This window comes from Pieris brassicae, chromosome 7 (assembly GCF_905147105.1).
Source record: "Pieris brassicae chromosome 7, ilPieBrab1.1, whole genome shotgun sequence".
Lineage (NCBI taxonomy): Eukaryota > Metazoa > Arthropoda > Insecta > Lepidoptera > Pieridae > Pieris > Pieris brassicae.
Genome location: NC_059671.1, coordinates 9,853,239 through 9,997,417, shown reverse-complemented (window position 1 = coordinate 9,997,417; position 144,179 = coordinate 9,853,239). Strand labels below are relative to the sequence as shown.

General features: G+C 33.4%; 4 protein-coding genes and 2 non-coding genes across 9 annotated transcripts in view; 4 read left to right on the top strand and 2 right to left on the bottom strand.

The window, feature by feature from the left end:
• LOC123712162 overlaps nucleotides 1–16,266 on the top strand; it is a 90,424-nt gene extending 74,158 nt beyond the window's left edge. For both annotated transcript variants that reach the window (XM_045665139.1, XM_045665141.1), the window contains 8 exons: nucleotides 3,425–3,582; nucleotides 4,344–4,448; nucleotides 10,770–10,919; nucleotides 11,801–11,933; nucleotides 12,798–13,064; nucleotides 13,766–13,930; nucleotides 14,003–14,168; nucleotides 14,684–16,266. In XM_045665139.1, coding sequence (XP_045521095.1) covers nucleotides 3,425–3,582; nucleotides 4,344–4,448; nucleotides 10,770–10,919; nucleotides 11,801–11,933; nucleotides 12,798–13,064; nucleotides 13,766–13,930; nucleotides 14,003–14,168; nucleotides 14,684–16,050 — 2,511 coding nt within the window. In that variant the 3' untranslated portion in view covers nucleotides 16,051–16,266. The remainder of the gene's footprint in view (nucleotides 1–3,424; nucleotides 3,583–4,343; nucleotides 4,449–10,769; nucleotides 10,920–11,800; nucleotides 11,934–12,797; nucleotides 13,065–13,765; nucleotides 13,931–14,002; nucleotides 14,169–14,683) is intronic.
• A 2,296-nt stretch (nucleotides 16,267–18,562) lies between these two features.
• On the top strand, nucleotides 18,563–21,203 carry LOC123712242. The gene is made up of 5 exons (XM_045665252.1): nucleotides 18,563–18,649; nucleotides 19,095–19,213; nucleotides 20,258–20,434; nucleotides 20,510–20,695; nucleotides 21,013–21,203. The coding sequence occupies exons 1-5, from the start codon at nucleotides 18,615–18,617 to the stop codon at nucleotides 21,201–21,203; spliced, it is 708 nt and encodes a 235-aa protein (XP_045521208.1). The 5' UTR covers nucleotides 18,563–18,614.
• Nucleotides 21,204–24,562: 3,359 nt separating this feature from the next.
• On the bottom strand, nucleotides 24,563–33,261 carry LOC123711970 (rho GDP-dissociation inhibitor 1). 3 transcript variants are annotated; one of them, XM_045664859.1, is made up of 6 exons: nucleotides 33,065–33,261; nucleotides 31,714–31,920; nucleotides 30,686–30,795; nucleotides 27,536–27,650; nucleotides 25,829–25,834; nucleotides 24,563–25,703 (listed from the first exon to the last, which is right to left on the bottom strand). In XM_045664859.1, the coding sequence occupies exons 2-6, from the start codon at nucleotides 31,898–31,900 to the stop codon at nucleotides 25,504–25,506; spliced, it is 618 nt and encodes a 205-aa protein (XP_045520815.1). In that variant the 5' UTR covers nucleotides 31,901–31,920; nucleotides 33,065–33,261; the 3' UTR covers nucleotides 24,563–25,503. The 3 variants fall into 3 exon arrangements, with proteins under 3 accessions (XP_045520815.1, XP_045520814.1, XP_045520817.1); XM_045664858.1 differs by having other exon boundaries at nucleotides 31,714–31,908; nucleotides 33,065–33,260; XM_045664861.1 differs by lacking the exon at nucleotides 25,829–25,834 and having other exon boundaries at nucleotides 31,714–31,908; nucleotides 33,065–33,258.
• Nucleotides 33,262–36,027: 2,766 nt separating this feature from the next.
• LOC123712653 lies at nucleotides 36,028–36,140 on the top strand. Its single transcript, XR_006754117.1, has one exon. It is a non-coding gene; the product is annotated as a U5 spliceosomal RNA (small nuclear RNA).
• Nucleotides 36,141–41,833: 5,693 nt separating this feature from the next.
• Nucleotides 41,834–132,611, bottom strand: LOC123712241 (guanylate cyclase 32E). Its single transcript, XM_045665251.1, has 23 exons — nucleotides 132,549–132,611; nucleotides 131,147–131,431; nucleotides 126,549–126,694; nucleotides 124,149–124,260; nucleotides 119,832–120,011; nucleotides 116,305–116,422; nucleotides 111,863–112,009; nucleotides 102,626–102,716; nucleotides 100,321–100,405; nucleotides 98,969–99,121; nucleotides 95,327–95,464; nucleotides 92,472–92,729; nucleotides 88,118–88,255; nucleotides 75,077–75,374; nucleotides 73,348–73,539; nucleotides 67,149–67,326; nucleotides 66,184–66,324; nucleotides 59,458–59,581; nucleotides 51,848–51,916; nucleotides 47,408–47,567; nucleotides 43,584–43,786; nucleotides 43,204–43,279; nucleotides 41,834–42,339 (listed from the first exon to the last, which is right to left on the bottom strand). Exons 1-23 carry the CDS (start codon nucleotides 132,609–132,611, stop codon nucleotides 42,119–42,121), a joined length of 3,576 nt encoding a protein of 1,191 aa, XP_045521207.1. The 3' UTR covers nucleotides 41,834–42,118.
• On the top strand, nucleotides 42,821–42,933 carry LOC123712652. Its single transcript, XR_006754116.1, has one exon. It is a non-coding gene; the product is annotated as a U5 spliceosomal RNA (small nuclear RNA).
• Nucleotides 132,612–144,179: the final 11,568 nt, after the last annotated feature.

The following is a 144,179-nucleotide window of genomic DNA, read 5'->3' as shown; positions in this document are numbered from 1 at the left end:
CATACATATTGGCATGTGGTTCTAAATTACCCCGTTTTGTTAAAAAAAACACAGCATATGCAAATACTGTTTATATTACCTTATTGTCTATAACGCATCTATTATTGCAACTAGGAAAGCATTATTCCCGACTACAGTTTAAATGACTTCCTGCCACATTATATACGTTGGATTATAATGCTGTTACGTCGTCATGTCCGCTATTTAACTTCCATCAAAAACAAAATTAGTATACGGGATTTATTGAAGTGAAACTTCATTAATAAGGATAAAAATTTTTACGGATGAAACGCAATAATAATATTAGCGTCACGAAGATGTGCAGTTGTTTTTGTCATAGAAAAGGTAGAGAGGGACTGAGACCGAGAGGGAAAGGGCGAACGTAACATGAAGCAAATAGCCATGCTATAGCTAAGCTACCTCCACCAATTTTCAGCCAAATCAGGCGTATAATATAACTAGATGTAGACAATGAAAACGACAAATGAATCAGAGTAATTTCAGTATGAAAGGTAGGGATAGAAATAATGAAAAGGAGCTATACGGCAAGGAACTTAAAGGATTCTTCAAGAAAGGACGATCCACATAGTTTTACTATTTAGCATTTCTACATATTTTATTAACATTAAACGGAGAGCTTATATGGGAGATATAGTGAATTATGTTATATGTTTTTTTTCTTTAATGTAAGTGTGTTCTTCATTCTGATCCAAAATGACTTTTTTAAATAACAGCCAGCATAATGCCAGACGTCTCGCAAGAGCGTTGTCTTTAAGGATTGGTACGCTCTTTTCTCGAAGGGCCGTTAGTTGAAAATACTTCAGTGAATTAATACATAATCGACTTTAATGCCTCTAACGACTATTATGACTACTGAGTGCGAATAAATTACCTATTATTATATTTTTTTTAAATCGATGGTTACAACGTTTTTTTGGTCTGGACCTTAGATTTCTGTATCTGTTTCATAATCATTTGTCAATCTAATAGGTAAGTAGGTGATCCGCCTCCTGTGCCTGACGCAGGCCGTCGACTTTTTGGGTCTAAGGCAAGCCGATTGCATCACGATGTGTTCCTTCACCGTTCCAGCAAATGTTAAATGTCATAGAAAGAAATTCCGGCGATCGAACCTACGGCCTCAAGGATGAGAGCCGCATGCTAAAGTTAGCTAGGCCAACACCGCTCATAATATATTTAACACCAATAATAGTTTTGTCTATGCATTTGGTATATGGTATACCAGTATATACGAATATATGTACGTTTCTATAGCCAATACTTTCCCCAACAACAATGCTGTGGTACGATTTCACCTATATATCGACTTCTATTGTTAAGCCTACCATTCCCACGTCCATCATTTAGTGCTTCTTAGATTGGTTATCATTTTGAATACGGGATACGACACAGAAAAATATCCGGTAAGAAAGCAGTCGTATAATCAATAAATGAAACAACTATAGTTTTGTGCTGTTGCACCATTGAATATTTAACATTTTTCATTATTTTTGAGTAAAAAATTAAAATCACACTGTTATTGCGACACTTTTATATATAAATTATTTTTATTTTTATTTACTATACTTTTACACACAAATCTTTCAAGACATCTTTACTTACACTGTTAATTTTTACTAATATTATTAATACATTTATTTTTGCGTCTGAGGTGCAAACTATTGTGGTGTCTGGCAGAATGACCAGCGCTGTGGATCACATCAGCATAATGCTGAGCCAGGGCCAGTTACAACCATAACACACTGTAAAATGTAAAATGTACTTATTCCATCTTTCCATATTTTTTGTTATTTTTCTTTTTGTAGATTTTATGGCCTGGTAACGAGACTTTTACGCCAAGCCATATTTTCTTTTCATTTTCACTTTTTTAATTGGTGTCTTTTCCCTTATTTGACAAATGCTATACTTGTTTCTTACAATCGTACAAATACAACAATCAATACCATAGATTAGAAATTATAAAAGACTACAGACTACTGATATAGACCTGGACAATCACATACAAAGCAAATTGTGTCTATATTTCAGAATTTTATTAATACATTAATAGTAAAAGTATAAAGATGACATATTACCCCCATATTATTATTATTGACATATAAGATGACTATTTTTTCCCCGATTTCAAAGTGACTAAAAGGTAAGTAGCCAGTAATTATATAAAACAAATATAGTTTTATCGGTTTCAGAGAACATGGCAACTTAATTAGAATTTATGTGGTCGTGCGAAAGACTACAGTAGCACACAATTGGTATCTTATTACTCAATGCCACTTAAACAGGTTCACGGCCAATATAAGAAAAGCTACAACACTCACGTACACACCGAAGGAGGTCCCGATTGGTACTAGGCTCTTAACAAAAATACTAAATATTATAAAATACATTTCATTTCAATTTTATTCATTATTATAGAACGGCAAAAAAAGTAACCAAAGAGGTTTTCTATCAATTATTTTTGCCAGTGAAATGCATATATGAGTGTAGAGGTGTGCCGTCTATGGCATATTGTATTTTTTTCTGTGAGACCGCTCTAGTGCGGTGATGAAGTTTTGCCGCCATTTCGGTGTTGGATAATAGTGAATGTGAAAATAATTCGACTTTATCTGGTAATTTATATTAGTATAGGAATTGACTAACGATGTTGAGAAAATTATATTGAAAACTTTAAAACAGTCACATTTCGGAAAACGTTATTTGCATTAAAAGGGTACAAGGAAGGAAGGATCACTATCAAGACAAATATTTTTGAGATAATAACAAAAAACGTATTTACTCTTAAAATGGTATGTATTAAACTATAACTAATATACAAACTTTTAGAAAGGGTATGTAGGCCAATTCATATTATAAAACACAATATTAATTGTTTTTATTATTACAAATTTAAAAAAAAAAACATATATTTTATTTTATACAATTGTCTGAAATATTTGTCTGTACAACACATTTCCATTGATTGTAAACTTTTTTGAGTCCCGTCAACTTGACCGTAATTCCTTTTAATTACTACTAGATGGTATTATCAAATCTGTTTTGGAAAAATACTGACTATAATCCTTCTTTTCCTGTACTCTTCATCTATGGTAGGTACTGATAATATTTAAATACCAGTGGTATTAATGAAATATTCGCAGTACAGTCGTGTTTTTTAAAACTGTTCACACAGTTTTTTTAACTATATATAACACAATACCTTCATGTTATAAATGTTTACAGGTTTTGAAATAATTTGAATTAAATTTAGATAAACTTTATATGTACATATATATATTCTAACTAAAAATCGTATGCATGTTTATATATCATATGTAATTGTGATAATATAAACTAAATTATTTCTTCAGGAAACCTATCATAGCCAAAATATTAATTACATTTTAAAATATTTTCTTTTACTTTTCAGGAAAAACAACGACCACCAATATACAATCCAGAAGACTACGCGACATCTCTCAAGAAATGGGGTAAGAAGACGAGTGGAGGGAACTTATACGATGTGGACCCGGGTCAGGAACCCAACAAGGCGAGAACCCTGCCTAGCCAGGGCAGTAAGGATTTTAGGTATAGCTTTAGTTTATTTTTATTAACACTTCGTTACACTTCAATATAAAAAAAATTAACATAATTAAATCAAAATGAGGGCAACTGGCGGCCTTACCGCTTTAAAGCGTTCTCTTCCAGGCAACCAGTAAACACTAAACCTTTGTTGATAAAACTTGCAAGAAATACAGTATAATTAAAAGAACTAAATAGAAAAAAAATGGGCGGTTTCATAGCTTTCGACTGATCTCTTTCAGGCAATCACTTATTAGACGCTTATGAATTTCATTAAGTTTACAGCTGTTCACTACCGCAACCTGCATCAGTACTCTGTAGTTCACAATAACGATTCGATTCCGACGTTTTACATACAATTTTAACATTGTTTTCTCTTTTCATGACATTACATATTCAACAATAGGTATCGCAATACAGCGACTAAATGATGCCAGCAGCGTACACTGCCACGTTTTCTATTTTTAATAATTATTATTATTACTACGTATAAGAATATTTTGAACTATATTTTAGTATTTTCAACTAAAATATATAATATTTGATGTCGCAACCTTGCTCGCGCTGTAAATTTAATTTCTATCACTATTAGAAAATAGGGTAAAAAAATTAACTACGAGTAATAAGTCTCGTATCTCAAACACCAACATAATGACATATGAGTCACACTAAGCTGAGCATTTAATATCGGAATTAGATATATAGATATAGATAGAGATTATATCGGAAAGTTTTCAAATTCAATATTAAAGATATTTTATTTTCAGGAATCCATGCTTAGGCGTTGGCGAAGAAATGAGCCTTCGCCAGTTCTGCTCACCGAGTGAGTTACTCACGAAGCTCAGGGCAGATCTAAGGCTCTCATTTCCTAGGTAAGTTTTTGCAATGTACTTCACGTAATCTGAGTTCCTGGATTCGTTTACCGGGATACTAATTAAATTCAATTATATGCGGCGCCTTAAACAGGGACAGGGACATTTTAATAAATGAAAAATATTCAGCACATACTAACCAACTAAAAAACAATGTAGAAATGAATGGTGCGGAGTACAAAAAACCTAAATATTTCCATAATATTTTAAGGAAACAAGAACATATATCACCATAACATTAAAACAATTATTTAATAGTAAATTTTGACACAGAGTTGTCAAGAAAACTATTTGTCCGTAAATCGTAAAACATAACGGCTTTAGATGCTTCGACCCGTAAAGAACGTGTTGCCAATTTGTTGACCAACATTCTCCTCCTTGGACAATACTTTAACCAATCAGCCCAGTAGACAGGCACGCGAGTCTCAACCCTGAGGTTGTTAATTCCGACCCCGGGTGGACCGACCAATGGATTTGTTTGTTAAAATCTGCGGCCACAATTTTATATATATAAAATCATTCATATACCTAAAATAAAACTGATTAAAGTTACAAATTTAAATCATTTTGACCATCGGAATATCCAGATGTTAACAGGTCATAGTGGATTCTTGTCGTATCTTCACAGGTTCAGGGTAAGACAAAGTGATGCGTGACCTTGTAGCAATACAGCTGAAGAGACGGTGTTAAATGTCCTGACCGACTTTCCAAAGTATGGATACGACAGGTATAACACTAAACAAGCTAGGGAATGAAAATAATAGAGACGAACATAAAATAAATAACGTTCAACAATAGTTTAAGTGGAGGTTCTAGTAATTGCTGTATACAAAAAGTTGTTAAAAGAAATAGGTGGTGCTTAATCATCCTGGTTGCCAATACTTTTTACTTAAGTTGTACATAATATACGTAAGTTTTTAAGGTAAACTTCTTTATCGGCGTTGGAAAAAACGCCGTTGTTTTTAACACAACGACAACATAGACGGAGAATTCGCTAGAAAATATATATAAAAAAAGCCTTTTGAGTAATAATTACCATTGTATAATGTATATTATGTCCTACAAGTTACTGTAATATTACTAATAGAGTGCTCTGAATGCTTCTTTACAGGACCCATGCCCCACCAATAGCCTTTTCATTTCTCTCTTATATAACGTACAAATAATAAATGTAAATATAAAATTTTCTTAACCTACATTGTCATGATAAAAATAATTAAAACAAATTAACATACACAATTTGTTATTAAAACATTGATTTTTTCCAAATTACTAGGGCATAGTTACTGAAACATAGTACGTAATTTTAAACATACATATATATATATATATATATATATATATCATGGAAAACTAAAATACACATTCAAAATAATTTTAATTATTTTCGAATAGCCGCTTGACAATCAAATTCGTCAAATTCGACATTCACTGGTGGTGGAGCCTCTCTTCGTGGCCTCCAGCTGTGTAAATTCATTAGAAACAAAATAATTTAATTTTAAATGAAATTGCTACATATTATTGAAAAATAATACCTAGGTAACACTGAAAAAGTTTAGAAAATCAAAAACGCCTTAATGTAGAAAGTTGCCAATACTTTTATTGTTTTTCGAAGTAATCTCTGACCACTGAGAAAAGCAAAGGGACCATTCTTCCTTGCGGGGTTATTCTTCTATGGCATTTTCGTACGCTTTCACCGCATCTTCAGGGCTCGTAAAACTAATACTTCGAATTTTATCTTTAGTTCTTGGGTATAAATGTAAGTCACAGGGCGCCAGTTTAGGACTGACGGATGACTCATTATCTCGACACCTACCAATAAACCTGTCCCATATTCACCAGTCCAAGCGAAGGTGTTTCTGGTCGTCGGTTAAAATCTGGTGCAAAGTTTCCTGACCTATAAATGTTCGTGTAACATTTTTTGAACTTGACTCATACCAATGCCTAGGCTTGCCCGTATCTGATGATACCTCTACACTTTCATACCTTCCTCTATCATGCGTCGCACAGCACTGATGTTATCTTCAGTAGTCGCTGTTGGACGTCCCTCACGCGGATCATCATTGTGCTACGTGCTACGTCCACGCTTAAACTCGTTAAACCTCGTTAAACCTTAAATTGTATATAGTTGCACGAGATGGGGCTTCAATAAGAAATGCTAATCGCAGCCTATGATAGCTATGTTCACATATACAAATGAATGCAATATACTATATTAGATTACCAAAGATTTCTCAAATTGAAATTCAAAAAAGTTTTCATTAGCAATGTTCCTAACTGGCCCGTTCTAAACATTTTCCAGTGTTACAAGTTAAAGTACATATCAAAGTTTCGTAAAAACATAAATTTTTCTACCTAAAGATATTTCTGGATATCTTAAAATAGCCTAGGCCGGCGTTCTTTGATGATACTCATTAAAGTTATATAAAATTGGCTAAAAATAAACGTCACATAATATTGACATCGGATAAGTGCAGAAATTCGCTCAGGCAGCACCTACTGTACAATTAGGTGCAAGAACTGGCAATGATTTTATTTGTTCAGGTTTTATTTGTGGAAAGCATTATTTTTGTTAAGGCGTATGGTTTAAGTTACAAGTGTAACAAAACATGTAATGTGATGAAAATATATGTGTTATATGTTTTATAGAGCGTAACATATACGTCGGTCAATAAGTTTTATGTAAAAAAATAGTTGGGAATGTTAGCCATCGTCACCAATAGTCGAAGTGTATTCATATCATTAGTGGGACTCCCATCCTTGAGGCCATAAATATTTTTAACTTCAAGGGTATTGGTTGCTCATCATATTTTGGAAAGCAGTAATATCAAAACCGAAACAGGATGCTCAATAAGAATCCAGGCTACGGCCCTCGTCCGCTACTTTGGCCTTCAGTTAAACGTGTAAGACATACCCTTTTTAGCTACGCCATCTTCACTTCCTTCCTTCTCAAGATTGGTCTTCCTTAACACGATATTCTTTTGCGAACTAGCGAAATGTGGAATCGAATCCCGGTGGGGGTCTCCCCTGGGAGATACGACCTCAAATTGTTTAAAGAAGGGGTATACTCTTCCCTAAAATGCAAACATTAGTAAAGGTTTAGGTTTTCCAACAAACTGAAACGAATAAAAGAGGAATTATATTATTTGTGTTTTCATAGTTTAAAAAAAATTGAAAACTTCAAACAAAATAATTATTGATGTCGCTTCAAATCGCTTTAACCTATACCTTTTACCAGACGTAATCAGTTTTTGCACTAAAAATTGCTCACAATTATTTTACATCTCGAGAAACACTTCATAATTTAAAAACAATGCGAAATAATTTACGACATTCCAGCAGACGTTTTATTTTTTTCATTCTTCACTTTCATTTTTTCCTTTAATCACGCTCATACGCTCAGGTCTGGTTTATTTAGTGTCTTGTTCAAATTGCCACCTTTGTAGTATAGGTGTGATGCAATTGTTTAATATAATATAACGGCGGGTGGCGCCTCTCAGTGGGCTCCGCCCATAAATACCGGAGTAATTTGTCGCCCGGGCCCGGCGTGAGACGCCAAACCTCTTAGTTAATAATGTCCCTTTTTAAGAAAGGGGAGACTTCGACACTCCCTTGCTAACTAGCTACTCGGTCACATATCTGACTGACTGCGTGCCCGATAGGCTAGTATGTAGGGGTCCTTTATCAGAATATATATATATATATATATATATATATATGTGTAACAAATTTAATGGTATATAGCGCCTCAATGAGTTGTTATGCCAGTACTCCTGATGGATTTGTAATTTATCCCATACCAAAACAAGTTTTGTAACAAGTCCAATATAATATATGTTTCAATTTAAATACAGTCTAAGTACGGAAACTGAGTCCACAAACATAAGACATACATACATGTCTAGACCAAACTATGAGTTCTATGTTAACTTGAGATGAAGTAAATTATGTCTTTGACAATCAGCTTTTTATTTATAGTCTTTTATTGACAAATCACAACAAATCTTAAAGCAATTTTCTTTGAAAAATTAAAAGAAACTACAATCAACAAAACATAAACATCTATGTGTTTTTATAGTTTTAAAAAAAATATCAAATTTAAAAACTTCAGAGAAGATAATTATCATTGATGTCGCTTCAAATCGCTTTGACCCATACGTTTTACTATGCGTAATCAGTTTTTGCAGTCAAAATTGCGCACAATTATTTCGCATCTCGAGAAACACTTGATAATATAAAAACAATACGAAATAATTTACAACATTCCATTACTTCCGCTAATTTTGTTGCCCAACCAAGGCTGGTGGGTTTTCGTATGGATAGCTCCGAAGTTTTTAGCCATTCTTTTCCGGACATTTTATTTTCAGTCCAGCTGGATGGAAATAGAGAAAGAGTCCCCCTATGTGGGAGAAAATACTTCCCTCTGTGTTGTATAGATGAATCACCTCACCTTCATTTAATTTCTTCAAAAATCTTGTCAAAGTCAAAAAAACAATTAACAATCAACAATACAAGAGGTTCTCCGTTAATACTATATTTATTCGTAATGAAACCATAACTTGAATGCTTTAGTAATAAAATTTTAACTTAAGCTGTAAATAGAATAAAAATAAATATTCTCTAAAGTACTCTTATGCTCACAGTATTTCCATGCTGTATTGGATTAAAAAAACTCGTTGACCACGATTTTATTCTCTAAAACATTCAAAATATCCAGTAAACCATATAATGACTTTTCTGTTATTAAATATAAGGCATTAGAACAAATTAATAGGCTTTAAGCTTTTATTTACTGAAATTGGTGAATCTTGAAGTGATTTACAAATTTTTTTTTATTAAAATTAGTTTTGCTGCATAAAAGATATAACTAGAAACTAAGAAACTAGCTAATAATATTATACAATATTTTGATACATTTGACAAATAAGACTAGGATAATTTTGTACATAAAGTTACTTTAACTCTCATTGTAAACTTTCTAAATTTTTTGAAAGCATTCTTACTTTCCTATGCTTTACCTTTATTAATTAAACATGTTGTCAGTACCATACGCGAGATTAAGTAATATCAATAAAAAAAACTAGTAAGTATTATTTTGTATTTTGAGAAAAAGTAATCTGAAATATATTTTAAGTTAACTGTGTCTTGAAGGTTTTAATTGTTTGGAGCTTCTCCTTGCTTGGCCCGTTATCGCAGAATAAACTAAATCCCATTAGGCTAATGATACAGTTTTTACTCGGGATAAATAAACGTAACCCACAGTTTTAAGCCTTAAAAGTGCACGAGGTATACCGCTATTTCTTCATATCCTACGAAGTTGCCAGCATTAGCTAGTTTGCTATAAATTGTTACTACGATATAGAAGTTTTATAGTCATGCAGCCTATAAAAGTCTATAAAATTATTTACTGCAAATAAAATGACGGCAATAACTCTAAAAGTGAACGAGTATTATTATCTTATTTGATTTTTGATTGCCGTTTTAATAGTCTTTATACTGCGCATAAATATAATACTGTATAATTACAGTACTACACTTATTAACTACAATAATTTGTAGTTAATGATATAATTATTAGTTAGTAGATTTTAATTCCAATAATGATATTAGGAGACTTTGTTTTACTTTAGAAAAGCTTTGTTATGAAAAAACATTAATTGGGTAATATTGTGACGGTTAACGATTGCGAAACTACCGTCATTAAACTGTAATATAATAGTTTCTGTAGTAGGGTTTTTAGCAGCAGTAACACGTAAGGTTAGGTAACTAGAATTTATAACGTCTAATCATAAGTACGTCAAATATAAGAGGCTTGCTGCCCACACGACACGCTTTCCAGGGTGGGGGCTGGTGTATCATCTCATTTTACTACAGAGTATGTATAAAAACAAGCACTTCATGTTAAGATAAGTGCTCATGGCCCTTGGAAACGTCCATAGACACCTGCAACATCGAAAGGTATGCATTCCTGACCTATAGGAAGTGGTACCCTCTCTTCAAGGCCATTAAGTCGCAAAGGTTCAGAACTACCTAGACAAGCTAGCTTGTTCCAAGAAGTGGTGGTACACGGCAAGAAGTGTCTTAAAAAGCGCTTTGTGTTGAAACGACAGACGTTAAGGTGGAATTTTGCAGTTTTTATTGAAGTCCTACGGTGAACCCTTAACGTTATTCTTTCGATAGTAACCTCCAGTTTACGTGTGTGATGTTTAAATTATAAAAAAGCCTGGAATTGTTTGGGCCTTAATGAAACCAATGTTATCACATCAGGCCAATTGTAGTTATATAAGCAATACAGCTAATATTGATTCCCTACTTTTCCAGTTTCGTCCAAGAGTTCGCGAGTGAGCCGCTAGATGGAGTGACCTTACTTCTCGAACTCCTCCGCAATGTTCAACTCAGTCAAACGGGGGATGGGGCAAGGGGACCGCCAGCAGTCAGGCGCAGGCCACTCCTGGATGAGCTGGCATGCTTGTAAGTTTGTTTAAAATTGATTACAAGACGCATAGCTAAAATAAAGCTATTTCATAATGATGAAAATTTATAATTTCGTCTTAAAATTTCGGCATGCAACCTAAATACCTAGACTTAATCATATGTTAAACAGCTCGACAAGAGCAATCCAAATTCTGTATTTGTCTAAGAAATTGTAATTTAAGGTTTGAAAAAGACGGTTTATATAAGCATAACTTTGCCACAGTCTCTAAGTATATAAGTTCTTAAGGCGTTAATAAAGTGTCCATTTACAAAGACTGTAACAAATTGTTCATAGTTATATCCTGTCCTATCACAATAACCTGAATCAACTCCGGGTATCACTAACAATGTGTCGATCGATGATATGTGAATTATTAAAGAAAATCCTGCAGGGTTGGCATTAAAGGCAGCTTTAGCCTATGGCGAGCTGAAGGCATCCGTTAGTGGGTAGGGTTGTAAATATTAAGTTTGAGTAATCCCTGCTGGGGTATAATACCGCAGTGATATGCGTAAAAGCATTTTCTGACGTAAAAAAGCCTTAGCCATTTTATTAGTGATTGCGTAAATAATATATGTACGTATATATGACACCGGTGAAAAACAAAACACGAAAAATAATACAATTTATCTCTCGTTTAAAATTCTACGGAAGTTATAAGTTTCAGCACGGATTTTGTTTTATTCCGGTGACATATATATGACCTCCCGATATAATCCACTTCAGTCTTCGGGGCGGCCAGAGGTTATACTGGTTATTCTTCCCAATATCGGAAGTCCCACCAAAGTGTGTCCAAAGTCCTTCATTACCGAGTTTAAATAGATCGAAGAAGAAAATTATAACTATAACAGATACAATAAAATTTAAAAATATTTTTCAGGCAATGCCTTTGGAGTTGCTGTACCAGGTATTCAGAATGCGTGAGGAGATTGGTGGCCTGCTCCAACGGAGTATACGCTTTGGCGGTTTGCATAATGTCTACTGTCAATAAGTCTAGGATTCTTGCATTACAGGTAAACAGCAATATTATAGTAGAATTTATAATATTTTACTTACTTCCAAGCAGAAATTATGTGTGAAAAATTGGGAGTGATTTAAGTCTCGAAAGTTCTACAGTTCCGGAAAGTTTTGTAATACGATTATATTTTTGGGTACATATTACTTTTTTTCTTTATGTTTTCAACAGCTTTTGCCACGCCTTTGATTCGGTAAATTTCAACAAGGAGAATAGTGTAAGTTTCATTAAAGTCGCTTTTTGAGCAGTTTTGGACGTTTTGAATCCCTGTTTCTGGAAGAGATATCTATAGAATGGGATGTTGACGAAAATTTGAAACAATCTAGTGCTTTAACACGTGTTTAAGATTAATCTCTCTGCGAGCGGCTTGATCCCTTGGCGTTGCGTAGAGATGTGGGGTCTGTCTGTATATCTTACGCATTTACCATGGAGAGTGCTCAGAGTTGTTAAGACAAACACCGATTAATACCTGTAGCCGAGTTTTATTATCGGACGTCAAGGCAGAATACAAAATTCCACCCGTATCGCCACGACGTCCGTGGTTCTACAACTGAGAGATTCTTAAAGCAGTTTCCGCCACGCCCTATCACTATGTGGAACCAGCTGCCCATTGAAGTATTTCCGGACCAATACGACTTAGGGTTCCTCAAAAAAAGAGCGAATCAATTCTTAAAATGTATAGGCCTCCTCCAATTGTTTCCATTTCTCTCTTTCTTGAGCATTTCTCTCCCAATTCTCTCTACCAACTTAAATGAAAGAGGGCGACCTCTCTTTCTTTTTCCTGGTGGCCCTTTTCACCTTGTTACCTAAAGTTACCTACATGAATTCACGATATTTTGATTTTAAATAACTTTTATTTTAGCTTCTCACAAAGGCCTGCGAGCCTGCAGCACACGGTCACAGTATGATATCGGAAGCGTTATCAACACTTCGCCTTCGATATGGAGAACCAGTCAGGTTTAGGTTCCTGGTGGGGATGCTGCAGAGCACCGGTGGATCTGGAGACCTGCAAGCAGCTGGTTTGGCCTTTATTAATTCCCTGCTGACTAGCGCCCCATCTCCCCAAAGGAAACTCTACATACAGGCTGAGTTGGAGCAGGCTGGGTTCGAAGTTGTAACTTTGAAAAAGGTATGCAGATTTTAGGTTTATACTAAATATACCAAGTGGTCTGGACCTCCGATTTCTGTATCTGTTTCGTGATAAGAGCCAGGTAACAGAAGGTTGACCAAGATGGTCAACTTCTTCATGTGGCAGATTTTTGTACATAAGTAAATTGACTTTTTGTTAACTTAAACATTTTTCAGTCGAAACTTAGTCAGGCTTAGAAGTTGAATAAATAGTTAATCTGTTTCTCTCTCTGTATCTAGACCACGAGGTCATGTGGATGACAGCATATATTTTTCTCGGCATTTTTGTCTGTCCTTTTATGAAAGTTAGAAAAATTCTATCTATATAAATAATAATGAATCGCAAAATATGTTACGAAGCGTAACACTAGATGAATGCTGGAAGAATTTGAATATTTTTTTTATTCTTTTAACTCTGAGGAAGATCTTTATGGAGAATGTTTTTAAAAAGAGTCCTGACGAACCGAAAAACCATTTTTTTTTCTGAAAAGCGCAAAATGTTTCATACGTTCGTGAAAAAATCATATTAATGCGAAATCAAGATCGCGAGGCCAGCTAGTATGATTATGTATAATGGTTGCCTGGTAGATATCACTTAGTAGCTATAAACAAATCCGTGTTACTATGGATTTTTTTTAATATTTCGTAAATAATTTTGGTAGTATAATGTGTGAATAAATAATATAAATTGAATCCTTACAGATTGTCGCCAAACTACCGAACCCCAACGAACACGTAGTGAAGGAAATAGAAAACTACGAAAGACAATTGATAGATATTGATACTCTTAGTGAAAAGGCAACAGAGGCCCAAAAGGAGAAGGACGACCTTAGACACAAATTGGATCTTTTGGAGAAACGAGTCAAGGTAAGCAAAACATTACTAGTATAATATTTATATTTAATAAATTTTATAAAATATGATATACATTTTCCACAGATCCTACAGGAAGAGAAAGGAATTCTATTATCTCTAGAAAAGTGTCTGAAGGAAAAATGTTGTGAGTTACAAGAAGAAGTGAGCACACTTCGCTCCGAGCACAGTACTTCAAGTAGGAAGAAGACGTTTGTGATTAAGAAAAAAAACTCCACGCATAGAAGGAGAGGTACCATACATTATCAGAATTATTAGCCAAAATTCTTAACATTCTCAAATTCTTAACATGTATTTTTGTTTTTCTTCCAATGTTAGTTCCTGTTTTTTTTCTAAGTCATAATAAATGTAATCCATAAAAAAATATCGTATTGTATATGATTGATTTTAAAGTCATTTAATACCTTGGTGTGATAAGACTCACCAGTAGCGCTACAACCTCTTTAGGTCTGGGCCTTAGATTTCTGTATCTGTTTCATGATCACCTGTCAATCTAATAGGCAAGTAGCTTAGTGCTAGACACACGACGTCGACTTTTCGAGTCTAAAGCAAGCCGGTTTCCCCGCGATATTTCCTTCACCGGTTAAGCGAATGTTAAATGCGTACATAGACATAAAGTCCATTGGTGCATAACCGGGTCTCGAACCTACGATCTCAAGCCAACCTGCCTACAAACCTGCTCTTGACATAATAACTGTTTGTTATTTATAAATTTAATTAAATTGTTACACAACTAATTTGTTCCAGATGAATCATCACCTCCCGAAGATGAAGGTATTAGTTCCTCGGAAAGATCTCTCAGCCCTGAAGGAGATCCTCAAAGGGAGTCAATGGTTTACGAAGTATTCAATATTAAAAATGAAACGTACGATCTACTACGAAACAAAAGACCGCTCCATAAGAAACTAGAAAGCACAAAAAATCACAAAAAGTCAACAGACGATGAAGAAGAGACAACAATCGATGAAGTTATTCAAGAACTCAGAAATATCGTTAATCACGCAGAATCCGAACAATATTTGAACAGAACAGATAGCAAATGCAAAAGCAGTCGTACTTCAGAAACAGACTATCAAAAAGACAGAAGCGAAGAAAAGGAAGACTCAGTAACAAGCACTAGGCACAGCATTCACATAACCAGTAGTAACGAATTTGAAGACAATACGAGTAGCAGTGATGAAATTGGCAAAATTGTGCCTAGTAAGATATTCCCTCAACCACCGAATAAAAACAGAAGCCTCAGTCAATTATTCCCTCACGTAGAAAAGGGACTATTGTTTAATAAATCGCAGGATTTCTTCGATATGTACTGTTCGAGTGACGAAGGCTCCGATTCTTTACTCAGCGTTTCACGGTGTCGTAGTCGAGTTATGAAAAACGATCCGCTCACAAGCTTCGATTTTACTAAATGCCGAGCTAAATTCAACGAAACCGATACAGATGACAATAAACTAAGAAGATCAAAGACTAGAGATGATTCAAGGAAACCAACAGTTAAACGAAGTGAATCTTTCCAATCTGAGAAAGGATCGCGGCAACGTGAATACATTGAGAGTATGTTTGAAAGTCACTCGTCCCTTATCGAACCATCACCACTACAACGGTCCAGTTCTAAATGCAGTCGCGTCGATGAAATCGTGAATTTAATAGAATCTAAAAAGCTAACGAAAAGCTTAGACAGAATCGACGAAGGACTCAACTCGATGGTCGATATAATTATGGTCCCCGAACCGAAAAAGACGACGTGGTCATATGAGAAGCGCCAGAGATCGGTGTCTCGTGCCAACAGCGAAATAGAAGAACCACCTTTGATGCCCAGGGCCAGTAGTAGAACACACTCGTACGATAACAAAGAAGATAAATGCGATAAATTTTCAACTGCTCGAACGACGGGGTCGTTTGATACAAATTTCAATAATACGTTTATGATGAAGCGCGGGAGTAATACAGGTTTCTATTCTGGAACCCCAATGTTGAGAGATGCTCCGGCTAGCATGACCAGTCTGGTGACGAACGGAACACATAGCTATAGCGATATGAAGAGGACGTTTTCACCAATCAGTTCCAGTTACGGCCTCAATAAAGTAACGGATATGCCTTCAGGGTTGTACTAAGACAAACCATCGATTAATTTAAGTTTACCTAATACTAGTGCAATATAGCCCACTAGAGACTTCTCTTATAACTTAAATCTTAGTAATTTTGTTATAGCAAAATTTACTTAAGATTATGTATTTTTATATGTTTTTTTTTACAATTGTATGTGGTTCATCTTCCCAACGATATCCTAACGTTAGAAAGCCACTTAGAACTTATTTATTAATACTCATAGTTGCATGTTAAGATTAAATATTAAATGTATATATTTTCAATAAATTAATTGCTATTAATAATCGTTTTATTATAATTGGTTTAATTTTCCCGATGCTATCAAAGATGCGGCAGAGATTTTATATTAGAGGACAGGCCTATCCTATTTATTATTTAGCTGCCGCTTGAATTAACCCATGTTAAACTGTTTAGGAAAGAATTAAGGGGACAAGGCGTTTCACTTTTCTGCTGATTTTACTTGTAACTGCTGTTTCTTTGAACACAAAACGACGATCTAAATTGTGTAGTGTGGCTCATGGGCATGTCAACAATGAAGTGGTAAAACTGCATCGTGATTCTAGACGAGCATTGTTTGAAAGGGGATGACGGCATCAAGTTGTAGTTGTAGTTCCACGGAGCATTTTCCGGAGTGCAATCTATAGAAGACTGCCGGAGGCAACTCGATAGCCTGACAGGCAGCTGATTGAGATTCAACAAGTGATTCGTCTATAATTCGCTTAGCCCGCCTCTCAATAACGTCCAAGGCCCCACAGATAATATTTGGTAGAACTAGTCCAGAGATGACTGCTGTACTCCACACACCAACGGACTTGACATTGATAAAGATTAAACTGTTCCGGTGTGAAGAACTATCGGACTTTTGGAAAAATCTCAAAATATCAGTTTTTTATGATTTCATCTCAGCCTTAGATGAAAAAAAAACTGACTGGCTTATCAAAATTGTTTTAATAATTAAAGGGATATAGCTATAAGTGATCTTGTACACTTGACAACTTTATTAAGGCCCGTTTAGATGGAGGGAGTTTTTCTTCTCCAATGTACGATTATCGAAAGAATATAAAAAAGTTTCTTCGTCTAAACACACCTCTCGCTCTTCCACTTTGGCTAGAATTGCCTCGCAATGGAAAGTTTATTGTATCCGTGTAAACAGAATTTCAAAAGCAATAATCGTATTTCGAGGTTTTGTGCCAGTTGCTATCATGAGTGCAATGCGTGAGGGTGTTCTAATATATATGCTTTTCTAAGACAAGAAAAAATATGTTGGGTTAAAAAAATGGATAGCTAAGAGAAACCATGTTGAAGCATCTAACACATTGTGCCATGATTTGCAATTGGAAGATGAAGAGACATTCAAAAATATATTTCGGCTTACCAAAGCCCAATTTCCATATTTACTTCAAGAAATTGAACCGGCGATACAAAAAAAAAGACAACTATGCGTCAAGATGTAGCTGCTCGGACAAAATTTAAAATAACGTTATCATCACCGCCATCATCATTATCATCACCATCTGTACTTAGAATAGAGAAATACTAGCAAATAACAGAAAACAACTTTTATATAAAATTTAAACAATATTCTAAATTAAATTTTTCTTCACATGTGACAAGTGCTGCCATTGACATATTAGTTATTAACATATTCAAACTCCAATTTGAAATCAATACCCTAGTAATCACTAAACTCGAATGAAACATCTGGCACTGAAAACGGTTCAAACCGATTTGTACGATACTCACATGAACATAAAAAAATGTCATACGAGATCGTGTTTATACTAGTCGAATTTCTCGTAAGTAAGAAATCTTCTTACTAAAATGTCGATGTGTAAACAGACGCGGGAAATTATCGCCTAGCGATAAATCCCTGGCGATTCTCGTATGACGTAGGCGAGAATTTCGTTCTTGCCAGTATGTAAACATTTTTATAAGATAATGCTATGGCGATTATTGCTGGCGATAATCACGTACGATTTCCCGCCCCAAAACGTGCGAGAAACTCTCTCCATCTAAATGGGTCTTTAGTGACAGCCAATCTGATTCACAATTCTAACTAGTCCAGGATTTACTGTAATCAGTCGACATAACAATATACTACTGGAAATATAATATGGAAAATATAATACTGGAAACTATTCTGTACGTAATTGAAGTATAAAATAAAAAAAATTCAGTTAACTGTAGAGATCGAAGGCCGGGCGAAAGTGTTCTAAAAACTAACATATCGTTCATTAGCCTGAGGTCATTGACCACTTCACACGCGTCAATATTTCCGAAATAATGTTTCAATTTTTTCGCCTCGTCGTCAACTATCTTATTCAATTCTATTTAGGTTTCCTGGTTACATCAGTATCATTGTTTATTTTGATTACGAATTTATATTCATTGCCTAAACAAAGACTTCATATGGATTAGATCAGTTATTCAAATGACACCGAGAACGATGCGTGTGATATTATTTCTAATAATAAATACATCGGCAATGGAATATAAAAGATATTTAGAAGACGAAGATCTGCCAATAATAGAAATATATGATTTATCTCATCCAACCACTTGGAAGGAAATGATGGAATTCTATGAAGCTGTCAATAATGGCTGGTAAATTGTTTATATATTGATATATCTAAATTTTATTTATTTAAGGCTTGGCTGATAAGCAAAATGGTAAGTGAAACAGATGCAGTAATGAATTTCATTATTCCCAAGGAAATCCTCAAGTCGTAATTTCAGTTATTGCCACTAATAATCTAAATTACGTGACCTAAGTTTTATGTGCGTAGCTCAACCCCTTGAGCTAGTGGTGGGGACAGCCCATTTCCATCATCTACCCTCGCCAAAACAGGCCGAAGTGAGCTCTCAAGGCCTTTCAGGTCAACAATGAGTATCTAAGAAAAACTTAATTTTACCATACTTCACGAGACACAGTATTCATGAAAACTATTAAACCACTTAGAAATATAATTTTGACGATGCACTAGCAGGACTAAAAATAATATAGACTGTTTAGATGCCCCAAAAGTAAGCTTTAGTAATATTTTGCAAGGAAAATATGCGTTAACTGCGGAATCCCAGGGCTTGGTACCGGATTCCATTTGGAACATACAGTGAGACCTGGGACCATGCAGCCATCTATAATCCCAACAGAGTACCTTCTAACAAGGCGTAAGTATAGTTTTTTACAGTTTAAATAACATGCAACAAGATTGTTTAAGGCTCGACTCTGTCATGTCAGTGTATTAGAATTATGAATTACGCATAACATTTTAGATAACATTATTAATTTTTTACCGATAGACAACTTACATATTAGCAACCCAAAAACGCGCTTTCTTTACCTTCAGATGCCGCTTCATTTTACCAATTTCTTAAAAACAAAATTTTTACTTACCGTTCAATACTTTATACATTGTTACCAAATGAACAACGTCTTAAGAAAAACACTTTGTGACCGGATTAAAGCTATGTATTATTATTAAAAACGCGAAACATCGGAAAATATTTATAATTTAGAATTATGTAAATAATTATATGTTTTTAATAATAATACATAGCTTTAATCCGTTTAAAAAGTGTTTTTCTTAATGTGTAAAAGTTATTTTAACAAAAGACAATACTATGAAACAACGTCTTCTTAACCCCACCGTTAACTTGGCAAAAAGAGACTGGCTGTCCACGATACAGGAAATCCTAGTGTGGGGACACTTTCATTTCAGCAGAACGTGCCTTTTTATTATGTAGACATAGACATAACATTTATTACTAACAAAACACATAAAATAACAATAATAAAAAATAAAAATAATTAAAAAATAATAATAATAGAGAGATATCAATTATTTTTAAAGAAAAAGGTTTAATTTAGGCATTATGCTGAGGAGCAGAGTTGTTCCACAGCGCTGGTCATTCTGCCAGACCACAGCAGCTAGTTTGCGCCTCAGTCGCAAAAAAACAAATAAGAATAATAAAGTTTTTTCTTTTATTCAGTGTCATAACAAATTACGTAGTTACGATTGTGCCTAGAATCAGTTAAGGAGCTTTAAGTAGTAAATTGTGATCCTTGAGAATATATATTCCTTTATTATATAGTAATTTAGATTAATAAACTACAATAAAATACTATTTTATACGCTTCATGCGGTTTGCAATGATAGCATATCATGTGATCTCGGCTTTAAATCCCGGATTACCATAAACTTTCAATTTCAGTGGCTGTAATAGATCTAACTTCAATAACGAAGACGATACCCACTCTAGTTCTTTCGCTGGAAGCCGCCCTGCAGTGGATAGTGCTAAGGCATGATCCACGAGAGCCAACGTTATTACTATTCAATTTTGGTTGGAAATCGAAGAGCAAACGTCGCCAGTGCATTTGTCAGATACCAGGTGAATTTTTAAAGTTATTACGAACGATTGCAGTTCTAATGTGTATAATTATTGTTTTTATTACTACTTGTTCAGGACTTAGTTACGATTTAGCGGAGTACATTGCTACCAACCTTTCAAGAGTAGTAGGAGTGGCCACGGATGCTCCCAGCCTGGAGTCAGAAGAAACAAGAGAAATGACGTCTCGCACCGTCTCCAACGTGTTAGGGAGAAATGGAGTATATATAATAGAAAATGTTAATATTAAGAGGAAAATACCTGGTAAGATTTAATTCTTTAAAGACTTCAGCGTTCGACTTTAATCCCTGAGGTTGTAGGTTCAATTCCCGGCTGTGCACCAATGGACTTTTACGCATTAAACATTCGCTCGAACTGTGAAGGAAAACATCGTGAAAAAACGAGCTTGCCGGTGAGTCGACGGCGTGTCAGGCACTGGACTGATCGCCAACTTGCCTATTACATTAACAAATGATCATGAAACAGATACAAAAATCTGAAGACCTAATATGGTTTATGCGCCACAATTTTTTTATTGATGCATATAAAACAGAAAGATAATTAATATATTTTTATTTCAGAAAGAGGATGTATGTCACTAGCAATGCCTCTAAAGATGCTTGAAGCCGCCTATGTACCCACTAGACTGACTGTATTCTGTCCCTCTCAGAAGACTGACCGCTTCGTCACGATAGCTTTGAAGAAACGGGGAGAAATCATCGAATTCATTAAAGCTGATAAAGATGTTGACTTGGCGGAAATTATGAATTAAAAATATTTTCTAAAAATAGCTCTTATTTCGCTATTATCCACATTACGAACGGCGTGGCGCTTGTCTTTTATCATAACTTAATGACAAGCTTTGATCAATTCGCAAAGAAACAAGCTGTAAAAAATGGTTAAACTGGTTTCTGAACGCGCCATAAGAAGAGTTGGAAATGCTCTTGAAACCTGACAACCCACATTACACTCACATTTTTTTGTTGTTATCGAGTTAACTATTAAGTTATGTAAGAGCTGAGAGATGGTACAGAAGATAAATCAGACATCTTTTACTTAAAATGGTTTCCAAATTTGACACATTATAATGCATTGTTATAATCAATAAACATATTTTTTATTTAAGCTGTTTTGAGTAGTTTGATCACGTATCAATCAAGAAATTAATAAATACCATATAGGTGCTTACACAAGCCTAAGAAAGAAAACAAATTATTTTTTACCTTAGAAGATTATAGTCACACACAACACATATATGTCCTAGTGTGGGCACGAGTTAGTAAAGTAATACAATACAATATGGTTTTAATATATTATCACATAGGATACTTTACATGCTACATCTAATTTCATACTTTAGCTTTTCTATGCCAACTAAAGTGTACTATGGAGTGTTTTGAAGAATTTTCTTGGGTTGATCCCACCTGCCTCGTTTCAACGCCGTACGAGCCGTATTAACGTAAAATTTTGCATCACCTTGACAGCTCAGTCTTCCGCGGTACGCTTTCTTTTGCGAACCGTGGAATCCACTCCTAATTAGCCCTCCTAGGGTCCCGTCCCTTGGAGATACGGCCTCCAATTCTTTAAAAACGAGTATACTCGTCACTCAAAGACGACTGAAGACGACCATGAGCTGTGATCCCTGCCTTTTTTAGGCGTCCCGTATTCACGTTTTTCTCCCTAATCTATATAAAATCTTTAAAATGCAATGTATTGAAGTTTAGTAAGCGGTAGTAACTTTTATTTTGATATGTTTTACCTTAATATATGTTCAGATATCATTTGAACATTAATCAACTGCTGACACACGGCTATTCCATACTTGAATAGTTGAAGATACACCCACAGCTCCCATTAATATTATTATGCATGTGTGTATAGGTGTAATTAGAACAATGAATCAGATTTGAATATTGCCGTATTCATTTCTCGCTTCCTTTCAAAGTAGTGAAGCCCTTAATTACCGATGTGAGCCTCACCAATAGCTTTGAGATAATGCCACCACCTTGGACCTTTGAACCTACCCGTTGGGCTTATGTTACCTTAGGTCTCTTGGTGAAGACATCCCGTACTTATTTATATATTCACTTTTTATGTAAGAGTACCGAGAGTTTTTTTACGGCTTTTTCTCTCGGCCAGAGGGTATACTCTGTCTTTTTTGCCGATGAGGAGGGATGTCTATCTATTCAAATTTAATGACGTGAAATAAGTAATAATTGTATTTTATGTTAACATATTTTATTTTTTGTATTAGCATCTGTAGGGTCTTATCATTTCATATAATTAGTTATGTAGTGCAGCTTGCTAATACTTACATTATATATATTTAAACAAATTTCACAGCCCATTGATAGGATAATCTTAGAAAATATAATGAAAAAAAATTGAATAAATAAGCTTTATTTTTGCCAAACTATTACATTGCATACAATTAAATTCGTCAAATCAATAACGACAGATTACCAAAGTTAACTACATCCGAACAAATATAATACTTGTAAATGTACAATAAAGCTATATTATGCTATATATAACTTGAAAACATAGAATCATAGTTTAAGAATTTTTCAGAATTGTTTAAAAAATTTAAAAGCCAAATGCATAGGTAATACTTTTTGTACATTCCACTGAGCACCTGTGCCAAGCGATCTGCTTCAAGCAATTCAATCTTGCTTCACTTAGGACCAATTTACTGACAACCAATAATCATTTGACATTTTTTTTTAAACTGTCAACGGTCACCTTGTCCATTAAAAAAAACTGTCATCTTATCCAATAAAAAAACTGTCAACTATCACCTTGTCGAATAAATAACTGTCAACTATCACAATCTTCATTAAAAAAAAGAGTCAACTGTCATTAGTGGGTTATATATGTAATAAAAATTAATTAGTGGCACAACGATTTCTAGGTCCGTGCCTTAAGTTCTCAGTATATTTTTGATGAACATTTGTCATCCAATAGGTAAGTAGGTGATCATTCTCCTGTGCCTGACACATGCCGTCGACTCCAAGGTCGACGTCGGGTCTAAGGCAAGCCGATTACCTCACGATTTCACCGTTCAAGCGAATGTTAAATGCGCATAAAAAGAAATTTCAAACGTGCACAGCCTTGGATCGAACCTACGACTTCACTGATGAGAGTATATAATAAAAATCGCTTCCTATAATGCAGATATAAATATTGTCTATGGAATCACGGTGTAAGATGTCACCTGTCAAACGTCACAAATATCATATTAGTTAAAACTAACAGAACAATTTTTTCTTAGTAGTACTTTTTTTTAATTTTGAAATCAGTAAACCGCCCCAAGTGTAGCCACACCCATACACGCGAGCCCTAAGATCTAAAATATGAATGAATACAAAAGTAAGACTATTATTGCCATATCTGGCTGGTTAGAGGCTACGTATTAAAAATAGACTATATCCATGCACCAACGGGGAATTCCCTTACAACATGATGTTTGTAGAAATATATTTGTCCCGCTCTCTCTTATGTGAGGCGAAATGATAGATTCTCAACTGTCGTAGAAAAGTCGTACAAAAAATATTTGACGATATTTTGGTCCGAGCAAAACCAATTAATAGAAACATTACGATGTCACTTTTGGCATTCTTAAATTGTTTTAAATGTCCGAGACCAAATAGTTACGTTATCATATGTATCAAACCAGCTATTAATAATGAATTTGTGAGATATATGCATGAAAATATTAAACATATATCCCTTTACCTATAAACATCTCTTTGACATCTGTCAAAATATCGGTAAAACGTATTGGCTCACCAATATCGACTATTACCTTTTGTAATAGCAAATGGGTACTTAAAGAGTGATTATAAGTAAAGGATTGAGTACTATAACTACTGACTAAACATTAACCCTACCTTAATCTACGCATTTTACAAAGAAACCGCGAAAATTGTGAATCTGTAGTATTTATAAAAAATATTTAGTCCAGTCAATATAGATTAAAATGCACTAATGTCAGATGCGAAACGAGCGATTAATACTGAATACAGACAAATATGACACTAAAATTGTACAAACGGTTAACCGTTAATCACTCGTCGCGCCCCTAAATGCCAAATCTATGGCACCCCGCTCTATCCTTCTATCCATACTCTATGCTCACCTCTGGCTCTATGGTCTTTACATTTCATATAAACAGAATGCTAGATACAATATGATATAAACGATATATGACATTTTAACGAGCTTTAGAAAGAGAACGAGCAAAATAAAAAAGATTGACGCTTCATACAGCGATCTATGGCTACAGACAACTAAAAACACGGTTGTCTGTAAAATCGGTTTACGGATGAGTTTAACGTGACAACGTTATAACAAAACATTGATGAAATGAGTGCATACTTAAGTAAGTCTAAGAGAGAGAGATCTGGCGCAAACGGGACAATGAAGTCGATGTTTTTTCAATTTATTAGACATTGTCACTTGAAAAGCATGTCCTGTTGCATTCATAAAAAATAATAAAAAAGGAGGGTAGACGTATATTTGTACATTTTTTTTATATAATTCGTACATTTTGTATCACCAAAACATTATAATTGTACTTAGCATTCTGTAGTGTGCGCTTGACCGTGAGAGCTTTTTAATGAAAAGCTTACAATTTTCAAAGGAAATTGCCCAAATCAAACAAACATTTATATATATTTTCTTAGTGTTAACCTAAAGCACTGACATTTCCATTGCTGTCACAATTTGAAGGGTTTGACAGCCTGTTGGTTAACTAATCAGTTTTAACCTCAACTCCCAATAAACACGTTTTAATCGGGTTAATCTTTTTTTGTTGATTTTTAATTCGCTTTCATGTAAATTTTGCTGGATATGGGCAAATTCCTTTTGGGCTGCAGATTCACCAGTACTTCCATTCCACACGTAAGCAGGTTTCTCCAAAATTTAGAGTTCTTTATATAGTTTCTTAAAATTTTATCGTATTAACAAAAATTAACTGTATTTTTTGCAATACTACTCTTTCTACAGTAGATATACTATAAAATCAGTCAATTTACCGCAACGCTGGAAGTACTGGACCTCACCCATTCTATCTAATCCTTCCAATCCTTCTTGATCTCGAAGGTCCACTCCCACTGAAGGTGGACATTCTTATCATCATCAGTAAAGAGGCTGTTGACAGAGTAGGATCCTCTCGCCATCATCCCCGAAGGCGCATCTTCAGGAGGCGTGGTATATGACTGGATCTCGGTTTTGGGGGGATAAGATCCGACCATGTGTGTCATTTTGTCCACTGAAATCATTATTATATTATTTTAATAAAATATATTTATTATATTATTTTATACATAAAATTAAGTGTATTACAATACATAAGTGCATATTAATGCTTGCACAGCATGGAATATTAATACATACCAGGGGCTATCCAGCGCAGCGTACAAACAGATTATAATATTTTAATTAGGTAAAGAGAACTTACTAAATCTTATATAATAATAGCTCATATATCGCAGTATTTATCGTAATAAAAAAATATTATTAAATAAATGGTACCCTCATTTTGAAAATTTTTCCACTTTTGGCACGATTTTGTGTTAATGTGTGCAATGTGACGAGCTTCTTATAAATCATATTGTACCCACAATTTAGCTTTTTTAATAATGTGGACAATGCTGGATAATAGGCTACTTGACAGTATGAAAACTAAGTTATACGAGGCTCAAGACCGAACACGATAGAGACTGTGGACAACCTCTGCCTCATTTTAGGAGTTATAAGGGGACATTAAGTTAATTAGAAATAGTTAAATCTTTCCAACTGATAAAACCACCAAAGAGATCAATGCAAATGGATGAAAAAGATATTAGACACGGAGGGAGACAATGAAAATAACAGATTTCAGCAAAACTTAGAGATTAAAGAGCAAAGTCTTCAACACATGTATTCTACCCTGCCCGTGCATGCCTATGGCTGCGAATCTTGGGCACTCTCTAACCAGCTTAGGAGCATGCTAGCACACTGCTAAAGAGCCATGGAAAGAAGCATGCTGAGAATAAGAAATTTAGGCAAGCAAAGAAACAGTCCTAAGAGGTAGGACGGGTGTGACAGACAGGTTATATGCATGTAGCGTAGTCCCCATGAAAAACGGAGAAAAGTATTGACATAATGGTACCATATATACCGAAAACGAAGAAGAGGCCGACAACGCAAAAGATGGGAGGACGAACTCAAATTAACAGAGTCGCAAATGATAGAGTACAGTATAAACGGCTAGACGGCCTTGTTGCCAAGAGGCACACCGACCTCCGAGATATACAGTAGTGAAAATATATTTAGGATCACAGATCACAGAGTTTCGGATTATAAGGGCTTAATTATTATTATTATAAACAAAAAATATGTTTATTATGGAACATAAGGTGCAAGTATCACTTATTACACGTCATTAAATTTGAATAGGTAGACATATCCCTACTCATCGGCAAAGAAGACGGAGCATGTAGGCCGAGAGAAAAAGCCGGCGTAAAAAACACTTGGTACTCTTTTAAAATAGCAAATCATCAAACACAACTTATTTTAAAGCAAATTAATTAGAAGTAGCCTGTCTAGCACTAAGCCTTTTTACACAGCTTGTCTTTAATACATTTCTTAAATTTATTAAAAGGCAGAAATAAAAGAGCCTCTGGAATTTTATTAAAGAAGAGCATCCCTTTTCCCAAAAAAAGAATTACTAACTTTAGATGCCTAGTACGGGGGAAAAACAGCCTGCGTTTGTTCCGAGTATTAACATGGTATATTATATTCTAGTAAACTTATTTTTGTTATAAGTCAAGTAGATTTCAAAGAAAACACTTTTTTACCGGATTGAAGCTATGTATTATTTGTAGTACGCGTGCATTACAGAGTGCATGGTCACGGTGAAACAGAAAGTTGTGTTATCTGTATTTATTTCCCGGAGATGACATCGACTCCAGAGCGTCGGAAACATCGGAAAAAATTAAAATTATGTAAAATAATTATAAGTTTATAATAATACAAAGCTTCAATCCGGTAAAACAGTGTTTTCTTTCAATGTGTAAAAGCTATGTTAACAAAAGACAATACTTAAGTAGATTTACTAACCTGGGACACCCATACGGTAGGTCTTTTGCACGTACTTGAGCCCGTGCACGATCTCACGCTGCACTATGAAGTCGATTCTTATTTTGTATTGCACACCCTCCTTTATAGTGAAAACCTGCAATATTTTATTGCGCTCATTAGTTACAATAAGTGTGGTAAATAGGACGCTCTCAAGACACGGAAAGGAACATTATGCAAGGAACAAAGAAGGTATCAAATAGCTATTTCTTCGTTGCGTCTTTTCACTTCTGTGCTACATTATTGTTTAGCTAATACAAACACAAACGCCAGTTTGAATAAAAACATAACGTAAGGGAATGTGAATGAAACAAGTGGGAGATACAATACAACCGTGTATGAAGTCGGGTTGGGTAGGCCTTGTTGTAAATAAAATAAGTGGCGCTACAAAGTTTTAGATCTAGGCCTTAGATACATGAATTATATGATCATTTGTCAATCTAATAAGCAGCCTCCTATGCCTGACACCCGCTGTCGACGTTTTGGCTCTAATGCAAACCGGTTACCTCATTATTTTCCTTCGCCGTTCAAGCGAATGTTAAATGCGCACATAGAAAGAATGTCCATTGGTGCACAGCCGAGGCTCGAACCTACGACCTCAGGGATGAGAGTCGCACTCTGAAGCCACTAGACCAGAGATGGCCAAGGACGGCCCGAAGAGGATCCATCAACATGAGTATGTGGCCCGTTATAACTCCGTTTTGACAGTTGAGAATAAAAAGTAGATTCTATTTGTATTGTTTTTGCATATTTTTTATAATTCTAGAATTTCTTAAACTTTGTGGTACGCCCTTAAAAAAGTACAGTGCACTAGACCAACATTGCTCGTGTTCGATACTTTATCATCGGTGAAAAAACGTACTTATAATTGTTGGACTATTGGGTATCTGTTGTTTTATAATTAATAGGTAAATTATTAATGTTATTTAACACTTATGAAGCGGTCAGTGCGTACGCATAGTTTTATCACTGCATAATGCACACTAAACATATCTGGAGCCCAGCCAAACCTCAATAAATGCAAAGACCACATGTCATGTCCACAATAATTATTGGGCGTGTAATCGTTCGCAGCACGCGTGACAAACATTTGTAATTTATAATAACAGTTAAATGTTCTAAGGAAACGAAAACTCGTTCATCAATACATTTTAAGGAAATTTACTTACAGACCTCTCATTTAAAGTTTCAAATTATTTCTTAGACGAAATGAATAAATGTCTATGTATTATAAAGTTGTTGAAACAGTTATTTGTTTTTAAACGCATTAACTTTTATGATTACTTGGTAATCTAAAATATAACTATATTTATGGTGAAAAGTAGAATTACGTAAACGAGTGTTACTAGCATTATGCACAAAATAATTACCGTAAAATAAAGACAATCTGGTGTTTTTTTTAAATGATAAAACGCACTTACGAGCCCTTTGGCAATGTGATTGTCTATGGGCGGCGGAATCACTTAACATCAGGCGATCCTTGCCCCCTTGTTATATATAACATTGTACAAATAACAGCCTACATTTAGACTATATAACAGGCAGTTAAATATTCGTTTCAGATTATTCCTACATAAAATTCGATTGAGGAATAGAAGTTTTCAAAACGGATATGCAGTCAGTTCTCTTTCAATTTACCGCCACAACACACATGTATCATATAATAGTTATTTTTAAAAGTATTATCATAATATATACGTCTATCATTATATAATAATCATAATGAGTTTTACATAATAATATATAGATGCAATTTAAGTTAAAATCGTGCTAAACTATAAAACGAGAAACTAGGAAACAAAATGCATTACGCTTCATTGCATACTGGCATTGCTTTTCAGGAAGGCATCTCTTAAAATTGTATCCTTATAGTTTTCCTTGATAACAAGCTAGCAATAATTTTAATTAGTTTGAATTAACACGATTTCGGTTAAAACATCATAACATGAATATGATAATGATTTTGATTCGATATAGCGTTATATAGAAGTTATTCCGAAGGTGAAAACTTTTGGACGAAGTTAAAAAAAAATCCAGCGATTTCGATTTCAACAGTCCACTATTACGATTAAAACGACGACAAATCACGATTAAAAATGTTCATATGTAATTAATTAAAAACTAACGAATTGTTTTTTTTTTTTCATCAATTTGACTCGTTCCTAGTAAACAAAAAACTCGGCGGTAAATATCTTATCAGTTCTTCTCATCCGCTCTACGCCCTTGATTTAAGAACTGTCTGTATACATATAGATACTTTTTTAACTTTCATAATGATTGCAGCTCCTTGTGTAAAACAAAAAGCTTGGCGATTAATCAAAGCGTCGGAGAGTTTATTGCCAGTTCTTCTCTTCCGTTCTACGCCCTTGAATTGGGAACTGGCAGTTAATGTAAAATTAGAAGCATTTAATGTATATTTCTTTTTTGACGTTCATAAGTATACACTGCGTTACCTATATGATTGATTTTGAATTTGAATGTAAAAAGATAGAATAACAAACTGACTACAATTATTTCCAAAATATATAAAAATAATTATTTTGGACATATGTCGAGCTGTGCCAAGCTCCTAAAAAATTGCGCCATTAATATAACTTTAGGCCCTTAACATTTATAATATAATTAGCAATATATTCAACGGACAGTGGAATGTTAGTAATTGAATTACACATTAATTTATCCTTATTATTTTCCAAGCTTAACTTATCACACTTACACTATTCTAGTAGCAATGATACCAAGAGATGTTTGATATAGCAATGACGAACTCCGTTTTATATTTAGTACAAAGCCACAACCGACCAAAAACCCCTGTACAATTCCCCGACACGCAATGCCACTCTTAAATTTTAAAAACATCCTAATCAAACTAGGCTTATGACTACCAAATACACACAATTGCATAATAATTGAGTAAATTCAAAGGCAGCCCACAACCACCCATGGATATTTTCAATAACTATTTAGATTTTGTATAGTTACACATCTATTTATGTAATTTGACATAGAAAGATTATTATTTCTCAATAACATATGCTATTAAATTAAAATTAAATTAATTTACCAATATCATATGGAATAATTTATATGCATAGAATGTTAGGTTTACTTCAACATATTATAAATACTAACCTGTTTTTTGAGATCAGTTAAGTCTCCAGAGAGGTCTAGCTCTAAGTCATCACGTTCAGCAACGCACAGCGCCAGCTTTTTGACAATCACTTTCCGTGGGTCATTGGCGTCTGCAATTGTAATGCAATCCTGATTTACTATACATCCCATAAATGACAATCTTACAAAACTTCAGTTGCTGAACATACAATAAATTTTTTAAAGAAAAAATATTGGAATTAAACTAATTCACAGAAATGTGGGAAATAATTCCAATAGAAACCTTATTTACATGGCCTTAGTAAATAATAATTATATATTTTAATAATATTTTTCAGTTAAAACCTAGAAGTACCTTCCGTGGTTGAAATATGGAAAAAAAACCATATGCACTCATAGTAGCTCCATTTCTAATTCATTACATTTTAAAATATGTTTACAAAACTGTAAATAAATGACATTTAGACATGTGTCACATGACAATAGATTAGATAGTACATAGAGATGTCCTGTACTTGTCACAATTGATAACAAACAATGTTAGACTATACAATTTTCTAGCAAATGTTTTCATTCAAATGGCATTACTTTAAATTTATATTAATCTTAATTGCAGTTACGTTGCATAGTTCTTAATTGATAATGATGGAAAAAATATGAATTCTGATCCTGCAGCTCCTCCTTAATTGATCTCTAATATTTGTCTGACCGAATATCCTACTTTGTTTTAGTAGTTATCTATACCACCAACCCAACACATCAATGCAAATCTAAAATCATCAGTTATATGAAAATATTCATTCCTCAGAGTCAAAGTATGAAAACATTAGGTGTCAGTGTTGCTGAGCCTTGGAGAGGGTGATACTCAGCTTTTGCTCCATCATTACCAAATTACTATGAAGAACATACATTTAAATTAAAAAGAAAGAACAAAAGCACATTAATTAATAACCAAAACCATTTTTAATTCCCAAGATAAGTTTATTACATGAAATAAACTAATACATACTAAATAATACTATGGGATAGAAATGGTAAGTATTACTTACCAACAATAACAGGACCAGCCTGCACCTGTCCTAACAATGCCTCTTTATACTTCCGTAAAGACTCATCTTCCTGGTCAGCAGCCAGGATCTCCTCTATGGTCTTCTCCGGAGGTGGTTTGTAAGAGGATTTGATTTCTTCCTCAGTTTCCTCCTCTGGAGTACGAGCAACATCAGGTTCTCCAGACATGTTAGTTTCTACAATAACAACTTGAGAATAACACGATGTAATACAGATAAAATATTAATAGGGTATGCGTAGAACGAGAAACATCTAATATAATTCTTATTTGCTACATAAAATTATCAATTTTTTTTTAAATAAAAATATAAAGACACAAGTGCTGTCAACTTAACTTACAAAAAGTAATTCAAAAATTAAAAGTAAACAAAACTACTCTTACAATCTCAAATGATTTTCTTCCCTGAGACTGTTCTATTAGATAAAATTTATTACTAACTAAATAATATTTTATAAAGACAATAGATATTACATCATATTTATTATATTGTTCATTCAAAATTTTTAATAATATATTTCCAATGCAAGGACTGAAATTTTTTTTTCTTTCTTTACCCATAGTGAGTTTTTTAGTCATTCCAAACTCTGTTTTTAAAATTATAGGATTTACACACTAAGATTTTACTGAGAATGTGGTAAAAAAGAGTGGCAAATTAATACACAGTTTCTATTAAAATAACTTTAGGATAAAATTTAAAGTTGTAGTTGTCAACTTCTTGCTGTGCGCACACTAACTCTCTTGATAGTCAAACAAGTATTGTGTATGTTATTACTATATAGAAGTCAATGTTCGTGCTAGGTCTCAAATCGTAAGTCTCAACCTGGGATAAGTCTAAGTATGCTTTATAAATTTAAGGTTAAACCATCAAAACTTTGTCTAATAAGAAAAGTAAAGGTCAGATTGATGCTCTGAAAATTGCAAATTGACGATAAATAATGCGAAATAATCAATGCTTCTATTTTATTTTCATAAACCACTATCTATAACTGGAACTACTTCCTCTTATTATGAACCATAAAAGACACATATAACAATTTTACATTTGCATTCAAATAAGTAAGGCATATATTTATGTTAATCAATAACCAATTGTGAAATTCGTGATTCATAATACGATAAAAATCACGACGGCAATGTTGGACTGCACTTTATGGAAACGCCCTTATCTTTCAACGTTAAATATAACCACGAATATTACAATACTGGAGCGCCAGTGATACAAAGATATTAATATCCATCGTGCATGCATTTAACAATAAGAAAAATTATCGGCTTCGTCATTCCAGTGTTAGTATAATCGAAGTGGGAGTCACCCAAGCCGGTAAACTTACCTTAAAAATAAGACGTAAATGCAAAAGCAATATTCACAATATATTTGTAGCACCCGGTTTTTCGCGTCTCTCAAACAACTTTAAATCGAAATAAAATTAATAGGAAAATTACTTAGTTTGTAAAAATCTTAAGATCAAAAATGAATGACTGACGTGCACAACGCTTCCGGTCCGTAGTCGTGTAGTGATGTGATATAAAGTATTATTTCGGAATCGGACTTCAGAGATATCGGAAAATGGAATGCTAAAAAGAATTAATTTATCAAAATTTAAAACAAAACTATGTTTCGCGAACAGATTTAAATTTTTTAAATACACAGACAATTATTTTAAAACTTTTCAATACCAGAGCATCATTACAATATAGTCATATCATTATTAATTTAAATGAAACAACTTACTTTTTTCGGAACCTATTTGAATAAATAATACTGTGCCTATAGTTTATAAATATTTTACTAAGTAATCTCAAATCTGTACCCTCAAATAATTCTTTAGAGGGGACATCACTTCACGAAAACAACGTCCTCTCGATTTATTTATGTCTATGACATTATTGTACTCTATAGATAAGAAGTATTACAGATTGCATAACGAGATCGCAGCTATAGATATCAACCATATCTTTTTTAAATGCCAAAACCAAATATTCATTTTTAAAAGACTACTGTAATAGTGAAATAATGGAAGGTAGTGATCCCTTCCGCCGCCAGTTGTGCGATTTTCTCAAAAACAAAAAGTGTTATAGTTCATTGTATAAATATGTAAAAATACTATGAGGAAGATTTAAGAAAACAAGTGAAACGTTAGAATAACATGTGAATTAGTGACCGAAAATAAGACTTGGCTTAAAGGTTTCGTTACCAAGGCAAAAAAAAAATATTACAGATTACAGACTGGTGAATGAACTCTAGTAGCTGTGGCTATTGTGGTATTGTCAATATAATATAATCTATATATCAAAACAGCTGAAAGTACAAACTTCAATGATCAATCTTTAAATGTTAGATACTAAACGTCATTAATGATTAAACTAATTAACATAGACTTAATAACAATAAACAGCTGTTTTATTTTTTTATTACATAAAATTAAATATTTGGTAAATTACTTGATTTGTATTTATTTTCACCTATAACTTAATAAAAATGCTCGTAAAATTATGCTTGTGAGTATTAAATTACATGAATTAATCGAACAGTTTAACTTTCTAGGTTTTAATGAAATGTTTCTGATTTCTAGAAAATTAAATATATAATCAATACCATAATAAATACTGTCTGCAAACATAATGTAATTCTCCTTGCCCGATTGCCGTTATGTCAGAAAAATAGTCGATATTGCACAACCTCTACTGAGCAAGATGAAGAGAAGGAGCGAGAAATCGAAAGAATAAAAGCCAATGTGAGTACATGCTTAGTCAAATTATTACTAATTAATTAGTATAATATATATAATACAGCCTAACTAATTAGTTTTTGCTCTATTATGTTCACAAAGGTTTGGTATCAATTTCGTGAACATAATATGCCTATGTTGAACTACCTATGGCTGAGTAAAGAAACCTACACAAGATATTTGTATACTACAAAAATATTTTTTTGGTCAAGTGTGTAGGTACAGTGGAATCAAACCGTGTCCATTAGAAGAAGTAGCTTTCTAACATGTCCAAGTTATTATTAATAGAAATTAGATAATTTCATAGCTAATATTTACATTACAGGCTTCTCTAGATGAACCCCCAACAGCCTGTTGTCAATCTGGTTGTGCAAATTGTGTATTTATAGTATGGGCTGAAGCACTTTCTAAAAAAATGGAACATGCTGGACCAGATATTGCAGAAAGAATAGTAAAAATGGTGGATGATCCATCAATGAGAGCATATTTGGAGTTGGAGCTACGTTTAAGAGGTCTTAAGAAATAATGTGATTGTACATAGTGTTAGTTAAGATAGATATTACATAATAGTAATTAGCTAAAGTTTTTATTTTATGTCTTTTCTGAAATAGTTACATGTTGGCAGGTATGTCAGTGTTAAAGCAAGACACTACTAGAATTACACTAAGACTAACACTAATTAAAAGAAATGTATTCTAAAATATACCTTGATATTGAGTTCTAAAGACAATGTGAATTCAATTTAAACAATCTAGCAAATAATAGTTATGTAGGATTAAACATTTTGTTCACCAAATAGTTATCAATGAATTATTATAGATTTTTATACAAAAACTTTATAAGCACTTAAACTTAACATTTGAATATGTGTATAATTTTTTTTGTTGGAAAATTGACACCTGTGAGCTGTTAAAACTGAAATTGTATGTCTTACTGAGTAATGGTTGCTTACATTATTACTAGTACTGTTATTATTGTTATATAAACATATTTGCATATACAAGGAGGTTCTAAACATAATATGTAGGCTGGATATGATAAACACCATATGTTTTATTATAACAAATAATTTTAAACATTCAGTTGTAGACATTTCACTAAATTCTATTTATGAATTGAATACAGTCAAATTTAATGGATATTTAACACATATAGAGTGGGACTTTTTTTTAAATATTGCTTTTACCGCACCAAAGAAAATTATTACTGTAGATTATTTGTTTGTGTAATAATTTTGATAGTCGAATCATAATAAAACTAATATTCAAAAATACACAAAATGCCCAAAATTGGCATAATTTTTTAAACATACCTAAGTAATGTAGAGAATTAGTCAGTATTAACAAAAATATACAAAACAGGTAAATTACTGTCAAAATGATAATAGAATTTAAGCCTTAAACATATAAATATACTGTATAAATTGTATAATGTACAGTGGCAGTTAGAACCAGGCGTATTAGTTACATACTATAATCCATCAATAGGTGGCGCTGTTGTGTATTTAAAACGTGGTATTATGTCAACAGCTAATTCATACATAACCCATCCAAGACTTAAATTTGTCACTCTAGTTTCCCTTCAAAACGTATAAATCTTTCGCCTTTTACTAAAGATTTCCGTGGAGGGGAACATTCAAATGAGTATTACTCAATTTTTGATACCCTTTATAAGGGTTTAAAATTAATATACTAGGATTAGGTCCTTACATATGAAATTGGCGTTATGTATGGGAGGAACAAAAAGTCGAATATTATTAAATATAATATATTTAATTAATCAAAGTATAAACCATTGTTTTCTATGCATCCATTTTGCCATCTCATAGGTAGTTTATTGATCCCTTTACTAAAAAAACCAGTCGGACAGGAATCAATAAAATCTGAGAAGGCGTTTTGGACTGCCCCCCATCAGAATTAAATTTTTTCCCTTGCAAGAAGGTGTCCAAATTTCTAAAAAAATGGTAATCTGTTGGAGCAAGGTCCGGGGAGTACGGAGGATGTCTTAGACATTCCAATTGAAGCTCTTCTAATTTGGTAGCCGTCTGTTGTGCAGTGTGTGGTCTAGCGTTGTCGTGAAGTGGAGCGATTGTCCAGCCTAGGCTGTTTAGCCGCTAGCTTTTCCATCATGGTTTGCAATTGCTGACAGTAGACATCAGCCGTAATAGTATGGCCAGATTTGAGAAAACTGCAATGAACAATACCGGCACTAGTCCACCAAACGCTGACAAGTAACTTTTTTGGGGTTAATTTTCGCTTGGGGCTAGATTTGGCTAGCTGGCCAGGTTCTAACCATTGCGCTGAGCGCTTCCGATTATCGTAAAGAATCCATTTTTCATCACAGGTAATGATTTGGTTTAAAATACCTTCATTATTGTGCCGGTTCAGTAATGTAACGCAGCAGTCGACGCGCGTTCGCCGGTTTGCTTCAGTCAATTAGTGAGGTACCCACCTTTCAAGCTTTTTAATCTTCCCAATTTGCTTCAAGTGAATTAAAACAGTTTTATCACTAACACCGCAGCCTGCAGCTAACTCAGACGTGGTTTGCGGTGGATCCGCTTCCACAATAGTCTTCAATACTTCATTATCAACTTGGGTCTCGGGCCATCCACGGGGCTAGTTCTGCAGGTCGAAATTTCCAGAACGAAAACGTTGGAACCAAAAATGAACCGTGTTTTCTTTTGCAACATGACCGCCATGCACATCATTCACCCTTCGAGTCGTTTCCGCAGCACTAGTGCCACGGCGGAACTCGTACTCGTAAATAATGCGATACTATAAGTTTTCCATTTTGTAAAATGAGTGACTCAAACAGAAAAAAAACAGAAGAAAAACACAAATGAATGACGGTCATCGAAGCACAAATACATGAGTAAATAGCTGTACAAATTTGAATTTGAAATTCCTCACCAAAGAGGAGAACATCGTAATTAAAGTGGCCAGTACGAAATACGCCAATTTCATATGTAAGGACCTAATATAATGTTATATCATATACATTATACTTGCGTTATGCAGTGGTTACAGTGCCGGCTAGCCTGGAGCCTGTAGCAAATTCCACCAAGCGTCCACCGGCCCGTGGTTTGTTTTAGGTTCTCAAGTTTAGGATAGTACCTAACTCTTTCAATATAGACTTCATTAAGCAAATCATGTTCTACATTCAACAAAGTGAGATGATAATGACGTTCTTATTTAAAAAATCTGGCCATTTGAAAGGTACATGTGCTATAGATGCTAGTCTAAAAATATCGATTATTGATTATAATTAAACATTAGAACATTACGGTAAACAGTTAGTAAAATACCTACGATTTAACGTGACGAAAATCGAGTTTTAGATTTTTAAGTGGAGTTGAAGCAGAAGATATATTACGCTCCTATGTAATATTTTTTTATTACGGTTACTGGTACGTTGGAGAGCTGGGCCCGTAGCAGTTGCTACTCCTGCTATATGGCTAATACAGCACTGACTATATAGATACTTTAATTATATTGTTTATTTATGTATTTACTTATTACGAGGAGCGTAGTATGTATATGACGTATCAACTATACTATAGGTGATATGTCGGCGGTCGCTACGTACAAAGCGACGTGTCAAAAATAAATATTTTCAGGAGAGCGTAAATAATGTTTAAATATATCTATAATTAATCTATGCACTGAATTATAAGATTGTATATGATTATATTACCGACGACGACGACGTGAAGGATTTTAAAGTAGTTAAGACTAGCAATTATTGTCTGTGTATGCAACTTGATTTGGATCAACTGCTTTGGAGTAAATTAAATCAACTCCACTTTATCTGTGACAAATGAAGTGATGACCCTTAGTGCCTCTCCAAATAAAATACTCTGCGACTATGGGATAGGATCTAAAGTTAAAGGCGAGTAGGCAAAGTCCGCGACTTGGGTGTTTTGTTCGTTCCCGATCTTTCATTTGCGGAGCATGTTCGAACAATTATAAATGCTGCATTTAGGAGATAGGAGTTTGTCCTGCGAAATTTAGTTGGTCTGTCGGAAACTGCGACTAGGGTGATATATTCATCATTAGTAAGGCCTTGAAACCAACTGAGTCATATGACCCCCTTATTATATTAATATAGGAGAGGCATTATGGGGAAATGATTGAAAGGGTGCAAAGGAAAAGACCTTCCTTTCCTTCCTTAGAAATTTGTATAAAAGAAGGTACAATTTGTTTCCTTACCTCTACCCAACTAAGTTATTGACGGGTGTTTTAGGGAATAATTCATTAGAACTTCGTAGGGATTTAGCTGTAATAAAAATTTGTTTAAGCGTAATTAAAAACGAAACGGAAAGCGCATGCTTGCTTGCTGAGATCATGAGACAACATAACCTTTTTGCTATGCGTTCAGCTCGCACTGTCCAGCGTCAACAAGCTCCCAATCCCCGGTTACTCTCGCTGCTTAATGGGTATTTCGACTCTTCACCATAGAGCGACCTATTTGTGAAGCGTATGGGGGTAATATACTGTGATTTAGAAATGTACTTGGAAAAGATTAGAGGATAGCAGGAGGTTTACTGTCAATTTTGTAAATAACTTCATTGTATTTTAGGTTTATGTTATTTTTAGTTTGAATTTGGCCAACATAAAACCCATGAATGATTGTAAATAAATAAATAAATTAACCATACATGTTGTCATGAAAAATTCGATAGATTACTATTTCTACATTATAAATTTAATATAACCGTGTCGGCCAAGTCCAAAGTTATTTATACGTAGGCGATATCAACTAGTTTTTATTTAAATTTATCTTAAAACGTGTACTTAAGTTAGTATAATGAAAGGTACGACTTGAATATTTTAAGATTACCCTTTAAAGTAAAAAATATACATACTTCTGTATACGTGGTTATTTTTTATTATAGTGCGACTGCCTTAAGGGAATGTAAATAACGACATTTACTGAATTAAAATAATAATCAGCATTATTTTTATTAGTGATATAACATCTTTAAGTAAATCGAATAAATAAATGCGTTTAGTTTTCAATATCTTATCAACTTAATTAAATAGGAACTTAAAATGTAAAATAATGCACTTAATGCTTCTCAATCAATCATAGAAAGTTAACAAAATTAACAATAAAAAATATACATATTATTTTAATTATCTGATGATATAACTAATCTAATTATCATCACAGTTTCATTCAGAATGATAAGTATTATTATTTAATTTATAAACTATTCATTATTTTTCAACATTAAAACATAAATAAAATGAATTCGTTTCTAAGTTATCTAATTAATCATCTTCGTCATCACCCTGGACCTCCTTAGTATGATTAAAGTTTTTATAAAATTCATGATAATTTTGTGGAATTATCATTGTGTCACACAAAGTAATGAAGTCCTTGTACTTTGCTTCAGTTATCGCAATTGGCTGTTTGTATAACTTCTCTGGTATGATCTCTTGTTCTTTCAGTTTTCTTGCTCTTGTGTATTTAAAATTATAGATCACGTTTCTATATCTATCTCCAAAAAAACATATTTAAATTATAAAATGTCTTGAATTTTAACTTCACTTATCTGTAGTATTTAGCCTTCTTCACGTATGTAGCCATTCATCGAAATCTAAAATTAGATCATGATCCACGTCTACGACTGTATAGGATGGGACATTCTGTTTAGCCCAATGAATCAGTGTATATCTTTCATCAGGTATATAAACGATTTTGTTTTTTATTGATCTTTCTATATGCTCATAAACGCTATCTCCCTTGTTTTGAGTATGTACCTTAAGAAACGATGGTCCAAGTCTATCTTTAATTTGTTAATTACAAACAAGTACATAAATACAATACGATTGCGATTCTGGCCTGCGCAGTTGTCTGACCAGAATCTAAAATATTGCCACTTCATTAGCGCCGTTTAGCAATTGTTTCGTCCCACATGTAACAAATAGCTTTTTATATTCCAGCACAAAATTATATACAAATAATTTACTTTTATAATGAAGAACAATGATGTTAGCATGTGGGGCTGTTATTAATCTTCTGATAATCAAAGATAGCTAGTTTTTTGAATGTCAAAATGTAACTAATATTTTAATTTCTCACTATCCAATGGTATGAAACTATAACTAATGAAAAACACTACATGTGTAAGTCAACTTCAAGTAAACAATATAAAATAATTGGAAAGTTGACAGGTTCGAGCTGTTAAAAGCTTTATTGTATGTCTTACTGGGTGATGATTGATAATGATAACATCATTACAGATTACTATTGTTCTTTAACCTATTTTTATATAGGTACAAGGAGGTTATAAACATAATAGGTTGGATATTATGAAAACCATAGGTTTTATTCATTTATTACAAACAACATACATTTTAAACATTCAGTTGTAGACATATCACTTAATTCTACTTATAAAACGAATACAGTCAAATGTAACAGAACTAAAACATGGAGTTAATCTATTTTGTAAATTTTGCAAAGTTTTCGACACCAAAGAAAATTATTACTAAACATTTGTTTGCGTAATTATTTGAATCGTTGAATAATAATAAAAACCGCTAATATTCAACGCTCACAAAAGTATAGCTTCGGTGCCATAAAAATGATACGATACTCTAAATTTGGCATTTTATGTGGATGATTATTTTAATATACCGAGTTAGTCAAGCAAAAAATACAAAACAGGTATATTACCATCAAAACGATTATCGAATTTACGCCTTATATCTATAACTATACTGTATAAATTGTATAATGTATAACATTTAATTAGTTAGGTCCGTGTCTGACGGACGGACAGACTGACTAGGCTAAGGACATTGTCCTGAAATCACAAACATCAAACATTAATTTCTTGTTCGTATAATCGTTTCTCTTATACCTAAATACACGGTAGCCATAGCAGTATTAAGATTATATCGAAATTGTCAAATGATACAAGTTTAAATATAACCAATGTACTTTTTTAATCGCCTAACTTTAAATGGTTTTAATAAGTAAATTCATTGATAAGAAACAACATTAGATAATTTAACTACATATTACCAAGTATATTTTACTAAGAGTGGAACTGTGTTTGTAAATAGGGATTTTATTATATAATCACATTTAATAGCAGAAATTGAGCACAGATTTTGTTTAAATATTGTATATAATGTTTGGTTACTACGTTTATTTACTTACCTACAGAATACATACTTACTTCCTACTTCCTACCAGCCTTGAAAATCCCAATGCGATTGTGGTTTAAAACCACTATTTTCGAATAAAATCAAAATTTGTAACATACATTAAAATCGCATTATCATAACTAAATAAAAAACTCGCTAAGAAAGGTTGCATTTTTGGTTACAGATTCTAGCATTCCAAAAACCGTAAAAAATTTAAGAGGTCTGTAAAAAGACCGTACTTTTGCACTTATAATGTATCATGGTCACTATTTAGCAAATAGATCAGATAAACTGTAAACATTACAAATTAAAATCATCTAAACAATACAAACGTCTCATGGCATTAAGTTTCCTAGTCCTCTCATCGATATCGTCAAACGAACTCACCCTGTCTGTGGCGTTAAAGCTGTTTAAGTCTAAATTGGAGCTGGTCGATACACAAAGGTTCCCTCCACATACGAGAACACATAGATCCGAGGGGCTAGGGGTGTTAGCGTCAGTCGTCACAGAATGTCACGGCTGGGGCTGAATGGTGGTCCTTTTGTGGCACGAAGCAGGAGCAAGCGGGGCGTCCGGGGGACGAAAGGGCAGATCCGGGGCCGAGGGAGCCCCCACATGATAATCTCGCCCGGTCGCGGATGTTGACAGTGGAACGACGGGTGTTCCATAGCCTGTCCTCGTATATCACACTTGACGGACTTTGTGATACGCCTGGGTCTGAAAAATATAATCTTATATTCAGGCTTTGAGTAGGTATTTCTAAGTATATTGGTTTTCGATACTTTATCGATGTTTGAGGATAGATATAATAAAATTAAATTAATAATAGTATCGTCTTTTGTTAAAATAGCTTTTATACATTAAGAAAAACACTTTTTGAACGGATTAAAGCTATGTATTATTTTTTAAACTTATAGTTATTTACATAATTCTAAATTTTAATTTTTTCCGACGTTTCGCGTACTTTTCTTAAATAAATAATTCCTAAAAGATCATTGTCTTTTTCCGTGGCCAATTATTTTCATGAGCCGTTAAAATATTTCTAAAAATTAATATCGCGGCCCTGGATCGAACCTCAAACCTAGAAGCAGGCGTGTTAGTTAGATATTATGCTCAATAGATGGCGCTGTTGTGTATTTAAAACGTGGTATTATGTCAACAGCTAATTCATACATAACCCATCCAAGACTTAAATTTGTCACTCTGGTTTCCCTTCAAAACGTATAAATCTTTCGCCTTTTACTAAAGATTTCCGTGGAGGGGAACACTCAAATGAGTCTTACTCAATTTTTGATACCCTTTACAAGGGTATATAATAAATATTATATATATGAATTTGTATTAATGACACCAATAGTTAATAGTTAACTCTTTGACATTTTATAAAGCACTTGTGGAGTATAAACTATTAATGTACGTTGTACATATTTAGTTAGTACGACTAGGAACTTGGATGATATGTTGAATCACTAGAATGTTCCAATCATAAACTTTCAATTTTCTGCCTCGATATGGTATTAACTATTCTTTTGGTCTAGAGTATTTTATTTAATTTATGTAATATGTTAAAAAGTCACTTACGATATTTATAAACTGGTTGATTCCTTCTCTCATGATCCTCACCTTCCAGCCACCACGTCCTAATATCACCTTTTCCCTGAAAATTAATTGATGGATCCTATAGATAGATTAATTATCATAATTTTTGCGTTTCATGATCGTTTGTGATTGCCAAATGTTCATCATGACCAACAATTTTAATGTTTGACAAATTATGCTTGCATAACAGTCTGTCACTAACAGACAGAGTCGAATGGATTTTGAAACTAAGTGAGACCATTTCGACTGAACTGTCTAAAATTAATGCACTATGTTTTGATTAATTGCTATGAAAACCTAGAGAATGCTGTTAGAATCTGTATTTTTTAAAATATTATAATACGAAACACCGACCAACTTACTTTAATATTAATAACTCCTCTTTCTTTCAACTTGTATCCGCCATGCTGCTTCAAAAGCTGATAGGTCGCATCACTGATATGGATCCTCTGCGGCTCCCCCGTCGACTCTAATCTTGCGGCTGTGTTCACTGTGTCCCCGAACAGGCAGTATCGAGGCATTTTAGTTCCAACAACACCTGCTGCGCACTGACCACTATGTATACCTGTTAAATGAGAAAGTCAACTATACTGCTGAAAATATCTTTAAAAGCAACCCTAGGTCTTATCCTTATATTTCTGTATTTGTTTCTTGATGTTTTTAGGTAATGGTAACAGGATACGTTACAATTCTTTTTTTTAGTGGTCTAGTTTTTGTATGGTATAACTGTAACTTAAATTTTTAGAAACTTATACTAACACAACTAATACTAATATTAAGGTATGTAAACTAACCACTTGTTGTATGGATCAATTAATAAAGCTTTAATAATAATAATAAAACAGAATACGTGTTCGCGTTTGATAAGCGGCGGTATAGCGAAAAATCTATTTGCCCGAGTTGGATGTAGGCTTTCAGCGTGCGCCTCTCGATTCTGAGGCTGAACAGTCCTGATTCGAAAGGCGTTTGCTGAAAGCTAACACCCAACCCGGCCATGAATTTGACTGGCGTTTCTTTGTGTTTGTTACCTATATTGTTGTTTTAAATTGGTGTTCAAATAAATGAAATTTAAAATGATCTTGGAAAAGTGTCAATTTTGAATTTAACAAATGGTAACCATGGTTTATAACTCAATATCTTTCCTGCATGTACTTGATATGAAAATTCTTAAAATACAAATTAGACCCTGCTTTGTTTTCGTTTTGTGGTTTTAGCATAAAATAATTTGTGTAAGTACATGCTCCTACTCCACCATGCCCTGCTGATAGAGGTTAAACGTTTAGTTTACTTACTGTTATCGTTGCAGGTTACAAACATTCTGTAAATAAATTCATGGCGATTTGAGAACTGACAATAAATTTAGAAATATTTTTTTAATAAAAATAATAATAATCAGGCATTACAACCTTTTTTTTTAGATCTTGGCCACAGATTTCTGTATGAGTTTCATGATCATTTTTCAATCCCATGCAAGCAAGTAATCAGCCTCCTGTGTCGCCGTCAACTTTTTGTTACTAAGGCAAGCCGATTTCCTCACAAAGTTTTCCTTCACTGATTGAGCGAATGTTAAAATATGCACAAAAAAAGAAAGTTTATTGGTGCCGGGGATCGAACCTATGACCCCTAAATGAGAATTGTCACGTCACGTCGCGAGTTATCTACATGAATACTTAATATTAATCTTATTAATCTGGAGTATGATTTATTAGAATAACAGTATTCATTACAAAAAACTCAAGTCCATTGTCGATTGTTTATCGAAGCTGAATCGGAATTGTTTTCGTAAAATTAGGATATGTGATCTTTTACAAACACCCGTCTATCTAAATACAATTTATCGAAAAGTGTTTTGTTTATTTTATTTATAGAACAGGGTGCCAACGGAAGGAGTTTCACCTAATACTAAGTAACACCGCCACCCATATACACACACATTGCCAGGGGCCCGCAATTATACCGTTTCGCTGAAATCCAATCGCAAAGTAAACGGTAAATGGTAAATACGACATGGGATAATCTATGTTTAAGTAAAGAAAACAATCAAAATAAAAGAATTAAATCAGATAATGTGTTTTTATATGTTATAGGAGGCAAACGAGCAGGAGACTCACCTGATGTTGTCATACTGCCGCCCATGGACACTCACATTGTCAGAAGTACATCGCCGGCGCTGGTATTGGATTGGTACGCTCTTTTCTTGAAGATAAAGCTTTTGCGAGATTTCACTTTTTTGTGTAAAATTTGGAATTATATTCGTATTAAATTGCCATAGATTAACAGCAACTATTGATATATACTTGTTCCGTTCCATTTCACGAAAACAACGGGGTTTTAGTTTTCATAAACTTCAAATTTATGTTGTAATAAAATCTGTTATTCTAATAAGACAAAACGATACTCTAAGTCTCATTTATATAGATAATTCATCACGAGAATCACTTTAAAATGAGAAATAGTACACTATTCTCGTAGAAGATTTCGCTTTAGTATTAAAATTCAAACTGAAAATAAAAACATAGTATTGTTATATATAGAATTCTGAGATCTGTTCTAAGTAGAAAAACTTTAACAATAATAAAAATATTTGTTTACGTAACTTAATTTGTATTCAGTTATATATAGTTAAGTATATAGTTAAGTCTCGACTCTGTAATGGTAAGCTGTTAGGTATACAACTTCCCTCACTAAATGATTCTCTTAGTTTTTCTAAGGAAATAAATAATTGTAAAATTATGATAATAGCACACGTCAGGCAAAGATTTAATATGATACTCATTTGTTTCTGGTGTGCCCGGAGAGTACTAAATAGTCTCGACAACTTGGTAATGGTAGGGAGGAGTGATGGCACGAGAAGTCAGGGTCGACTTTTTCTTTACCGACCAGGTAAAGACAATTATGGGTCTCAACTTATGCACTGAGACAAGCTGAGCATGGGCCGAGGAGGGGAGACAAGACACGACCTTATCTCAAGTAATTAAGTTTGCAAAGAAGATTCTGTTATGTAATCAATATATTATCTTTAAGGTAATTCGATTTTGTTAATAAAGGCTGAGAGGTGTTGGTGTAAAGAAAGGAAGGAAAATTTAATTCAGTAACTAAGACATTACTCGATTTATGTAACCTAACATTAGTTTAATGTTTTAAATGTAGCAATCATTACACACTTGAAGCTAAAATGAGCCCTTTAATTTTTTCCACACTCATTAAATGCACTATAACATTCTCGTTTCCGACAATATCCAATAGGTCGACTACACTATGGAAGTGTTACTTAGATTTATAAATCCATAAATAAGTCAAGTTAGTGTTTTGTTAATCCAGCGTCGAAACCTAACTAACTTTATGTTAGTTATAAGATCATGTTGTAAACAATTAAAGGCAGTCGACACCCAGCTTCGAATACAGAGTTTCATTTATTTGAACATCCTTCCAACAATTGCCACCGAACGTAACTCTCCATTACATTAATTTAAGTTTTCATTTCAGTGTATTTATTTCTGCTTGAAATCAAATATCTAGTTTACTTTGCACTCTGTATTAATATATAATTAATCGATATCCATCAAGGCTCCATCCCTCCTAGATTATTATGTTAACAGTTTTAAAAACAGTATATTTGTTAATATATCGTTTGAGATCTATTTATTTATTTATTTGGAAACAAGACAGATACATACCAAACAAAACATGACAGCACAAAATTCATTAAACTGGACAACCTCTAACATACCAGTAGCTATAATAAAGAAGAAAGATACAAGGATTATTAAGGACATTAACAGTTGTTTTAAATTATGTTTAAAAACCTAAATGGCCATTTGGCTTACGTCTCTGTGTTTTATTTGTATAATTATACATACAAATACACATTGTAATGTATTGTACAACGAATTGCAAAATACAAAAATTGTACGAAATGCAAATAAAAGTATAGTAAACTCTGCGTTATTGCAAATTCTTCTCTTCCGTTCTACACCCTCATTTATATATCAGTAAATGTAAGTTTAGACATTTTTTACACGTTTATTAGTTAAAAAAGTTAAAAACTTACCTGTTACAGGAATGTTTTGGTTAAATTAATGATGCTATTATTTAGTTAGCCCGAAAAGGAAGTCAGTCAGTTTCTGTGGACACCACGTGAAGACACCAACACTGACTTGAGTGTGATGTGGTACTTCATACATACCAATTCTTATACGCAGTTTAGCTGTGGGCAGGCCGTTGATCTTAATGTTCGGTATTGCATCCAACATATGAAGAGCCAAAGATGCGACCTCTGCTGCGTGACGCGAACAATGATCTGGTAGACCTCCCACCACCATATAAGCGTCGCCGATTGTCTCAACCTTAAAAAAATATGATCTTAAATTGAGATCCATTTTCAAAGCGAATTCCCATTGCCTTACAATTACATAAATTAGAAAAACAATTACGATTCAGGCTTCAATGTTTTGTACGCGGTTTCAAGATTACGATATTAACGCTACGGATATTGAGAAAACTAGATCAAAATTGTATACAAAACGTCCGGATTTCTTAAATACGGTTACACAGTACAGTGAATGTCTGTCTGTACAGTCTTCATCTGAATGAATATTTTTGACGTTACAACGTTAATGTGACGGTAAAACGTGACATGATTCTTACGCGTCTCTCGCACCCTGAATATTATTGTATATGAGACGGATATATTTAGTTGCACATTGGCTGAATTTACAAGGATTACAATATTTATAATTTATGTATATGTTACCGGAAATGTATGTAATCCGTCATTATATACATTTCGTCGGAATTGTATATAATTCCTACAATCGCACGGAAATGTGTAAACAAATTATATTAGACACATTTCCTAGAAAATCTATACATTGTCTAAATAGCAATTGGAAAAGTACGAATTGCAGTTCGAGGATGTGGTGATACCCGAAATATTATAGGTGTAGCAAAAACCGATGATGAGCTTTATCAAATTGGTACCAAGAACGAAACCTTAAACAATTATATTCTCGATCTCAGATTAATGTGTGTCGAAGAATTCTTCTTGATGCAGAGGATGTATCGAGTACGGAGATAGCACTACGGTCAGTTGCTAACCTACAATCCACTGGAACCGGCCAGGAATTTAAAAAGTGCCTTTGCAAGAAAAAACTGTACTGTGCAAGATGTCTGTGTAATAAAAATAAATTATTGTGTACTTCCAAGTGCCATTCCGGCTTATCCTGCAAAAATAAATAGCCGACTTGTTTAAATTTAACATAATATAATAATACAACTTACCTACTTTAATATTGTGACAGTTACAATTACTTAAATAACATACTGACTACTTAGTTTGACTTTAAAATAGATTAAATTAACTCTCTGATTTAACTATTTTACTGCGACATATATATTACATCTTGTACTGTTATTTATAGTTATATTGGCATAGCCCATATTTTGTTTAACAGCTACGTGAATTAAGTATTCAAAAAACGTAACCGTTAATGCACATTCATTGTACTACGCTTTGTACACGTCTTATCAATTTTACGTGAAAAATTACCCCTAAAAGTGTCAGGCAATATGGCAACGCAAATATCTTAGATTTAAAAATGGCAATTTCGAGGAAAATGTATTTGATAAATGCTGTCAGGACTGTAAAATCTTATAAGAAATTCATTTATTCTAATCCAATTCCAATGTATGAGTTAATGTATATAAAACTGTACATATATACATATATATATACCCTTTTGTAAATGTTTGAACCTTTTTGTAAATCAAACTCATACTTAAACTCGAACTTTGTTCATATTACAAGTGTAATAAGTATGAACGTCAACAGAAAAGATGTTAAATTAATTCTAAATTTACAATTACTACCAGTTCGCAAGTCAAGGGCGAAGAGCGGGCACAAAACTGTCCGCCACTCTTTTTATTCCCCATATTTTGAATCATATAAAGTGTTTGAAATTGATAATTAATCCCAAGGATTAGGATTATTTAAATAATCGTCAAATTTATAAAAGGCTTTATTGATTAATTTACGTTTAACGAGAGTTTTGAATTTATTTAGTGATAATTCCCTAATTTATTGTTAAAACTAATATTATTTCCAGTGGTTTTTCTTATGTATTCCATCTTTGACTGTATTTTTGTTATTTGTTTTTATATACAATTTTTGTTAACTGAAGGATTACTACTGTAATAAATAAATGACATTCGCGTGTTATTTTTCGCGCCAAGTTTTCAAAATCCGTGCCAAATAGCAATCATGTAATAACAAATATAACAACCTTGTTTATCATGCTCTTAATGAGGGTTAAGTTTTCATTTGGTTACGGTTATTATTGTTATTTATCTTTTTAGTATTATTTATTATTAATTTTTTTTATTGTATTTGTTTATCTTAATTTTCTCCTTTGATTGAGGTGTATGTGTGTTAAATTTGTGATGTCATAGTTTCTTGTATTTTTTAGGCATACACATTGTTTCAGTAATAAATGTATTGATCTGTACAATCAATTTAAATAATCACACTAGAGTTTAAAAGACCGGCAACGCACTCGCGAGCATTCAGAAGGTTCATGGGCGGCGGTATCACGTAACATCAGATGAGCCACCTGCCCTTTTGCCTCCTGTAACTTATAATATATATTACACAATATTTTTAATATAAAAAATTAATCGTTCTCTTTAGAAAACATTTAACAAAATTATAGAAGTGTTTGTAAATGTGTTTTCTGATCTAATTTTCCAACAACCGCCAATATCCAAACGTGATCGAAAAATACTTTTATTGACTTCATAAACTAATATAAATTTATATAATTGAGAGAAAACATTTTCATCCAATACGGTATGTATAAGAATATCGTTATTATTCTAGTTCAACTGAATATAACATACATTACGCGTGGGAAATCGCTAGTAGGTACATAGCCCTCCCAACTAATTATCGAAAATAAATCTAAATACTATTTCTCTCTTAAATCGGCAGGACGATGAGCCTTTCACTTGATTTGGCTTGTGAACGACTACGTAATCTTGAATTCTGTGTTAACTACATCATGTTACCTGTATCGCTCTCAAAGGTAACTATATTGAATAACCAAATCAAATTATATAGAAGAAGTAAAGTTTTCTATGTTAGCTGCGAACTTTTCAGCCCAACTGTTAATACAAACAACATTTGGGTTAATAATGCAGTCCTAAGTCAACATAATATATTATCCAGAGGGGTTTATATGTTATTTTATGGACATTTAAAACATTTAATAATAATAACATTGATTATTATACGCTACAACCTAGGCTACTAGTCTGGCCATAAATAGTGTTACATACAAACTTTTTTTTTTATTCAACTTTTTAATTATTTTGAATTTGGATCTCATATATTAGTTTAAATCTTCTTCCGTTTTTGCTACATTTCTCACATTTTTTCGTATTCATTATCAAATTACAATATGGAATGGGGTGTTAAAGAAAATAGGCAGACCAGACACTTCAAAAGCTTGGTATAAGCGGTATGTTCGTATCTTTCTATCAACAGTTACAACAACACTCATTCAAGCCAAAATTCGTCGAAACTCTACAAGGAAGCAAAAAATCTTATCGCGAGAAATGAAGATTACCGCTAGGACTTTGTAGCATATTATAAAACAAGACCTGAAGCTCGGTGTCTATCTTCGATACACGGGACATGCTCTAAATCAATAATTAAAATTCAAGAGAGTGGATCGATCAAAACGCCTTCTGTCGCGATACGCAGGTGAAAAACACAGAAATAACCTCTTTACCGATGAAAAAAATTTCACGAATTTCACAATACACAAAGTGTATCAAGATATAGTTTTGGAGCATGTTGTGAAACCTCTCAGCAATACACTTTTCAAAAATATGCCGTGGCGAAATTTCTCTTCAACAGTGCGAAAATCCATAGATTCGTGGCCAAACAGATTACCCTAATCAAACATATATATATATTTTTAATAATATTATATCACTTCGTTAAAAAAATCATTTGTAACAGAACTTTTGACTGTACTAGGTGTAGGTCAACGTTAAATCGATTATGGAAAATGTTAGTTATGTTTTTTTTCTTTTATCTATTCTGTTATTTATTTTTTATTAGTATAGTTAATAACTTAAAGATGTCACGTGGAACATGGTGTAATGGTCGCAGCTTCTTACAAACATTTTGTAACGTGGCGATTAAAAAGAGTGGCGGAGAGTTTATTGCCAGTTGTTCTCGTCCGTTCTATGTCCTTGATTTGAGAACTGGCAGTAAATGTAAAATTAGAAACATCTCTTTATTGACGTAAGTGTACATTGTGTTACCTAAATGAATAAATGATTTTGAATTTGATTATATATGAATTTGTCTATCCATTGTAAAGAATAATAAAAACTAGTTCCTACAAAAATTAATAAATTCCTAGAATCGGCCATTCAATTGTCATGTTCCGAGGATTGAACGATTGAATTTTGTAATTTAACGCGGAATTGTATGTGTATTTGTACATTTGTTCCAATTACAGCTCTATCTGATTTATAAATTGCCTGTGCAAGCTCATCTTTACGATACAAAATGATAATCTGTAAATTTTGTACAATATAAGACAGACTCTGTTCTTACCTTATATACATTGTAGTATGATATAACTGAGTCACAACATGTGTACAGCTCGTTGAGGATTTCCACAACCTGAAATGATATTAATATGTATCACATATATATGTCTTAGCCAACTAGTCTTATTACGTATCTTATTTGTTGATTTATTAGAAATCTTACAGTTAACATACATATTACAAAACAAATATACAAATTTAAAACAGATTATTGGTTATACAATGGTTCATACTTTGATTAATTAAATATTTTATATTTTAAAATATTCGAATTTTTGTTCCTTCCATACAAAACGCCAATTTCATATGTAAGGAGCTAATATATGACACACAAAACATAAGTAAGTACATTAATAGACAAAAAATAACTGAAATTTAACATTTAACAAACGACATTTAAGACTAAATATTTAAGACTAAAAAACTAGATTGTTACGGCTAAACAAAGTCAAACTCTTCCCGGCTCTTCAAATATTTCCTCACATCCTCTTTGGTGATGTCGAAAATATCAATATCCTCATAATTGGATAAAACTCTAAACATTGGCGGATTATGCAGGTAATTCGTGTTGGAGGCACATGGGACAACTACTCACATCTTGTCGCGTACAGATATCGGCAAACTTCTTGAGCATTAAACAAGGGAGTGGGGGAAAGTTTGCGCATCGTACACAGCGCGGGACAAAAACGTCAACTGATTTATCAATCACGCGATTGACACGTCACCTAGTGCAGCTTGCTAATACTACATATACTATACACATGACCCAGTGGCTGACAGCTGTAGCAGATTTAGTAGATTATATTTTAATTTGAATTCTCAATTATTGATACTTTATTTGGTTGTCTTCATTTCGGATTCAACGGATTCGAAACGTTAAGCTTGATTTGCCGTTGGACTACGGTGGCAGATACCGAGAAAATTCTATGACATCGCAATGAGGTAGAAAGGGTACTGTTAGTTCTAAAGCGAGTAAAATACCAGAGACGGTGACGTAATCTTCATTCACTTTACAGAGTGTTTATTAGACTTTGTATTTGCAAAGAAACTAAGTCTAATGTTAAGGCGTTCGTATAAACTATGCTGCATTTTCTGATCTTTATGAAGATATATTTTTATCTACAGACAGATGGAGATGGTTATTAATCTCACTTGTCAAGGTTATTTTTCTTTATATGTGATCATTATTCGGCTTTTTTATTAACCACTAAGCCATATGTGCTTGCAAGCACGTTTGGCTTAGCTTAGCTAGAAAAAGACAATTAATTTTGTTTAGACAAATATAGACGTGAAACAAAACAAAATACAAAGTTCGACGTACAGTATTCGGGAAATTTAAAAATACGTATAAAGTAATTGTTTTGAACTTTTCCTTCTCTTTATTTGCGTAGGTCGTTTACATTATTTATTTATAAAGTTTATTTTCGAAACAATTATTAATGAATTATCTGTGTCTAAAACGTTCGTATAATATTGTTGCGCTAAATCGGTCTCAGTCAAAGAAAGATGACAATTATCGGTTTTGACTTTGACACATGAACCGGAAACCACACAGTCGTTTTGGTCCTTCTTCGAGCCGTATATCATCTTTTTCAATGTATTTGCTTAGACTAAATTGCCGATTGGCAATTTCTTACCTGTGCACCTACAAATTAATGTATTTATAAATTAAGTATTATCCGTATTACGTATTTGATAATAAATTCTGCTTGAATTGGTGAGAATGATCATGCGTAATTTGTATCTACCTACATCTATTTTTTATAAAAATTGTTTCACAGTTAACGTTTGTAATAAATATGTTTATTACAAACGTTACAATACAATAAAACGGTACAATTTAATTGTATTGTTAATACTTTTATAAAGTTAAGTTTGAAATAATAATAATTATTTGTGGATAATATGGATAAAAGAATAAAAACAAAGGCCGGTGGATGTTTACCAAACGATGAATGCACGCAATCTGTTCCAAGTTCCATATTAATATTGCAAGCACGACAAAATTGGTATTTCTCTGAAATTCAATCATTGTACGATTTGACGTTAAACAATAACAATAAGGAATACGAAAAAAGCAAGCATTTCGTAGAATTTAATGAGTTAGCATCTCAATTAAGTATAAATATTATGTTATGTGTGTTTATTATAATTATGTCTATTGACAACAGCAATAAGTAACTAAGTAACATTTCTGAAACTCGTACTTAACTTCGTAGAGATTCGACACCATTAATAATAACGATAACAATGATAGTAATCATTCTATTAAAATTAATGAATCAAAATAAATGTTATAATCTTAGTAGGAATTAGGTAAAATGAAATAATTGTATTATTTGTATTCATGTCTATGATAATAAAAACCTTTTGTTAAACTTTATCTAATTTAACCTTGTTTAACCAATTTCTGTAATGTTGCATATAGTAAATCATTCTTCAAAAAATAAGGTCATAAAGAAGTTTCACTCCTTACGTGTGTACTAGTACACGCACACATGTCTTTTTATTTTAAAGACACGCGACAGCCGAACCAGCGCATAGTATTTTACCGAGGGAAGGGAGCATCCTGGATTTAGCTTCTGGATACCCAGGCCCACAGAGTGGTAGAATAATCACTAGGCGCGCGACACAATTTGTTACCTGTATAATGGCCGTGCACCAATTAACGTCTAATGTAATCAATAAATCTTTGCATTAATAATTGTCCACAAGGTGAAATTGCCACGTGATCCAACCACAGACAGCGTGTGCCAGACTGATTCAAATGCTATCAAGAAAACATACAAAACCTGTAACAGCAAGAGTTGTTTACTTCTTTGAATTTTATGTTCAAGCGCAACAAAAATTAACAGGAATAGGATCAAATATTTTAAGCTTTATATGGAGTTTTTATTCAAATATCGTTATTTGAATCAGTGTTGCGTCTAATTTTTAAGCCTGATTTGTGGAGCGCCCGGTGATTTATTTTTATGCGGTTGATTTTAAACCTATTTTGTTTGTTTAAATTAAAGAATATAATGTTTAAGCATAAATAACTTTATTTTAGTAAATACCGTGTATGGAGCTTAATTCCAAGTCTTCGTTAATGCTGTCTTCGCCGTATTCTGGGCATCTACTGGGCCGAGAAGATCTCTAACAAGCAACTTTGGGAGCTCTGCCGAGAACACCCAGCCAGTAGATCAAACGACGCAAATGGAATTGGATAGGCCATACACTCCGATAGGATCCCAATCATATTCCCAAGCAGGCGCTTGATTGGAATTCGCAAGGAAACAGGAAGCGAGGCCGACCCAAACAAAACTTGATTGTTCTTTCTAAGTGCCCATTTAACTGATGAAACCTGCATGCGCCCAAAAATGGACAGTGTGTGTCAGGTACAAAATGATGAACACTTACTTCCCTTACCTTTAAAAAAATAAATGACCATGAAACAGATACAGAAAGCTGCATCCCCGACCTAAACGTTTGTAGCGCCATTTGTATTTTTTGTCACTCTAACCGCCAGCTTTCCGCCAGCAGCATGCTGGCGGAAAGCCCTTGCATGTCATTGCAATGTACTGCATATGCCCTTTTTACTAATAGAATAAATAGGACAATATTATAACTAACACAATAATAACCATATTGACTTGTATGATTTAATAAATAAATTATTATTATTTAATTTAATTCAATGTACTGTTTTAAACTTGAGATTGACAATTGCTATTTCACAGTACAGAGTTTCTTAATGATACCGGCAAACTTATTAAGCATTAAACAATGGAGTGTTTCACTCCACACGTTTGTGTCCCGGGACACAAACGTTAACCGATTTACCAATCACGCGATCGACACGTCACTCTCCCAGCCCCTCCCAGTGATACCTAAAATTCGCTTCGTCTGGACATTTGTTCAAGATGTTTGCCGGTATTATACTTAGTATAACTTTTTAATAGTTTAATGTAACTAAAAAATAAGCGTTTGATTGAAACATAAATAATTACTTTTGTTAGTTTTGTTCTTAGTTATTGGATTAGGTATGTTTTAAATAACGACAAGTAGAGGCGTTTAAAAGTTAAAATTTTTATGTAGGTGTACTAAAAAAATTCAAAGCTATTCAGCTATAGATTATCAAATGGTTTTCCGCATACTATTGTAAGTATATTGAATTGTTAACCTGTATCGAACTAACTGCGAACAATCTCTGAATCTGACCTAATTTCTGATGAAATACCTTTCTGTGAATTAATTAAAATTAGTTTCGATTGTTGCAGATGACAGACAAGGAAAACCAGTAAAAAAATGTCTTCTTCATAATGAATGTTAGGACATGTCCACTCTGTAACTCTCAATAACTTAATATCCGTAGCACTAATGTTCCCATGGGACGCGGTACCAAAACTTGCTGTCGATATTGGAATCAGCCAAATAATTATAGTCGAAACGTTCTGATATATAATCAAACTAAAATGTTGTTGTTGTTATGTATATTTTATATAAACAAACAAAAAAGTGGGTACCTGGAAGCAATAAGGCCGCTAGTTAAACGTATAATCCAGAGTTGTGAGTTCAAGTAATAATGAACGTAATAAAAACTGACACTTCTATGAAGTGGACACGAGGAAACTGGTATGTCTTACTACTTACACCCAAAAATCAAAGGCATCGGAAGCACTATCTAGTTGATAAAAGGGCCTGGGACTAGTGCTATTTTGTATGATGTTTTGCTATTTTAAAAGAGTACCGAGAGTGCTTTACGCCGGCTTTTTCTCTCGGCCTACACCCTCTGTCTTCTTTGCCCATGAGTAGGGATGTCTGCTATACAAATTTAATGACGTGGAATAAGTGATACCTGTATCTTATGTTCTATAATAAACATATTTTTTTACACTAATCACATTAACACAGTACAGTAAAACAAAATTAAGCCAAATTTATGTACAATACATAATTTAAAAACTAAATCCTCCTTTTCACTGACTTATGTCAATTGTATTGTTTCTGCAACGAAGTGTTAATAAATAAAACGTATAGTAGAAAAAGTATTTCAATCGATACCAATTGAATACCAGTGAATTAATATTATTTTCGTTCAGTCAAAATTTAACTTCTTGGGAATTCAAAGAGTTTCATTACATTTATATTATGATAGAAGAGAATATTAAGTCTTTCATCGTATTAAATAAAATCTATACTTAGCGATTTTAATATCTAAATAGCTTTAAGTCAACTAGCAGGTAAGACAAATCACGCACAGTTGCACAAACATAATTAGGTTCGTCTTTGAGTTTTATCCCAAATTTCTATTAAAATCTACGAAGAAATTTATATACGATAATAATAAACCGTAACTCAAACCTAGGCCAAGTTATTTCACATCGCAGATGCAAAAGCATACAAATGATTAATTATAAGCATTATACTGGTATCAGCTAAATCTGTACAAGTGCATTTTGCTCACTTAGACTTTCTTAGTTTTATAAGCGTGGCGATATCCTTATACGTCGGAGTTAGCCAGATGTAGGCACTTTCTTCAACTGTTACATTGCATTAATTTGTTTCATAGCAATTAACATTTCATTATTTTTCTTATTCTATTGATAATCACCCAGATGACCCGGAAACAATATACTGTTTTTTAGATGACGGAGAAGATAATAAAAAGACATAAAACTTGTCAATAATTTATGTATTGTAATTCTCATTGCAGGTACTCCCTCACGTATTATAATTAGCATAAATTATGATGTCATTGAATCTTTTGGATGCTAATCAGTATGAGATACGTCTTTTTCCACCCCCAAAGTCCTTTACTATACGATTATGTCTCCTAAGTAATACAATCCTCCCATTCCTTCTTTCTTCATTTAATTACTTGTTACAATAAAAATAAATAAACTTAAGTGGAAATGGGCGGAGCACATGTCATGACAATTTTCAAGGTATTTAGACTAAATTAAGGAAACAGTATTATGGCAGAGAGTAGCATAGTCCAGACAAGAGTGGCGGGGTTTAGAGGAGGCATTTACCAAAAAATTATCATATCGAAATATAAATGTGTTTAAGTGTTAAAGTATATAAAAGGCTATTATTATTATTTCATTAATATATTTTAGTTTAACATTAATTCTATATGTTAGAGGAATAATTAATATATTATAATATTAATGATATTCTCTGAAATTGCATGATCTATATATATATATATCGCAGCCAACTAAATTAATCAGCCGTTCAGTAGCCTAGTCTACTAAACAACGCCGTTCAACTAGCGGACTGAATAATATACTTGATATTAGAACTTAATAAAGTTCGTTATTGATTAATTCTTATATCAAAGTAAAATTGAAAGAACTTTTCCATTACCTTAATCTTAGTTATTTTATAAAGTTAAATAATTTGTCGCAGAATTCTGTTCTGTTACGTTATAAATTCTTCGGAATATTAAATTTATTTTAGCGAAAGCGAAAAACATCGCCGCGAGAAAACGGAATTTAATTGATTGTTGAATTTCGTAAAGGAATGTAATCTCGGTAAAGGAAAAGAATGCTAGCACATGCTATGAGTGTAAAAACGCTGAAACTAGTGTAATAATTTAAATTCAAATCTTATTTCAAAGAAGTCATGAAAGCAAAATGTTATAAATAAAAACATGTGTGCAATTCACATAATGCCAGGATTGATATTAAACTTATAAATTAAAATTAGATGAAATGAAAAAGAGACACACATAAATTCATAAGATTTAACGTGTGAGAAAACGAGATAGGTATATAAACTTTAAATTAGTGTAGTAAGAAGTTTTCACTCCAAAAAGTTTATATAATTAATGATAATTGATTTAAAGAAAACACTTTTTTACCGGATTGTATGTATTATTATAAAATTTAATTATGGAAACATAATATCCAAATTAAAATCTCAAGACGAACAATCCGCGAAAATATAGGTGTGAGTAATTTCTGCAAAAACCAGTCATCTTTTAGTCCATATCAACTAAAAGTTAGTTAATATAACCGATAGTTTTTATACGCCGGCTTTTTCTCTCGGCCTACACCCTTTGTCTGTTTTGCCGATGAGTAGGGATGTCTGCCTATTTAAATTTAATGACGTGAAATAAGTGATACTTGTATCTTATGTTGAATAATAAACATCTTTTTATTTTATGTAAATAAAATTGATCAATTTCATCTAATTTTATAATTGAACTACTTGCTTGACTATATATATTAAATTTTTTGCACCTCTATGTTTGTTCAGAAAATGATCAAATACATCTTTCTCTTATTCATATCATTTTCTCACACGTTAAATCTTATAAATGTAAGTGTCTGTCTCTTTTTACTGTCGCCTTTTGTTTCAACGACTTTCAAAACACACCATGCTAAAGAAGTTTTTTCTTTAATATATAGATAGTATGTATATTTCTGTCCTATTCTTTGCCGGCATCATCCTACACATTTTTGTATTTGTATCCTGTCGTTTTTCAGTTGCATCCAGTTTGAAATCACAACGATTCTAAAGTAGGTTCACTTCAAAAAACAATTGCTACTCATCACTTTTAATTGGACATTCCTACTAGACTATCATACATACATATTATCCAATTCCAACAACTAAAGATAATACCTGAATGGGCGTGTTCGTAGCAGCCAGCCTTGTGAACCCGACAATATCACTGAAGTATATTGTAACACATTCGTAGCTCTCTGCCTGAACTGGTTCGCCTCGTTTGAGTGCCTCCGCAACTGCCCTGTTAAACCATAACATCATTGAAACACAGATAACACTTATGGATATTAAAATATTAGCCAGATTTTTTGTGAAGGTATTAAATGTGTTTTAGCCCCCAAACAAGTCTTCCTAAGGGCAAGATTATCCTCCGGTAAAAAGAACGATGTCGCACTTACAATAAATAGTTATAATACCAGCTTAATAGCGGTTTCAGTGCCGGGATCAGCCAGCTATTCAAACTGTCAGGTTGATATGACGCCATTTTGTTTTTGTCTACTTTATCAACAAGAACGTATTATTAGTACTGATTAAACATTAAAAATACAAGAAACACAAAAAAACCTTAGTGTCGAAGGCACCACATACACATTTCTTTATTAAGATTTTAAAAATACATGCAATACATAATATTAAACGAAAACTTTACAACAAACAGAGAAAATACCTTTAAATATGTTACACATTACAATTAACTTAAATTTATACAGCCAATCAGACGCCAGGTTAGCCAAATTATACCTTTACACTTAGATATGAAATTCTCGCGTGTTGTTTTGAGATTATCTGTATTCAGTATTTATGCGGAGTCCATGTTTTTTTATACAACCGGGAGCAAACTGGCAAGAGGCTCATCTGATGTAAAGTGGTACGGCCGCCCATGGGCACTCAATGCCAGAGGGCTCGCGAGCGCGTTGCCGGCCTCTAAGAATTCGTATGCTCTTATCTAGTAGGACCCTAAGTTGAATTTGTTCGGAAATACTTCAGTAGGCATTTGGTTCCACATAGTGGTGGTGCGCGGCAAAACTGCCTTAAAAAAAGCTCTGTTTGAGAACAACGGACGTCGAGGTGATACGGGTGGAATTTCATATTCTGCCTCGACGTCCGATGATGAAACTCAGCTGCAGGTCTCTACACCTAACCAAAGGTCTTTCGAATTTCAGGTAATGCAGTTGACATCAAATCGATATATATATATATATATATATATATATATGTTTTGCTACAGTAAAAAGAGGTAACACGACTTAATCTCTCGCCTGGATTTCCAGACTCGGGGGTCAAATTAATTCAATATAATTAGTATCATTATTATTTTCTTATATAGCCAAGTTCACATTTCAATGTCATTGCTTGTGGAGGCGTCCATGCGTCGCGTCGCAAAATATAGCGAGGAGAACGATGACTGGCTATGCGTCATACTAACGGGTGCTACTTGTGGTGACTGGTCGGACTTCAATTCGTGTTTGCGGTGATATTAGTTATTTAGACTATGTAAGTACGTGCTCCTATTTCACAAATCTTTGTTTTTTACTTTTAATAAACTATAACATACTTGAGATGTCATGTGGAACATGGTGTGGTTACAGCTCCTTACAAACATTTTGTAAATCAAAAAACTTGGCGTGGCGAAGAGATTATTGCCAGTTCTTCTCGTTCGTTCTACGCCCTTGATGTGAGAACTGGCAGTAAATGTAAAATTAGAAGCATTTAGCATTTAATATGTATTTCTTTATAGACGTTCATAAGAGAACATTGTGTTACCTAATTAGTAATTTTGAATTGTATTCCATCGGTCATGCTTATCGGTCTTGTATGCGTTTTATCTCCGAGACTGCTTCTTAGGGCTTGAAAAGCGAATACTGAATTTGTTCAGGGATTGGTATTATTCCACATTGTATAAACAATCTTAAGGCTATTAATATATTCAGCTTTCACTTTAGAGTCTACAATAGTTCTATAATACCTATATTTCTCTCGAACTAGAAACTAATTAAATGCCAGTTTGCCAGTTAGTTTTGCCTGTATGTGACCCACATTCATATAAATTTTATTTTATTTAATAATTGTTTCCTAATACAATGAACGTTTCAATCATCAGAATCATTTCAGGACGTAGGCACTTTCCTCCAGTACGCCCTGCACTGGCCTCTCTGTATGCACTAGGAGCCAACTTCCTTGATAATGCGGAGTTTTGTGCCGAGGTCTCTATTTAAGGATCCTGTTTATTTAAATACTGGAGGTTAATAAAACCACTCACAAACTTGTACTATGCTATAAAAGGCAAAGAAAAGTTTCAGAATTGCCTATGGCTTACAGAATCCTGGAACTCGGACAACAAAGTTTAGTCAGCCAGTGCTGTATCTCAAAACATTATAGAACACTAAGGCTAGATTGTGATTCATGTAAAGTAATGAAGGCAAAATTAAGATTATAATCTCTAAGTCCACTGAAGTGTTTCCGAACCAATTCGACTTAGGGTCCTTCAAGAATAGAGCGTACCAATTCTTGAAAAGCCGGCAAAGCACCACGAGCCTTCTGGCAATGTGAGTGTCCATACGCGGCGGTATCACTTAACATCAGATGAGCCTCCTGCCCCTTTGCCTCCTATTTCATTAAAAAATACGCTCAAATTTTCGTTTTAACAAATTCCATGCATTTTTAATTTTGTTACCTGCTAAAAAAATAATCATACAGCAGGATTAAATTTACGAGGCGGGTCACCATTGTAATAAATTATTGAAGTAACTTTAAGTGTAATACAAATATTGCCCAGTGTTTAACGCTTGGTCTCGACACTGAATGTTAGCCTAAGTTAGACATCAGAGTTACTAGAATTTCATTTAGGTTTTTGGTATGCGTAATGGGTATAACTCAGAAAAGTAAAAAATAAAATAAATCAATCAATGGCGCTACAACCTTTTTAGGTCTCGGCCTCAGATTTCTGTATCTGTTTGAATAGGCAAGTAGGTGATCAGCCTGACCGCCTGACCAAGCCGGTTTCCTCACGTTTTCCTTCACCGTTCGAGCTAATGTTAAATGCGCGCATAGAAGGAAAATCCCTTGGTGAACAGCCGGGGATCGAACCTACGACCTCGGAGATGAGAGTCGTATGCTGAAAACACTAGGCCAACACAACTCGGACAAGTGCTATTACTTATATGTGGTATGGATAAGCCAGTCAAGTCAATGAAAAACACTAACAAATATTAAAGTATAGGTCTAACAAGTAAGAGGTAAGGACGGACCTTAACATCACATTATATTTAAAGGTCCTTAGAAGTAGATATTGCGGAAATGTTGGAGAGAGGATGTGTGTGCCAAGTCACACTTAGTGGAGTGTCTGAGGATTCACAAGAATTAATAATAAAATGTTTGTATGTTTTCTTGTCTTGTTTATATGTTTTTATTTTAATAAGTCTTATTATTAGTATTAAGTTACTGTGAAAATAGGAAATAAATAAATATGTACGTGATATAATTTATAGTCATTTAAAAGAAATCCCCTGACTCAAAGAGTACAATTTAAATTTCGTGAACAAGGCTGGAAAGGCACACGCGAGCGCTCTTCCATTGAGAGTGTCTATGGAAGACGGTATCACTTAAATGAACATGTTCTATAAAAAAAACTGAAAATATTCTTTTCCTTAACACCAGGGCTATGTTTGTTTCTTTCTATCAGATTTTGTTGATGCTGTGATTAAAAGAGATAGTGTTATGGTTTAAATTGATGAAATTTTATAAATAAGAGTATAATCTCTCCGTACATGTGTACATTGCCACATAGTTTTCTAGTCCGGTAATAGCGTCGGTTATGGATATTAATATTGCCATTAAATCAAAATTAACCATTATAAGGGGAATAATTCATGCAGGCTAACTTAATAATTTATACGTATTGAAATGTCTTGATAAGACAATGCATAATAGTATCTAGAAAATAGAGTTGTAGGCTAAAATAAATGTGAAACAAACTTAGGAACAACAGATATGATAGGTTTTGTTATCCATACTATTAATAGAATATATTTACAGATATATAGCAATCAGAACCGTTCAATAAAAAAATAGTAAAATTGTTTATTTTACGAGCCAAGAAATTGAGAGCTTACTGATAATGTCAGTCTGACATTTCAAAATGACGACAATAGTACCAATTTCAGCTGCCAAGAAAAGTATGTGAATAATTACGCCTGTAACGGTAAACGCGTAATTATTGACTATCTTTTGACTAATTTCCTGCATTAATAATTTTGTTGCTTTTTAAAAACATATTCAAAGAGAATTTTATGTAATAAATTATTGAAGTAATGTTTAGTATAATAACAATATTGTACAGTATTTATTTAGCAAAACCATTTGGCTTTAACATCGCAGTGTTTATTTAGAGTGTAAAATATAAGCGAATGAAAAAAATATTATTTTCTCTGCAATTGGAGCAAGTTGTGTTGTTTAAAAATGTTTACATTAATTCTAAATATGAAAACTATATTCTAGTTTGCATATTTCAACTATAGTCTATATTCTAGTTAGTATTTCAGTTTAAACATTATTAAACGTAAAGACTATAACAAGAGGCTTACGTTCACAAAAATTTGACAAAAACTCATTTTCTTTAAAGCTACGAGAATTAGAAAATTTAATTGAATGTCTACCAAAAAGCGGATAAGACCCAACTGTGGCATCGGATTATCAATTTTTCAGTTGACTGTCTAAAAATAAATTTTGATTTCTGAATTTATTTCGGGATAGAGAAAGATGGCAAGCCTTGGACGAGGCCTTTACCGGAGAGGGTTCCTACATAATTAGTGTACCAGGAAATAAATTAAGGCTTAAAATAAAATGTTTTTTTTAATGTTATTTTGTTACTATGCAGAGATATACATTTTTAATTAAGATATAGGAGCTACATAAAGTTGTTTAATTGTCATAATTTTGGTTTCATGGTAATCTATCATGTCACACACATCACATATCAACGATTTCGACGTCTTGAACTTTTAGCGGTTGAATGATAGGAATGAGTTTATCTGGTGTCCAGAATCTTACATAACATATTTTTGAAATTTTAAGTGTCAGTCGATTTCGCGGAAATCTTTAAGATAGAACATTTAGGTCTACTTGAGATTTAGTTACCATGATCTGGATTTCAATGAAAGTCAAATAAGCGGGTATGATCACGGTAGAGAGTGAGTCAGCCGTGTATACCAAGTTTTGTGAAACGTGAATATCGTTAATATAGGTTAAAAATAGCAATGGAAATGGTATGCCCTGCTCAACTGGTTCTTCTGATCTTTGAGCATTAAATAATTTTACTGTCTGTGCTTAGTGTAATAGATGTAGTTTGAGTAATTTTAATCTACACAAAGTTCACAACACAATCTTCACAACGTTAATGATAACACCAAACAAAAAACAAACGTTTATAACTTTAAAAATCGACACCTGTAACAGAGGCCGTGGGCACGATTATCAAAAATAAAAGCCTTACTCTTTTTAATACAAAAAAATTTAAACATTGACATCAAAATGTACTGTTCTAAATTTAAAAACTAATTTCACGTTGTAAATCCCTTTATATTTTATATTTTCCTGACGCCCACATTTTTCATTAAAGGAAGACCGCATTGCTCCGCCTATAGATTGTGATTAATTCATTACGCCAGAAAAAGTTTCCTCTCTCCAGCTATTGAATGAAACAGAAGTTTCTCAATATTTCAATTATTAACTATATATACTGACGTAATATCGTTTTCGTAATTATTGTTTCGAGGTCACGTTTTGATTGATAATCGAACTTGAATTGAAAAAAAACGTTAATGTAACTGACTTACTGACTGAAGCGTTTGCAGTTGTTTGTGTACCAAGCGAGCGAGGGGGCCTTAAGGGCCTTTACAGCTCAACTCGGGCTGTTTTGGCGAGCGTTGCTCGGCCAGAATGGCATTTTATTCCGCGGCTAGCGCAAGGGCGTCTCCTGTGAGACTCGAACCTCGGCTTGGGCCGTCGCGGGGTGGTCAATCGCTTGAAGGGCGGTAAAGAGCCAAGGCGGTACATCTTTCTCACCCAGGCTATTTTAGTTTTATAAGCGTGGTGATTTCCTGAATCATCGGAATAACGCCCCGTTTATATCCAGACGTAGGTACTCTCAATAACGGTTCAATGCAGGAAGAAGGAAAAGAAGAGACTAGAAGCACACTGTGGTACGTTGTTTGAGTTTAATTACACCAATGACAGTTACCTTGACTGTTAATTACGTTTAAAAAAAATTAACCGATTATAGTTTTAATTATTTTGACGATAAACATTGTTCTCATAAAAGTTATATGCCTTATTACCTTTGCACATAAAAACGCATGGGTGTCATATTAATAAATATTTTATAAATGTCACACATATAAACACAGTTAAAGTAACTTTGGAATGTAAATCACATTTTTATTGCTAAGATACATGGTATATAGGATCCAGACTTTGATAAGCAACAAGTATTGAAAAATCAGTAAAAAAATACTATATTAAAACAAAAGTTTACTAATAGAAATAGTGTAGGCCTAGTAGGCCAACCATGGGGTTATGTGTTCGAATCATGGCTTTACACTTAACATGAAAACATCAACATATTTTAAAACCGAAAATTTACATGTATCAGGCAATAATTATTCTTAAAAACGCACTCGTAGAAAGCGAATAAAATGAACGCGGCGGTTAGACAACTTAAAAATTTAAAAAAAACAAGGCTGTCTACTTGTCTATAAATATTAAAAAGATCAAATGCCAAAGGCCACATAGGATTATTATTTGTTTGCTAGTATTTCTTAGTATTTTTTTTTTGTTAGATCTTACCTGGGCAACATCCTATTGAGAAGATCATCTGTCCTTTTCTTCTCTGTTAAAAGTTCTTCAGTTCGATTCGCCACTAGTGCTTCCAAGTTCGATGCGTACTTCTCCATCATTGATAGCATGTTGTCGAATATATTCGTCTTCCTAAATGATATTAAATGTTTGCTTTTAATATAAAAACTTAAGTTTAAAAAAAAGTTTGATATCGAGACATGTCTATGCAGGTCACAATTTAGTTCAGATATTTCTTATTGCGTCTCAGGTTCTTAATAAGCTTTAACCCAATATACAGTTAAAATCTGTTATAACAACATCGAAGGGGTAACTTATATATGGTCGTAAAACCGATAGTCGTATCAGCCGATGACGTTGTTATGTACCTAATACATAGAATTCAGCCGAGACCTTTGATTTTGGTCAATATAACCGGTATGTTGTTCTATACGATGTCGTTGTAAACGGTTTTGACTGTAGTACTGAATTTTAACATTAAATAATGCTATATTAATCATAATTATTCCTTCAAAATTATAATAATTGCTGTGGTCTCTGGTAGAATGAGCAGCGCTGTGGAACAGTCTCCTCCTCAGCATAATACTATGCCACGGCCTATTACAACACACGCTATAAAACCTACAGTGTTCTTCAAAAGAAAAATGTTATTTTTTTATTATTGTTAATTTGTGTCTCTTATTAGTAATAAATGTTGCTTATGTGTATGTCAATATATTTTTTTAAACGGAGAGCACAACTTATATGATTAGAATTTTAAAAAATCTAAATTAAATTATACAATTCCGGTATCACTTTTTCGACCCTTTAATAACTACACAACGTACAGATCTGTGTGTTAAGCTGAACTCATTTTTTATGTCTTCTCAAAAAAGAATTATTTTTCTAGTGCTATATATTATATGCACTAGAAACATTGCTCATGCTGTTATTTTATATAAATAGGTGTTACTTACATGCCAGCATGCATGTCCTTTAGTCGCATTTTGACTAGCCGGACATCCGGTCGTCTCTCGGGTCGCTCACTCCAGCATGACTTGAGAACTGATGTTACCGAAGGACGAGCAGTGAGCCCACTAAGTGGTGGCCGGTACAGCATGCCTCCAATGGGATGACGTACTCGACCGATTATTTCTATAACAATTTTTTTTTGTTCATGTATATAAACGGCTTTTTTGCCTTATATAAGCGCGTGTTTTGGTAATTTCACATATCGCTAAAATGGAATTGATAAATTAATTGTATTCCTGCATCATTTAGGAACTCCTACAGAAATAGCTAGTCTCAATGGAGATTAATTGGCGAAAGCGTGAATAGTGGTAAGTTCATTAAAATTACTGTTGAGTTAGCGCACGTCCCTTGACTACAATAACTAAACAAATAATCTTTCATGTTTTATAAGGAATGACAACCGCTACTTGTGGCGCTACCTATGGTGATGGGTCGGACTTGAATTCGTGTATGCGGTGATGTTAGTTATTTCGACTATGTATTTGGGTGTTGTTCCCACGAGAATGTAAGTGCGTGTTCCTATTTCACCATGCCTCCTGCTGATAGAAGGATCTTGGACAATCTAAGACAAATCTTTGTTTTTAATTTATTTTATTATTATTTATTGCTGAAGATTTCACGTGCAACATGGTGTTATGGTTGCAGCTCCTTACAAACGTTGTGTAAAACAATAAAACTTGGCGATTAAAAAGAGTGTTGGAGAGTTTATTGCCAGTTATTCTCTTCCCTTTTACAACCTTGAGAACTGGCAGTAAATGTAAAATTAGAAGCATTTAATGTATATCACTTTTTTTACTTTCATAAGTGTACATTAAGTTACACATATATGAATAAATGATTTTTGACTTTGACTTGACATTGAATATGATACAATTTTGTTTTTCTTCACTGAACAAATTGTTTGTTAAGAAAAACATAGCTATGTATTATTATTAAAACTTAACTATCAGTATAACTAGTTATACTATAAGTATAACTATAAGTTTTAGCTTTAATCCGTTCAAAAAGTGTTTTACTTAATGTGTAAAAGCTATTTTAACAAAAGACAATACTAAATTATTTGTTTATTGAAATATAGTGGAATAGAGCAAAAATTACACACAACTGAATTTCAATTTGCCCTAGTGTAACACAACGAGCAAAGATTACATTTAACAGAGTGACTAGGTAACTTGATTAAAGAGTAAAGAGTAAGAGTAGCAAATAAAAATAGTGTGGAAAAGTCAGAACGAAGAACGGAAGGTAGAAAGTGAAGAGCGGACAGTGACACACAATAATAGGAGTATTGTCGTCTAACGATAGGATGGCAGGGACAAAACCCATTGTTGATAACACAACAATGGATATCTTGAAAAATGATTCGAAAGGAAAGCGATTTTTATAAGAATATGACACATTACTTTGTTGGCATCAGCCGTTCATCTGACACTAACGCCATGGCTTCGACATTAATAATAATGCCTTAGTTATAAAATTAGTATAAACTACTGCCTATCAAATACTCGTTAGTTTGTAGATCTAGAAACATTAACAAATGAAATAAACCACTTGTGTTAACGGTTTTGACTTTGATGTTTTAATTATAATGACAATGGCAGCTGTCACTAACGCAAACCGACATTAATAATAATGACTATGAGATTCTGAGAGTCTTAATTTGTAGATCTAATAATAATAGCAAACAAAAACCACAAACATTAACGGTTATAAACTGATAAGTCTTTGACGTTGCTAATTTACGCAGTCTGTGATCATATTATGATAGCTCCATTTCTAAGACAGCAAAAATGGCGTTCGTCCATCAAGTTCGTCCAAAAATAACGCAAAAATATTCTGAAGTAAAATTACCTTAAATGTGAGAGCGTAACAAATAATATAAAAATCAATCTTTTTCGCATTTTACGGTAAATGATTTACATTTAAATAGAACACGTCCTCCATCTCTAAAATTACGGCAAACCTGTTTATGTACACAGAACAAAACCCAGAGGAACTTCTGATTTTTGTGTTTGTAGATATTATAATTTTTAGCAAATTTTATTTTTAAAAATCAAAGATAAAATAATAAATGTTGATTGGCCGTTACTAGTATAAATATATTTCAAATACTTGCAAAGAAGGTCCTGTGGGCTTCTTTCAAATAAATGAATTCTTAATTTGACTTCGACCTTAACGAATTAAATTGTATTAAAATTGAAATTTAACGTTTAATCATTTTGTTAAATCTTTTAAAGTTCAAAACTGTGTTATTATTGTGTTTAATAAGATATGATATGCATTAATTCATTCTATAAATTAAAATAATAACCATGGAGAGTGTTCAGGAGAGTTTTTGGTATAATACTTGCAGCTGAGTTCAAGGCAGAATACACAGAATACAGACATATACAGAATACAATTTTGATACACATGTGATAACACGTCTAGCTAAAAGCCGATTATACGATTAACAACAGCTTTTTAAGGCAGTTTTTGTCAATTTATTTCCGAACCAATTCGACTTAGGGTCCTAAGAAAAGAGCGTACCAATTCTCAAAACCGGCAACGTACTTACGAGCCCTCTAGCATTGTGCGTGTCTATTAATTTTCATAAAGTCATATTATAATAACATTAACATAACGTCATTATAATAAGTTAAGTTATTTATAATTGTTGTCAAATTTATGGTCTAAAAACAAGCAGTGACGGCACATAGCCTTTAAAAACTAAATAAAATAAAACCGAAAGAAATCCTTGCTTTGAAAGTAATTTGGACAAATTCCATTTTGTTTATAGCTCGATTGTCTTAAATGGAATCTTAACTCCACATAAATCTTTAAGCCACATTAATCTTAATACAAATATAATCAGATGTCCACGCAACTTGTGATAAAATATTTGTTTTATTACATATAACCCAACCCGTTAAGTTTATGTGCATGGTATAAAGGTTGTAGGTTCTAAAGTATGTTGTTAAATATTAATAGGCGATTAAGTGCGTGGTAGAGAGTGCCAGATCTCCTCGTCAGTTCTAGATAATTTTATAGGTACTGGCACTGCTTTTCAGTAAGGTTTATATATATACTTTCGTCTGTTCAATTGTGGTGATGCGAGTCAACGATTTTTTTATCTTACTATTATTCTTTCTTGTTCACGACTATGTCTGGTTTTTTAGTCTTACCATCTAGAGTATATAACTTATGAATTTAAAAATATTTTGTATTTTTTGAGAAAATTCACCATTCCATGGAAAATAGATACACCTAATCAAATTACATACAACATATATTCTATAATGAAGTGTCTATCGTGTTAAGCCTTCCGTAACACGTATACTTGATAGGAAGTACTTCTCTGTATATTAAGTTTTTATTTTATTTTTATAAATTGTCTTTGCAAAAAGGCACAATTTAACATTATGATCTAACCTGACTTAAGGCTAGGCTAATAAGTATTTTAAAAATAACCAATTTGGCTTAAAACACTTCTTACTGTACTATTATATTAAAGTATAGTATATTAAAGGGAAGACAACCCGTTCTTGTGTACTATTTAAATATAGTACGTAACATCAACATTAATTGTACGATCCAGGCACAACGTACAGGAGTATGTCCCATAAATTAACGTCATGCCAAAATCAGGTGATATCTGATGCCTGATATCTCCTCCCAGATTATTAATAAAACAATTCTAAATTTAAATTATTGCCATTAATATAGTGTCAAACCATATTATACGTACAAGTTATTATGACATATATAGCAGCGAAGACAAAGAAAAGTAGGCCGAGAGGCAAGTGGAATGCGACGTAAAAATATGGAAACAACATTCACCTATAGTCCTCCGTCTCTTCACCTGTTTCCGTGGGAGAAGACCACAAATAAAAGTATAAGCTCAAAAAGCGGAAGCGTGATCTCGCGTCGGCGGTTAAATCTTCTCTAAAGCGCGAAAGCATGTAGAATAGTCCTCCTTCTACAGTTGAAGAAAACTCAGAAGAAAAAACAGAAAAGAAGAGAGAGTGGTGTTACGGGAATTTGTGCAGTAAGGATAGAAAATGTGAGCAGATAGGACTAAAGGTACCTGGATGGCGTAAACAACATGTATCAAACTTTATGAATGTTAGAGGCACGGTATCCTAGGGGGATAGTGCCTGTTTGTTATCAGTAGTTGATGTGTGTCATGTTAGATTTGAGTCTGGCTCTCAAATAACGGAAGGTGATGTAGTATGTAAAATGTTCTCGTATGTGTGTTTTCTTAATAGCGAAAATTTAAATTGAGAAATATGATATAATAATAACACAAAACAGGAGAAAATAAGATAGAGATAAAGATATATTACCGGCATAATGCGCCAATGTTTAGGGTTTTAGCTAACTATGACATTGGATATGAATATATATAACTGGATATATCTTGATATTTTCCACTTCAACAAAGAGGATGTGATGAAATATTTGAAGAGCCGGGAAGACTTTTACTTTGTTTAGCAGTAACAATCTAGTTATTTCTTTGAAATATTCAGTCTTAAATATCGTTTGTTGAATGTTAATTTCAGTTTTCTTTTATCTTTTTGTCTATGTATATAATTAATGTACCTACTTATGTTTTCTGTTTCAATATTATTTATCTATGTACTCTGTTTTGTCTTTATATATTGTCTAAGTATTTCGTTTTATAATATGTACGTTAGCTGTAAAAATACTAATAAATACACGAATAAATGAAGACAATGTATGAAAATAAGCGGTATTTACTCCTAAAAGTTTTTTTCCAGACGATAAATGAAATAATACAATTATTAAAACAAACACAAAACTACTCCATATAATAAAAAACGGTTATTTGTATAATGTATCCAATTGCTTCTTAAATGTAAATTTAGTTTTTGAGGTCTGCACGTTTACGAGCAGGGAGGCATAATATAGTCGATCAGCAGATTAATATGCCATCAAAAACATAACTAAAAAATACTAATTCACACAACTCAGTTTACCGTAAAAAGTTATGATATCCAAGTAATACCAAGTCGATCGATATATTTACTTCTCCCTTAAGTTATGATGTAATTAGCCAACCTAACAAAATCTTATTTGGTTACATCAATATTAAAAACTTTTAATGTTTTAATTAACAGATAGGTTTGGTAATCGCACAAAACAATGTATTTGTATATAATATGTGTTACTTGTGGGATACATTTCGTTTCAGGCTATTAGATGTATCCACAAAGTTAGAAGGGCAAAAAAAGGGTAATGTTTCGAGAAAAGGACCCCAGATCAGTCAACCGTACCACAGACAGTATCCAAAGTGTATAAACAGTCAATAACTTGTTATTATACACAGTAATTCATCTGTGTTGGCCTAGTGGCTTCAGCGTGCGACTCCCTGAGGTCGTAGATTAGATCCCCGGCTGTGCACCAATGGATTTTCTTTCTATGTGCGCATTTAACATTAGCTAGAACGGTGAAGGAAAACATCGTGAGGAAACCGGCTTGCCTTAGACCCAAAAAGTCGTCAGCGTGTGTCAGACACAGAAGGCTGATCAACTATTTGCCTATTAGTTTAACAAATGATCATGAAACAGATACAGAAATCTGAGGCCAAGGCTTTAAAAAAGTTGTAGCGCCATTGATTTTTTAAATTTATCTCTGTGAGTTTAGGTTATAAATTTATTTTCTATAGCAATAGCATTAATTAGTCTTTAAAACTTTGACTTTATATGATATCTATTTAATTAAAATTACGGATTACATTTCATTTCATAAAGTTTGTAGTTATGAAACTGCAAACCATCTATTTGAATACGTTACACAGTAAACTTTATTCCCCAGACAGAATACTTAGAACCACCTAACACCACAGCACAAAGGAGGAATTATCTTTTGAGTATGTAAATCTACATAAAATATATAATATATATACAAATAAAAATGGCTCGCAAAATATGTTGCTAAACGCTCAATTCGAAGACGGATGGGCCATTTCGAGTATTTAAAAAAAAACTTAGGTTTTTCTTTCGGAAAAGCGAACAGTGACTATGGGGTAGCATAGCAAAATGTTCCATATGTTGGTACGTAGCTACTAAAAAGGTAGGTTAAGTAAAAAACGAAATTTTCGTGGGCAGCTACTTTTATGTTATTCACAAAACGTCAAAGACTCACCGGTGTTGGTTAAGATCGTGTCGCCCCAAGGTCCATTTCTGCCCAGGATCTCATACAATATAATTCCAAAAGAGTAGACGTCCCCTTTCTGAGTGCCTCGAGGCGGTGGGTTGGGATCCCGTAGAAGTTCCGGTGCTCGCCACAACATACGTCGTTCGATACGCAATGCGTCTTCTGTATCAGCGCAGCCACCTGTAAAAAGAGTGGCTAAGTACTGATTCATTATATGGTACCAGGTTTTTTAATTTGTTATTGTAATTCTCACGAATAAAGAAATGGTAACGCTATTTTAATCGGATAAATATCACCTATTTGCTGTCGATAATTTCTTTAAGGATCTATCCGGCCGTACAACTCCAAAAAAGTACATTGTTTCTATACATTTTTTGTCATCGTTTCGTGAAGTAAAATGGGCAAATGGAAAATATATATGGTGGAGTTGAGTAGTTATGAATACATTTTGAAAGATCGATACACGATTTAAATAACTTCACTCGATAGAAAAAAAATCCAAACATAGCCAATTTTAGACACTTTGAATTCATTTTATGACGCAAATATATATAGATTTTGAAATTTACACGATATATTTTATCGCAAGCTAACACAAATTATAAAATCACATTATTTAATGTTTTACATAGCTAATTGTTATTACGGGCCGGCGCGCCTCAGTGCTCCAGCTTTCCACAGCGAACCGCAGTCGACCACGAGACACTGACACAGCAAATCGTGTTGGGATAGGACCTTAAGAAGAATTTCTTTCCCTCCCCCGTATGCGGAAAACTATTCACAATTGTTCCATGTGCCTCATACGAACACGAATTATATGCGTAATTCGCCAATGTTTCGCGTTTTAGCTTTCACTCTAATTATGAAGATGCTATCATTTTTCACCTTAACAAAGACCCTCTTTGAGAAAATATTTTAAGAAGCGAGAAGACTTTTTCTTTCTTCAGCAGTAGTAACAGTTTATTATTTCTTTAAAGTATTCAGTTGTCGTTTGTTTAATGATAAATTTTGGGGTTTCCATTTTATCGATTAATGTTAATTGACCTATGTTTTCTGTTTCGTATTTTTTTTAATCAATGTAATCTTTTGGATGTGTAGTTAGTAGTGTAACATAAACTTTAAAGGTATTGTGAAAATAGACTTTATAAAACATGTTTACTTCGACATAGAACATTTTTACGGACACAAACAAAAGATATATTGAATTTATTAATCATGAAGAATAAGGCTGTCCATTCACATCAACAATCTAAAAAAAATATAGTTGGCTTGATCATGTATCATGTATCATGTAAGTACATGATCAAGCCAACTATAAAATTTTAATGACGTTACGTTGCGTGTCTGATGTGTAAATCTTAATTTTAATTATATTCGAGACTTGAAAATCGGTCATGTCTGAATTAATTTCAGTTTCGTTGTTGAATACATGATAAGCTTTTACATATATTTTCGATGTAAAACAAATATGGTTATTATATACTATATAAAATGACATTTTTATTGATCATTTAGACAAAATTTGCATAAGTTTTAGTTCAATTACAAAAAAAGAAAACATATTTTAGAAACCTTTCTGTGTTTATTATTTGCTATTATTATTGTTTTATTTATTCCTAAATACTTCTCCTCATTTTATCATGTGATGTTAGAGGACAAAAAAAAATCAATTCAAAAAAGTCATTACTATAAAACATTCTCATACCGATTGACTTACTTTTTAACGTATGCAATCCATAATCAGATATTTGTAGTACCCAACGCCTGTCAACGAGGCAATTGCTGGATGTCAAGTTGCCATGGGAACCGAGAGCAGAGTCATGTAGATACGTGAGGCCCCTCAACAGGTCTGCGACCAAACTCGCCACGAACATGTCATCCAAATGAAGGTCCCGATCAGCTAAGACCGTGGATAAGGAACCGCGTGAGCAATACGCTGTGACGATACAAGCACTGACTGACTCCACGCATACTCCTACGAAGGGCGTCAGATTCTCATGACGAAGTTCACGCATCTGAAAAAAAATAAAATTTTGAAAGCCTATGATGCCTCAATTCCGCCTTTCCTAATTGGACCTGTCTCTCGGAAGTAAGCTGTCTAAAGGACTGAAAGCGATAACTTTATTCCTATGGAAGAGTCTTAGGGCATAGTTAGTTTGTTTAACAAATACAGTATTATGGAATTCAACGAGAAATTTCGCCAGTAAAGGATACATTTACTTCATAATTCAAATAAAAATAGTGATATTAATCTTATTTTATCTTAATATATATTTGTTAAATATTAGAAAGACATTTATAGATAATTTTACTCAAAAATTCTCTTCTTGGAATCTATAGTAAATTTAAGTTCAACCTCTGATTGAGTTATTTTATATGTGTATACGTAGAAAGATCATCATTGTAAAACTTAAAGCTATTCAAAAGAGTCCGTAAAATGGCCACACGTTTGATACAATGGCGCCATTTTTAAAAGTAAATTAAATTATTTTTATACCTAGGATCTGGTTCAATATAGCTATTGTAGGTATAACAAATATAACAATTATTAGAACGTCAATAAAATCACTTGTTCAAACAAAGTCATGCAGCTGAAGTCTCTCTTTTATTGAGAACCATAAGTTACTGCTGACATATTAAAACACGCTTTCAATATTACGTCAGTGCAGTTTTTAATTTACGTCATTAGTTAACATCCTTTATAACAGGTCACAGTCTGAAAACGTCATACTAATGGAATAGGTCAAGCAGGAAACGCAGGCTATAACAATGTGGCTACGATAGTTATTTTTATTGAGGCCATCCATTCAGGACACTGTGGTATGTCACGTATCATTCCTATCGGATATCGTGAAAGACTTGTGTGGCAGATTGTATAGATGCACTATAAAATGTTTATTTAAGAAGTCTCCAAGTATTCACAAACCAGTTTAGCGAAAGCACTTTGAAATCTTTCTTTACCCTTACAATTGAATTAAATTCAATTTAATTCAAAAATAATTTATTAGTTGTGCGTTTAGAATCAAAGGTTACGGTTTTCTAAAACTTAATTAAATAAATAAGTAAAAACTAGAACTTTGCAGTTGGGACTCTTGGGCCGTGGGGTTCAAGTGCACAGGCGCTAATCAAATATATAAGATGGTGCCTGGTACACAGAGTACTGTGTCATGTCACCAGTAGGTGACCCCAGAGATAGTACTGGTGCATTCCTCGTGTATAGGAGGCAAACGGACAGGAAGCTCATCTGATGCTATTGTCGGACTTTTAAGAATTGGTAGGCTCTTTTCTTGAAGGACCCTAAGTCGAATTGGTTCGGAAATAAATTCAGTGGGCAGCTGGTTTCACACAGTAGTGGTGCGCGCTGACATGACGCTTTTATCTCTTTTTTTAGATTGTATACCTTATAAACTAAAACTTAATTCTTTAAGCTAAAGAGATTTTAAGGGAATTGCAAGCAGTGTTGGCCTAATGGCTTCAGCGTGCGACTCTCATCCCCGAGGTCGAAGGTTCAGATCAATAATAATTAGAATTTTAATTCCGTAGAATTCTGACAGTTATCAGTTTTTGACATGTCAGATATGGCAAAACTTGTTGACCGGGCACATTTTTCGAATTCAATACGAGTGTATACATACATTTTATTTGTTAGTGAATGTGTCAATTTTATTGAGTGCGGTTCATATTTAAAGTAGTTTAACGGTGAGTGATAATGACTCCCTTTTCATCACATACAGTAAAAAACGCACAAGTAAAGATAACATTTTTTTAAGGTTTACTAAACCTGGAATTAGTAGGCAGTGATGCCAGAATAAAATAAAAGTTAATTCGTTCGCGATATTGAAATTTTGGTTATTTTCGTATTAGGCCGCTTGAGTAAGTAAATGTTTAGCCTTAACCTTTTCGTAGGTAAATCATTAAAAAAAAAAATTTATTGCCCTCAAATGGGTCTAATATATCCCTTTTTCGTTGTAACTTTTTTAGTAGCAACACTTATGAAATGTCAGAATTGTACGGAATGAAAAATACATATTGCCACATTTAAGAGTGTTTATATTTGTTTGCTTACCATTCAATACTTCTGTATGAAATATGTAAGCACTTAACAAAACTAACTATAAGTTAGTTGAAAACCTTTTAAACTTGTTAACAGCTCCGGTGTTGTGGATTCTTTTATAAAAATTTATTATCATTTTACAATGTACAGAAAATGTAGTTAAAAGTTTTGCAAGTAATTTGGGGAATTTACGCGAAAACCTGAGGTTAAATACGAATTTTGCTATTCATGCACTGACTAAAATAACGTTGCGAGAAAATTAGCATATTACTTTAAAATACAAAGTGAATTTTATTTGTTTGTATGTTTAGTCAAATTAACAAACATTTTTATTATAAAGAAAGAATTTTTTTATGTTTTTATCACCTGTTATTTCCCACGGACATTTACAATGCCGGAAGGTTCGTGAGTGCGTTCACGGTCTTTTAAATAAATTATATTAGACAGTATTTTTTTTAAAGAATTTTAATTTTTATGAAAGCTATTTGTAATGTGTGACGCAAATTTTTAATTTCTAATGTAAAATAATATAAATCAATTGCGCTACAACCTTTTAAGATTTGGGCCTCAGATTTCTGTACCTATTTCATGATTATTTGTTAATCTTATAGGCAAGGTGATAAGCCATCTGTGCCTGACGCACGCCATCGTCTTTTTGTGTCTAATGCAAGCCGGTTTCCTCACGGTTTTTTCCTTCATCGTTCGAGCGAATGTTAAATGCGTACATAGAAAGAAGATCCATTGGTGCACAGCCGGAGATCCTCAGGGATGAGAGTCGCACGCTGAAGCCACTAGGCCAACACTGCTCAAATTCTGAAGTAGATATATACAATTCCTGATTACTGCAATTTTGTTAATACACGCTTAAAAAGAACGTAATAAACGTTCCGTTCGATTTTGTATAATGGTTTTTGTGATGAAATTTAAAAGTTAATAAAATTAAAGCGATAAAACACTTATTTTTGTTATCTGTGTACACATTCTGTGTACGCTAGTTTATAGTATTAGGATAGATAACAAAAATAAGCAAAAATCAGGCAGACGTCCCGATTCAAAAAAAATATTTTAGTTGTTTAGCTATATCTACAATAGAATTCAGATTGAGGCCTCCCTAGTAAGTCAGAGACCTGTGACAGGGAAGCTTCGCTCTTCTTTAAATTTACAAAGTTTCATCAAGGGTAACCAACACAATTGGTTTAAAAAAAACGAGGGTACTGTAAAAATAAAAATATATGAATATATTATGATAACTATGTAATTGTATTTGTTTGTGGAAGACGAAACAAATGTGTCCGCGTGTTGCATGAAAAAATGGATTAAGGAAAAAATTATATTAGAGGATTTAACAATGCTTCTGTTTTGTTATATTTAAGTGTACCAAGCCAATGGTTTAAAGGTGTTTTACATTTGTGGTATGTAAGATTATGCAAGCTAAGAGTTTTATTTAAACTATTATAGAGATCTACAATTCTACAATCTACGTATTGATTACGTGCAAAGATAGTCTTGCAAATTGTGTAGCTAAATATATTATGGTGGGTCCTTTTTTGAGGTGTGTCTGTTCTATGTGGAGAGGTTGCGTGCCTCCTAAGGACACAACGGAATATAGAGCTGGCGTATAGTCAAACTACTGACTTGTACAACTCTTCAGTTGGAAAACTTTTTTTTAGTAACATTATTTTTATAACTGCTCTCTGAGCTCTCTCTCGTTTTCTAGAACTTTGGTTTTCGCACACCCCACACTGTGATAAGTTGATGATGAAGTTTCTTAAGATTGAGAGAATGTATAAATTTGTCTAATTTTAATATATATCAACTCCGGGGAATAAATACAGATAACACATCTTTCTCTACAGCTGTGATACTTTTGACTTTCAACACCTTTTGTCTTCAGTCACGGTGACCACTCACGATGTAAAGCACGCGAAACGTCGGAAAAAATTTAATTTAAAATTATGTAAATAATTATAAGTTTATAATAATAATACATAGCTTCAATCCGTTTAAAAAGTGTTTTCTTAATGTCTAGTATAATCTAAGACGCGGAAATTAAACGCGCAAACATTATCAGAGAGTTATTAAGCGTGATCGCCTTAAGAGTTTTAAAACAATTCGGAAGTCACCCATTCAGACTACAGAAATAATATTTAATCGTGAAAATGATTTTAAAAATGTATTGAAATACTCGGATAATCTGGGAATTTGATACGTTTTTAATACTATTATGAGAACTCGTAATATTAAAGACTATAAAAGTTATATTTAGGGCAAAGTGTCGACTCGGAACTTTAACTTAAATGAGTATATAGCTCAGCTTAAATCATATTAAAATGATGAATCTCCTTTATTACCAAAAATTCGACGGCCTGTGTGAGGCACAGGAGGCTGATCACCTACTTGCCTATTAGATTGACAAATCATCATGAAACAGATACATATTTCTGAGGCCCAGACATAAACACACAGCACAACTAGCTGTCCCAGCAGACGTCCAGGGGTCTTAAATAAAAAAAAAAACCGTTTAAGAGGAGTTAATTTATAAACACACACAACAAAATTGATATAGCTACAGTCAAATACGTTTACGACGACATAGTTTAGAACAACATACCGGTTATATTTACCAAAAACAAAGGTCTCGGCGGAGTTCTATTGTAGGTATTATATTAATAACAAAGTTGTAGCTGATACGACTATCGGTTTTACGACCAAACATGAGTAGTCCCTTCGATGTCACAGATAACAGATTTTGACTGTATACGTGGGTAACACTGAAAATATTTAGAACTGGCCAGTTAGAAACATTGCTAATGAAAACTTTTTGTGAATTTCAATTTTAGAACTCTTTGGTAACCAGATGTTGTATATTGCATTATTTGTCATTTGTTTTCGTGAATTGGCGGCAAATCTAAACCTCTTGTTAGACGTGAAAATGAACCTTTTAATTTTTTTTTCGGTCAATGACTTATTATGACATTCGTTGTGGGTTTACGCAACAACAAAGCTATGATAGGCAGCGATTAGCACTTCTTAATGAAGCCTTTACGGACACTATTTATCATCCTTGATCCACGACGTCCTTTAACAGCGACTTCTGAAGTTAACATCAGTGCTGTGCGACGCATGATACAGGAAGATAAGAGAGTGACCTATCAGTAGATACGGGCAAGCCTAGGCATTGGTATGAGTCAAGTTAAAAAAATGTTACACGAACATTCAGGCGTCAGGACTCTCCATACTTTAACCGACGACCAGAAACACCTTCGTATGGACTGGTGTCGCCAAATGTCAGATAAGTTCAACGGCTGTGACTTAAAAGTTGTATTTGACATCGTCACAGGTGACGAAAGCTGAATATATTACTACGAACCCGAAACCAAAAGACAATCAGCTCAGTGGGTGTTTCCTTTCGAGGATCGGCCAACAAAGGTAAAGAAAGGAAGAAATTAAGGAAAAAAGATGATCGTCGAAAAGGTCACTCCGCAAAACGGACTGCTGAATATTTGATTATGGCAGGTGTCGAGATAATAAGTCATCCGCCATACAGTCCTGACCATACGCCCTGCAATTTTCATTTATTCAAACAAACTCAAAATACCTTTATTCATATAGGTAAACAAGTACACTTATGAACGTCAAAAAGAAGTTAAATTAATTGTATTAAACTAAAGATAAAATTTGAGGTATTCGCTTTACGAGGCCTGAGGATGCGGTGAAAGCGTACGACAATGCCATAGAAGAGACCCCTTACGAAGAATGGGCCCACTGCTTTTTTCAGTGGGTCCATCGAATGCGACGATGTGTAGAGAGGAACGCAGATTACTTCGAAAAACAATAAAAGTATTGGCAACTTTCTACATTAAGCCGTTGTACATTTTCAGTGTTACCTAGGTATTAATTCTAATCCTAGCAAAGATTACTGTGCAGACTGTGACACCGGATATCGCTTTGAAGTGGATGGATTTCTTGATTTTATCGTTAAACGCTCCAGTTCCGGCTAGAAACAATGAATCTAAACTAGGTCGTTGGAATCTTATATATTTCTTCTGAAGTTTCCGATATTCCATTATTGACGTCCAAGGAAACGTGAGTAAGGACATCTGCACTACAATATATAATATATGTTTTACATTGTTTGCAATTTTTATTAGATTTAAAATTATATTAAAACAACTCGTACAATCAGCCATTAAAAATAGGCATGCAAATGTAATATTAATAATCATGATGTCATAATAATATGAATAAGGTTTTTATAATGGTTGTCAAGCAGTTGAGCAGCTTTAGTGTATGAATCCCATTGTGAAATGATATCATAAGGAACTAGCGTATCTAATTAATTCTAACTATATGACAAAACGCTTAATTGTGCGGCTTATTTCTAGTCTAGTTATTTCTTTAATTATAACAGATTTTTTTTCATGTAATAGGAGGCAAACGGGCAGGAGGCTCACCTGATGTTAAATTTTATAACACTAACATTGCCAGAAGGCTCGCAGGTGCGTTGCCGGCCTTTCAAGAATAGGTATGCTCTTTTCTTAAATGACTCTCAGTCGAATTGGTTAGGAAAAACTTTAGTGGGCAGCTGGTTCCACATAGTGGTGGTGCGCGGCAAAAACTGTCTTAAAAAACTCTCAGTTGTGGAACGACGGACGTGGAGGTGATACGGATGGGATTTTACATTTTTGTAAATAATTTAACATAAATAAATGCGTCCTTTAGTTTCTCATACAATTACTCGTTCCCGAAAATGTTATATTATAATTTATGTCACTTAGACAAGAACCCCTTAGTCAAGTTACACATTTTTGTTAGCATCGGTATAATTTTTGTGCCATTGTCATCTAATTTTCCCTTTCGATCCCGTCGGCCCATCGTTCTATTGGTGTGCCCTTGTTCCTTTTTTTGGACCAATCTGTTAATGTAATAAGAGTTTTAGGTTGACCATCTGTCATCAGTATAGCGTGACCATGCAACACGTGTACAAAGTTCCTCCATTTTGATTGTATGTTGAAAATCTGATAATCGTGTGGAATCGGAGAATTCGTTATTGCGATTTTTATTATTTACCTAATTTATTTATTTTTGAATTAAACGTAACGACATGTATATAAACACTTGACGTTGTGTATAAAAATATGCTTATTATGCGACAATAGTGATTCAAATACAATATTAAACAGCAATCAAAACAAAAGACATGTGTGCTTGCACTAGTGTACACACGTAAGAAGTAAAACTTCTTTATGTCCTTATTATTCGAAAAATTATCTACTTTATGCAACTTACTTACAGACATTGGTTAAATAAAGTTTAACAAAAGGCTTTTATTATCATAGCCATAGACATGAATACAAATAATACAATTATTTCATTTTACCTTACACTACTAAGATTATTACAGAATTTCATTTCCTAATACAACACAATTTCCCAAAGCGCTAAGCTTAAGTCTTACTGAAGTCATGCGTTCAAAATTGCACTTGCTTTTATTTATAGGCCATAAGAACAAAATCGATAACGTGTATCAGAAAATTATGATAAAAGTATTTTCAGCGCCTTCCAATATAAACCAATTATATTTTAATCCGGAAAATTCTCTCAAGAAATCTTTGAATAGTGAAGTTTTTATAAACAGTGCTTAGAAGATTTCGTTTATTTAGGCAATACTTTTTGCCTCTTCCTACAATCATCGTTATATTTTAATCATTTTATATAATACCACAGCAAATTTATACCTTCCTCAGGAATCACCCTATTTGAAAAAAAAATAATTAAATGAGTGGCGCTACAACCTCTTTAGGTCTGGGCCTCAGATTTCTGAATCTGTTTTATGATCTTTAATGTAAGTAGGTAATCAGCCAGCCAGCAGTACCTGACACACGCCGTCGAATTTTTGGGTCTAAGTCCTAAGACATGTCGGTTTCCTCACAATGTTTTCCTTTACCGTTCGAGCGAATGTTAAATGCGCAAATAGAAAGAAAGTCCATTGGTGCACAGCCCGAGATCTAACCTACGACTTTAGGTATGATAGTGGCATGTTGAACTCGGCCAACATTGCTTTAACCGGTGTCAATTGGGAAACCGATTTACAATCTATCTAGTTGTTTTTGGGCTTTCCATATAAACGCCGCGGGACGACATTTTGTAAGGATAGAAACAATAATAAAAGTAATTTAAATAATATGGAGTACTTTCTTATCATTTATTTAAACAATTAACAGATAACGCTTCGTAGTATCAAAATTTACTAAATTTAACGATTGCTAAACCACCTAAACTAACTACGAAACGTTAAGTTGTTCAGTGGCTACGTAAAAAAAACTTGAATTGCTGTCTGAACAACAAGCGAAATCGAATAAGAATGAGAGGTTTGTTTGACTATCTGATCTCTCGCGTAAACCAGACAATATTTTCCCTAAAGCTCACTTGTAATGTAAACATCGTAACCCCCGAAAATATTGCAGCGTATTTGAATATTTTATTTCTATTTGAATTCCATTGCGTTCGCTTTGTTTTCTTTCTCCTCAGTTTACTTTGAGATTTTCTATACATCGAGTAAACTACAGTGGCGCTACAACCTCAAATCAAGAATCAAGTCAAGTAATCGTTCCGAGCCTGGCCTACTAATTTTATTTCATTTGGAATTGAAGTCAGAACCGTTCACATTGATACATAAGCCAAATAACCGGACTTATTATGCTGATCACGGTCAACAGACAGAAGATGCTGAAAATATTAAAATCGAAACAAATGACACAGATCTGTCAGATTTTGGACGGGAGGGCAATTAAGACTGATTCTCACCTAATCCCTAAGAGAGTTGATATCAAAGCAAGTAAAAAAAATGTGTGCGTGTACGTAAGAAGTGAAACTTGTTTATGACCTTATTTTTCGAAAAATGATCTACTATAACTTTACAGAAATTGGTTATAAAAACTTTATCTAATAAAGTTAAATTAGATAAAGTTTAACAAAAGGCTTTTATTATAAATACAATGAATACAAATAATACAATTATTTCATCATACATAAATTATCATTGTTATCGTTATTATATATTTTTATTATTAATGGCTTCGAATTTCTTCGAATCAACTATGGTAGGGACAAGTAAAAGATGGTGCATAACGGAAAAATGTGACGGCAAAGGTAGCCTTTTTGCAGAAATCACAATCTATCAAGTTACTGACAAGCTAAATTAAGACTTTAAGTAATCGGGAAAGTTTTACAATACACCTTTACAATGAAAATGAAATATTTACAAATAGTTGCTTACGGCTGCTACAGCGAATATATAATATATGTTATATTTTATTTATGTTTGATGGTCTTGGAAGCGTCGTTCAATTTCATTGTTCAGCTTTGTCTCACCCTTTATCTTAGACTCGGATTTCTGTATCTGTTTCGTGTTTCTAGTGTAAGGCCGGTTTACTCACGGTGTTATACTTCGTGGTACGAGCGAATGTTAAACGCGCGCATTAGGTGCTAATAATAATAATCAGTCTACAACCTCTTTAGGTCTGGCAATTTTGGCAAGTTTCTAACAAATTTTTAGGTGTTTACTTTAACTTTATTTAACTGAAAAAAGGTAAAAAAATCTTGTCTTTTTTGCCGACCACTGCTTATTGTTTGGCCGTGTAAGTTACCATCAAGTCACGCGTATTAATAATGAAGACGATTATGAAAATATAGACTACATCAGACAATGAAATTCAATTTAATTGTGAGACGTCCTTTGAACGTAAATTTTGTTAGGTATTTTTTTGCAATAGGCTTTATATATATATAATAATTTATAAATATATAACTCCGACCGACCTCTTGTATTATACAACTCCAATATCTGGGATTTTCTAAAGAGACGAGGAAGATCAGTGCAACCTGCTCCACAAAACAACAGAGAACTAAAAAAGGTCATTACAGAGGGAAGGTATTCCTCAAAATGTTATTAAAAACATTGTGGAAAGCATGCTTGTAAATGTATGGCTAAAACCTTTTAAATTTCGGATTTATTTAGTGCTGTTCTAGTGATTAATGAATTATTTAAAGTAATTTTTATATTATTTATTATTATAGAATCATCTGTCGAAGCAAGATTGACAGTTAATTTTAGAACTTACATGGGAACCACAAACAAAGTCATAGTTTTTTCGTTCGGTATTGCGTTGCCAATACGTTTCAGTTTATAAAAGGCCACGGTACGAAGAAATGTTATTGATTTTAGCAACATAAACTCATCAGCATCTCAACTGGATTGTTTTAAGAAAGCTCATGTTGTGCTTTAGTGGCTTCAACGTGCGAGATTCATCTCTAAGCTCGTAGCTTCGATCCTTAGCTGTGCACCAGTGGACTTTCTATGTATGTGCGCTAAACACTCGCTCGTACGGTATAGGAAAACATGTCGACGAAACCGGCTTACTTTAGACCCAAAAAGTTGAAGGCGTACGACGAGCACTGAAGGATACTTGGTTATTAGAAAAAGCAAATGATCATGAAACATAAATCTAAAGCCCAGACCTAAAAGGTTGTTGCGCCTCTGGTTTTATGTATATTTTATTATACAGAATATGAAAATAATGTTATATTTTCTTAAATGTTATCTATCCCAGTTCCACTTAAATTTTTCAAATCTCGTATTCCGTGGTTGAATCCCTGGAATTTCTAAGTCGCTCACGTGCGCAATACAAATTCATATAAAAATGTTAAAAGCATTTAGTATGAAATCTCATAACTATAATAAGTATGAATAAATCCAGCCAAGTATGTATAATTCCCAATCCTGTGAATCTCGATTTTTCCCTTTATATGCTAATTTACATTGTTGTATTGTGAAGGAAATTACTGAGATGAAAAATGTTTTTTCCCAAAATTACTCTCTGCTATTGAAGCCTTGATATCTATATATCTATATATAGCTATAACGTGCTTGTAATACCTAATCTTTGAGGTGACTCATAAGTCCTCGAACGTGAATCATAGCACGAACAAAAAATATCAAAACTGAATTTAGAGCAGCGCTCGCAGCTACTCTGTATTTGGGCCAAAAGAGAAACACAATGTTCAAATACCGGGTGTTAAAAATTGGATTAAAAACCCTTGACCTGTTACAAGTTGAATAGGTACAATATTCAATTTTTTGCCGACTTTACATATAAATCAGACTTATTTCTAAATTAACTAGTTTTTTTTCTTTCTGTTGAATTGTGATTTAAACAAATAAATAAATCAATGGCGCTACACCTTTTTAGATACGATCTTTTAGAACTGATCATTTGTGAATCGAATAGGCAAGTAGGTGATCAACCTTCTGTGCCTGACGCACGCCGTTGACTTTTTGGGTCTAAGGCAAGCCGGTTTACTCACGATGTTTTCCTTCACCGTTCGAGCGAATGTTAAAAGCGCACATAGAAAGAAAGTCCATTGGTGCACAGCCAGGGATCGAACCTACGACTTCAGGGATGAGAGTCGCACGCTGAAGCCACTAGGCCAACAGTGTTCTGATTTGAAGAGATACTTCGGTGTAAACTGTGGGTTTGTATATCAAGCAAAAATTCAAACGATATAATCTTCAGAGACCCAAAGTTAGTAGATGGAGTCTTTTAGAATTCAACGAGGAATTTTTTATAGCCTCAGGCTTACTAGGCTAGAATAATGACCGATTTGAATCGTGTGAACCCTTCGGATGAAACCATAAAACCTTTCAAAGACGTGAAATGATTATAATAAATTACTATTACGCCGTTACAATTTGTACCAAAACTAATCTCTCGAAAAGGCCATAGGCACAATGTATGGAAATAAATAATGAATTGCATATATTTGTTAAGGTTTGCTTCATGTCTGTTCTTATACTATAAGAAATAGTTTGTCTTTTTGAAAATATTTTACTGTTTAATGTTGTGTTGTAATTTTCTATGTGTATTTATTGTTTTGTATGTGGAGTAAACGTAAAAAAATCAGTCAGTTATCTGTAATGGTAGCTTATTTTGTTAAAAATTAAATTAAACGTAACACAGAGCCCTTTTAAAAATTATCTGGCAATACCAATTAACAAAAATATATTTGGTACCGGCGTAGAACAAAAGTTTACTCATATTTCGTTACCATAACGATTGATCTTTTAAGTAATTATCTTCTTTCCAATTTAAATTGGCGGTGTAAATTTTGTTTTAAACTTAAAAGCCTAATCAAATTTACTAAAATAAATTAAAGATCTAATCCTGTGATGAATTTTGTTAAATATTTTTAGAAACACACACAGGATATTGAACTTTTAGAAACACACACAGGATATTGAACTTTTAGAAACACCCACCACATTTGAGAGATGCTCTCCTTTAAAATATCTGGCGGTCGATTCTCCCGGGGAAGATCTTCACTGGGAGTCAATGCCACAGTTCACTAGTTCGCAAAAGAAAACAGTGAAGACTTTCAACCGAGGTGGTGCAATCTGAAGTGGTTTTTAAAATCTTGCCGAAACGCCCATTATTACTTTATATGAAATTCTGTGTTTATACAAAAAAACACGAAACATAAATTGTGTCGAACATACTCTAGACTTGGTAGTAAATGTTAATTTGGAACAAATTTAACATCTTTTCTGCTGACGTTCATAAGTGTACTTGGTTACCTATATGGATAATGTTATTTTGAGTTTCAGTTTGAGTTCATTGAATTAACCCTGCTTAATACACGAAATACCTGTTTCAACTCCTTCTTGATGGCTCTTGTGACGTCAATGTTCTTCTTGCGCAGGCGTTTGACAGCAACAAAACTCCCACGATAAGACGCAATTGTAGTGTGTGCCCTCTTCCCTTCCACATCGTGAGATCCAGAATCCTGTTGGAGGATATTCTTTTTAATACCTTTATATATTATTAAGGATCTTTTATTTATAAAACTTGGTCTAGAAATGCTTTTGTGAAGTTGCTGTAACTACGTAAAATACAAATGGGCCGGCGCCACTTCTAATGTTAAGTGATACCACCTCCAATGTGAATACAAGTGCGTTGCCGGCCTTTTCATAATTTGTAGCCTTTTTTCTTGAAGGTCCCTAAGTCAAATACTTCAATGGGCAGCTCGTTCCACATAGAAGGTAAAAACTGCCTTAGAAAACGCTCATTTGTGAAACGACGGACGTAGGCGTGATATGGTTGGAAGTTCGTATTCCGCCTCGGCTTCCGATGATGAAGTACTTACATCAGATGGGCCTGATCCAGGGGCTCTCCTGATGCTCATCTGATATTATAACATCACAACAACAATCGATCCAAATGTACCACTCGAAAATAAACGGTTTATTTATATATAAAACATCCAGACAACACTAACGTCAGAATCCTGGATCATTTAATCCAATCCAAATGTATTTACAAAAAAATGATTTAAAACAAATGATGACTTTCACCAGTATAATATTCGAAATATAAATAATTTGAGTGTACGTCCAACCGGCCTCCAGAAGAGAAACCACTCCTTATATGGAAATTGTATTCGTTTTTACAATAAACTCTCAAGCAAAATTAGAAATTATAACTAAATAAATTAAAGCACTCGTTAAACGGTAATTAATCAATAAAGCTTTTTTATAAATTTGACGAATATTTAAATGATCCTAATCCTTGGGATTGATTTGCTCCAGTTCAAACAATTTGTGGCGATTAGCTGAAAGTTTCATGCCTTACCTCTTGACTTGCCAACTGGTAGTAAATGTACATTTAGGTTTCATTTAAATTCTTTTCTGACGTTCATAAGTGTACTCGTTTATCTATATCAATAAAGATATTTTGACTTTGACTTTGAAACTAAGTAATAGTAGTAGACACAGTCTGAAGCGTAAAATATAAGTAGCTTTCTAGATCTCACTACGAATACCTAGAAAAACATTGACGCGGGCAAAGTTTTGTGGCTTGAATAAGAATGAATTTTAATAGTTGAAATGCAAATATATTCACAACCACAAAAGTTGATTCTGATAAATTTTGATTATGCTTGAGAAGTATTAATATCTAATCAAAACGCAGTTAAATAGAAAAAAACACCATTTCTTTAATCAAAAATGCGCCCAACTACATTGCTGGAATGGGATGCTACTTGTGTGGACATGTTAGCTCCGTCTCACTTTACTCGGCAATCTGGTGCGGTCGCAGGACAGGCGGAAATTAATAACCGTCTCAAATATACGAGTCTTTCCTCCAAGTTATAAAGACGTAAAATATTTAATATAGTAATTATTATATAAATAGAAATACTTGTACATAAATTCTTTAAAATAATCCCTAAAATGGAATCAAAAACTTTTCCTAAGGATTTTGGCAAAGAAAGTTTACTTAAGCGGTTGATCAAACAAAATTCAATAAATGAGGTGTACACACGTACAACTATCGGTCAGGCGCCATTATGTTTACTTACAAATCAATGCTGTCTATATTAAGTTTTCGCTAAGTAAATCCCAGTTTCTCATATGTCGTGTATTGAGATAACTATATCGTAATTGAGTTATGCTCTTAGATGTCGTCTGGGATTACGCGGACGTGTCCTTACATGTTACATGATAACCTATAATGTCGAATGGATTTTAGTACACATCTAAAAATAGAATTTCACTTTAATAATAAGCATGATATAAATAAATGAAAACAAAATATAAGTGACCACATCGACACACGTGCGAGCGAGCATACCTACGCTTCACACGGAAGACCACAAAAGCGATAGGCTGGCTACATATTTAAGATTTCTAGAGAAAAATGGATAGAGGAACGGAAGAACCAAATGGAAAGTTCAGGAGCCTTTACCTAAAAGAGGTCCATACCTGTTGTCCAACCAGGAGTATATTAACAAAACTAATACCCATTTGATATAAAATTTTCATATGGAATTTAAGTTGCTTTATTATTATTATTAGGGGCGTAACCGATGTGTCCGACTCAGACGTAGTTAGATTAAATAGCGTACATACTCCACCAGCAGTGAGGTTCAAAAACGATATCAAATTTCAGCCCAAAACCCTAGTCTAACAATGTTTTATCGCCAAATATAAATTCGTATCTAAATTCTGGAAACATTTATTTCACTTGTCTGCGTACGTTATATATTTTTGTTTCTTACTGGCTGGCTGGAAAATTATGCACCATAAAGTTTATTGCATCCAAAAGTTTTGTTAAAACTGTGGTACAAATACATAGAAACACTAAGTACGACTCCCAAAGACATATTGAATGTACGGACATTAGAACACAGTAACGTGACCACTTCAACACAAATTTGATTGACGTAATTGGGTCGCACATGTCGCAAAGCATTCTCAATTAAGGGATGCAGATAGTAAAAGCACTGTATGAGATGAGACTGTTCATTTGCAGTTTAAAGGAGTGGAAAAGATCCCGAACGAGTCGCTATTTATATGCAAGCGTACACAGATACGGAAATAGGCCACTGTTTTTAATAAGGCACATTTTTTGAATACGTACTCAGTTAAAGCCAAATTATCTACATGAAATTAGTTGTTGTCGATGGCAAGCCGGATGGCTGGATGTGATGTCATTGATCCCTTGGAAGATGGGACGGGGATGGGGTTCTACTTATGTGGACACTTTTGCTTCGTCAAGCAAAAAAGCTCGGAGCAGGCGGAAAAATAATAAACGGCTTAAATATGAGAGTCTTTCCTCCAACTTCGATTTTGTTCTCTTTGGATTAGAGACTCTTAGGCCGTGGGGTGCAAGTGCACAGGCGCTAATTAAAGATTTTAGTTGGTGCTTTCCTCGCTCAACGAATAAGTACCGCAATACAGCGAGGAAATGTTGCCAGTGTTAAAGGTACACAGGGACCAAACTTTTTTTAATTTGTCTTAACTTTCTTTTCATTAATTTTTAATTATTTTTATTATTATTATGTAGGTCAAGAACATCGTAAATACTGTATATTTTATTGTTATGAATACTAATAAATATGAGAGTTTAGTAAGTCATGTTCATGTTTCTCACCATGACGTTATTAATGATCAAGGTCTTATCTAATACATCTAAATTGTTTTGGGGCTTGTAAGCGTGTAGGGATTTCTACTAAGGAAAATTTGAAAATTGATGTGATAAGGGATTAGGCGTTTCATTTTTATTGTACCATATTAGAGTTGCCTGGAAGAAATCGCTTGTTAGCGATAAGGCCGCCCGTTGCATAATAACTGATGTAAACTTGTATATGTTTTTGTAAAAGATAACGAAGTGTGAATAAATAAATAAAAACCTCATAACTACGCGCTTCAAAATATAAACCATAGTACTCTATTATTTCTGTTTAACTGAGTTAACATTTTATAGTTTAAACCAGAACATAAATAAACTTGACAAGAGTCGTAGATTCAAAGTTATTTTTAGTGAAAGAAAGAACAGAAAAGAAAGAAAAAATCTTTGTTACACATAATAAAGTGCTACTCCTTATTTGAACGAAGTTCCGGATAAATACTGGTATTAATTGAATCAATTTTCCATTATGCCTTAAGAAAAATAACAGCTTAAAAATATTCTAACGCCTATTTTTGTATTTAAAATATAAAACATCTTTATAACGTATTTGACATCCCTTCTGAAGTAATCCAATATTACTTAGATTCTAAAACCGTAACATGTAAATAAATATAATTAATTGCCAAATTCCTGACGCTTTAATACCGACTCAATGTTTAGAAATGGGTGTATAGTAAGAGAACGTACATACGCGCCCACACTTGGATGACCTGTGTCGTGGGCAGCTAGTCTCTTCGATTTGACATTAATAATTTTTACTACAATTTTGTATCCTTGTATCAATATGATGGCGAAGAAAACCAGACATTTAGTTATTGTAATATTAATCGATGTGAGTGCGAAATCTTTTTGAGTGTGAATCCTTTTGTATGTTAGTGCTCAAAAAGGACTGTTGTTTTTTGTTTGAGCACTAACATACAAATTGGTGATGACCAGGTTTTCTTTTATTGGGTCGCTTTTGCCAAGAAACTATTACCTGCTATCTTAATATCTTGCGGATAGAGCAAATTTTAAATAATAAAAGGACCAACCTTATCCGTACATCCGGTGATGAACATGAGGTCTTTCGCCTCAATCCTCCATAGTACCGAAGCCAACTTCTGCTCATAGGTGTAATGTCGGACGAGCAGAGTCAATGCAAGAAAAGCTGCAGCAGCCACGGCAGCAGCCGCAGAAATAACACCAGGGTCGTGCGGTATAGCGCATTTACTGCCGTCGAATCCACAGGATGGTTCAGCTGCTGGTGGATTGCCGCCGATCCATGATATTTTGCTTCCCCCCACAAGTTCCTATAAAAGGTATACAAATTACATTCCAATTCTAAAACAATCTAACATAGCTCTTATACAGTTTGCCAGCCAGTGTGTGAAATGTATGTTTAAATTTATATGTATTAAATGTCAGGAGTATCTGTATAGTATATGTAATGTATATATGAGCAAGCTGCACTAGATAACTAAATATATGAGAGGGTGAGATGTACGGATGGATCCCTACTGATGTACCCTAACACATAAATAGTGAATATATAAATTAGTACGGGATGTCTGCACCAAGAGACCTAAGGTAACAGACGGAGCCCTACGACGTTCATTGCTGAGATCGATCCTCGGCTGTGCACCAATGGTGTTTCTGTCTATTTTACATTCGCTCGAACGGTGAAAGAAAACATCGTGAGGAAACCGGCTTGTCTTAAGGTGATGGACTGTGTCAGGTACAGGAGGCTGGGTACTTACTTTCCTATTCTTGATGAGACAGATACAGATATCTGCCCAAAACTAATAACGTTGTAGCGCCACTGGTTAATAAGTACTTTTTATTTAGTTAATTAGTATAAAGTTAGTCTAGATCGTAAAGTTCGATGATGTCGGACAGTTCAAAAAATATATTAATCAGTTATTTTCGTTGGAATGTTATCAAAGTCCAAGTCAAATAATTTATTCCAATTAGATCATCTAAAATGGCACTTTTGAACGTTAAATAAAATATAAAGATGATTCCAGTTGCCCCTTCCAAAACGTAGTTTCGTGTGGAGAAGAATGAACAAGAAACTCCACACTTTACTTTGGTGATGAAAGCTATACATTATCTAACGTTTTGAGTTATTTACGACAAGCGTCGTTACCGTTTTAATTAAAAAATTATATTTGCGTTAGCTCGATGGGATTATCAAACATCTATTGTAATAGCGAAACAGAGCTTTTTTGACATAAATCATCAATTTTGACAAAATCAAAATTATTTACTTTTGGCGTTGATACGGTAGTTTTTATACAAAGCCAGACTTTGTTCTCTTTGATTCTCTTGAAGGGAGGTGAGGGAGATTTGATTCTCTGGAAAGTCGCTGAAGGCTGTTTACTTAAGCAAAAGCATAGGACCGACAAAGGAATTTCTGAGCGATCGTCAGCGCCGTGAGCAGTGAATCTTTGGTCTCCTTACTTGTCTCCTAAACTAATCATGAATTGACATTGTACACTCTATCTGTATTGACAGATCAAGTCCTCATAAACCACGAGCATAAAATACGTCTTTATGGAATTTGTAATTTAGAAATAAGGATACGGTAGTAAAAAATATTTTACCTCCACCTAAACGATCATTTCGACAGCGGCTGGGCAGTGGCTGTCGCTTATACGGTAATGAACACGCTCAATTAATGGAAATTAATATAAATGAACAAGTTGTCATCTCAAATCCTAAGCATTTAATAATTTAAACATAAAATATTGTTTGAAATTTAACTCAATATATTATTCAAAAAAAATATGAATTCAACGTTAATTCAAGTTGAGAAAACAAACGTAACTAGTAAACTTAGATAGTTACAGGTAAAAAAACCCATCCTTTTTGGACGTATAACACGCGTGAAACCATAAAGTTTAGAAACTCTTATCGGAATGGGCATTTTCCTCGACTAGCGGAAGGGAGTCTCCTGCGAGATTCGGTCCTCGGCTTGAGCCGTCGCGGGGTGGTCAATCGCCTGAAGGGCAAGACGAAAGGATTTGTAAAATTATGAAAGTTAGCTCAGCTCATAATAAGAGGATAATTCTAAATCGCATAATACTAATTGCTAAATGTTAGTAATTAGAGAGACTCGTGAATTGCGTTAAATTAGCATGTATCAAATTGAATCAACTGCAAATGGAATTGTTATACATGATTAAGTTCAACTTAGTTGAGATGTTTGACAAAATATCTAATAAGTATCGATGCGTTATGAGTGGTTCAGCGTTCATACCTACCATTTAAGTATATCATAGCTCTTTTGGTCTAGGTTAGTATAAAACAAAGAAAGATTTTTCAAAAAGGACTTAAACGCCATACGATAATTCGATGTTTTATATACGTATGTCTCATCTAGAATTCTGCCTCGAGAATACGAAATTCCACACAATTTGACTTCCGTCGTTCCACGACTAAGCGTTTTTTAAGGCCGTTTTTGTTGTCCCCCACCACCATCAACCAATGTATTTCCAAACTAATTTGAGACAAGAGCGTAACTATTTGTAAAAGGCCAGCAACACACTTGCTAGCCCTCTGGAAATATGAGTGTCTGTGCCTACCACTTAACATCAGGTGAGCCTCCTGTCCGTTTGCTCTGTTACATTAAAAGAATAGACCAGTATAGAATTCCTTACGAGTACAAAAAGTTTAAGTGGTTATAAATATTACATTTTAATTTAAAAAATATATTAACTGTTCAGATTAGTTGACTAACATAAAATAATACATAAATAAAATACAGTTGCGAATATAGTTTTAATTCGACCGTGGATTATCAATACACTGTTAAATCAATGATAATAAATTTACAATTAAATTAATTTAATGGAAGACTGAGTATTTTTAAGTAAATAGTTCTTATAAAAAACATTGTTATACTAACCGGTAACACGTCTGATGCGTTCACATATCGGAACGCAGCAACTGGTTGCGCGCTCCAGCCACCAGGGGCGCCTTCATCCTCAACTAGACCTATTACGGAGTAGTTGCCTTCTGCATCACCTGCTTTATCCATATTAACCTGTGAAAATAAAGAAATTAAAGACATGAGATTTCTGATAACTTTCAAATTTTGGCCGGCATCGCACTCAAGAGGCTGATAAATTAAATAAAAATAAAAAAAGTGTGCGTGTACACGCGTAAGAAACTTCTTTATGACCTTATTTTGCGAAAAATGATATCTACTATATGCAACTTGTGTCTGTGAAGTTAGCAGAGCACTTACCAGCAGAGCACAAAAAAATTAGAGTTCTGGCAGCAAACACAATAGTTCTAGAGTTCCTGATAGTTTTTAGAAAGAGTTCTGCACTTTTAAGTCCAGAAAATATTTTTCTTAAAAATCGTGAAAGGCTCTGCCAGCTTCCCGGGCACAGCAGAGCATTTCTTATCGATTTCGATAAAAAAGGTCTCATTAAAACAACCAATTTCATTGTAATAGTTCCCTTATCATTTAAATACAAAAATAAAAAGGTTTAATTATAAAAAAAATAAAGAAGAGTGAGAGAAAACGAAATAATTAGCATTTTTCAAACTTTTCACTAAATTAAAAAAAAAACATGTTGTCTAGACATGCCTGGTAGACAGTACTGGTGACCCTAGAGCTGTTTTCCTCGCTCAACGAATAAGCATCTGCCACAGGGACCGAACTTTTTAAATTTGTTTTAATATTCTTATTTACTTATTAAAATTAATTAATTTATTATTATTACTATGTAGATTAAGAATTGGAAATAAATTTAGACATACGTTACAGTGTATTAAATTATTTTAGAAAAAATGTTTTTAGTTTTTTTTTCCGTCAACCTAATTCCATTTAAACAACAAAATAGTTTTATTCTGTTCCATTAATCAGTTAATTCTGTGACCTGTGACCTGATGCCCCGCTACCATGTCAATGTATCGAGGCTGCTATAGGTTTAGTTTGAAACAATTATTGCATTTGGACTTTTTGTTATGAATTATTATAATTATCATTGTAAAGCTACAAAATCTATGCAGTATAAAATCACAATGAATAGTTTATAGGGGTTTCGAACTGTCGGGAGTGTCTGAAATGACAAATTTAAACAATAAATTAATGCATAAGCTGAACTTACCAAATTGGCTCAGTTAACTTGTTTGACTTTGATATTCAATTAAGCTAATATTCGTTGAATTATAAAACTTTATTTAGGACAAAGGGTTGTGACAAAATTCATATATCGCTAGGGAGTCCCTGTGTTGTAGAAAACAATTGTTTCGTGGAACATGTTTAAAACAGTTAAAAAAAAAGTCATTTTAGTCTCACAACTATGTCTTATTAAGCATGAGTGAATGTGTGAGTGTGAGAATGGGTGTGCATGCGCACGTATTTGAGAGTGTAGCTGAGAGTTGTTATCATCGTGCACTGTGTCTGTGTTTGTTTTTGGAACCTCACGTACGTAGTAAGGCCTCTATAGATTCGAGATACAATTTGGCTAGTGTAATTTTTATGTGATTTGCGAGTTTGTACCCGGATAGTTTGACTATCTCAGAATGCAAAGGTTAGAAAATTGTATTATAAAGGAATCCCCTAAATGCAAAGAAGCGTTGGCCAAACACGGACTGTGATACAAAACGTCTGTTCTTAGATATGTGCAGATTTGTTAGTCCATTCAGTTTGTGATATCTTAAACAGATCGCTTAGATTGAGTTAGAATAAGTTTTTTTCTTGACAGAGTTTGACTTTGGGGTATCTAAACGATCTGCGAAAGGCAACATTAAGAACTGCTCTTTGTGATTGATTCAGCCGTTCTTCCCCATGCCGGTAGACAGTATGTTAGAATGAACTGACAGAGTGCTAAATAAATTATTCTAATAAGTTCGTCCTCTGCTACTCGTTTCAGAAGATTGAAGATATACATTAGCTTTCTCAACCTTGAATTCTGTGCATCAATGTGCTTTTCCCAAGTTAGGTGTCGACCTATTATTACTCCTAGATATTTTGTACTTCAGTGTATTCGAGAACTGCACATTGGCATGGATGTTGGTTATGGCGTGTGAGGAGTTTTATGACTGGTTATTAACGGGACATTGGGCGAGAGCGATCTGTTATGCTAAAACACATGAATTTGGTTTTGCTAAGATTTTAACTGAGCAGATTGTTTTGACGCCAGTTAGAAACGCAATTTATAGCTTTTTATGTAATAGTTGGCAAACGGGCAGGAGGCTCACCTGATTATCCATACACTCACATTGCCAAAAGGCTCGTGGTACGTTGCCGACCTTTCATGAAATAGTACGCTCTTTTCTTTAAGGACCCTAAGTCGAATTGGTTCGGAAATACTTCAGTGGGCAGTTGGTTCCACATTGTGGTGGTGCGCAGCGAAAACTGCCGTAGAAAACGCTCAATTGTAAACCTTTCTCTGATACTGATACGGAAACCTGTTCCCAAGTGTTGGCATGAAATATCATAACTGTGTCGTCGGCACATGGGTAAATTTTTCCGTTGTCCAGTCCAGACTGCACAAGTCGTTAATTTTATCTTTATCTTACAGTTCAACACTAAACTTACTTTATATATTGCCTGGAAGTGCTACAAAATTGTAATGATGCAGTGCAGTTATCAATGCAGTGTTGAAGATGCAGTTTAAAAGTATTGGCATTAATTAAATATTTGAAATACTTGATCACTTGTTGTGTCCTAAGAGATTTGCATCAACATTACAATGCCTTGCTTTAAATCTTCGATCCTATAACTTCGAAGAACTTTTATTAACATCTAAATGTAACAATAAATAAAACAGTATTTATATTTTCTTAACTTACACAAACATAATACACTTAATTAAAAATTAGTAAAAAGTTAATGTAAAACACATTTAAGAAGTTTAGTCCCAGTGTACCTTATACGCTGGCAGCATTTCGCTGATTTTCGATACTTATTTACTTCGATTTTATAATTTTTGTATTGTAACATATATAGAAAAATATTATCTTGATTAAGTTTTTTAATCAGAAAGAAAAGACCTAAAGAAAATACGACAAAATCAGTTCCAGTGAGTCAGAAAAAATTGTTATTGAAAATGTAGATTGCAGTGTAAGGCTAGGGGAAAGCGTCACAAGGTCTAAAGGAAGGAAATAAACGCTACGGAAATACCTGTTAATTATTGTAATGATTTCGTAAACTTAATCAAACGATTTTGGCTCACAGCAAATAACTTGTGTAGAGATCGCGCGAGCACTGGACCGCACGCTGATCGCGAAATTAGAATATTTCTTAGAAATAGTTTTCTATTTATTAAAAAAGAAATAGGACCACACTAAACTATTTAGTCCTAGACAGTATTTAAAAAATCCTTGTTAAACGCTTATCTGGTACCTATATATAGTATCCATATTGTAAAGCCATAAATTAAGAATAAAATTGGAAGTGTAATATTATTTTTTTGTAAAATTTATGTTCACCATAATTGTCATATATTTTAGAATCGATAGCTTGTAACTGTCGAAAGTGCATTATATATATGGTGTACTTTCATAAAAGAATAATGTTAAAGATACTTACATCGAATCCCTGAAGCGAACGATAAACTGTAGGTCTGAGAAGCCTCATAATAGTGGCTCCATCTGTAGGTGACACCCCAGCAACCATCGCTGCTGTAGTTGCTTTTGCCCATAGCAATACTGCGTCGTAGAGATGAGCAGCTTCTATTGGTACCTAAAGATTTAAAATTACTTTAATTAATAAGTTCATCTCTTTAATTAGATAATCTTTGAATTGTGAGTCATGGACCGCAAGATTAGCTTTAAGTTTTTAATTTTGTTTAGTCAATTAGTTATTGATTATCATGCCGATCAATTGACGGCAGTTCTCGCATCTGAAAGAAAAGCTGTGTATAAAGGCTTACTATAAAGTTAACGATTAATTAGTTGATAAAAGGGTCTGGACTAGTGCTAGATAGGCTAATTAATTTGCGATATTTGTTTTAAAATAAGAGAGATTATCTAAATTATCTAAATGACTATGGCAAACATGCCATAGTCATTTAGATAATGAACGCTTTGAAAATTAGTAGCGCGCACTTTATAATGAGAGCAAAATATAAACTACATAGTATATAAGCGCTTTTTAAGTAATTTCTGCCGAGCACCACCTCTTTGTGGAACCAGCTACCAGTAGAGGTTTTCCAAACCGATACGACTTATAATCTTCAATAAAAGAGCGTACCATTCCCTAAAAATAAAAAAAATAAACGTAGTCGATCAAAGTTAATTCCCATATATATGTAACTGGTACGAATTTCTCTCCAGAATACTTATCACTTATTACTGACAAGATTCGATAAAACTTGGAACGTTAGCTACACGATTATTGATTTAAACCAAAATAAGAAACATTTCTTGCTTTTAATTTCCGATAAATTGTACACAGATAAAGAAATACATAGTCATGACAGATCAAGAGATGTTAAGACCGACATATCAATCTACCATCACGAACAGTCTTGACTTATTTTCAGTCGATTAACCACGATTTTCTGAAGGCCTTCTTGCGTAACCTACCTAGGTAACATTAGGATTTCTTAGTATAGTTTATTTATAGAACAGGAGGCAAACGGGCAGAAGGCTTATCTGGTGTTGAGTGAAACCGTCGCCCTGGTTACCATGGACACTTAATGGGTTCATGAGTGCGTCGCCAGCCTTTAAAGAATTGGTATGCTCTTTTCCTTAAGTGAAATAGGTTCGGAAATACTTCAGTGGGTGCGTTCCACATAGTGGCGGTCGCGGCAACAACTGACTTAAAAAACGCTCAATTGTAGTACGACTAACGTCGAGGTGTTACAGTATTTCGTATTCTACCTCGACGTCTAAAAGTTTTCATGAAATCACAAACACATGTTCCGTTCTATAACTTACCGATGTATCTTCGAATATCTTGTGATAATTAGGGACACAGAAGGGCGGAGCAGCCGATAACTTTCGGATCATTTGACACAGGACTCTGAAAGACGTCAATTATATATTAATGTAACCCCCACGCATTGAGCGTCACTTTCTTCGGCGTCTCTAAGTCGCCGACCTTGGTTATCAAAGTAAAGTTTATGACCTTATAAATACGATGGATTTTCTATACTTATGTCTACAGGGGCAGTGTTGGCCTTGTGGCTACAGCGTGCGACTCTCATTCCTGAGGTGGTAGGTTCGATGCCCGGCTGTGCACCAATGGACTTTCTATGTGCGCATTTAACATTCGCTCGAAATGTGAAGGAAAACATCGTGAGGAAACCGGCTTGCCTTACACTCAAAAAGTCAACGGCGTGTGTCAGGAACATAAGGCTGATCACCAACTTGCCTATTAGTTTAACAAATGATCATGAAACAGATACAGAAATCTGAGGCCAATACCTAAAAAGGTTGTGTTGCTTTGTTTTATGTCGCATACAACGGAAAGCGATTCATCTATTAAAATAGCGTATAATATAATAATGAACCACGGACTATGTGTTGAATCTTTACCGCAAACGCCATAACAAATTATAGCGGGTAAAATCCAGTAAAACGTGTTGGTAGAAGGAAAAAACGTAAGGAAGTGGACGCGTATTGCTGCATCTGGCACATGACCAGACACGCTTCACGATACTGACGTTAAAAGACACTAAAAGAAGATAATAATAAAACAGTTACGAAGAATGGATTAAGAGCAAAAGGCTCTTTAATTTGACCATTACGTTGTTTGATTGTCCTTTTTACAAGTTATGAGACAATTTCCCAAAACTAAGTACACGGCGTCGCTCAGACGACGCTTACTCTAGGTTAAAAAGTAACTTTACTATTCACTGTAATAAAGAGGAACTGAATTATACATTTTTGCCTCATATGATACACTTATACCCTGAGGAAATGTTTAAATAGTAATCCTATAAAAATGCATTTTATAATAAATAGTTAATATCTAAATAATAATAGAAAGATGAAACGTTATTTAATGAGTATAGTTTACTAAATAAGCAGTAAAAATTCTTATTGGCTTCCGATTGTAAACTTAATACTAAATTACTGAACTACTCTAAGTACGAGTCTAAAAAGGGGTTATTTGGGGTTTAAGACGTTGCATAACATTTTTTTCACATACATTCTCGATATAGCGGATAAAAAATCGATCGATCGCAAAAAATCTGGATTAGAAATAATCTTAATATATATAAATCTCCTGTCACGATGTTGGTCCGCGATGGACTCCTAAACTACTTAACCGATTTTAAATTAAATTGGCACACCGTGAGCAGCCTGGTCCAACTTAAAAGATAGGATAGCTTAGATCTTTAATTATAGTCGCAATTTTATTTTATTGCAAATTATTTGTCTATAATTAATTGACAATCACAATTATCTGTTAACTCCAAAAGATTCTATCAGATGTCGATACTTTTCGACTCGATTGAGTAAGCAATCAATAGATGGCACTGCTATGGTAAACCGACAAACGTGTCATATAAGCTACAATTTAATATCATGATTACCACGTGTTATGGAGGCTAAAGTATAAATTAAATTTATTTTGTAGTAAACGAAATACCGTGAATAAATTCAATTATTTCCACTTTTTTATTTTTTGGTGTTAGCATAGCCAACCACGTGTTACTTAGACCGAAGTAAATGAAAATTCAAATTATAGTGACGATAATACAGTGAAATTATTCTTTCGTGTCACGGTATTAAGGCTAACTAAAACCACATTAAGGAGAAACGAAGTTCGCGGGGGCAGCTAGATTATATATATAGTTCAAGTATAGAAAGCCGCCGTAAGTGTTCCACTAAACGGAATGGCTAGAATGTCCAATCGTGTGCAGGGCCCAAACAATCCTGATTGTTAATGGATTGCCTATCCGATTACTGGAAGGGAATTCTGGTATCTCTTCGGTTCTTTTGCTTTGTTTTCTAATTTAAGGCGTCTATAATTATTTTGTAATATTTACCTACTTAATTAACTTATAACGAAAATATAAGCATTATATTTTCGTTCTAATTTGTAAAACTTTCTTGTGAGTTTTTTGTATACCTACAAGGCTTCAAAGAAATAAATTATTTGTCGCCCTCCCATATGTATTAAATAATGTATACCAGAGTATCGACTCAATTGTCACCCTCTCTGTCAGTGATTAGTGTCACTTAACATACCTCATCCGTTTGGCCTTTGTTATCCTTCTATAAAAATACTTACTGGTACTGTGGGTTCGTCGGGTAAGAGGGAGTCAGCTTGAGAACGGCTCGAAACGCCAAAACATCGCTGCTGCTGTTTTGGAAGAGGTGATCTAATCAGAAACAAAGTTGTATTTAATTATTATAATAAATATAAATCGTTTATTTGCCAAAGTGGTACAGTGGTTAGATCGATCAATAACAAATATACGCACAATCAGCCATATGTAAATAGGTATGCAAATGCCATATCAATTTTACAATATCTTATATAAACATAAAATAATGTCAAAGTTATTTATCAATCAGTGTCAAATCTATGGTCCAAATACTCGCCTACGCTACAAAAGCGCCATGTCTTTAAAAATTTAATCACTTCCACTTGAAAGAATTACATGGCAGTGATCTACTACTTCTAGGAAGGTCTGAATAAATAGTTTTATAGCCATGGCGTAAATTTTTTTTTGCATATATCGTGGTGGAGCATGCAGGGACCCAGCCGTGTGGGATCCCTCGGTTTATAATGGCATGTTTTGAACAATTTTGGATGTTTTTTGCAATCATAACTGCTTCAAGGATATATAAATAAAATACCGAGATCGTAAAAAAAATATCAAAGGGTACAAGGTAAGGTTACAAAGGGTCCAACACCCATAATAGCCCTAATACATTTTTTCGAGTAATGAAAACTATATTCCCATCTTACATTTTAAAAGTAGTGTTTAATTATATAATACTATTTAGTTTTTAGTTTTTATCTTTTAATGTATTATCTTTTTAGTTTAGTTTGTTTTTTTTGTTCCTGTTTAGTTTTGTCTTAATAACTGTGTATAACATGTATTTTTGCACTTCTTGTCTATCTTATGTAATTTAATACATTTTTTTTCCTTACTCACAGTGGTTGCCTGGAAGAGTTCGCTCGAAAGCGATAAGGCCGCCAGTTGGCGTCCTTTTGATTTAATTATGTTCAATTCTTTTTTATATTGTAATGTAACGAAGTTTTAATAAATAGATAAATAATAATACATACAAAAAACGCTACAACCTTCTTAGCCTCATAAGCCTGAGGTTTATTTATATGTTACATTATCACTTGTCAATCTAATAGGCAAGTAGGTGATCAGCCTTCTTCTGTAACATTCGCTCGAACGGTGAAGGTAAGGTTCAGATACTTTTACACTTTAACACATATTTCTATATCATACTATTTAGGTATGTTCTTTTTGGCAAAGGCCTCGTCCAAATCCCGCCATTCCTGTCTACACTGTCTCACTCTCTGACATGTACCACCTGTAGTTTTGTTAATTTGTTTTATCTATCTTCTAAGTTTTATTCGTAATTTTCGTTTATTGTACCTTGGGCACCAGTTTAGTACTTTTTTGCTCCAGTTTTCTGTTTCTCTTAAGTTAAAGATATTCATTCTTATAAGAGACAATAGTCACTTACATGAGAACTTATATACTACATAAAGATATAATATCACTTTTTGTGAGAGATACCACAGCACTCCACGAACTCTCAATGTCTTTTTTAACCGTAATTGGTTCTATACTTAGGTTAAGTTTATTTATTTTTATTGTAACATCTATGACCTTAGTTGTTCTTAATGATGTATTTGTTATATTATCTATTATTCTACAATAACTGCTACATAACAACAACCTAAATAATAATTTAAAATTTACGAAGGAAAAATATACAAACACAGAATTAGTTCAAATGGGTCAATTTACTCGAAATCGTGACAGAATACGAAACTAAGACGTGATGAAAATCATAAATAACGTTATTCATGATAAAACTTCCTGTTTTTGGTCTATAGCTTATTAAACGTTTTCTTTTATCTGTGTAATCGTAAAAGGATTGTAGTAGGATTATTGAAATACAAATATTGTTCATAAAATATTTCCACAGCAGTAGATATGTAACCTTACATTAAGTTACACACATAGTTAATAATAAAAAGCGTTAACGAAACACTTAATTCCAAAATGAGCTCTTTAGTTTTTACCACAATCATAAATTGTAATTTACCATTCTCGTTTCCGATAATGTCCAATAACATAAGTGTCACTAGTTTTTACGAACTCTGCAATAACTTATGTTAGTTTTTTGTTAATTCATCGAGCAACCAGACTTTATCTTTATTAAAAGCTTATGTTATTAAATATTAAATAAAACAATTAAACTCAGTTGACACCCAGCTTCAACGAAGAGTTTCATTTAACATATTTGAACATATCTACAACTAAAAGAATAAATTTAAAAAAAACGTAAATAAAGTAATTTCATTAACATTGTAACGGAGTTTCAGTTTTACGAATTTAAAAGTCCTTCGAATTTATTTAAATTCGTTGAATTGGTAAAGGCTGTATTCCCAAGTTAAGCTCAAACATTCATTAGAACTTCGTTTTAACTTTTATGTATTTCCGCTCGTAAACTCTGCGCTGTGTCGTTTTTAATGTTGTAAGTGAAACCTAATCGAATCAAATTTCGTTACTACCATCTTTGTCCTAAGAGGCAAATTAATCCGCAATGACGTTGAGAATTTGGTAGATAGGCAAAAGTGAAATCCGAGGCATCTTGGGCATTATTATAGATTATAAATGCTTCGAAGAAAACTATTTATTTTATTTTTTTATGGCTATTATTTTACGGTGTTAGCCAGACTCGTCCAAGTCATCCGACATGTGTTTACGTCCGAAGTTACTACTTTAGAACGTGTTATACGATATCTTTATAAAGTTTTTATATTTATTATACTTTGTTTGGCACCAAGAATTTACCGACCACCGAAGATTTACAAAAACGGATAATAAGAAACATCGAAAAAAATAAACGGCTCAAATAAAAGAGGTTTTTCCCCAATTTCGATTTTGTTTCCTTTGGGGTCGTGGGGTTCAAGTGCACAGGCGCTAATTCAAGATTTTAGTTGGCGTCTAGTAGATAGTACCGGTGACCCCAAAGCTGGTGCTTTCCTCGCTCAAGAAATAAGTATCACAATACAGCGAGGAAATACTGCCAGCATTACTGATACAATTTTCTATAAAATAAAATGATTTACCTACGCGGATATTATGTTGAATTTAAAAATGACTTTCATTAGTAAACTCTTAACAAAAATAAACAATATATTTTGTACATATTTATCTCATATGGTATGTACACGCTTTGTGTAGTCTGACAGCAAGGAATACATTCAAATTTCACTATTCAAGTTCTATTAATTATTTATTTCCTATTTTTTACAGTAACTTATTACTAATTCAATAGAAAACTTATTAATATATAAAATTAACTAAAAACGAATCAAGAAATAATTGAACCATTCTATAACTAATTATAAATAATGCAATTCATGTAAATTCAGCCAGTGTCCAACTAAATATACCCGTCCTACAGGCAATAAGATTCCGAGTGCAAGTCATGGCGCTTCTCTAAATTTAAATTAAAAGTAAATTTGTACGCGCTCGTCGCACAGCATACCACGTCGAGTCTGTCAAACAATTTCGCATTCAATAAGAATGTTTACACAAGAATAATATTATAATTCAATATATAATACTGCCTCTATTCTTATTATATAATAGAGAAACCTCTAAGGATCTTAAAATACCCAAGACAAATAAAGTTGAATACATAACTGGGTGAAATGGTTATACTCCATACAAACTCCGTATGTAAATTTATTTTGAATACGCTCCGTCAAGATCGAAGTTCAAAAATACTAAGTAATCTTGGAAACAAGAAATTTCTAGCAGATATCACGGTTGTGAAATATCACGAGCTCTATGATATGATATCATGAAGGCAGCATGTTGATGTATCAGTTAGGGCTTATCAAGACAGGCTCAATCTTCTAAGAATATGAAGAAGAAGAGGAATTACTGATACACATTCTTAAGCAATACTATTATATCAAATAATTGTTAATAATACACAAAATTCTTAAACAAAATAGACAGTTTCGCTTATGTATTAAAACGACTAATGGAAACTGTTAACTATGACACCGTATTAGCCGCTTAGAATATGTTTCATCTATACTTAGATATGGCATTATAGTTTAAGGAAATTTAGTCAATGCTATCTTTGAAAAAGCTCAAAATGTTATATCTCCCCTGTATGTGTAGTTTAGAAATGTCCTCATTCGTTCACAAAGCATTAATATTTTTAAGTCAACGGGAATAGACATAGGGAGAAATTGCACGTGCCAAAAAATAATCTGGAATTGAATAGGAAAAACAGCTTTTGTATGGCAATTAAGGTTTATTATTTATGATGATTTGCTATTTTAAAAGAGAACCGAGAGTTTTTTACGCCAGCTTTTTCCTTCGGCCTACACCCTCTGTCTTTGCCGATGAGTAAGAACTGAGAAAGTCTGCGATACAAATTTAATGACGTAAAATAAGTGATACCTATATCTTATATTCCATAATATACATATTTTTTATAATCATTTACCAAAAACATCAAAAGATCTTCCTACTAAAAATCGACTTAATGTACTACTTTTGGAGTTTTTTTTTAAATTCTAATAATTATTATTTGCGTGAAACATTATAATTAATATTAATTTGGAGACGTATCAATATATTTTAATAATGTGATACTTTATGACTACAAATAATACAAGATTTGACTAATTGATATCATATCAATTAGTCAAATCTCATAACTACTATGTAAAATTTCTTTTAAGACAAATTTGCACACCATTATGTGTGACAGATCTTTAGATTCTACCAACGTAACATTTTTGTACCATATTCTTGCAAATGAATTATTATTACTATAATATATTGATACGAACAAATTAAAGAGTTGTAAGTGGAGACCAGGTCAAATTTATGAAGCATATTATTATTATTATTAAAGCTTTATTAATTAAATTATCTATTTGGACTTAAATTATTGATAGGGTTCAAACATTTATACGAAGTATAAGTACTAGATCATGGGTACCAAGCTAACTTATCCAACATTGTTGGTACTTGATATCCCGACGTCAAACTGACGCTTAAGTAGATAGAATGTCTTATCTTTATTTACGCAGGAGGTTGGTCGTAAAGCTTATTTTACGGTCACATTCTTGTCAATAATAATTGTCCTTTGTTCTTTGACCGATTTTTATGATAATTTACTAAAATTTGTCACACTCATGGTGTATATAATCCTCAAACAAGTACATTATATTGTTTAATTGTTTACAAAAAATCTTATCCCTTAATCAACAAGAATTCATATATAATTTACTTACAAACATAAGTAAAAGAAGCTAATTAGTTATAGGCACTTTGTTTGATTCCGCGTCGAGGACTCTTGTTTTTGAAATGTTAACGGTACTTGACAATAATTTCTATACAACAAATTTTATAATTAGACTTATTGCATGTAAATAATATTTTCTGTTTCATCGAGGGGAAGTTGAGAAGACGTTGTTTAATTGATAGGGAATATTTAGAAAGTTGCAAAAGTTGTTTTTAAGAAAGTGGTTAACGATGAAAGGGCCTCTGAAGGCAAATAAGTAAGCGCGTTTTGGGTTGCTTAAATGTAGTTTTTTTGTTCTTTTTCTATAGAACAGGGGGGTCGCATTGGTTCGGAAATATTTCAGTGAGCAGCTGGTTCCACATAGCGGTGGTTTGGTCATCGACGACTCGAACCGCTCTTCGTTGAATACGGTCAAGTAGAAGAAGCTGGTACTGGAGAGCCCCGCCCCAAAGGTGATACAGTTTGCGTTATGATGTGGTGTGATCAGTGTTCGTTTCCAAAAAAAGTCTACAATTGTTAAAAGTTTTGAATATGATATCGCTTGAAATCGATTTAAATAAGTATTTCTCTTTAACTACAAACCCATATTAAATAAAATTATACGGAAGCCTTTGAGTGAGAAATTTCTGGAAAAAAACTACAAATCAAATTCACAGCATTCGAACTGACAGAATTAAATTTTGAACTGACATTATTATCGTTAGTATATCGGCTTAACTGGAAAGCAAGTGGTTTTCTAAAATGGTACTAAAATAATAAATTTAAAATAGTTTTATAGACGATTCCGATAACGCACTAACAGGAAAGTAGCCTTTCGTACCTATCTACTAAGAGAGAAATATTAACACAAGCTAAAGGCTGACATTCAAGTGTGGGTGTGTAAAGAGCAGTATTAGCTTGAGCGTGCGACAAAACTCAGCTGTGTACCCGTGGACTTTTCTAAGTGCGCATTAAACACTCGCTCGTACGGTGAAAATATAGTGAGGAAACCGGAATGCCAGTATTTCCCACTGTGGTACACACACCCTACAGACAGGCAATTTCATTGTTTCATGGAGATATTCGAAAATTGATTAAATTTATTTCGAATTTCAGTTACATACTGTGTCACGTAACAATTTTCTAGTGACGTTTTACTAAAAATTATATCATTAAATTTCTTAAGTGAACGATTTTTTTAAATAAGTAATATTTAAAAGAAAGCGTGGTCGCCCTCTTGCACGATGGGCTGACGAGCTTAAGAAAGAAAGAAAGAGAGGATTGGGAGAAAAATGCTCAAAACAGAGAGAGATGGAGCCAATTGGAGGAGGCCTATACTCAATAAGAGGTCCTTGAAAAAAATAAAAGAAATATATACATATACATTTTATGTGTGTGTTTATTTTGTAAATTTTCAAGGAATTAATGAGGCTTAATTATTAATTATTATTAATATTTAAGACTAGTGTATGTTAGCTATCTGCAATCAACAACTATTAGAATAATTTTCTCAAAACTGATAAAGAAATTAGAGGCCAAGGATCAAGGATTATTGTACTATTGATATTATTTGTTAAAATTATTCGTTTTCTAGCAATATGCGGCAGTTAAATTGGAAAACAAATTTCCTTAGAGACTGCTCTGAAATTTTTGTATCGGGAAAAATTTACATAGTATTTTGGTACAAAAAATAAAAATTAAATTACATTGTATTTTTATATAATGCAATTATCATTTTAAATAAATATCTGGTTAGATATATAAATATTTAAATAAAAAGCACAAATCAACTTAAAAATTAAACATAAAAGTTACAAAAATTAAAATACAAGTTATAAAAATACTAGTGATTTTGTACTAATAATTATTGTTAAGTAAAAAAAAAGCAAAGCGGCGGATTAGGTATGAAATAGGCTTTCCACAGGCTTTCTTTAAAATTGATCATACAAATTTCCAATAAACCAATACTGTTTATATCTTCGTTTTGGTTTGGTATTACAAGTTTTATCACGAACACGCGAAATGAAAGCATTTTCGTTTTAAAATGCTCTTTTCCAACGCGAAATGTTCGTATTGGTTATGTTTGAGATCAAAAATTACAACTATAGTCACGTCTAAGCCAGGTAGTATGAGGTTTTAAGAAGACGAAGATAAAATTTATTAAACTAAATGTAAACATAACATTTCTTTACAATATCGGTCATATCGTCATATCGATAACTTGACAGATGATACATAGCACAAAACATACAATAGTTATTTATGTACGTCTATAAATAAGGAAACAAAGCTGGATTTGTCGAAGATTATGTCTCTACCAATGGAAATCAGTGCTGCCAGTGACAGGTAAAGATGAGTTGAGCCATTTGGATAAAAGTTATTCAGTGTTTCTATTTCTTTTGTATATATTTAGATAAGTATTTTTTATTTCTTCATTATCGCTTGCCCCAGGATACAAAGCCGTAAAACACTATTACGACTGTTTAATGTTTTCTCATTTTTTACTTTCTTGGGTAATACTGTAATTATAACATTTATCATAATTTTTGCAAAACAAGAGGATTTCTTTATTCTACGGAAATTATTTTGAGCACAATATTAGTAATACTCGTTTACCTTTCCGAAATAGATCGCAGCAACCATAAAGATAATTTTAGATTAGTTGTATCAAATGTACAAATAATCATAAAAATTAACGAGACCATTTAAATCTATTAACAATTAGAGAATAGTTTTTCACGAAAGTAAATTATAACGTTCTAGACATTCTTCAAAATATACCGTCGTAATGTGCGGTAATCGTAATCTTAAAAAAAAAAATCAATGGCGCTACAACCTCTTTAAGGCCTCTTTTACGACTTTGTTCCCCGGGGCAAGCGATATGTCAATTCTTTATCCGAAACTCAAACTACACACGTAGATACTCCTACACCAGTGTAATAGAAAAACGTGATATCGTAAATAGGATTATTATATTTATTTATGTCACTTGTCAAATAGGACCACTTCAGTCTAATTAGATTACATTTAGAGTACATTTAGTTTTTTTTTGAACTATTAACTAAACAAGTATCAACGATGTTTAAATCGTATAATAGACAAAAATGCTTTTTCACTATAATATTTTTTAAGGTATATATATATATATATATATATATATATATATATATATATATATATATATATATATCTAAAACAAATGAAAGCTATTTTTTTATTTATTTAGGTTTAGTTACATAACAGGAATTAATACAAAATAAAAGGTAAAATAAAACATTTATTGCCACCTTTTTAATATAAATAAATGAATGATGTACATAATGTACTAAGGTTTAGAATAAAAAAATAGAAATATATAGAATGGTTTAAAATGATTTTGTAAGTCCTAAGTAACAATCATCACACCACTTTTCTCATTAATCTATAGCGTTGATAAGATAATATTAAATCCGCCATTATGTAGTGGCGGCCCTTTTTGCATTTCAATGTCACCGAATGTCTTAAGTTGTTGGCATTCATGAGAACTAAAGATAGACAGTGCCACATACTTTTCTTGACCAGTAACAGCGTCGCTGTCATGCATATTAGTATTGCAAGTATATAAAAATACCATTTTAAGGGAATAATTTGAAGGCTAACTTAATAATTTATTGAAATGTCTTAATAAAACAATATATACTAGCATCTAGAAAATACAGTTCTAGGCTTTAATAAGTGCGACGCAAACTTAGGAACTGATATAATATGGTTTTGTGACTTGTACTATTAATACATATATCCTATATACCTGTATAATATCTTTTAAGATACCTAGCAATTAGAACTGTTCGATAATTAAAACTTTGCCATTGTAATTAATAATGCATGTTGGTAGATAGTAATATTATTCATTGTGTGCATCAAGAAATTACAGAAAATAAACAATGTTAATATATTTAAATTACTAGATGACCCAAACAGGTCAAGCTAATAAAAGTACTAACATACGTGAAGAAAGGCAAGAGCTTACCAGCTTGTGTGATTGCTGCATTGCTTGGATCGTAGATCTCGTCGTCTACGGCGACGACCGCGTACTCTCCGTTGGCAAGAAGTCCACGACGCAGTAGCACCTTCACGAAGTCCACCAGAGCAATGTTCTCGCCGAGAAACACGTATACTGTTAAAAAAGCATTTAAGAATCATTAGTATCAATAAAGCAAAAATATGTTATAAACTCTTTCGTATATAATATGACCTAAATAACTGTTATTTACTTTTTGATGCTCTGATGCTGTTACTAGTGCGAAAACTCTCGTGGAAACTTGTACGAAATATTGTCTGCATTGATTTACAATTTCTTTAATATACAACTCTGTTTTATTTATTTATGGCCTCACATCAGAAACACAAAATATATACTTTATACTCAATCTCTTTATTACAACTCTCTTACTGCACAGTAAAAACATTTTACTTCTATACTGGTAGTAAATGTAAATTTACAATTAATTTAGCTTCTTTTTGACGTTCATAAGTGTACTTGTTTACATATATGAATAAAGATATTTTGAGTTTGAGTTCAAGTCGTATTATACAATTTGTGTGTTCCTCACAGGAAGGTAAATTAATCCGCAATGACATTGAGGATTTAAGAGAAAAGGAAAAGTACAAACTCCAGGCACGTTAGGCATCATTACATTATACCTGCTACGAAAATAACGTTTTAAATTGAGCTATTAGTTTTACTTTTTACTTGAGTCATCCGTCTTTTGTTTTTGTTTTAAGGTTTCATGTTTACTACTTTAGAACGAGTTTTACTTAATAAAAAAGTATTGAGAGATTTTCGTATGGAAAACTTACGCTTCGGACAGGAAGGACGAATCACCGTTCGATCTGAACTATAAAATGTTTTCTTATTTACAGAATAATACAATCTAAATTATGGTATTAAAAACAGTGGTTTCTGTTAATGTAACAATAGCAGTCTTGTTAGGCAACAAATGCATATAAAAATAGTTGTTCAACTGTTTTTTTATGTTGGTTTAGGCTATCTAATAACTGACCGGTAGTCCATTTATTAGCTCTCGAAGTACAGTGCAGACATGCCTTACAGCTCGGGTCTGTATAGTAGACATTTATAAACTTTTTATGTGTTTTATTGTTTTTCGGCCAAAAACTGAAATTATTTTATTCACCTGTTAAATATGTATAAATTGAATACGTGGTATGAATACTACTAATATACTTGCCACTATACCTAATATGACTTTATCACATTTTGTTTACGTTAAGAATATTCTTGCATCAGTTTTATATCAAGCTCATGTTGTGACTTTGATTTATTGCATATTATACTTGACCGTGACTTGAGCGCCCATATTTCATACATGTGTAGCTTTTGATGCGGTATTTATTCTTCATGAGAGCAGCGTTGGCTAGTGGTTTCAGAGTGTGATTTTCAGCTCTGATCGTAGGTGCAATCCCTAGCTGTGCACCATTGGACTTTCTTTCGATGTGCGCATTAACATTCGCTCGAACGGTGAAGGAAAACATCGTGAGGAAACTGGCTTGCCTTAGACCCAAAAAGTCGACGGCGTGTGTTAGACACAACACGCTGATCATCTACTTGCCTATTAGATTGACAAATTATCATGCAACAGATACAGAAATCTGAGGACCAGACCTAAAAAGCTTGCAGCGCCACTGATTTATTTTATTTATTACATAATACAATTAATATTTTTAAGGACATTAATATTCATGAAGTCCCGTAACCTTCAGTGATCTTACCCCTTTATTGGTTTCCAGCATAGAATAATAAATTGAGTTTTATTTCCGAACCGGTTTTCGAGATTTTCTGAGACTGAATGATAATAATAAAAGTCAGCTGTAATATTACTTACGAAGTTTTCTAGAATTTAAAATATAACAACAAAAAACCGCTACAACCTTTTAGGTCTGAGCCTCAGATTTCTATATCTGTTATGTGATAATATGGGTATTTTTTAATAGGAATTTTAAAGAATGAAATAAAAAAAGAAATTTAGAATAAACATTGAGAATTTAATAAATCTGACGCTTTAAAAGTTTTTGGAATGGTCTTCTTCTTTTAGCTGTGCTGTAATGCATTGTATGGCTCTCGGGTGTCTCGAATAGCCTGCAAACTTATAAGCGACGTTCAAAAGTGAAGTTATCAGGTTATACTTTTTGAAGGATCTCACTAGTTCAAAAGGATTCCATAGTCCAGTAGAATATATATTATGAAGATAAACGATTTTTCTACTTAGAAAGCCAATTTTCTCACAGTTATTTTAACTTAAATGTATAACAAAAACTTGGCGATTAAAAAGAGTGGCGGAGAGTTTATTGCCAGTTCTTCTCTTCCGTTCTACGCCCTTGATTTGAGAACTGGCAGTAAATGTAAAATTAGAAGCATTTTATATACATTTCTGTTTTTGACGTTCATAAGTGTACATTGTGTTACCTATATGAATAAATGATTTTGAATAAATTTTTTATTATATAATATTTGGCCAAAATCCGATTGAATTTTTAAAATTTAAGAATCGATTGGTTTTTTTTCGTCTTTGTTATGTTTGCCTTTAAGTCGTCACATTAAATTTTGATTTAGTTTGTTCTCTGTATTTTTGTGCCAATCGTTACGAAGCTCTTGTAGATAAATTAAAAAATAAATAACAAAGAATGTGTTTGTAGTTAAAATTGAAATGTAAAACAACAATTAATTTGTCCACTGAAGTATATCTGAACCAATTTGACTTAGGCTCCTTCAAGAAAATGTACTAATTATAAAAAGGCCGCACACTCGCGAGCTCTCTGTAATTGGGAGTGCCCACGGGCGGAGCCTTCTGCCCGTTAGCGCTCTGTTTTATAAAATAAGAATGTCATAACATAATTCTATTTTAAATTTTTAAACAAGCAAAGAACTTTCCACAAAAAAAAATCTTTTGCATTTACTTTACTAATTTGACAGTTTATAAAGTAAGGAAACATATTCAAAATTAATTCTAAGCAAAATTCTTAGAAAACATATTCACTCAATATAATTGAATTCTTCAATCTTATCATTGCTAAGATATGCCTTATGGTTATTATATACATAAACTAATATCTTGCATAAAACGCGCGTGTATATGTATATGTATGTATAGTTTTATATCCAATAAATATAAAACTATAAGATTAAATACTTTGGTCGACGTTATATAGAGTTTTACAGTATGATACGGAACGATGCAATACCTCAGTACTGGTGATCAATAGAAGATTTGGATATAATCTGGACGTTTCCTTGATAAATCTTATAATAATTAATTTATCTAAGCAAATAATCATATAGTTATTATTGTGTAAGTTACAATATTGTCCTAAATATTATATTAACTTTACAAAGCTAAAAACAAAACCACACACACAGTTTTTTTTTACCGTATAGGTACATTGATGAACCATGTAAAGGCAATTCAGCCTTCCCGCTTTTATCGTCAGCCAACTGAGCGGACATGTTATTTATAAAATTATCAAAATCGATAGTCTTCAATTCTTCGTTTTCTATTGAATCTGTTTATTTCCGGAGAATATATAACATTTTCTAACTTGGCTGCTATTCCTAGGATGAGCAAGTTATCTTATTTTCCCCTGAAATTTTGCTATTTTTCCAATAACTAATGATCTATGTCTGTCACTTTTAAGATCTCATGTTGATAGTTTGTAAGCAAGCATGCTGTGTTTGTCTGTTAAAGATATAATGATCACTTAATTTTACTTTTGTGTGTTCCTAGGTGTTGTTATTATAATGCTCCTTATTATATATGTAAAATCAAATATAGTTCACTGAGATATTCATTAAATTTGATATGGAAGAGCTGGGAATCCTGGCACAGGTGTTTATAGTAAAAATTATTTCCAAATCTTTCACATTATAACGCATTGTTATAATGAATTAACACATTTTTTTTAAATGTGTACATTCTTTAAATACTTAACATTAGGAACGTGACGTCTATATAGCAGTCATATATTTAAAAAACATAAATTAATCAAAAATATAATTAAATTATCTTTAAAAAATGGAAACAGTTTTTTCAGGAAAGGGTCGCAATTTTTTTAATAACTGTTGACAATTCGCGAAATTACGATGCTTATTTCAATAACTCGGCTTGTAATATTTCGAAAACCCAACATAACCTCAAATTAATTTGTGACAGGATCATCGTAAAAGCCTTAAATCACGCTAAAACAAAATATATTACGTTGTGACAAATATTTCTCCATTATCTATGTTGGGATCATAATTGGTATTTATTCTTATAGTTATTATAAGTTGTATATTATAAAGACAATCTTCGCCCTGTTAGCCTAGTAGTTGCGTTCACTCGTAAAAAGCACATGCTATCTAAAATCATAATTAAACGAAACATATGTTTGTACAACATTTACACAGTCAATACATACTTCTAGTCTTCTCGTAGGTCTCCTCCACAATTTTCTCCATTTGCGATATGTGTCGTGGTATATAGTCGGCAAAGCGATGCTCTGCTGTTATCGTCAATCCGTTGCCTTGAGACAACTCCTGCGCAAGAAGTGTATCATTAAAAATACATATCTATTCAAATAAAATACTTTATTCATATAGATAACTTACTTCTAAATTAATCGCAAACATCATTGACTAAATTCACATAAACTGCCAGTTCTCAAATCAAACAAAGAACATACAAGCATCTCTCTGCCAGTTTGGCCAGTAAGCAACATGCCACTGATACTAAGTCTAACAATAGAAAGAAAACTGGCTGATTTACTGGCTACAATTGAACGTTTTATCCCTCAAGAACAGATGAACTGAATTGGCTGAAAAATGGTGGGGAGGTAGCTTAGAAGTAGAAGATGAACATACGATACGTTTAATCCTGTTTCCGTTGGACATTAAATTTGGTATAACAAAACGCAACTGGCAGCTTACCCTATGGTTAAGTAAAATTGAAAATTTGTTAATTAGAAAAATTGAAGTTGATCTTTCGATGTGTTTATTTCGAGTTTCTAATAGCTTATCGTGCCGATATTATCATTAACAATGCCACGATCAAGACGATCGATTCTTTCCCGTCAAAGCCGTAATGCAATAAATGGGTGGACCGTGTGTTTAAGTACATTCGAGAATAGTTCACATTATTTACTGTTAGATAATTTTTGTAAGTTAAGTTTCATTTTGTATGTATCATGTGTGTACAGGACAACGACTGTCGGGTCTGCTAGTAATATATATGATTTAAACTACATTCAAATAAATAAATATTAATTTTTTTTCATATTTAATTATTTTAAAAGAATTTAAATTATGAACATTTGCTTTTTCCAGTATTTTCATTTGTATCTTCTAAAAGAGCAAAAGTGTGGGCATCGCTTAGCTCGTAGGTTCGATCCCCGGCTATGCACCAATGGACTTTCTGTCTATGAGCGCATTTAAGATTTGTTCAAACAGTGAAGGAAAACATCGGAAGTAAACAGGCTTGCCTTAGACCTAAAACGGTATGTGTCAGATACATGAGGCACCTACTTGCGTATAAATGGTCCCGAAATAGACCCAGACATAAAACGAACGCGCCAATGATTTATTTTTATTATATTATAAAAATATTATGAAACAGTCTGTAATTTTTTCTTTTCAGTAATCAGCCTCGTGGCTTATTAAATTAATTATCTCTAAGAATCTATAAATATATTTTACCCTAACTATATTAAACGAAATAATCAACAAACTATCTGCCTTCGTCAGAATTACGTTAATTAAGCGCCGTACTAGTGACAGTAATAAAATCTAGCTAGTGTAATTAGTAGGAAGCTTAGAGCTTCTATTAGGTCCTTACATATGAAATTGGCGTATTTCGTACTGGCCACTTTAATCACGATGTTCTCCTCTTTGGTAAGGAATTCCAAATTCAAATTTGTACAGCTATTTACTCATGTATTTGTGCTTCGATGTCCGTCATTCATTTGTTTTTTTCTTCTGTTTTTTTCTGTTTGCGTCGCTCATTTTACAAAATGGAAAACTTAAAGTGTGTGTGTTAAAGTGGCACTAGTGCTGCGGAAACGACTCGAAGGGTGAATGATGTGTATGGCGGTCATGTTGCAAAATAAAATACAGTTCGTTTTTGGTTCCAACGTTTTTGTTCTGGAAATTTCGACCTGCAGAACAAGCCCCGTGGACGGCCTGAGACCCAAGTTGGTAATGAAGTATTGAAGGCTATTGTGGAAGCGGATCCATCGCAAACCACGTCCGAGTTAGCTGCAGGCTGCGGTGTTAGTGATAAAACTGTTTTAATTCACTTGAAGCAAATTAAAGAAGAAGAAGGGAAGATTAAAAATCTTGAAAGGTGGCTACCTCACGAATTGACTGAAGCAAACCGGCAAATGCGCATCGACTGCTGCGTTACATTACTGAACCGGCACAATAATGAAGGTATTTTAAACCGAATCATTACCTGTGTAAAAAATGTATTCTTTACGATAATCGGAAGCACTCAGCCAGCCAAATCCTGCCCCAAGCGAAAATTAACCCCAAAAAAGTTACTTATAAGCGTTTGTTGGACTAGTGCCGACATTGGTCATTGCAGTTTTCTCAAATCTGGCCAGACTATTACGGCTAATGTCTATTGTCAGCAATTGCAAACCATGATGGAAAAGCTAGCGGCTAAACAACCTAGGCTGGTCAATCACTCCACGCCACTGCTACTTCACGACAACGTGGTCTAGACACACTGCACAACAGACGGCTACCAAATTAGAAGAGCTTCAATTGGAATGTCTAAGACATCCTCTGTACTCCCCGGACCTTGCTCCAACAAATTACCATTTTTTTCGAAATTTGGACAACTTCTTGCAAGGGAAAAAATTTAACTCTGATGGGGCAGTCCAAATCGCCTTCACGGATTTTATTGATTCCCGTCCGACTGTTTTTTTTAGTAAAGGGATCAATGAACTACCTATGGGATGGCAAAAGTGCATAGAAAACAATAATTCATACTTTGATTAATTAAATATATTATATTTAAAAATATTCGACTTTTTGTTCCTCCCATACAAAACGCCAATTTCATATGTAAGGACCCAATATTTTACAGTTTGCTATTCGAATTTCAATTCTTTTCTAAACTGAAAACAATGGAAGCAGCCATATTTTTTATTTTATTTTTTTTAAAATGAGGTTTAATTATAATTAAGTAACAATAATAAACAGACAAACAATTAATTACGCTACGCTGTTTGTTAAATAATTTTTATTAGCGGACCCGACAGACGTCCTGTCGTAACTATGAAGTTTGATTTCGAATTGGTATAATTAACTAAAAATGCTGTATGATAAACATTGTTTGTTTAATTTCTAGCGCGTATATAAATAGTTTTGTTGGTATACCGGGAACAGGCGACATATCAAAATCGTGGATTTTCAAGATTAATGCCACAAAGAATTAGTGACTGTCATTATTTTATATGTATCAATATAATAACTCCGATCGAAGCATTGCTATTAATGATTATTTAATATGGTTAATTATTCTTAAATTTTCTAATTTCTGCGCTATTTTCTTTATTTCATAAGAACCTTCTCTGACAATAACAAACACAACAAAAAAAGAATTAGCGAAATCGGTCCAGCAGTTCACGCGTGATGCCGTGAACAAGGGAAATAGGGATTCATTTTTATATATGAATCTTATCGATTATCTTATAGATGAATCTTTCTCATCCTACGATTCTAAAATGAAACAGATTTTAATATTCATTCATTCATTCTAAATTAGTTGTTTTAAAAATAATGTATGGTTATTAAATACGTTCTATATATTTTAAGCTAAGCCAATCTTATTTAAAACTGGAAGACAAATGCATAATATTTTACTGTGTATTATATATAATATATATTAAATACATTCATATATATAATTCAAAAACATATATATATGTGTGTTTTTGAATCAAACCTTAATTGCCGCCATTTGCTGTCCAGCTGCCGTCAACTCGTCCCCAGCAACAATCGCAAACTTGGTCCAACCGAACGCCTTCAGCAGAGCGACGACCGACTTGCTGACCTTGTGGGCAGGCGGCAAAGTCCTCGCGAAGGTAGCGCCTAGACCGCCTGAGTCTTGAGCTTCGGCACATTTCTATACAGAGATTATTTACTATTATAAATAGTTTGATATATTTTTATTATTTTAACAAAACTCTTTCACCTTCTGTTAAATTCGGATGACGAAGCATTAAAAAACGATAGTTAACTGCTATAGTTAAAATTGAGGTTAAGATTATTGTTAGACAAAAGGCGTGTAGTATTAGAACAGAGTGCAAACGGGCAGGATGCTGATCTGATGTTAAGTGATATCCATGGACACACTACTTGCGTGAGGACTCGCGAGTCCGTTGCCGGCCTTTAGGAATTGAAACTCTATCAGTACCGTTCGTGAGTACTGTCGTGGTTCAGAGCGAGTCATCGTACGTTTATATATAAACCTTGTTTTACCATTTTGTCTATTGATCTGCCTTTGAGTAAGCCTAATTACAATATTTATATATATATATATGTTCGTTGATATGCAATTCTATATGCAAATAGTACAAGACTGATATCATTTGCATACTCCTTATCAACGAACCTTTAATCGTATCCATTTGTGGAATTAATCCACATAATAACATAACTGGTACAATTTCAGTAAGCACATGTTCTCTTTATTATATTTGTCAACATAACTTTCAGTTTTATGACATAATTACTATATGAACAGTTTATACGCTTTCAGCGTTTATAATTCTCGTATAGTAATGGAAAGTTACACACTTATATTCTTATTTTTTTGTATTTCAATAAAAACACACCATTGAAGCCCCTTCTTCAAGTACACAGGCGCTAATTAAAGTTTTAAGTTGGCGCCTTGTAGATAGTACGGGTGACCCCAGAGCTGGTGCTTTCCGCGCTCAAGAAATAAGTATCGCAATACAGCGAGGAAATGCTGCCAGCGTTAAAGGTACAAGACCACAGGGACCGAGGGATTTTTTAAACTTGTTTTAATATTATTATATTACTTTGTAGGTTAAGGAAATTATAAATACTGGTTATTATTTATTAATTATAAATAGTGGTTAATAAAAGCAATACTCAAGGCAAAGTAAGAATGAAAGCCGAAACAAGTTTAGATAATTATTGTCGACTTGTCAAACTTGGCGAAGTCAGGCTTTTTTGGTATGATGACAGAGAAAACTTTTATACTAATCTGTGAAGCCAGAAAAAAATTAATAAAGCAAAAATATATTAAAATCATTTGAATCTGCAATAAATATCAATTTCAGTGTTAAGAATTGTAAGGAAATATAATTTTAACTTCAAAAGCATTTTTTACGCAATAAAATAGAAGAGCGTAATTGTTTCATTTAGCACAGTACAACATTTCAAATTCAATTTGTTTAATGTATGCCAAAAAACAAAGTCTCGCAAGGGAATTCTTTTACCGTAAAAAGTTGTGAGATCAATTTAATGCCAATTCCCTCTCTATTACGTAATTAGCTAACTGAACAACATCTTATAGTAACCATATCAATGTAACAAATCTTATATTCAAGATAAAAATGCTGGGAAACATCAATCTAGTTTGACGTAGTTCAAACACTGTGACTATATGTTAATTATTTCTTTTTTTATAAAGAATAATGTAAAATCTATAGTTGCAATATTTGTGAATATGTATACCATGTATCTACATAATTATTTAGTTATCTGCTGCAATGTTTTTGAAGTGAAACTTCTTTAGGCGCATGAGGGTAAAATTTTGACAACGTCACGAAGATGAGCAGCGTTTTTTGTCGAAAAGGGAGAGAGCGATTGAGACCGACTGAGAGAGAGTGGGAAAGGGAGATATATAAAAAATACACGCTATTGGTTGATGCTTGGTTGCTTGATTGGTTGTTGATGAGGTTGATTGATTGATCGTTTAGTAGTTACATATTAGAACTTTAGATGGCAATTCTGTCGCATAACGTTTTGAGCAGTAAAAAATATTAGCAGTTAATAATATATTATTTTTTATTTATTTATAGTATAATTCGTACGTGTACAGTGTGTATACAGTATGAATATAGATATACAAATACATGGAGTGAACATGTTCTGGCACATGTTCATCTATTAGGACTTTTACCTTAGTAATAATTATTTACAAAGAAATTTCACTTCTGACTTATGTACTTTGTACGCACATGTTAATGGTGTTTACATATAACTATCAATATCAATATATAAAAAATATTGTAAAAACCATTTTAAAGAAGTAAATATGGAGTTTCTTGCCCCCTCTTCTCAATATGAAACTACCCTTTGGAAGGGGCAACTAGACTCACTTTTTTTAACATTTTTGACTTGTAATTTTGACTTTCAAAAGTGCCTTTTTAATAGGCCTAAGTGAAATAAATGATTTGACTTTGACTTTATATGTTTTAAATTAATATAATGAATTCAGGCTTTTAGTTTTTATCCATGACGAAGTTATAGGGTATCATGACCTGAACGACTTCGAGAAAAGGATGGTACGGCCGTGCCGCATTTTTGCTCGACTTAGCCGACGCACTGCCGTGTCCCCAGATTTAACTTTATATTGTTTAACACAAACGGCTCCCTTAATTCGTCGATTATCATAACATGGTTAAGATTAAGCACAAGTTTGACTTCGAGCGGCCCTAAATACAAACTGTAAGCACATATTTTCTGGATCTCACCCTAAGAGAATTGTCAAAGAAGGTCCTCTTTCTTTAACATCTTTGACCTAAAAATCTAAGAACGTTACCGATAATTTGACAACTGATAATCCTACAAACTTAATTTACATTTTATAAGAATCGAAATTATGACTCGCCAAAATTCAGAGTCTAAAAGATTGGAAAGGTGAATATATTTGTAAATTATCACAATGATGACATATGTCAAAAAGACGCGTACTTAAACACTTTAAGTTTAACACCCAGTTGTAAGAAAAATATAGGACGCAAACCAGAACCTAACATAAGTTATGTTAATAATTAGAAGTGTAAAAAAAATGTAAGGCATCAACGCAGTGTGAAGCGTGAAGCCAAAACGAGCCCTTTAGTTTTTACCACACTCAAAAAATTTAATTTAACATTCTTTTCGTTTCCGTTTAATTTTTATTATATATTTTATTTATTTATTACAGAAATACATACATTATACTAACAGACTTTGTCAATACGATAATGTCGAGAAACATTAAATAATTAAAATACGTATATAATATTAAGCACATAATTTACACAATATCGCTACTGTGAATTCACTCTGCGAACATATAAATATATCGATAGTGTCGGAGACAGCATTCAGTAGTCGCAACGTCCTGGATAACGGGGATCTGTGCAACAGACTGGTTCTTGCCCTTGGTATCGCAAATAACTATTCATATATATATATATATATATATATATGTGTGTGTATATATGTATAACGTTTCATTTAACATATAGAAGAGAACAGAGAGAATGGAAGAGCAGGCCATCACTCCGCCGGAGGACAAGCTCAAACCTTTATTGCATTCTTTATGTTCATATTTTACACGTGACACGTTATAAGTTATTACAATAAGGACATTGGTTAAGCACGGCAATGTTCTGAGGGGGCATGCTTTATAATAGTTAATTATATTTCCTTATACATTTTATTCTAATAACATACATTATTTATTTGGTATATTTGCTTTGGCTACACGTTGCGAAACGGAGAATGTACTTAACATTATTAACTTAACTTTTATAAAGAAATTAAAGTCTATCAGTCAGATTTTCAGTAACAGTTCTAATATAATAATTCCTTTAACAGTTTGGTAAACATCTAGTGATTTGTTTGTCTTTCAATTTTCCGGTAATTTGTTACATATTTATATTTAGGAGGTTAATGGTCCTGATTAATTTAATTTTAGTCTGCACGTAGGTCGAATCAGTTGGTTTTTACGAGAAGGTCTTGGTGAGTAAAGGGTTATTGTATCTTCCCTTTTTTATACATATTAGGATATTTCCGAATAAATTTACATACTTCCAGTATATGCGTATATGCTAGGTAGAGGAAGGATATTGTTCCGAATGAAGTGAGGCTTGCATGAATCAGTATTTCCTATATTAACGAACTTTCCGATATTAGGTATAATACTACATGTACTAATATTAAATATTATAACATAAATGTAATGTAATCCTTATAGGGCTCGAATACAGGCTATTTCTACGTATACGAGTATTATACTCACATGTGAAATAAGCGGTAGATTCCACGCCGCGGCGAGCTTGGCTTCCGTATAACACGTAGCATCAGGACCGAAAAAGGCCACAACTCCGAAGTCTCTCATTTGCGTCATCACCCTATTAAGAAAAACTAATAATAATAATAATAATAATCTTTATTTCTTAAACTAACTGTGACAAAATCTTTGTAAATGCATTTGTGGACATTTTGTATATACATTTTAATTTTTATTGTATATATTTGTCTTCTAATACAGCAAATTTAATGATACTAAGAATAGGTTATATATATCGTATTTCTAGAATTTTGACAACGCAGATCTCGTATAAAGGGTTTCAATGACGACGTAGTCTTTTTGGAATAAACATACACACCTAACGGCCGCGGAAATTTCATACCCAATTTCCGGGATTTAGGGACATGGCAGGGCCGCCGTTATTTACATAGTTTTCGGAGATCGGATGAAATTTGTGTTTTGAATTAATTAGCCAGATCACATTAGATTAAATCAATCACATTTTTAATCAACGAAATTTATGCTTAAATGCTAAATTGATATTTAGAATGCATTATAACAGTCGTAAACAGCGCGGTCACATGGCGTTTAAACCGGCTAAAGACAGGGTATATATAATTTTATTTAGGTATTATTGTAATAATAGATCATTTATAGAGATATCATCTTAAATATGGTAATGGTATTTTTTTAATAAGTGTGTTAAAAATTATATTAAACAGAAATATGTAATTACATATAGTATTTACATTTAGTATTACATTAGAATTTCAATGAGTACATGAAAGTCAATCTTTTCATTATTACAAAGAAACTATTGTTCGTTCGGATAGTTGTTCACACACACTACAGCAGAACCATATATTGTATGAAAGCAAAAGAAAACTTTTGTTCCGCTTACAAAATCCTACCGTATTGTGTAGTCTATATATTAGGTCCTTACATATGAAATTGGCGTTTTGTATGGGAGGAACAAAAAGTCGAATATTTTTAAATATAATATATTTAAGTAATCAAAGTATGAACCATTGCTTTCTATGCACTTTTGCCATCTCATAGGTAGTTCATTGATCCCGTTACTAAAAAAGCAGTCGGACAATAACTCAATAATGTAATAACGGAAAAGTTATTACATTAACTTACAAGTAACTTTTTTGGGGTTAATTTTCGCTTGGGGCAGGATTTGGCTGGCTGGCCAGAATCCAACCATTGCGCTGAGCACTTCCGATTATCGAAAAGAATCCATTTTTCATCACAGGTAATGATTCGGTTTAAAATACCTTCATTATTGTGCCGGTTCAGTAATGTAACGCAGCAGTCGACGCGCGTTTGCCGGTTTGCTTCAGTCAATTCGTGAGGTACCCACCTTTCAAGCTTTTGAATCTTCCCAATTTGTTTCAAGTGAATTAAAACAGTTTTATCACCAACACCGCAGCCTGCAGCTAACTCGGACGTGGTTTTCGATGGATCCGCTTCCACAATAGCCTTCAATACTTCATTACCAACTTGGGTCTCAGGCCGTCCACGGGGCTTGTTCTGCAGATCGAAATTTCCAGAGCGAAAACGTTGGAACCAAAAACGAACTGTGTTTTCTTTTGCAACATAACCGCCATACACATCATTCACCCTTCGAGTCGTTTCCGCAGCACTAGTGCCAACGCGGAACTCGTACTCGTAAATAATGCGATACTTTAAGTTTTCCATTTTGTAAAATGAGTGACGCAAACAGAAAAAACAGAAGAAAAAAACAAATGAATGACGGACATCGAAGCACAAATACATGAGTAAATAGCTGTACAAATTTGAATTTGGAATTCCTTACCAAAGAGGAGAACATCGTGATTAAAGTGGCCAGTACGAAATACGCCAATTTCATATGTAAGGACCTAATATAATTAAACAAAATACATATTACAGCTTAATTGAATTAGTATTTAATTTTCAATTACAAAAACGTTCTCGCCAGCCTCGTCACCAAGTATTCATAACTATCAGGTGAGTCTTTTAAAATATATTTTTAATTACAAAACTGTCCTGACATTGCTATTGTTTTACAACATCTATTATCAAGCTGAAATCGACTAAAATATATTGTATACATTATTTTTATTAATTAAAAACGTATGGTGTTTTGTGAAACAAAACTAAAGAGTTAACATTGAAACTCCAACACTCCCAGTGATACCAAACCTACCTGGACAGTGGTCACAACATAAGTTTTTGTCCACTAAAAAGTTACTTACTCACACATGTATTACACAGACGTCTATCAAATTTATTCATAACCTTTTACCATTAAACCGTGGGGGTTTAACGCATATGCAAGATCGAACCTTATGTTTAGTTTTATATAATATTTTATTTAATAAATAATATCTTTTATTTTACCTTAGAGAAAGACTATCCTTATCCAGAGAAAAGAGCGGCCTCGGTCTTCCAATGTCTGCTGTGACGAATCTCAGTTTGAGTCCTGGAAGAAGGCTCGGTTCCCGATTAACTAACGCCACCGCTAATGGCAAAGCCCCCAGGACAGTCTGCAAAATTATTGTATAATAAAATATATATATTAGGACCTTACATATGAAATTGGCGTTTTGTATGGGAGGAACAAAAAGTCGAATATTTTTAAATATAATATATTTAATTAATCAAAGTATGAACCATTGTATTCTATGCACTTTTGCCATCTCATAGGTAATTCATTGATGTAAAGAATCATTTTTTATCACAGGTAATGATTCGGTTTAAAATACCTTCATTATTGTGCCGGTTCAGTAATGTAACGCAGCAGTCGACGCGCGTTTGCCGGTTTGCTACAGTCAATTCGTGAGGTACCCGCCTTTCAAGCTTTTTAATCTTCCCAATTTGCTTCAAGTGAATTAAAACAGTTTTATCACTAACACCGCAGCCTGCAGCTAACCCGGACGTGGTTTGCGATGGATCCGCTTCCACAATAGCCTTCAATACTTCACCCTTCGAGTTGTTTCCGCAGCACTAGTGCCACGGCGGAACTCGTACTCGTAAATAATGCGATACTTTAAGTTTTCCATTTTGTAAAATGAGTGACGCAAACAGAAAAAAAAACAGAAGAAAAAAACAAATGAATGACGGTCATCGAAGCACAAATACATGAGTAAATAGCTATACAAATTTGAATTTGAAATTCCTAACCAAAGAGGAGGTATTTGAGGTCAAAGTGGCCAGTACGACAAAACGCCAATTTCATATGTAAGGACCGAATATTTATACTGCACCAGGCCCAGACCATTCAGGGATTGCTTCAGTTTTCCCCAGCTAATAGGCCAGTGATCATACAGTTTTTATACTGTACGTTCCGAAGGTGACTAAATTGAGGAACTAAAGGATTTAGCATTTCTAATGAAATTTATAGACTACTGACCACTATCTGTAAAATACAAATAAGTTACAACCTTTTTAGGTCTGGGGCTTAGATATGTGTATCTGTTTTATAATTTGTCAATCTAATTGTGTAGTAGGTGATCCGCCTCCTGTTCCAGACATACGCCGACTTGTTGGGTCTAACGAAAGCCGGTTTCCTTACGATGTTTTCCTTCACCGGTCGAGCGATTGTTAAATGCGCACATAGAAAGACGATCCATTAGTCCACAGCTGGGGACAGAACCTAGGACCTCAGGGATGAGAGCTGAAGCCACTAGGCCAACGAACGAACGGGTTTAAATACGAACCTTGTTAGTCGTTTAATTTAAAAGTATTTACGTAGCGAGATTGACGTAAAATTTTAAACAAATCTCAAGCACGTATTAATCTGATGAATGAGCCCGTTAATAACAAGCAAAGGGATTCACAACAAATTTGATTTATCTAACAGGAAAGTTATCTAAATAAGTTTACAAATTTAATTGATTTTAACAAATTTAGAGACTCAATTTATCCTTAGGCACATAAGCGTACAAACCGTACACTGTTCAATACGTGGGTAACACTGAAAATGTTTAGAACTGGCCAGTTAGAAACATTGGTAATGAAAACTTTTTCAGAATTTCAATTTTAGAACTCTTTCGTAACCTAATGTAGTATACTGAATTCATTTGTCTTTTGTTTTTGTGAATTGGCGGCAAATCTAAAATCGTGTTACATCGTAGTAATTATCGTCGTATTCGATGTGAAGAGAGGAACGGATATTACTTCGAAAAACAATAGAACTATTGGCAACTTTCCACATCACGCCATTTTTGATTTTCTAAACATTTCCAGTGTTAGCTAGGTAACACGCATATAGCTTTTTCTTGGTCACGAATTGTAAGACTATTAAAGTCTTGGACTGAAAAGTGATGGAAAGTTCAGTTGTCACTTCCCATTCTTCTTTTTCTTAAAGCAGGGCAAGGGTTATGGGATTCTTAAATTTCACTGTAAAGTTTCTACTATATGCCAAAGTATATACTTAAAAAAAGGGAGTAGTGTTGGCCTAGTGGCTTCAGCGTGCGACTCTCATCCCTGAGGTCGTAGGTTTGATCCCCGGCTGTACACCAATGGACTTTCTTTCTTTGCGAATTTAACATTCGCTCAAACGGTGAAGGAAAACATCGTGGTAAAAGCGGTTTGTGTTAGACCCGAAAAGTTGAAGAAGGCTAATCACCTACTTGCCTATTAGCTTAACATATGATCATGAAACATATCTAGACATCTGAGGCTTAGACCTAAAAATGTTGTTGTGCCAAAGATTTTTGTTTTATTTATTTGAAATAACTTAGACTAATCCGTATTTGATACGATATATTATACAAAAAAAATAGTTATTTGGTATAATATATAATAGATATTTTCAAAAATTGCAGTCTTTATAAGGAATTGTTCTTGGCATTTTTATATATTTTTTGGACCATATTAATTTTAATTAAAATTGAAATTAATCTTAATGCTTCCTTAAACATTATCAAATAATAAATCTGTGAAGATTTATAATCATAACTTTAAGAAAAAGCTTTTTTTTCAAAAACTAATGAGGGCGCGAATGAGTGTTAATTGCGCATGTAGAAAGAATGAAGTCTAAATGAACGCAGACTAACCAAACCTAACCTAGTTATTAGTTCATTCTAGAATAATTGAAGAGGAGGAGATAATTGTCTATTCTCACACAGTCTAAGCTTATAGACGACGGGATGGCGATTTTGTATACCTTGATTGTTGTAGGTATACAAAATCGCCATCCCGTCGTCTATAAGAAGTCTAGAATCTGTATAACGGTGTGAGTCTGGAACAAACACCCTTAGGGTCCTTCAAAAATAAAGCGTACCAATTCTTAAATGGCTGGCAATGCACTCTTGCATTGAGAGTGTCCATGGGCGGCGGTATTACTTAACATCAGGTGAGCATCCTGCCCATTTTACAAAAAATAAATTGTACCAGTAACATGTATGTAAATCTATTCAACGCGTGTTAATAATTGCAAACAATACCTGTAAATCAATCGTAAATAAGAACTTCAGTAATTCCAGTAATCCCGTCCATTCAATTCAACGTTTGAATTTGCACAGAAATTCCTGGTAAATTTACAATCAATTTGAATTTCGAAATTCTGTCTTAAAACAAGATTTATACGTATAAACTCGTACGTATAGCTCTTAATGCCATAGTGCATTGCCGGCCATTTAACAATTGGTTCGCTTTATTCTTGAAGGACCCTAATTCGAATTGGTTCGGAAATATTTTAGTGGGCAGATACCCTTAGTGGTGGCGCGGGAAACCCTGCCTTTAAAAAATTTCAAAATACAAAGAAAAGGCAAAAAAGCGCAGTGTATAAAGTTTACATTTTTCAAAAGTTTTCACTGTTAATTATTGTAGGCAGTTACTTAGTAATAATTAGATTAGAATGATTATATTAGGTATATGATAATCTAGTTTAGTCTAGTCTAGTCATTCTTTGACCAAGAATTCAAAATCAAGACGTGAGTTGCAACGTGATCAACGCTAGATAAGGCAGAACTCTAATTAAAACATATGGATAAAATCTGAAATAAAGTACTTATTATTGTTATCAACTTTGGAGGTTAGGGATCCTATTCAAATGTCTAGTCGTTCCTTGGCCAAGAATTCAAATATCGTTATTATTATTAATATTATTATATGGCCAGCACTGGTACTCGGTAACTTCCGATATGGATTTTTTAGTTCCCACAACTGGTTTCCAGAGCAAGGCTGCGAGTAGTGTGTTCGCCTTTAAAAAAATTTGGTTAAATTTAAAATATTATTACTTTCTCATATAAATTCAAAGGATTTAAGATCCTTTAGTCACCCTCTATATTGTAAGTAAAACAAAAAAATATATATTTATCGAAATTAATTATCATAAACCACTAAGGTTACGTTAACAAATTTTAATACTCGAAACCACAGTATTGATGATAATTAAATTAATAATTCTGCCCTCAAACACAATATAAAATTTAGGAATATTCTACTCAACTAGCTTCGTACCGTAAGATTTTGGACGGTTATTAAAACCGGAAGAGGCGCGCATTTGGGACAGGACAAGACACGGTTTACGAGACTGACGGCCAACCTCTAATGGAAAGGCACCAAAAGAAGAAGAAGAACTAATATATCAGTTTGGCGTCTTCATAGAGACAATTATAGAAGCAACATCATAATGTGTTGTCTATGAAAAGATTCTATTCCCATTTTAAATAATTTTTAATTCTTTGCTTAACATTGCATTATCCTAGACTATAAGGCTCAAAATGTTTCTTCGAGCTGGTTTAAATAATATTTTACTTTTACTCTCTATTAACCACTCACGTAAAACAATATAATCAAATGTTATATGCTATGTAACGAAAGAATGCAATGTAACTGAAGAGAGTGCCTACGCCTGGCTATACTCTCCAGGAGGACTAACTCTTATGAAATCGCCACATTTATAAAACTAAGGAAGTCTCAGTGAACCTTACCTCGTACTGACGGTGTAAATATTTAGAACAAATATTAAACATTCATAACTGACTGACCTGACTCCATCTGTAAGCGCTAAGAAACCCAATTGTTATGGTATTCCTGTCGTTAGGTCTACTTCTGACGTTGGAGCACACTTTGGCCCCTCCACAATCGACTGAGACAACTTCATACAAATTTAACCCGCCGCCTTCCACCTTATCAATCGCCATATCTTCTATCAGCCCACTCGTCACAGAGTATATGTTATTTAAATGTATCGACTTCAAACTTTTCACTCGATACTCGGAATTTGTCACGTTGATATGTTCACAACTCTTCGTGACAGTTGAAACATTTTTCTGTTTATCTATTTTAAGTGTATAATTATATACTTCGTTATTTTTCAAGATCGTTGTGATGATATTCGCCGAAATAGCAGTGAAAAATATGCAGATTAATTTCAGCGCCATATTTATTTCATTACATTGCCTGGAACAACGGAACATTCATTATTTATAATAAATATTTGTTGAAGAAAATTAAGTTTATAAATATATATATATATATATATATATATATATATATATATATCTGACCCTGTAAGGGTATAATATAATAGGATATTTGACTACCAAAGGTATTAGAAATCTACCAATTCGGATTTTTGTCCGTATAGTACAGCTTCAGATACACACCTACACAAATATGCACCCTCATATTATTGTTGCGTGTAAACCTTTTAATTACCGATTTGATTTAATAATTATTTTGTATTATAATAAAGTAAACTGTGAGGTTGTTCTAAATAAATAAACAAGTAATTATTTTACGTTTATAGTAAAACAACAGGGTTTTTCACCACATAGATTCTTATAACATATGTAGTTACTTTTACTACTGTGGCGAACTAAGCAGCGTACAGTGCGAAATAAACGAATAGTGCGCGGAAACAAAAATCCTCCTCTTATCTTATTATTTATTGTTGTTTTCTTTACGCTAAGTTTTTATTTTAATTTCATTTAAGCCTATTTCATGCCTAAAAACTGTTTTTTTGTATTATTTGGTGCTCTATACTACTATATACCTAGTCTTGCCATACATACTGAAACAAAGTAAAAAAATCTACAGCAAGTAACATTTATAACTTAACTTTAATTATTACTTAATTTATTATTTAACTATTATAAATAACTTCAAAACATAAATATAAAACAATTTAAAATATAAAAAGCTTATTCGAAGTGTTCTCCATTGGCTACAATACAGTGCTTTAAACGTTGAGGCCATATAACAATAGAAGCACGCACTCTTTCCATGGATAATTCTTCACTGCTAATCGTACGGATTGTTTTAGGGACTTCAAATTATCATGGCGTTTAGAGCAAGCCGTACTCTCTAAAACTGACCATAAATCATAATTCATGGTCGGGACTAGACGACGGCCAGTCTTCAGCTCTGATGAAGCCCGTTTCCAACCTGCGTAGCTTTATGACCCGGCGCCGAGTCTTGCTGGAAGGACCATTCTTGTTTATTGAACATGGTGTTGTTAAGGGGCTTCACTAAATTCTCAAGAATGGTATCTTGATACACTTGTGCCGATGTTTTGATACCTATTTCATAAAAGTATGGCTCAGTCACTTCTTCCACCCAACAAACCATCACTGACGTCGGATTGTGCCCACGTTACACTCTGTCGACTAATTGGAAAGCTTCCTTAGAGCTTTGAGCAAAAATACGGTCATATTGTTTGTTAAAATGTTACTCAATTGTAAAAAAAAACTCAGGCGTAAACAAAATTTTTCTGTGACCTCCCTTTGCGTACCGCTTCAGTAGTTGTTCAGTGTTCGGTTTTACCATCCTATTATTTCTTTAAATATCAGTTAAAAAATTACTAGTACAACTCTTATAGGCTGCAAGTCTTAAGTCGCAACGCAACTACGCAACATGGTTCTAGGTGTTATTTTCGTCTTCCGAGATAAAATCTTTTGCTTTCGTACAGGATTTCTTCGAATTCTTTCCCATACTGCTTTGAGGTACTCAAAGAAAACTTTTCATACGAACACTACGTGGACTGCCAGATCTTTTTCTGTCACAAACATAGGAGGTCTCCTTGTACCTATTAATAGCCCGGCACACAAACATTTTACTAGCATACCTCGGTAGGTATGGAGACCTACGTTGTGTAATGTAATTACAGCGATTCGGTTCTCTTTATCACCACACTCCATTTTAGTATCGCAAAATAGTATACAATGTAATGGCGCCAAAATGAGAAAACCCAATGATATAAAAATGACAGATTCTAAATTGTAATATTTTGTTAATTTTCAATTGTAACAGTATTTATGGCCAGACTAAGTACATACAACCATATGATTCAAAAATGTATTATTATTATTAGAGCTGTATAAATCCATACAAAAAATTAGTTAGTTAACTTTCTTAATATGAGTTATATTAGAATAACTCGTACAAAATTAAGTTCCGATACGTTTTTATTAGTAATCATAATAATCAAATATATATTTACAATTTTCTTAACCAACATAGAAATAATAAAAATAATTAAAAATTAATAAAAAGAAGAATTCAAATTTTAAAAGTTTGATCCCTGTGGCAGTGCTTTAACGCTCGCAGAATTTTCTCGCTGTAATGCAATACATATTCGTTGAGGGGAAAGCTGGGGTGACCGGTTACTTAAAAATTAAGTTATTTTGTTTTACTGATCTGGTACGTAATTGTAGAGAAAAACCTCCTCCATATTTTTACATTTGTTTTCTCAATGCATTTTTCAGATCTAATTAACTTAGTATTGTCTTTGGTTAACATAGCTTTTACACATTGAAAGAAAACAATTTTTTTACCGGATTAAAGCTATTTGTACTATTATAAACTTATAATATTTATAATGTTTTCTTTCTAATTGACTTGTTTTGGATGATAATGGTCTTACGTTGAAAGTGCATAATTTTAATTGTTGTGACGTGAGCTAAGTTCGGTGGCGGTTTTTGTATGGAGATGTTCAATTAAAAAACTTTGTTTGAAGCTGGGTAACAACCGACTTTAATGCACTCGTGTAGCAAGAACTTCACCCTCTCTAGCGAGGGGGGTGTTTAGGCCCGTTCGGGGCATGTTACCCCCTTCGGGTGGTGTTTTTGGCTGCCCTGCTGATATACGGCGGTACGGGGGCGGGCTAATTGCCCTTTGTAGGGCCTGCAAAGCGCAGGGAGATGTGGTCTCTACTTACTGCGCAACTGACTTTAATGGTTTAAAATATGAGCTTTTAACTTACACAAAATTATGGGTTGGAGAGTGGTTGTGACGCTAACAAATACAAACATATATCATGATAAAATATATACGCAGTAAACATTTACATTTTATCTATTTAATTACATTTAGATCACAATACGTGACGTCCTTTAGATAATAAGTGATTTTTGAGAAGTTTTAGTCTAGACCGACTTTCAACAGGAGTATCCCTAAATAAATGGAGTTTCCGCACCAAACTCCATTAATTTAGGGATACTCCTTATACAATTGTTTTTTCTATTGCAACTGGGTATTGTACAAACGCACTTCTTGTGCTATATACTCTCTCAATTTCTAGTTGTTAGTTACCTCAGTAACACTATTTTTCTCAGACTCCTCTTCTTAAGTCATCCGTCACACTGAGCAACGTCACAGTAACCGCCACATATTGCACTAACTTTTTACCTTTGGACCTCGAATCAATACTCGTTTAATAACGTAGTATCTGTATATCAACTGAGCAGCAACTGTTTGGTCAGATATAAATGGTACATTGAGGAAAAAGCGGATTTTCTATACAGACTGAGTTATGTTTCAAAACTTACTCTGTTGCACGAAGAGATCTCAAAGGACTTCAAACTTCGTATACCAGACCGGGTAAGAATCATCTTCTTGAGTACCTCTACTCCTTTCTTAGTTTCTTCCGAGTATCCGCTTGAGACGAAAAACTTCTTCCGAGTGATTTTGTCGAGAAGTAACAGTAACAACTTTGGCGGGTTCTCTCTTTTTGGTCTCCACTATTTCCGTGTCTGAGTCTTCTCGGAAGATAGAAAAGAGAATTTCCGGGATCCGTAACTACATATGTATACTATTATTATTTTTCGTTTTTGTGAGTTCAATGTATTGCCACAGTGGGCACGTAAAGCAACGTGAGCTCGCCTCAAAAGCCGGATTTACTAGCTAGTAAAAAGGAACGAGACGTTTTCAATGTGTTGAACTTCCGTTATTATGTAAGACAGAAAACAACAATATTCTGTCAAACTAATTCGCCTTCCTTAATAAATAAAGGCAGCTATAGCCTAAGGACTTTTAGACCATTCAGTTATACGTATACACATCGCTGCATCATATCACGGTCACTCAACACGTCCAGAACTGGTCATCCGACACCATCTCTCACGCCTTTTAACTCCGTACATTCAAATCCCGGTTGTGACGCAAAGCATTTATGCTTACACGTGCGTTATTAATACTAGCTTGTATGATGAAGGCAAACATTGTGAGGAAAACGACACATCAAAAAAAATTGATGCTATCTGATATTAAATCCTATGCCAATAGAGCCACTGGACAATTATAATTAATCCCCTTTATATATGCACAAAACTCTGTGGACCTACAATCTTTTCAGGTGTGGGTCTCAGATTACTAAATCTGTTTCATGATCATATGTCAATCTAATAGGCAAGGTGATCAGTCTCCTGTAATGTGAGTCACACCATCGACTTTGTGGGTCTGAGGCAAGCCGGTTTCCTCATGATGTTTTCGTTCACCGTTCGAGCAAATGTTTAATGCGCACCTAGACAAAAAGTCTATTGGTGCTTAGCAGGCGTTTGAACCTTCGACCTAGGATTGAGAGTCGCACGCTGAAGCCACTAGGCCAACACTGATCTTTTCATGAAAATATGTGCACACAGGTCTATAAAAAACTTACTAAAAAATATTATGGATTTGTATTATTTGTAACATAATCAAATTTTAAAATGTTTAGTATAAATATCCTATTAGCCCTATCTAATTTTGAGATATCTACGCCTCCGTTTATCTTAAATAAACGAATATTCAGTTAATGTCTTAAAAACGATCAATTCAGTCATCAAAATCATTTCTGTGGTACTATTCATTTATTAATGTGGTATTCGCCGCAAATTCGATCATTTCGTAGTTTCACTCCTCGGTCATCCAGATTGTTCTATCCGAGCAGAGCTTTACAAGTCGTTAAAATTATTTAAAATTCTTTGGTGAATTTCTAGCGTGGTCTAAATCAGTATTAGTGAAATACGGCAAGTCGGTTGGTTCGCTAAACAAGTTCCAAAGATGTTAAACATTTATAAATCGTAAAATCTAAGTTTAGAATATAATATTATTAAATATAGAATCTTCTCAATGGAGAGATTGTCGTGAAAAGCTTTCGATTTTTTGAAATCTGATATGAATTTTGTCACGATATTTTTCCCTCAAGGTATGGTCCGTGAAAGCGGACCTACTGGTTTAATTATAATTTCTTAAGCTTTTGTTGCGAACGCGTCAAATTATAAAAGCGGGTTTCACCGATTCAAAAATGAACACAAAGAAATTTAAATAAATTATTTGTGTATATTTTTTAACTATTGACCTCGGTAAAAAATAACGCACGAACAGGAATGCCTTACTTACTTAACGCACCATTTCTATTGACGTATTAAACATATATATTAAAACAGAAATATACCATATTTACAATTTTCTTAACCTACATATGTATTCATAATAAAAAGAAAATTAAAACACATTTAAAAAGTTTGATTGATGAATAGATTTAGTTCTTAGATTATATAGATTATATTTGACTTAGTAGACTTTTAAAATATTATATTTTAAAATAATTGACCTGTTGACATTTGACTGTTAATATATGTATGTATGTCAAAATTTGCTCAGACATCAGAAGTAAAGCACGAAATACAATTTAATTAATAATTTAATCAATAAAAATAATAACTGTGAGGGAGAGAGGTGACAGTCGGTTAAGACTGCGGGCCGTGCACCTCGAGGCAACTAGAGCAATGCGTGTCGATACTTTTTTTTGAATGGAATCTCGCTGTTGGCCTTAAGGGCCTTTACAGCTCAGCTCGGGCTGATTTAGCTAGCGTAGCTCGGCCTGAATGGCGTTTTATCCCGCGGCAAGGGCGTCTCCTGTGAGACTCGTACCTCGGCTTGGGCCGTCTCGGGGTGTTCAATCGCCTGACGGACGGAAGCTCACTGGAGTGAGCGAAGTACGAAGTAAAGGTCCTCGCCTTCCCCGGTGAAGGCGGATTTTCACCCTAATCTGTGTTTGGCTATTTTTATAAATATTGGCCGCACGGGCGGCTTTTAATTTATTGTTAGCTACGGTAATTGGATCGTCCGGATCCGTTAGTGTATATCGAGGCCACGAGCCTTTTTTGTCGGAAAGGGGTAGTAATTGATGCTTTTACGCACCACGTTTTATAAACCCGAAACGTAGTGGGGCGATGACGTCAGGTGCACGTGCCGCTAGCGCTCGATATCGATGTCTTTTTTGTACCAACTACCTACTGCCGCCATCATATATATTATTATTTATTTGTTCAGATAAAATAATCCTTCATTATGCTAGTAAAAACTCACAGACTAGTGTTAGAATATTATTGTTAAAAAGCTAAACATAAAACTCATGAAGATGCATACACCAGTGGATCTGTACCGATAAGTGTACGTACAAAATGCCTCATAATAGGCGAAGACTGGTCATCTTACACTATCTTGGAGATGCTGTTCCGACCGCCCCGTATCCGGCTCAACAGACATCCTATTTTAATTCAAATAATAGCCCAGAAATCATTTTTACGGGCTTGGGTGAACTTCTCCGAATCACTGCAGAAACGAGGCAGTCCTAAGAGTATCCTAAAAACATTATTGTATTGAACACGCAGTTAGCGATCTGACAGTATAGTCATGACTAATCATGTATAAGTTTTGGAAATACGCCTTGAAAAGGGTATTTTCTACTAGGATTTACTACAACTACTGAGCTAATCTACGAGGCAACATATTACAGTATATGAATGCTAATTTGACTTTTAAAAATGGGGATCATTGGTTACAGACGCCACACAGACTTCAAACCCACGTCTGTAAGACGTTGAAAATCGTCTACATCTGTGGCAGATTATTGAGAGGAAATCTTTTCCTTATACCATATTATTATTTCAGAAAAATAGAGGATAAGCGCTTCAGTATAAAAATTATACATTATTTTTCATATTCAAGATTCCAGTTTATTTTCAGCAAAGAGGGGAGAAAAATAAACCCAATTAAGTAAGGATTTTTGTAATTACTCCACTTCACAATGCACTTACCTGTTCCAAATTCCATGCTTATTGCTATAATTTAAAAAGTGCAAGTCATAACAATTTATTTATTTATTTGATGTTATGTTTACGCCAAAATTGATTAAGAAGATTATGCTGAAAATGTTGTATTGTGTTCCTTTGACTCTGTAATTAAGTAAGATTCTATAATATAATTAAGAAAAACCAGTGGCGCCTCTTCTAATTCAAGCCCTCAATATTTTTTGTCTGATAAATACATGATCAGCCTGTTGCCAACACTTGGCGTTGATTTTTATGTCTAAGGCATGACTTTAAGACTCTTCATTGGAGACTCGTAGATTGATTTATATACCTTTTGCGGTTAAGATATTTGAAAATTAGCTTGATCACCCCAACCCTTTAACTAAACGAACTAACTGACGAAAATAAAGTAACATAAGTATCGCATTGTTAGCTGTTAGGGCGGGTGTATACTTATAAGTACATTCACGATTTTGTTAGCCCCAAAGGATCCATACTTATGCATTCGTTTGTTTCGTAATCCTACAGTTCGTAATTACAAAAAACGATACTAATATTTTCCACTTCACTAAAGAGGATGTGAGATGTCAATAAATAAAAATATAGTTTTTTCTTTGAAGTATAAGGTTAATTGTCGTTTGTTTAATGTTAAATTTCAGTTTTGTTTCCTATATATTGTTTATATATGTAATCTGTATTGGCTATTGTCAAAGTGATTTGTTTTATAATATGTATGTTAGCTATAAGTTACTAATAAATGAATAAAGACATAGCCAATAATGTAACCAAGCAGATTTACAAAAAGATTCGAACATTTACAAAAGGAAAAAAACAATAAAAATAATTCAATACATTTAACTACGTAGTACCTAATTTGGCTGTGTTGTGTAAAGCGTAACCGTGAGGTATGTACGTGAAGATGTGTATGTTGAGTGTGCTCATGATGCTGGTGAGTCAGGCTATGGATATTCTTAATACACTAATTAATCTTTAAGGACATGAAACAAAATACGATTACGAGTCTTGTAGCCAGGAACATGGACAAGCAATTTTTCTAGCAGTGAGAGGCATTCACTTTATTAGAGATGATGTCATGTAGTAACAATAAATCGTATTCCTACATGCCATATGCTATTTTATTTTATTTGTATAGCTTACACGTATCCAAACGATGCAAACTTCCGTTTAGTTCACAAATACGCCCACGGAAGTCTTAAGTTTTCCAAACTAAATCCTTTTGTTACACTTCTATAACATTAACTTTGATTTTATTTTTATTCGTCGACCTTTGACATCTTTTTCATACAAATATACAATTAAGTCCACTTGTTCAGAGAGCTGTAAGCAATCTTGTAAATTTAGAATGATAGTGAATTATTTCTCGTTTTTCTTGTCATGTCTTTTCGTATTACTGCCGAAGTATATTTCATAGAAGCCTTTTCAAGCGTAAACATTTAAATGATAAATACATTTACACACGAGTAGTTTTATAAACTAGGAAATAAATTTGTTCTTATTAGCAGCAGTGTTGGCTTAGTTCAGCGTGCGATTCCCATCCTTGAGGTCGTAGGTTCGGGCCCGGCTGTGCACTAATGGACTTTATGTCAATGTTAATTTAACATTCACTCGCACGGTGAAAGAAAAGATCACGAGGAAACCGGCTTGCTTAGACCCAAAAAGTCGACCGTGTGATCATGAAACAGATACAGAAATCTGAGGCCCAGACCTAAAAAGGTTGCAGCGCCACTGATTTACCATTATTTATAATTTAATAGTTTAATAACAGTTTTAGATTTTAATATCATTAAAAATACATAATTTATTATTATTAAAAACAAAAATTGTCGATACCAAGCGATAGTGATAACTTTTGACACTAGAATAAACCAATTATATCGTATAGATTTTTGTATAGATACTAGCATTAAATGTAAATTTAGGTGAGAATAAAAAAACGTGAACTGACGCGGACGCCCAATCAAATCAATATCCAATACATTTTTAACAGGGACTAACAATTACCGCTAAGTATCGTTTCTAAATCTCCCATAGAAAGCTCATCACCTACATGCATTTTCGTGAACATGAAACAGATACAGAAATCTGGCACCCAGACCTAAACAGGTTATAGCGCCACAGGTTTTTACGTCTCGTCTGTCAGATTGTGTTTGCGCTGTGATATAAAGAAACGGATGAAATACTGCAAATATTCTTAGTTATTATCAATAATGTGCTTAGGTTAGAATATCGATGTGACGTACAGCAAAAGGTTGTCATTTGACACGCTATCAGCTGTCGAAAGCAATTTATCAGCAGTTTATGAGAAATATCACCTTGCTGCTAATGTAAGACTATTTCTAAAACTCAACCAAGCGTTGACATTTAAAAAATATCGGATTTCAGTACGTTTTTTCACAATTCAATCATTCGAATGTATGAAATTTGACGAATGTATTTACGAGAAAGAAACAGCGGAGCTCTTAGTTATTTATTAACAGGTAATATGTTATTAATAAAGCTTTAATAATAACAATAATATTTAAAAGCATTCATCTCTATATACATAAATTAATTGCTGTTCCTTTGTATCGCTATCGAGGTATGTTTGGATCGATATTTGTGGAAATTCGGGGATGGTTGAAACGGTTGAGAAATGTATGAAACACAATTTTACAAAATAAAAACAAAGGCATAATTTAATTTTCCAATAAAATTCGTTTATACTGAAATATTTCTGACCCACTTAGGGTCCTTCAAGAAAAGAAAGTACAAATGCTTGAAAGACCGGCAACGCACTTGAGAACCTTCCGGCAATGTGAGTGCCTGCCGCCTGCCTGCCCGTTTGCCTCCTATTACGTAAAAAATATCATGTTTTATAATGTATCTTTTTCCGAAACAATATAAAATAATATACGCATGTTTGTAATGAAACTCCTCCTAAAGGCCTAAACAGATTTTAAATATTTTCTAAGCTTCAAATAATCTAGAATTCTTTAGATTAAAAATCATTTTTGTATTCAAAATGTATACAGGACAAAGTCTGTCAAGGGTATGTATTAAACAAATAAATCATTATTTGCCATATTCAATAATAGTATAATAATAATAATATATTCAAAGTGATACATGACAATGAAATAGATTCACGTCTTCCTAGCCTATTGTAGGACTAATTTACGGGTAAATTCGAAACACGATTTTACCTAAAACAGCTCCAATTTTTTTCCACATTTTTTCATCACTCGGCAATGGTGTACCATACAATAATGTACTAGCGCGTGCTCTTTAACCCAAAAAAAATAATTAAATCATTATAATATTACTTGGGGTACTACTATATACAAGTCGTAAAGTACAACTATAGAACAAAGTTTGGAGCTGTTTTAAAGCGGAGCCGTGTGTTATGTAACCTAACTTTACTTAACTTACATATATAATTTTTAGATAATAATTAGATGCGTAAACAACCATCGTACATTTGAAGCCAATATGATCCCTTTAATTCTTACAACACTTATAAATTGTATTGTAAAATACTCGTTTCCGATGATGTCCACAAGTGTCATTTAGATTTACTAAAACTTAGATAAGCTAAGTTTGTTTTTGTTAGCGTCGCATCCCTTCTACTAATGTTACAACATGAACTTATAACTAACACAAATGTTAGTTATAAGTTCATGTTTAAACCATTAAAGTCAGTTGTTACCCAGCTTCAAACAAAGAGTTTTTTTTAAACAGCTTCATACAACAACCGCAACCGAACTTAACTCGTGATTCGATAAATTTACCAGTTTCCTTATTTATTTACACATTATAATTATATTATTCATAAAAAAAATATTATGTTTATGACAAACACTAGGAAGCCCCTGTGTCATTACTAGATTAGGTCTACCGTGATACATGGTGCATGTTCAAAAGAAAAATAAATTTTAAGAAAAGTTTTATTGTTAAATCTTATAAAAAAAATGTCGAGTTACAGCTTAAGTATGTGTGAATGTTTGAGTATAAGAAAATCTGTAATAAATAAAGACCCTTAAAAATAAATGTGATCTTAACATAGTTATACAGTTAGTTAGTAATATAAGGTATATTAGTGTGCACTTCAGCTCACTGATTCCTAACCAAAGCTCAAAGCTATGAATTCGCTCGTATAAGAAACTTAAAATAAAGATCCAACAACATTATTCAGTTAAATTAAAAATGTAATTTGAAAGATCTCAGCTAACAGTCATCCGTGATCTTCACTAATATTAAAAGCAAAAACATCCAAGTTTGAAGCGAATAATGAAGCGATTTATTACACTTTCAGAAGGATGTTATTGTTTGTGAAAGCGGGAAATAGCGTCTATCGATGTAGCCGTTAAATAAAGTATCTATTAAAGGCATTTACTTTATCAACAGTTTCTGCATCTATAAAAATGATATGTGGTGTGGTGGGGTATTCCCAAGTTTATTTATCCTGGAGGTTCCGGGTGCCGTCGGTGGTCTAACTTTTATCTGTACCCCAAACAATATGGCCTGCCCATTTCTATAAGTAAGAATTCTATTCTCCAAAAGTAAGCGTCTTGACTGCTCTACGACCTTGACTTGCGAACTGGTAGTAAATGTAAATTTAGAATTAATTTAACATCTTTTCTGTTGACGTTCATAAGTTTACTTGGTTACCTATATGAATAAAGTTATCTGGAGTTTGATTTTGAGTTTATTATTCTGCCACGGTCTATCAAGGGTTTTTTTTATACTCAGACACTTACTTAAAAAATAATAAATATTGTCACAGATATTTTTGTCGTTGAATCGAATCGAACGTTGACCTAAGAACGAAGATTTGAAGTACGTTATACCCTTGTCACCTTGCTACGTTTAATTACATCTTCACTCTAACAGAACTACGTCACAGACACTCTCTTGTAATAATGTTCTCTATTGAACCTACACTAATGGACCGGTTTTTACTCATATGCTTTTTCTTATGTTTCGAAGGCTCTCGTATGTCTAGATTCCAAACATTGTTTTTTTAGATCTCATAAAATGCATCTGTTATAGAGATTATATCTACACTTATATATAAACTGCTATAACAATCAAACTTAACTGGATCAATTAAAAAATTCTATTTGAATTATCATTGAGTCAAATGTCCGGTCGTATATTCTATTATATAGTTGCTAGCTACTATGTACTCATAATTTATACAAAAATTCTCTTGAAGCATATGTTATCCAGCCGCAGTAAAAAAGGAAGTGAATCACACGCTCCTAAGGGATCGAAGTTACATAGCCAAACATGATTACAAGTGTTGTATTTAAGAGGTTAGAGTTTGTCCTGCAGAATTCAGATGGTCTCTCAGACACTGCCACTAGGGTGATATATTCGTCAGATAGGGTCAATTCTTAAAACCAGCTGAAATTATGAAAGGGTGTAAAAGAAGTTTCTTATAAAGTTATATAAAATAAGGTAAAATCTTCTTTCCTTACCTCTACCCTAGTAGGCAGGTAGGTAGTAGGTATTTAGCTGTGATCAAATTTGGTTTAAGCGTAATTAATAACGCAACGGACAGTGCATACCCGCTGTGAGAGATTATGAGATTATAAGTTCCGGATAATTATCAGCGCTGCAGGAAACATAACCTTTTTGCCGTGCATTTGACTCGCACTGACCAGCGTCAACAAGCTCCCATTCCCGGGTCTCGCTGGTTAATAGTTTTCCCGAATCTTCG

Coding starts and splice junctions, on each gene's coding strand:
- LOC123712241 (XM_045665251.1), bottom strand. CDS start 132,611: ATGTTCAATAAACAAGAATGGTCCTTCCAGCAAGACTCGGCGCCGGGT. Junction 92,730..95,326: donor ACGCATCAGACGTGTTACCG/GTTAGTATAACA, acceptor TACCTTTTATAG/GAACTTGTGGGGGGAAGCAA. Junction 75,375..88,117: donor TCAAGAAGGAGTTGAAACAG/GTATTTCGTGTA, acceptor ATTTTTTTTCAG/ATGCGTGAACTTCGTCATGA.
- LOC123711970 (XM_045664859.1), bottom strand. CDS start 31,900: ATGTCTGGAGAACCTGATGTTGCTCGTACTCCAGAGGAGGAAACTGAG. Junction 30,796..31,713: donor GGCTGGTCCTGTTATTGTTG/GTAAGTAATACT, acceptor TTACAATTGCAG/ACGCCAATGACCCACGGAAA. Junction 27,651..30,685: donor TAACTGATCTCAAAAAACAG/GTTAGTATTTAT, acceptor AAAATATTGCAG/GTTTTCACTATAAAGGAGGG.
- LOC123712242 (XM_045665252.1), top strand. CDS start 18,615: ATGATGGAATTCTATGAAGCTGTCAATAATGGCTG. Junction 19,214..20,257: donor AGAGTACCTTCTAACAAGGC/GTAAGTATAGTT, acceptor TTTCAATTTCAG/TGGCTGTAATAGATCTAACT. Junction 20,696..21,012: donor TATTAAGAGGAAAATACCTG/GTAAGATTTAAT, acceptor TTTTTATTTCAG/AAAGAGGATGTATGTCACTA.